Source organism: Homarus americanus, unplaced genomic scaffold (genome assembly GCF_018991925.1).
Source record: "Homarus americanus isolate GMGI-L3 unplaced genomic scaffold, GMGI_Hamer_2.0 scaffold54332, whole genome shotgun sequence".
Taxonomy (NCBI): domain Eukaryota; kingdom Metazoa; phylum Arthropoda; class Malacostraca; order Decapoda; family Nephropidae; genus Homarus; species Homarus americanus.
Genome location: NW_024744014.1, coordinates 331,147 through 475,325, shown reverse-complemented (window position 1 = coordinate 475,325; position 144,179 = coordinate 331,147). Strand labels below are relative to the sequence as shown.

General features: G+C 39.0%; 6 protein-coding genes across 11 annotated transcripts in view; 3 read left to right on the top strand and 3 right to left on the bottom strand.

Moving 5' to 3' along the window:
* LOC121877606 (protein brambleberry-like) overlaps positions 1 to 21,901 on the bottom strand; it is a 30,426-nt gene extending 8,525 nt beyond the window's left edge. Inside the window, exons 1-9 of one of the 2 annotated variants that reach the window (XM_042383409.1) lie at positions 21,475 to 21,901; positions 18,412 to 18,551; positions 18,054 to 18,182; positions 11,566 to 11,751; positions 10,449 to 10,671; positions 5,587 to 5,703; positions 4,517 to 4,779; positions 1,469 to 1,592; positions 492 to 678 (exon numbers count right to left, since the gene is read on the bottom strand). In XM_042383409.1, coding sequence (XP_042239343.1) covers positions 492 to 678; positions 1,469 to 1,592; positions 4,517 to 4,779; positions 5,587 to 5,703; positions 10,449 to 10,671; positions 11,566 to 11,751; positions 18,054 to 18,182; positions 18,412 to 18,551; positions 21,475 to 21,616 — 1,511 coding nt within the window. In that variant the 5' untranslated portion in view covers positions 21,617 to 21,901. The remainder of the gene's footprint in view (positions 1 to 491; positions 679 to 1,468; positions 1,593 to 4,516; positions 4,780 to 5,586; positions 5,704 to 10,448; positions 10,672 to 11,565; positions 11,752 to 18,053; positions 18,183 to 18,411; positions 18,552 to 21,474) is intronic. The other variant, XM_042383408.1, reaches the window with a different exon arrangement.
* A 727-nt stretch (positions 21,902 to 22,628) lies between these two features.
* On the top strand, positions 22,629 to 45,359 carry LOC121877592 (autophagy-related protein 101-like). The gene is made up of 6 exons (XM_042383386.1): positions 22,629 to 22,719; positions 26,632 to 26,793; positions 28,460 to 28,558; positions 30,495 to 30,609; positions 34,917 to 35,083; positions 37,131 to 45,359. The coding sequence occupies exons 1-6, from the start codon at positions 22,690 to 22,692 to the stop codon at positions 37,212 to 37,214; spliced, it is 657 nt and encodes a 218-aa protein (XP_042239320.1). The 5' UTR covers positions 22,629 to 22,689; the 3' UTR covers positions 37,215 to 45,359.
* A 6,611-nt stretch (positions 45,360 to 51,970) lies between these two features.
* LOC121877608 lies at positions 51,971 to 84,966 on the bottom strand. Of its 3 annotated transcripts, XM_042383411.1 has the most exons (11): positions 84,891 to 84,966; positions 78,005 to 78,363; positions 61,762 to 62,010; positions 60,724 to 60,862; positions 59,486 to 59,640; positions 59,309 to 59,374; positions 58,244 to 58,388; positions 55,487 to 55,649; positions 54,847 to 54,944; positions 53,264 to 53,486; positions 51,971 to 52,614 (listed from the first exon to the last, which is right to left on the bottom strand). In XM_042383411.1, the coding sequence occupies exons 2-11, from the start codon at positions 78,076 to 78,078 to the stop codon at positions 52,424 to 52,426; spliced, it is 1,503 nt and encodes a 500-aa protein (XP_042239345.1). In that variant the 5' UTR covers positions 78,079 to 78,363; positions 84,891 to 84,966; the 3' UTR covers positions 51,971 to 52,423. The 3 variants fall into 3 exon arrangements, with proteins under 3 accessions (XP_042239345.1, XP_042239346.1, XP_042239347.1); XM_042383412.1 differs by lacking the exons at positions 78,005 to 78,363; positions 84,891 to 84,966 and adding an exon at positions 72,491 to 73,401; XM_042383413.1 differs by lacking the exons at positions 61,762 to 62,010; positions 78,005 to 78,363; positions 84,891 to 84,966 and adding an exon at positions 72,491 to 73,400.
* Positions 84,967 to 89,173: 4,207 nt separating this feature from the next.
* On the bottom strand, positions 89,174 to 111,261 carry LOC121877601 (zinc metalloproteinase nas-4-like). 2 transcript variants are annotated; one of them, XM_042383403.1, is made up of 12 exons: positions 111,160 to 111,261; positions 110,671 to 110,711; positions 98,055 to 98,246; positions 97,564 to 97,627; positions 97,270 to 97,391; positions 96,818 to 96,890; positions 95,960 to 96,077; positions 91,666 to 91,910; positions 91,106 to 91,218; positions 90,114 to 90,183; positions 89,863 to 89,985; positions 89,174 to 89,519 (listed from the first exon to the last, which is right to left on the bottom strand). In XM_042383403.1, the coding sequence occupies exons 3-12, from the start codon at positions 98,205 to 98,207 to the stop codon at positions 89,344 to 89,346; spliced, it is 1,257 nt and encodes a 418-aa protein (XP_042239337.1). In that variant the 5' UTR covers positions 98,208 to 98,246; positions 110,671 to 110,711; positions 111,160 to 111,261; the 3' UTR covers positions 89,174 to 89,343. The 2 variants fall into 2 exon arrangements, with proteins under 2 accessions (XP_042239337.1, XP_042239338.1); XM_042383404.1 differs by lacking the exons at positions 110,671 to 110,711; positions 111,160 to 111,261 and adding an exon at positions 100,050 to 100,134.
* Positions 99,719 to 103,303, top strand: LOC121877610 (metacaspase-2-like). The gene is made up of 5 exons (XM_042383415.1): positions 99,719 to 99,726; positions 100,575 to 101,611; positions 101,643 to 101,828; positions 102,121 to 102,565; positions 102,733 to 103,303. Exons 1-5 carry the CDS (start codon positions 99,719 to 99,721, stop codon positions 103,301 to 103,303), a joined length of 2,247 nt encoding a protein of 748 aa, XP_042239349.1.
* On the top strand, positions 107,157 to 136,092 carry LOC121877600 (RING finger and transmembrane domain-containing protein 2-like). Of its 2 annotated transcripts, none has more exons than XM_042383401.1 (8): positions 107,157 to 107,301; positions 116,383 to 116,564; positions 119,800 to 120,237; positions 125,583 to 125,713; positions 128,672 to 128,849; positions 129,270 to 129,423; positions 131,420 to 131,635; positions 134,992 to 136,092. In XM_042383401.1, the coding sequence occupies exons 2-8, from the start codon at positions 116,389 to 116,391 to the stop codon at positions 135,223 to 135,225; spliced, it is 1,527 nt and encodes a 508-aa protein (XP_042239335.1). In that variant the 5' UTR covers positions 107,157 to 107,301; positions 116,383 to 116,388; the 3' UTR covers positions 135,226 to 136,092. The 2 variants fall into 2 exon arrangements, with proteins under 2 accessions (XP_042239335.1, XP_042239336.1); XM_042383402.1 differs by lacking the exon at positions 107,157 to 107,301 and adding an exon at positions 111,437 to 111,485.
* Positions 136,093 to 144,179: the final 8,087 nt, after the last annotated feature.

The window sequence follows — 144,179 nt, the reverse complement described above, 5'->3', positions numbered from 1 at the left end:
GAAAGTATTCATAAATCATATATTTCCTGAAAGGTCAACCCCTGTGAAATTCTACTCTGTGTGAAACTAAAAAGACTGCCATACTCATACAATTTCTACCACTGGCAAGCTTCAATGGTGACTTTTCACAAACATTTCAAGATAATTACAATGATATTAGAGTACTTCAACAACTAAGGCCTTTAAACATGTACTGTATAAGGTTAGTAATTTCACTAGTCCATCAACAATTAAAAACTATGAGGAACAGAACTCTCAGTAATAACACAGTCACAGGTAACATGCATTGCCCAGATGGTAATAAGAAGTAATGCTTTTCATATATGACTCAAGTATTGTTTGGTTAGGATCCTCAGGAAACTAAACAGCTTTAGTTATTGATCATGTACGGTATTCTAATGTTATATAAAAAGCTAAAATTCACATATTAAATGACCCGATAGATAATCAAACCACAATAATTAAATCTTCAAATGAACTGTTATTCACACCTTGTGTTGTGCTGTTTAACAGGTGATCTCTCCACTGGTTTTGTTTTAAACAACTGTGTGAAGATTGGAGAAAATGTTGTGGTGGAAGGCTTGTATGTGACTGGTTGATGGATTCCCCCATTTTTTAGCTTCTTTTGTTTCTTTTGCCAATGATAAATACTCCAGAGGAATGAGCAGGACAGATTCACTGAAAAAATCAAATAGATGAAAAACAACACTGATGATAATGTAACTCCTCAATATGAGATTCCTCTTCTATCCATAACAGGAATGCATAATTCAAGAATACTAACATTACAGGTACAGAATTATAATGTATGACTGTTTAGCAAAGACACTGGATGCTTGAGAGCAATACTGTATGTGGGGTCTGTAGGGTGCAGAGAATATGGAAAACGGAAATGAGATGTGTAAGTGAAACAGGCGTCAGTGAAGAAAGCACATCAGGGTCTGCTCTGGTATTATGGACATATTGAGAAAATGGTATATGAAAGATTGATGAAGTGTATATTAGTCAAAGATGAATGATAGGAGGAAGACAGGAAGATTAATCAAGTAACTGGAAGGATGGAGTGATGGTTGTACAGTATTAGGAAGCATCAGTGTGTTTTAATGACCAGAGAATTTGGAGGGTGATAAGTGTTTGGAGGAGGGAATCGCTCCTGATAGGTGATGTTGGCTTATATACAGTATAATGAAAGTGGTATGTACATACATATATATATATATATATATATATATATATATATATATATATATATATATATATATATATATATATATATATATATATATATATATATATATATATATATATATATATATATATATATGTACAGAATACAGTATATATGTGTGAGTTCATTCAGTATGTATATGTATGTGTTTGTTCCATGTTACCTTCCATTAATTGGGAAAAGTTAGCTTGTATTTATTTATAAAAATATAAAAATAAATTACAAATCTTAGCAACTTACCCAATACACAGAATCCCAAAATAGTAGTGAGTGTAGAAAAATCTAAACTGGTGTCATGCTTCACTTCTGCCAGAGCATTGAGCGGCACCAACACCACCAGGGCTACCCGAGTCAGGTACGGTACCTGAAAAACAGCGACAATTTTGAAACCTCTTATAAATTCACACTACAAATAAAATATACTGCCTCGGTGACTGAAATCCTAGAAAGGTTTGCCCACGAACTATTTAAATATATGCTTTTACTATACTGTATAACCTTTAACACATTCAGTTGGTTGTTCAATCAATTGCAAGTTCAATTCCAGAGGGTGTAAAGATTATGCACATGGTATAGCAATATTCAACAGCACTGTAGGATTATATAACCATAACCACTACAAGTCTACAACTTAACACTTATTATTTATTTATTACAATATAATTCTCATAAGGCAAATTAAAGCACCTGCCCTAAACATGGCCAAGAGGTCAGATTTTTGACCTCTAAATTGATGATCTGGCCTCATTCACACATGCCTGTACTGTACTGAGAACCTATCTTGAATTCAGACAGAGAGCACCACAGCTACTGTGCTCTCATGAACAATAGAGGGATTTTACACAGGCCACTGCCCACCTTCCCTTGGCCACCTATTGTGAGTGGCCATTAGGTAAATAAAGTAAGGTAAATAAAGGCGGCCAGATGTAAAGACACCTCAAACTTGCATTCTCTCACTCTGTCTCACACATAAGCATGCCACCCTTCGCTTTACCTACTCTCGGTTTCACACTAAAATGCAGAAACTCTCTCGTCCTCTCATACATATACTGCACACACACACACACACCGACTCCACATGCTACGACGACTTAGGTCACTTGGGACACCCAGGCCAGAGCTGAGGACTATCTACAACACCTTTATTCTCCCCAAACTAACGTATGCGTCACCAGCCTGGTCGTCTTCTCTCAACTCCACCCAACAAAGTCGGCTAGAGAAGGTACAGAAATGGGCCTGCAGAATCATGCTCAGCGCAGAATACTCCGGCTACATCAATGCTCTCTCCACCCTGGAAATACCATCCCTCAGTGACCTCCACCACCAATCACTGGTAAGGTTTGGCAGTGAACTAATGCACCACCCTCGTCATCGCCACCTCCTGCCACCGGCAGCCCCCCACCCACCTCGAGCAGTCCGCCACTACAACAAAATTCAGCCCACAAGAGCCCGCACCAATAGATATAATAATGGCACCATCCCATCTATTGTTAAAATAATAAACATCTCCTGATTTATGTACTGTACAGCCCTGTAAATGTATTCAATGCACATTACATCATTATGTCTAAATCAAATGTAAGTCTGTATATTTTCAGCCACCGGCTGCAACTCTATTAATAAACCGTTTATTTCTATTATTATTATTATTAAATACATATAAGGAAAATAATACTCATACTCCAATTTTATTTTGGAATTTACATGGCACAGATTTTTATAAAATCTTATGAAACTAATTATTTATGAAGTGGCAGTTTCTGTGGCTCAGCTGGGTGTTATCAACAAAAATGCAGTAAATGCAACAAATGTAAAAACCTGTCTCTCACCATCAGTTTTGGAATATATTTTGTGTCGCAAACCTCGTCAGTTGTTCAATAACATATTATACTCTCTATTCTGTTATGACACATTATCATTATAATACAGTACAGTGAGTTCTGCTATAATGCGTGTCTAGACAACGCGAATTGGCTCTAACACGATTTATGAATAGAGGAACGATATTTGTATAACGTGAACGCTTGTTTGCTGTAACGCAATTTTTGCTTACTATTTCTCCAATTTTGTGGTATTAACCGTGAATATGGTAAAGAAGAATATCTCCAAGAAGCGTTCTGGTGATCGCATTCCCAGTGATGATCATAAAAGAAAGGCTATAACACTAAAGAAAAGCTCGATGTTATCAACCTCAAAATCACCCTTCTCCCCCATCAAGTTATATTCATATTTTTTCAAGGTAATGTGTTACATTTACTGTATGATTTCATTATTAGATATGAATCTAACATTTATTTAGACTGTGCTATCCTTTGTGTTAGGCTAACTACTAAATTTTTTTCGATTTCAAGTCGTAATCTGCACCTAACCCTATTTTCTCCATAAGCCCTGTTATTTCTATTACGCGAATTTCTATAACACGATGTTTTACAAGAACACAACTATCGCGTTATAGCAGAACTGACTGTACACAGAAATAAAAAAATTTATTCTCTTCCCAATGATGCCACCAAGTATCACTGGTAACGATTTGTTTGTCACTATCAAATTTAACAGATCGTTATTCAGAAACTCCAAAAGATAATCAAGTTCGTTTGAATTTTCAGTGACAGAACAGTCACTAGTTAGTCCACAACTAACTCTGTCAAAATCTAGAGTTTTAAACTGTAAGTCACCGGCAATCCATCCCCAACACTCTACGCCATAGCATCGTCTTCCCCTCCCTTTGCTAGTACTTGGCTCAGCTTTGCCACTGCTCGACTCATCTCTCTTTCTATTGGCTCTCCAACATCACTGTCACTCCTCTCTATGTCCAAGACAATTGTTACTTTCTGTTGAATCAATAAGATCAACATAAAAGTCAGGATTGGCAGAGGCATCCCCTTCTACTGCCTGCCGGTCAAGACACAGTTATCATACACCAACCTTCCCGTTCGCCACTGCGATAGTAACTCGGTGTTTTTTCATGACGTAAAATATGGACTCGGTGAAAGGAAACACTAGATAACTCGCCATACAGTACTTTCCAATCAAAGTTCATCTTCAAACTAATGCACGCAATTTAAAAATGTTCTGGGATATGTCTGTCCCACCTGCATTGTACTGCAGGAAGCATTTATGTGTGTATGCATCCCACCCATAATAAAAGAGCAAAATATGGCACTATTATTTTTGCTGAGGTTTATGAGTTTGGGAGTTACGTTCAGTTATTCAGGATAAAACACACACCATCTTTGTACAATTATGGATGATGCACCTCTAAAAATAAACTAAAAAGTAAGAACCAACCTGTAGAAAGCTAGCAGAAATCATTCCAATGAAGAAGTAGCTAATATGTAAGACACAACTATACACCTTCTGGACAGTGTTATCAGTGCCACCAACAAGAGATGTAATCCAAGACAACTTGTCTTCAACCCCGCGTCTAGTAGAGTGAAGGACGTCCATCAAATGATGCACCGTCGCGTTCATCCGCTGCAAATCATCCGTCAGTCGCCCATACTGATGAACAGTTTCCTCATGAGCTGACAGGATTTTTTGAGTACTGGTATCTAAGAGTTGTGAGTAAACAAAAGAAGATCTTATAACACAGAAAAGATCCTCTATTTATATAATTAAGGTTGAGCAAATTATTAAAACACATATTAACGAGTAAATAACTACCCAAGTTTGTTAATTTTTTTAATTTACTAGAATTACAATCACAGACAGACAATTAACATGGAACGCCCACTACACCCATGACTGCCCACATATAATCACCAACTGCCCTTGCCCATAACACACACATTCTCATCCACATGCTGGTGCTCTTTTGTTTAGAACTCTTGTCAACTATAATTGACACACAATTAATTATACAAACCGTCCTTTCTCTGTAGACACACACAGACGTACACAGTCACTCCAAAAGTTATCTTTACAATTTGTGCGAGACATTATGACAAAACCAACGAAGGATTTTGACAACCCTAATGAGACAACAGGAGTCGTAGTGTTCATTTTGAAATTTATTGAACCCCTCCGTAAACATCCCTTTTGGAGTGACTGTACATCATCCCTGCTATACCCTCCACAACCTAGCTTTCAGTCAGGGATACAAAAGCCTACTTTTAGAGTCTAAAAATCTATTGAAAATAAAATGGAATTAACTACCGGTAATTATTTTAGTGTAACCCACATGACCCCACAGGTGCCCAATAAATCCAACAGCTTAAAAATCTATTCCTATAATCAGCAGATGCACATGAAGAAGTCAACCAAATTCATTGATCCACACTTGATACTTTTTTCCTGTAGTCCTGCATGTATTAAGAGACAAATTACCAGGCATACAAAAAATTTACAATAAAACTCACCTAATTTCTGCCAGACCTCGAGTGCATTATCCTGTATCTTGGAGAGATCTTCAAGAATAGTGCTATGTGCATCTTTCTGGCTGTTCTCCTGTATCATCAACTGCTGATGTGCTTCATCTGGTGATAATATAAAGATCAAAATATAAACTGTGTGATACACAACTACTCCATCTACAAGAAGGCCTCCGATAACGACGGTTCTACTGATGGCGATTCATATTTAAGACCTTAGTTAATTTAGTACTCAATACAATTTACACGATTATTTTCTTCATATTTACGACGAATATAGAATAAAATATAAAATAAAATTACCTTTTCATATAAATAATATTAAATCCCAATATACAGTATATATATATATATATATATATATATATATATATATATATATATATATATATATATATATATATATATATATATATATATATATATACAATTAACCTCGGTTATGAACTCAATCCGTTCCAGAAGGTTGTTCGTTAACCGAAACGTTCGTTAACCGAAACCATTGTTGCAATGGGTTTTTGGGTAATTGGTTCCAGCTCACCGAAAATTTCCTAAATTCAACAAAAATTGTAAAAAAGTTCACTTACTTTGAGGTGTGTATGTAGAAGGCTCCTGGATGATGATGATGATGATGGGATTTAGAATGGGGGTGGAGGGGAAGGAAGAAGAGAAGGCATTGGGGTGGAAGAGAAGTCACCCCATGGTGCCATTTCACCCATAAAATTTTAGCTCTCTGGTTTAATTCAAGATTATTTTCTTTAAATCAACGCTGCACTGCATTATATATTGTCAAAATATAAAATATATTTCAAAATGACCAATAATTTGCTTGGAAACACAGAAAAAAAGCGTTTAGTTGAAGAGAGTCTCAAGCAAGATGTTACCTCCAGTGAAAACAGAGAGAGACTGACGCCTGTTTGCTGTGTTAAGAGGCTGGATGCCGCGCATTAAACTAGTCACTTTACCTTCAATTTTGTTCAATAATTGTTAAAATGACTAAAAAATTGAATATTAAACTTTTAAAATTATTGAATAGTATAAACTTCTTGATATTTACAAAAATAGTAAGGAATTTAAGCCCTAGAACCGATTAATGTATTGGCGGACTGATACTAAAGCTGGTTGCCCGGTCAGTGCAAGCGAAAACATGTTGAGGTCGGTTCGTAAGAAGTTCGTTAAGCGAATTTTTTTTCGTTAACCGAATTGAAGATCCTTATGGAAGGCAGTTCGTTAATCGAAATTACGTTAACCGAGGTGTTCGTTAAACGAGGGGTCACTGTATATATATATATATATATATATATATATATATATATATATATATATATATATATATATATATATATATATATATATATATATATATATATATATATATATATATATATATATATATATATATATATATATATATATATATATATGTGCGTGTGTGTTAAAACGGTATGAAAAAGGTGAGAGGTCTGTGGATATTATATGGTGCAAGCAATGAACATATTTTCTGAAGTGAATCCATTAATAGAATGAAGCATTAAAATTAACAGGGATGTGAAAAATGCATATGACCTCTACATAAAAATGTATAATGAGAAAAGAAAGCAGCTGCGCAAGGTTATTTCGACAGCTTTATTATTCAAAGACCTAAACCTTCAACTACACCATTAAATTCAGCATCATAAGCAGCTTCAGCATTAACTACAGGTTCAGTAACAGCTATGACATCTTTATGGAAAGCTACAGCTTCAGCCAGAGTTGAAACTACAGCTTCAGCCAGAGTTGAACCTACAGCTTCAGCCAGAGTTGAACCTACAGCTTCAGCCAGAGTTGAACCTACAGCTTCAGGCAGAGTTGAACCTACAGCTTCAGCCAGAGTTGAATCTACAGTTTTAACCAGAGTTGAACCTGATGACTTCGTCACCTGAGTAAAAACTCACACATCATCATTGGCTGTCCTTATGTTTTTTACTTCACCATCATTGGTGAGTAGAAATTTTGTTTTACATTCGTAAGTATTATTTAAAATATATACGAACAGTAAATAAGTGTTGCCTTTATATTCTTATGCAGAGAAATGACGATATGTTTTCACATGTACGCAATTACATACGTTGGCGTTCCCAATCCATCTCGCTTTTTTTCTTTACCATTAGTGGTTAGCTACTTCTGTTGTTCCATTTGTTAACATTAAATAACATTACTTAAAACATACATATTCATTACTTTACATTAATTTTACTACAGCTACAACCAGGGTCTTATTTTCTTCAGTTTCTCATGTAGAACCATCGTCACGGGTGTAAACACTAATGAAAACAATGCTGTCTCGTCTCCTCTTGTGTGTTTTAATATTCTACATATTATTAATGAATTGCATTGTTCATTTTGCATATATAAACATTAATTCAATCGAATACCTTTTCAGTAATAAACAATAATGAATCTTTTGTACATATTCTTAATAAGATAAATGACGGTGTTTCCCTGAGTGCACACGCATACGTTGCCGTTCCACTATCAGTCTCTCACTTTTTTCTTTACCATCAGTGGTTACTTCTACTGTACATTAAATAACATTAATTAAAACATACTTATACTTTTACATTAATTTTACAACAACAACCAGGGTCCTATTTTCTTCAGTTTCAGATGGACAAATGACATTATGGGTGTAAACACTGACAACAACAATGGCACCCCATCTCTTGTGTGACCATATTATTGTTATTATTGATTTATATTGTATAAGGAGCATTCATAAACATTTTTTATTTAGAGAATATAGTTTGCATTTTACTTAATTTTATTGTTTGGGGGGAAAGTGGATAAAAAGCCACACAAAAGATATGAAAAGGTCAGACTTTGGAAGGTATCTCATTATTATTGCTTTATTTTAATGGTAATGAATGATTCACAATACAATGATTCACCTACACTGCAAAATTGGAGGACACATTACTGTCATTATTCGAGGCTTTACTGTACTCCTAACTCCTATCAAAACCTCGAATTCCTTGTAAAAAAATTGTGAGGAGTTAAATACTGTACTGCCTTTCAGTTATCAATTACTGTACTATGTTTTCCCCCTCTAACATAAGGCAGTACCTGTTCAGTATATAAATATAGCACTTTCATATCGTTACATGAATGGTATCTACTACAGTAATAAACCTTTACAACCCTTAATGGCCAATTGTTTCATTGGCTGTAATTTGTCGTGTCTGGCTAATAAAGTGCCTGACGGACATACTATACTTGTGTTCTACAGTATTTATTCTCTATAACGTACTGTATTATAATATATTGCATAATTATTTATTTTGTAACCGTAACATTGATATACGTATCAAGTACGATGTTTGGGTCAGTCTCGTCAAAACAACCCATAGAAGCTGACGAGTTCAGAGTGGATTCACTCGCATACAAACTTGGGTTGTCACCGGACTCTTCACCACTGGTCTGCTTTACCAATATACAGTACTGTACGTTTGTCTTCTCTCTGGTGATGTACTCGTGGTATTCATTGTTGAGGTTGGCTGGCTGTTTTGTTCTTTATGTGTTTGTGTTTCTTACAATTATGATTGTTTTGGGGCGATATTTATGACCCTAGAGTAGCATCGTAGGTGGTAAATGGTTCGTAAGTATTATATTTAAAAATTTTACTCATCTTTCTTTTCTCCAATCATCAAGTATTCACGTATTAAAAGGGACTACATACAACCAATATTTAATACCACAGTCGGAGTTCTTCCCAATACAAACATTAAGGACCATTCACAGTAATTCACTTTTAAAGACTTTAATTTTTGTTTGTTGTGACCCTTATCCCTTTGACTCACAACAGAGAAACCTGATAGTTAAAAAAAACAAAAAAAAACAAAAATAAATAAATAAATAAATAAAAAGTTTTTACCTGAACTTATTAACCGAACAACAGTACCGCTGCTCCCCAACTTACGACGGGGTTAGGGACCGACATCCAGGGCGTATGTCGAAATGGTTGTAAGTCGGAAATTCTTAAATAATACATAGAAAATCTAAGATGGGGGTCTCTTTTTCTTCTCAACACCACAAAACACTCACTTTTAAGCTTGCCAGCCATTTTAAAATGAATTACAGATGAAAATTTTGTCTGTGTGCTGACTTTGGGACTCGAAAATACGTAATTTGACCAAATTTTGGTACGACTGAGGCAGGTCGTAAGTGCGGGTGGACGTAAGTCGAGTAGGTCGTAAGTCGGGGAGGAGCTATGTATCTCTAAGCATTTTACACACAAGATTCACATTGGTGAGATGGCATCCTTTGTTATTAACACAATGTTGGTGTACTCGCTCATTGTTCTCTGGAGTTCTCATGGTAGGTGTTTTCCCTGGAGGCTTCTTCTTTGAAGCAGAAGCCATTTCTCGTAAGATTTTAACCCACAACTTAATTATGTTGCAGCTAGGAACACCGTCATTCTGATGAATGTTAAACTGGCGGCAAAATAAATGCTGAATTGCAACCACACTCATTGTTTATAAAAAATGTCTCCATTACAAATGCACAATGCTGTACGGACCAGCGCTCCAAGGTGACTAATTGCTTTCAGTTGAACTGCACACGAGCTCAGTGTCACTGCCCCCCACTCCAAAGGTTTCAAGCACTGACGTATTTAAAAACCATCAGGTTTCTCTGCCAGACCCTGATGCTTTTCAACCCTTACCATACACCATTTCTTTCCCCTATCATCTCTACTCCTCCTCCAAGCAGATGCACTATTTTGTGTTTACCTGCCCGTGTAAAAAACTTTGATTCAAATGGGCCTCTCCTCCTAAACAAAAGATATGTACTGCAGTACGACCATCATACATTACCTAACTTTCGTTTAATTGTTTCTGTGATGAGCGCAAGTTCCCTTTGTCCTGATGCAATCAGTTTCTTCTCTCTCGACAGTTCACGCAGATTTGAGGAAACAAAGCTGTGAATTGCATGGTGTGCTGTTGAAAGCTGTTGCTGCTGTTGTTGAAGGTGTTTATGTCCATCACTCAGTGAGTCAAATGTCTTTGAGGTTGCTATTCCAAGGGCTTCTTGACTTTCCTGTAAAGCAGTCCAGTCCTTTAAAAAATCATCAACCAATAAATTATTTCAAAATATAGTCCCCCTTCATCCATGATCTCCAAGGCAATCAAATCTATGCTTTTACATGCAGTACCTTTTGTGTAAAATTTGGCTAATATGCATTCATCCTGTCTCAAGATACATTTTAGTTCCAGTGATCTTTTGACTTCAAAAAGATACCTGTAAACATTGGTTTGGAAATAAGAGTAGTGGATGAGTGGAACAAGTTACCAAACATCATCATTAACTCGAATACGCTGGATAGCTTCAAACATACAGTAGGTTGGATGGATATATGAGCGATAGGGGTTGGGTGTAAACGGGACTGCCTAGTATGGGCCAATAGGAACGCTGCAGTTTCCTCCATTCCTATATAATAAGGTTTAGAAATTTACACACAGTACTTAATGTATGTTTGGTATGTTTAGCCTTGAGATATCTTGCATATGAGTATAATACACAATTTTGTATTGACTTTGACCTACTACCAGTACCTTCAAAAGTCAAAAACACAGATTTGTTGAAAGACAGACAGGGTGATTTCAATAAGATTCCTCTATGTCCAGCGTAAGGCTCTATGAAGCTGAAATCAATTATAACCTCAATATTCAACTCATAATTGCATAAGTTCTTCTGTTTTTCTTAAGCTCATAAAAATTTCACACTTGAAGCACTATGTTAAAATATGAGGAATAAACAATATATTTAAAGAAGTGCACAGCTCGTGGCTGGGTAAGTAAAGTCATTCAGGCTAAATAGTCCACACAATAAGGGCATACAGCACAGTTTGTTTATATTAAAAAGAAGACTAGATAAGTGATGAAAAAAAGATGAAACACTGAAAATCTGGCTGAAGATAACCAACAAACTGACCTGCAGGTCATCCATTGACTTTATTTGTTCTTCAGCTGTATGCATTAACATGTTGACTGCCATCTGGGTCTTGGCTCCAAACTGTTCTTGACGGGAAGCATAACAAACTGCTCTTGCACGATTAGATACAATATGATAAGCATTCCAGGTGTTTGGATCCATGTCTTTAGTACAATCTGAAATTGTCTGTAACGAATTAAAAAATATATATATAATAACTACTGTATATTGTAGTATACACTGTAACATAGAAAAATGCAGCACACTCAATCAGCTACAAGTCACAAGGTATTGCAGTTTTATGAATGGTAAGGACTACTATAACAGCTCATTAGAAACCAATATTTCAGTATATATATATATATATATATATATATATATATATATATATATATATATATATATATATATATATATATATATATATATATATATATATATATATATATATATATATATATATATATATATATATATATATATATATATATATATATACTGTATATATATAATAATAATAATTAACGGTTTATTGAAAGAGCTTGGCAGCCAGAAGGCTGAAAATATACAGTTACATATTTGGGGAATGGGTTTCGAATTACAAATAATATACAAGTAACATAAGTGATACAAATAAGATATATAATAACTAGATGGGGAAAAGCTCAAACTACAGTGCATTTCAACATAGTGACAGTGCAAGAAGTAGTATTTACTGGGAGTGAATACACTGGTTTATTACAAGTTATTGATAATTTTACAATGGTTGGGACTGGGCTGTTCTTATAGCGATCAGTTCTGCATGTATGGGCTGGATGCGGTTGTGGTGCCGAACAGCACCTGGCCAGGGTATCTCAGGTGGTAGTAGGATTGTGCTCTTGGTGATGGTGAAACTTACCAAATTTGCAGATGAGGTCGTGGTGATGGTCAGTGAGATTGAAGGGTCAGTGTGTTGAGCGCTTGATATGTGAGTAGGGAAAGGAGAGAATAATCTAGATAAACCTCACTTCATGTTAATCTAACCCATCGGCGTTCACAGAAGTGAGAAAACGCGAAGTGAAACAACATAAATATATGGGATTAATTAAATAGAGACCGGTCAATTTCAAACTCCACTTTTTTTCAGGACACAATACTAATGCGGTAGTAAAAATATTATCTTAACTTTATGATGGTATGCACACACAATTAATAATTAAGAGAAATATCAATAATATTAGGTTTTTAACACTTACATTAGTAGAAAAAATGGCTGGGCACACGGGGATGGGCGGTTGGTTCCGAGGCAGAGGGCAGATTATTGGCCCTCACCTGTGTCACTTGTATCAATTGTATCACTATCCACCACAGAGGCTTGCAGGGCCTCTTTGTCAAACTCCCCAAAGTCCATATAAGTCCATATCCTCACCATAATTATCACTATCACTGATCAAATAGTTGTGTGTGGTATGGTGAAGAACTCGTAATGTTTTTGATGATCACACTAGGCAAGACCTCGCTCGCGCCGCCTTCCGCTGGTAAAGGGTATACATCATGAAGTGAGATTCCGCCGCAGGGTACCGCTTAAAAGTAGAAATTGTAGGTGGGACTGGCAGAAAGCGAAAATCACCGTATATATATACAGTTGTACCCCGCTTTACGCGGTTTCACTTAACGCGATTTCTCATATACGCGGTGCCTCGCCAGAACCGAACTTTCGCTTAACGCGTTTCATCTACCCATATACGCGCAGAGTGTCCGGCTCGAGACGCTATTTTTAGATTCGCCCCACCCGCCACCCGCTGCCGCCTGCCTCGCCTCTCCCTCCTCCTCCTCCTCCCTCCCTCCCCTCCCGCCTCCGCCTCCCTCCGCCTGGGCAAGCCGCTCTGTAAGGTTGCGCAGTGTGTGTCTTTGTTGCGTTATCACTGACATCATATGACATATCGGACTGTGATTGGCCATGCATCCCTACCCCCCTCTGCTGCTAGCTGTAATTGGTTTAAAGTAATATGACGTGTCCACCCGGGGAGGGAGAGAGGTAGGAAAGAGGACGCTGCCGCGCTAGTTTCATCCCTCCAGGTCACCCCGTGTATACGTGCATCCATTGTTCTGTGAAATGGCTTCCGCCGGACCACCACCGCCACCAGAGAGAAACCTTTCCTTACCTGGACCCAGTCGCCCTAAGCCCAAGAAGACACGCCGTGGCCTAAGCTACGAAGTGAAATACCAGATCATTCAAGATTTGGAGAAAGGAACACTCAAGCTGATCTCGCGCGCCAGCATGGCGTCAACGAATCTACGATTCGTACTATTAAGAAGGATGCAGCCAGGATTAAAGAACACATGAAAATCACAAAGTCTGCAGGTGCTTCAATGATCAAGTATTGCCAGAACAGGGTGCTGGTAAAGGTGGAAAATTTGCTGGTGAGTTACTTGATTCGTCAGGCAAGACGGAACATGGCGGTCGACACGCGCTCAGTGCAGGAGTACGCACGTGAACTTTACGCAGCAGTGTCACGTAAGCTGGGAATTGCAGAGCCCAAACCCTTCAATGCTTCCTCTGGTTGGCTGCATAGGTTTAAGAAGAGGAACAAGATCACCAACATCAACATTGGTGGTGAGGAAGCGAGTGCTGACCGTGTGGCGGCAAGAGATTTTCCTCCGTTCTTACGTGAGGTTATGGAGGAAGGACAGTACACTGACGACCAGGTGTTTAACATGGACGAATCTGGTCTCTTCTGGAAAAAGCTACCTTCCAAGACCTTCGTTGTCCAGTCTGCCAGCAAGGTAAGGGGTCGGATGTTGCAGAAGGAACGCATCACCGTCCTCTTTACCACCAATGCCTCCGGTACCTGTAAACCAAAGTTATCGGTGATTCACACAGCCCGCAAGCCGCACGCCTACAAGAATATGGACATGAACAAGCTTAATGTCCACTGGCTAACCACACGTAAGGCGTGGATGTCCTCTTCTCTGTCCCTCTTCTGGTTTGACGACTGTTTTGTTCCCGACGTGAAGAAATTCTGCGAGCAACAGAATGTTCCATTCAACATTTTGTTGCTCCTTGACAACGCACCTGGACACTCGCCCCTACTTATGGATCGTCACCCCAACGTAAAAGTGGTCTTCCTTCCTCCCAACACTACGTCATTAATCCAGCCCATGGACCAGGAGTTGATCTGCAATGTGAAAGCTGCATACTCTGCAAAGAAGTTCAAGCTCCTGAACGACTCTACCAACACCAAGGATGAGTTGCGTAAGCTGGGTGACACCGACAGCGAGAGTAAAAGCGACGAGGACAAGGAACAAGAGGTGGCGACTCAAGAAGTTCTCGTCAAACAGTTTTGGAAGAAGTTTAACGTCAAACAAGCTGTAGACTTCTTGGTGGAGGCATGGGATCAGCTGTCTATTGCTACGATTCGTCACGCATGGAGACATGTGTTGCATGGCATACCAGCTGAGAGGAGGAGTCAACCTGTGACTGGTGAGGTTCAGACTGTTGCAGTAGCAGTGGACCTTGCCAGAGAAGCTGCGCACAATATTACAGCTGAAGGCTTCTCCGAGACCACCAACGAAGACATCCTGGATGTGATCAGAGATCCTGAAGTGACTGCCGACGAGATGTTGGAAGATGATCACGTCAGTGAAGAGGAAGAAGGTGCGTCATTCTCCGAAGAACACAAGTTAAGTCATAGTGATATTAAGGGTGCCATGGAGTGTGCAGAAAAAATGAAGTCCTTCCTTTCCCGCGACAATGACGACGACCGCTATGAAATCTTCCATACCCGGCTGGTGCAGGCTATGGAGCCGTACATCACGGTGTATCAAGACAACATTAACACTAGCCGTCAAAAAAGCATTACCGAGTTCTTCGCCCGCAACCCACCACAGCCAGCCAGAGCCAGTGATAGTGACAGTGAAAGTGACTTTGAGGGATTTGTCAGGGAAGCCCCGACAACTGTAAGTGACAGTGATGCACCTAGTAATGGTGATTCACCTGAGGGCCAGTAATCTGCCCTCTGCCTCGGAACCAGCCTCCATCCCCGTATGCCGACCCATCTCTTCTACTAACATAAGTGTTCAACATAACTTTTAGTTTTCCTCACCTAACCTTTATTTTTCCTAACTTAACCTTTATTTTTCCTAACCTAACCTCTTCTATATTACTTGTTTGTTCATACCATCATAAAGTTAAGATAAAATTTTTACTACAAGATACTGTAGTTGTGTCGTCAAAAAGTGGAGCTTGGGGGTAGGGCCAGTCTCTATTGGAATTAATCCCATATGTTCTGTTGTTCACTTAACGCGGTACCCTATGGGTTCAATTGACCGCGTTAAGCGGGGTACAACTGTATATATATTAGGTAGTTCTCGGTTAACGAACTCAACTGCCTCCAGAAGGTCGTTTGCTAACCTAAACGTTTCGTTAAATGTAAACCATTGTTTCAATGGGTTTTGGGTACTGGTTCCAGCTCACCGAAAATTTCCTAAATTCAACAAAAATGGTAGAAAAGTTCACTTACTTTGAGGTGTGTATGTAGAAGGCTCCTGGATGATGATGATGATGATGGGATTTAGAATGGGGTGGAGGAGAAGGAAGAAAAGAAGGCATTGGGGTGGAAGAGAAGTCACCCCATGGCGCCATTTTACCCATAAAATTTTAGCTCTCTGGTTTAATTCAAGATTATTTTCTTTAAATCAATGCTGCACTGCATTATATATTGTCAATATATAAAATATATTTCAAAATGACCAATAATTTGCTTGGAAACACAGACAAAAAGCATTTAGTTGAAGAGAGTCTCAAGCAAGATGTTACCTCCAGTGAAAACAGAGAGAGACTGACGCCTGTTTGCTGTGTTAAGAGGCTGGATGCCGCACATTAAACTAGTCACTTTACCTTCAAATTTGTTCAATAATTGTTAAAATTACTAAAAAATTGAATATTAAACTTTTAAGATTATTGAATAGTATAAACTTCTTGATATTTACAAAAATAGTAAGGAATTTAAGCCCTAGAACCGATTAATGTATTGGCGGACTGATACTAAAGCTGGTTGCCCGGTCAGTGCAAGCGAAAACATGTTGAGGTCGGTTCGTAAGAAGTTCGTTAAGCGAATTTTTTTTCGTTAACCGAATTGAAGATCCTTATGGAAGGCAGTTCGTTAATCAAAATTACGTTAACGATCGATGTGTATATATATATATATATATATATATATATATATATATATATATATATATATATATATATATATATATATATATATATATATATATATATATATATATATATATATATATATATATATATATATATATATATATATATATACAGTGACCCCTCGGTTAACGAACTCAATCCGTTCCAGAAGGTCGTTCGTTAACCGAAAAGTTCGTTAACCGAAACCATTGTTTCAATGGGTTTTTGGGTAATTGGTTCCAGCTCACCGAAAATTTCCTAAATTCAACAAAAATGGTAGAAAATTTCACTTACTTTGAGGTGTGTATGTAGAAGGCTCCTGGATGATGATGATGATGATGGGAATTACAATGGGGGTGGAGGAGAAGGAAGAAGAGAAGGCATTGGGGTGGAAGAGAAGTCACCCCATGGCACCATTTCACCCATAAAATTTTAGTTCTCTTGGTGTATTTCAAGATTATTTTCTTTAAATCAACACTGTACTGCATTATATATTGTCAATATGTAAAATATATTTCAAAATGACCAATAATTTGCTTGGAAACACAGAAAAAAAGCATTTAGTTGAAGAGAGTCTCAAGCAAGATATTACCTCCAGTGAAAACAGAGAGACTAACGCCTGTTTGCTGTGTTAAGAGGCTGGATGCTGCGCATTAAACTAGTCACTTTACCTTCAATTATGTTCAATAATTGTTAAAATGACTAAAAAATTTAATATTAAACTTTTAAAATTATTGAATAGTATAAACTTCTTGATATTTACTAAAATAGTTAGGAATTTAAGCCCTAGAACCGATTAATGTATTGGCGGACTGATACTAAAGCTGGTTGCCCGGCCAGTGCAAGCAAAAACATGTTGAGGTCGGTTCGTAAGAAATTCGTTAACCGAATTTTTGTTCGTTAACCGAATTGAAGATCCTTATGGAAGGCAGTTCGTTAACCGAAATTTCGTTAACCGAGGCGTTCGTTAAACGAGGGGTCACTGTATATATATATATATATATATATATATATATATATATATATATATATATATATATATATATATATATATATATATATATATATATATATATATATATATATATATATATATATATATATATGAAGTCCTTAGAAACATTCTTGAATAACAGGAAACTGAGATGGTTAGACATGCAAGCAAAGCAATATTTATGATACATCAAGACAGTAAAGAATAAAATTCCAAAAAGCTTGGGGGACCTGTTCCACTTTCTTTAGGTGAGACTAATGTTAATCTGGGAGACTGAAAAATAAACTTTGGCACAATTAGTTAAATGCTCACCATGTCACTAGTGCAGGGATAAATTGGTCGCCCCTCTGCCACTGATTGACAGTTCAGAAGGTTGACAGCTACTTTGGATAAGTCTTCTTCAGTCAGTTCTGCACATGATGTCTGTAGTCCCAAGATAACCTGAAACAAGATATTTTGTCAACTACCAATATACTGCATATAATATACCCAGTAATTACATACATTTTAATAAAATAATATAAAAATATAACCAGAGTACATAACAGTATACAATTTCTTACAATAATGCGACCTACTAAATTTGCCATTGATACAAGATGACTTGCAATTTCTGAAAGAGAAAGAAATATTCACAAAACCTCACATAAAATATATACCAATATCTTACCTTATGATGACAAACATCTAACTCAGACAGCTTCAAGGAGGTATATGCTGCAGCTTCCATTAAGAACTTCTCATCTGAAGACTTTATTTCAAATGGTATTTTAGCAGCTAAAACAACTTCTGTCACAACACCTGCATCTTCTGCAATAAAGGGTTGGAAAAAAAAAAGCAAATTACATTACGAAACTGTTCTTTTACTGGAAATACATCATACGGGGGAATAAAAGAAAGTAATTTGAAGTAGCAAATGGGCCATGGTCTCCTCCAGCATGTTCAAGTGATTTAGAACAAACAATTATCGAATAATGTCCGAGTGTTTTAACGGATCACTGACTGGTGCCAAACTTTGGTTTGTCCCTGATAAATTCATTGTTCATGGATTATTTTTATTTTTGCTGTATTTTTAATAATTTCACCACTTATCAGCTAACTAGCCATTCGAGCAGTTGGTCTACCCAGTGTTAGTACAAGAGGAAACTGGAGTGCCAGGAGGAAGCATGTGATGATCGGTAGAGTCACAAGGGATACCATCCTTCACACAGTGTTCTGGTCAAGCAGGACTCGAACCCTTGACACATTCGTGAGAGATGGTTTGCGTTCATGTAAACGTGCCGTGAAGGCTTCTGCAAAAAACATTTCACGTGATGAACTTTGCAACTAGGGCAGTGAACACTTAAGTCACCAAGGTTACCTTGGCGAAGAGTCTATTCTTATCAGTGCCACAATACATCAGAAATTGAGGAAAACCTAACGGAAAAGTAACAGTTGCCTTAGTTCACCAGAGTTAAGTGTAAGAGTAGAAAACAGAGCAATAAACCAATGATACTCATTAGTGGTCCTACTCGGACCACTTAGGTTAACGAACACATTTTACACATTTATTTTTGCATGGCTGATAAAAGTACAAAAGTACAAACATTACTGATAAACAGTCATATAAAAGTACAAAAGTACAATGATAAAAATCAACATAAAAGTACAAACATTACTGATAAAGTCACATGATGTCAAACGGCTCGTAGCAAATCTTTAACAGTTCTTCATCCACTACTGAATTTGTCCCACAGTTTGAAGAGCTGTTCTTGGTGATGTACATAATTGGCCCGTTGTTTTCGTAGCACTTTACTAATGGACAAGAGCCGCACCTGGAGTGTCACTAGTTTTGCTTCATTATGGAGTAACTTGATTAACAAATAAAAGTTAAGTTGTCCTTTTTCTTGCTTTCAAGTTAAGGCAATTATGCCACCCTTCACAGTCATTACTGTATTTGTGCCGACACACCTTTTAAATACACTCCAAGCAGATGGGGTCCAGATGTCATTCCTGAACCTCTAGTCAGCTACTTGTTTGAAGTGTGCAAGGTGGGCCATGCATACCAAGCACTGGTCAGCCATGGTCAGGACTCAGAATGTGACTGATCCTGTAATCTAACAACAACATGAAGTGACTTTACACTTTATAAACAGACAGGAAACTCCTTTGTTACGAATGTGAATCATGGTTCATTGACCAAGTTCTACTAACACAAACGCATAAAATTCGTTCTTCATACCGATTGTGCCCTCGGTATTCACTCATTCAAACTTCATATTTCAATGAACCAAAAGAGACATAAAACAAATCTCAAACTCATTCCTCAACCACTAGTCAGCTACTTGTTTTAAGTGTGCAAGATGGGCCGAGTTAGAAATGCGTGGGCCAAGTTGGTTATTTAAGATGGGTCGAGTTGTAAGTACACCGCAATAGTAACACCTAAAAGTTTGTATACCTAGAAGCTGTATAAGAATCATAATTCAGGAAGACAGTTCCCTCTCCCTAGAGAGACGAGTCGCATAACAGGCATTAGCTAAGCTGAAGCATTCATAATTCCCACCGCAGCAAGGCCAAGCATTGGCCAATGTTGCCATATTTAAACCATACAAGAACAAGATAGTTAAGGCAATATAAAACAACAACAAAAATTACTACTGTAGAAGCCTCTATGGTTCCTGCAATGAGCTCTCAAGCAACTAAGCCGGGGTCCTTATATGCCAAAACTGCAAGATAGATTACCACAAGGGATGCTTATGAGTGACTGAGGATCTATTTGAAGCCCTCAAATGCATCTCAGCTTTAGACAATAAACCTGTCATGTTTCTTTGCAGAGAATATATGACACAAGTTAAGGAGGTATTAAAGCCTGTAGAGGAGCATGAAACCACGACAGATAAGTTAGATAACTACAAGCTTGCCAAGTTATCATGCAGAACGAATATAAGAATATACTTTTTCACAGTGTGGTAGAAACGGTCTACCAGCCCAAGCTGTGGAATCAAGAACAGAACAGTACTGGGCTTCAAAATAGACCTCGACAAAATTATTAAGAACAATGGAGGGATCCTACACAGGGAGCTGGCCTCCTTCCCTCAGTATGGCCACCTCTAATTAATGGCCATTATGTAAGATTTCTCTTGTTGCCACCCGAAGAATTTTGAGAATTTTATGGATGTACTCAATAGTCTAAACAATTCTAAGACACTTTTCTTCTATACTGTAATGCTTCTCTGGCAAATAACCTAACCTCCTAACCGAGTGTCTTAGTGTTGCAACCCAAAAAATTCTAAAAACTCTTTGGCTGGCAACAAGTGAAATAATAACACATACCAAAAGGTAAATAAGATAGCACATTACAGCTGTAGCACCAACACCCTCCATTACCATGCTATATAATACATGACCCAACTCAGAAAAATAGCATTTCCTCAATAGGGGAATATTACATTAGGTTAAATACTGACATTAAATAACCACTCAGAGGGGGGAGGGGGTAGGTCAGGCTATGCTAGGTTAAATAAGGAAAACATTGGTATTTTGTTTTTTCTCCAGAAATAAACTATCTCCAATAATAAAAACAAAAACAGCAAAATTCATGCAGGAAAAAAAATGTGTTTGCTGGCGAAATCGCTCACAGCACTTAAGTAAACGTTTGCCAATTTTAGACATGGACTTTACTTACATTCAGTAATGAAACATCAAAACAGTAAACACATTAATTCTGGGAATCATAAACACCAAATAAACTTACCATTTGTATTCCCAAAGGCAGTGTCTGAGCTGATGACAATGGGCTGTTTCTCCTTCGTTTTAGCTTTAAATAACCAAGTGAACAACCCTCCATGGCACAAGTTAACAAAAAATAACAATAAGATTATCTCCAATATTTTCATGGTAGATATGAGGAAATCCAGAACATGAGACGGTGAAAAATACGAGTAGAAGCAGAGACACCAGCGGGAGGAACCGTCAGCTGTTTTGTTTTGAAGCGGGGTAGTTAAGGCACCCTATTGGTCCTCCACTCTTGTCAAGTTGCCATATCCTGACTATATTTTTGTTTTAATTTCCACCACTTAATCAGATAATTAACCGTTCGGGTGGTTGGTCAGGTGTTAGTACAGAAGGAAACCTTAATCCGTGAAACTTATGGTGATGTTTGTTAGGATCACACTCAAGGATAACAACACCCTTCTCTTGTGTCTCCAGGCCAAGGAGGAGTCAAATAATTCACATTGTTCAGCGATACGTATAGCCACCAACACTAGTCATGCACTCTTAATATTTATATAACTTCTACAGTAAATGACAACAATTTAGTTTCAATTATTAACCATATCTAACTATAATATAACATTATTCTCAAAAGATAACGTGGCACCTGTCCCTTTAAACCTGTAACAACGTGCTTCCATGATGCTGTGGCATTAGTCATTTGATAATATACTGTATTATATCTTTCAGGTAGGTTCAATATTTCTACATCTATGAGATTATGTGCATGGTTTACCTAATTAAGTGATATCTTCAATATCTTACATATCCTCTTCGCCAGTTGCTTTGGCTCATAATAAAAAACAATCGATCCAAATAAATAACTTACACCTGTTCATATCTTTGTTGTGGTAATAGTTTGGGGAATTACTGTAAAATATGTATTGAGAAGAATTGCAAAAAATAAAAATATATGTATATGGTGTTAGGGAAGAGAGATATAAAGAATGATATATGATATACAGTAGATAATTTAAATAGGGCGACTAACACCAGTGGAATAGTTTATGTAGCATTTAATACCGTCTCCTATACTAACTTAAAATATATTAATTTTCTTCAATTGTGCCAAGGTAAAGTTTGCTAAAAGGATGAATACCATTATTATTAACCTCACTTGATAAGGTATTTAAACCCGGCGGTGAGTGACGTCATCATCAGCTGACTCTCGACGCACATCAAAACAAAGCCAGAAATGAACGCCAACACGCAGGTCCTGGAACTGGTAGGTTTATATGCCCTATATATTTACTCTATACATATTTATTGTTGTTGATGATGAGTATTAAACACCAAAGACCTACTAAATATATTATGTGATTTAGAAAGTGAATGGAGAGCTTGGAAAAGGAAGGTAACTGCTAACGTTTAGGGTACCAGAGGAAAAGTTGAGTCAAGCATTAGTTGAACAGGTGTAATGTGGTTTAATCTGCCACCATTCTTTGTTATTGTAAAACTGGTGTACAATGTTACAAGTAGAATTTGGAATTTCATGTATGTGCTTATATACAAATAGTAGTACCTAGTCCCATGTGAACATTAGATTTAGTGGCTGATTTGTTTTCATTCACTGGGCCCGTAATGGTCCTAATGACTAAAGACAAACCATCACTGAACTAGGGTACAGTAAGTATGTTGCCTTGTTATCAATCTCTTGGGCTGTTAATAGCCTCAGTTGAGATATATATAAATCATCACTAAAATGGCTAACTCATTCAAGATTCGTTATTGTAGTGTGTATTTTAAAAGAGGCAATATTAATTACAACCCAATAGAACCTGACTTAACTGGTAAAATTGCAGATTACAGCAACCAAAGAATCTGATAAAAAAATGTGTTAACCTAACCTAATGTAATATTAGAAAATTATCAAAGAAAAAATAGTTCTATCGATTAGGTATAGTGAATTTCCGAAATTCTGTGATTGCTGTTTACTGCAATATTACCACGCAACCAACCAAAGACATTTACCTAACTTCCTAGGTGGGGCTCTGCCCTCAAGACCCCTCACTTTATTAAACATAAAGTACATAATTATGATATCTGGTACCAGTGAAAGCAACTTTGTTGAAGCGCAATGGTATAATTTTACCCTTTTTGTGGGCTTGACGGTACGCTGTGAACGATGGCTCGGTTGTAAACAAACAGATGACATCTAGTGACTTGGCAGATTTTGAGGCGGAATCATGTACAAGGCACGTAGAGGCACTATTTTAGTGTCATAGGCTCAATTTCCCTCATTCTTCATGCCATGCCCACTACAGGTGATTTATGATCGTAGAAGAAAAATTAAAATTTTAAAAAGGTATATTTTAATTAAAAGTTCGTCTCTTAAAATACCTACTATAATGATAAGAACATGTGGAAAACATGAATGAAATTGAACAAATCTTTTCGGTGGTAATGCTGTTCTCAGAAATTACGATTAGTTTTTCTTATGGTTTTCAGGTGATTTGAAAGAGTATGGCTATAATTTTCATTGCTGATGACCCCTTTACCACTACCAATGACAGTGGTTTCGTACACAACCACACGTTTACTAGTTCTCCAGAAAGTTTGTTATATAGACAAAATCAGGTTACAACAATATTGATGGATATTAAGTTCACTAAAAACATTTTTGTGGGATATTATATTCAAATCTCTTTCATGTGACCTTCACATAATCAGCTTCGATCAATAAGAGTTCAGTACTTTTACTCATGAGAGAATTATGCATTTTTCAAAAATTTCCCCTGGAAATATTCATTCATGTTATGGCTTCATCATGATGAACACCAGAAACAAGAAGAGAATCATTTATTGCTCCTCCATTGGACTTTTTGTAGGTTAGGAAAGAGTAGGTCAGGTTTTCAAAGGTTTAATTGTTTTTTAATTTTTAGTGTTTAACCCTACATTTTCCTCATCTTCAAAGCCCTGCAAATCATTGTTATATCACCATAAATATAAATCGGCAACAAAAATGAAAGTTATATTCTTTTAAATCACCGTGAAAATTTTATTAAAATTCTATTTTGGTTATTAATTTCCCATTATGGGCATTGATGAATTTTTACCACTAACTCTTCCTGCCTATGGTATGCTCTGCTCTGGTACTAAACTGGGTAATTCATTCTGCAAACACCAGCAAAAAATTTTAGCATGAAAGGCAACATGTTTTTAATGTAGTTTTCAATGCTGAATATGGAAGTGATACAGTATTTGAAATTTGGGGAAATGTACAATACAGTATAATTATTGAGTTATGACCTTTCCTACTCTGTCAGTCTTGACCTTACCAAAGGTGGGCAGGCCTTTGAAGCAGAAAGAAAATACGGGATAGGTAACTAAAAGAACCTAACTCTTATGTAATACAGTAGTATATGGTAAATTAGATGAAAGAAATTTATTCTATATTCTTATACAGTACTGAATTTCATATCATAATTGTGTACTGTACAATAAAGGTGAACAGTTTAAAGAGAAAATGTGGAAATTAACAAAAGTTTGGCAGTGTGGATATTGCCGTCAACACAGGAGACAGTGAGCTTAGCGTCGGCCGACTGACGAACAGCATTTGTGCCTTTTAAACATAACAGCAGGAATTTAAGATGATGCAGTAACTCATCAGGTGTCGAGTGTGATATTCCGTTGTTGTTTTTTGTGAGAGTACTGTATGTATATACAGTATCTCCAACTGTAAATTGAAAATCAATACTGTACTGTACAATACTACAGTTATACATTACAGAGTACTGTATATTTGTTACAGATATCGGTTTAATGTTTCATATTGTTCACTTAGTTAAACATTTTATCCAGTTTCTCATAAGTACAGGTATAAAATTATTTCTGTATTGCATGTACATTACTTCGCTAATTGTGTTTATTATTGGCTTTTGATCACTGTGCAAAAAAAAATGTTGGTTAAAAACATGTTTTGTTGCTTTTTACGCTGTTTTGGGTAATAAATATTTTGTAGGAACATCTCAGCTTTTATAATGGGAGTCTTTTGGAAAATGTGATCCAATTTACAAAAAGAATCTATTTATGAGAGGTTTTCAGGAATAGAACCATTTTGTAAATCAAGGAATGCCTGTACAGTAGAACGTCAATTTAAAGCGATTCAATTTAAAATTATCGATTTAAAGCGACACCCACAATTAAGGACAATGTATTAATCTAAGGTGAATCTTTCCTATTTTACGCGAGTCAATCTGGCGTGTCATATGGAAATAAACACTATTTAAAATTTTGCACCAGACGCGTCTCTGGGCATGCTTCACGGCTACCCGCCACCCTCCTACACCCTCATGCATCCTCAGTTCTCGTGCTGACGCTCCAGTGAACGGACATATTGTGTGACACTATCTCCTTCTACCATGTGCATCAACCATCGCCACTATGTCCAAGAGGCCAGCTACTACATCATTAACTACCCCAAAGACCAAAAAATCTAGGCAAGTGATTACACTGGAGCAAAAAATCAAGGTGCTGGAAGCACTGCAACGAGGAAATAGTGCTTCAAGTTTGGGGCACCAATTTGGACAGTGATGAGCTGGTCTAGTTAAAAAATAAGTTGAGAGGAAAGTGAAAGTGATTGGCGAGTCAGACGAGAGGTGGTTAGCGTCAGCAGGACCACCCTCTCATATCAGCTGATCGCTAGTAAACAGACCATTTCGCGTCCCGTAATTTTAGCGGTGTTGATTTACGAGTTTGTTTTAGCATACTGTACTACAAAAAACAATGTTTTGTTAATTCTAGGAGATGGGGTGAGATGCATCTGGGTAGACTCTCAGTCTTTTCAGTATTTCGTGTTTCTTAATTACCAAACTAAATTATTCCATTGAAACAACACTTCGATTTAGTGCGAATTCGGTTTAAAGCGACCTCTCTTGGAACGTATCTCGTGTTCCATCGACGTTCTACTACAGTGTTAACAATAAAATTACCCTATCATTCCAAAATAATGCACAGTATTCCAACGCCTATTAGCTAGTTAGAAAGTTTCTTGAAGCCACAATAAGTTAACGTTTCACTTGGACATGATTGGTGTGGCATGCTAACCCCTTGCCTGGTAAACAAGTGATTAACTCTCTCTGGTGGCCTATTCCATATTTTTAAAGGGTATAAAAAGGAATGTCCTCTTTCTCTTCAGGACGTGGAGGGTAGACAGGTGGATGAAGCAGTATTAAGTCTGTTCCACACACTACTGTTTCACCGAACCACAGGGAAGTTCCACTACAAGAATGATGACACATATGCTGTTGGCACCATTGGTTTCCAAGATGTGGACTGCGATTTCATTGATTTCACTTATGTAAGTAAAGGTGAGGTCATGGGAGGATATAATAGCCACCATGGTTGTTCAGTGTGTGTTGGTATTGACTAATTTGGGGCTAAAAGAAAGTTGATTGCTGCTTTTCAACAGGTAAAGGAAATAAGAGTACTGTATTAGAGTTGATTTTTAACATTACTAAGAAAGGCTTGTGAAATGCTCGCATTTAATCATTTAAAGTTGATTTCTGAACACTTCATTGTTGATGACAGTGATACAGTGTTAGGAAAATAATGTGTAGATCAGTTTTTTAAATCTTAATTGGATATGAAAAAGTTCATTATTAAAAAGAAAACATCTGATTCTATGGGTTTAGAGAAGAATTATTCCCTCAACTAGAGCTTTTGAGCATATAGTGATGTTGTTTGTCTGTCCATCCAAGGCAGATTCGATTTCTGCTCGATATCTTTCTAAGAATTAGATAGATCGGTTTACAATTTGGTGGGACATTCTGTTGCTGTTGAAAACATTCTTGAATTAATTTGTTGGCCTTATGTTATCCCGTACAGTAAACCCTCGATAACTCGACACATATGGGGCTCTGGCCTTACCGAGTTATCCCAAATTCCAACTTATCGAGGCACTTCCCCCCTCCTACATAAATACAACAATAAAAAATTATCAACTCATAGATGTGTACATGTAATTACGAAATGTAAAAAGGTAACACTTACCAGCACTGCAGGCGAAGAATGAAGCATCTTAGTAGGTGACACAGATGCATGGTAGGTAATATAGGTGGCCAGATATGCCGAGATTTTCCCAGATAATTTTATATATCACAGCATTTCCCGAGTTATACTAGTACATTCCGAGACCATATCCATTCCAAGTTATATGAAATGCCGAGTTATCGAGGGTTTACTGTATACAGTAATGTAATTATAGAATTATAGGTAATGTTAGCCCGCTGCAATCACCTATGTTGTTATATCCTTAGTATATTTGTTGTTCACCTTTGCTTCCTTTGATAAATGTGTAGCAATTGAACAATCTAACTTGAATTGTTTATATTCCAGGTTAATTGTAAAAAAAAATTAAGGGAAAATAGTCAAGAAAACATTATAAGCATTTAAGTACAGGATAATATTGTTGGTTACATCTCTAGCACCAGGCTGTAGCCTGACTCACCTGGCATATTGCATCAGCTGAGAGAGTATGATGCATGCCAGAGTTCCTGTACACAGCCTTGCAACAAGAATCTCACTGTCCATAATTTAATAGCATTATAAATTCTTAAAGTACAGTACTTTTGTGTTCATATATGGTACAGTATTAATTATGATTATTTAGGCTTATAATAATACTACCCTATACTGTACTACCCTTGAAGTACGGTAAAAATTTACTTCCCTGCAATGCATCCCCTTTTACAACAGTTAAGTCTTTTGGAAAGTACCACACACAGTTACCATACATTATTTTTACCTAACATCCTGTTTTCTAGAAACACATCTACAACATAAATACAGTAGTTGACTTAGTGTATACAGTTTGACAGTAGTATCGGTATACCTTTACAATTTATACGACTATACAGTATAGGTATCGGTATATGTTTTATTAAATGAAAAGATAAAGATATAAAATATTTGTGCACCAATACAATTTTCAAACAACTTTCACAATGAAAATATTATCATAATAGGTACGATGTTCATCAGAGGAGCTGGACAAGAGCATCCGTCGTGACGTGAGTAGCTTCTGTGAAGCCATAAGAGCACCTGATGCTCCACCCAGTGGCCAGGTACAGTATGTCAGTTTGTCTAATCAGTATATCACACTAGAGGATTGTGCTTACTGCAGAATATTTTCTGATTAAGTCAGTAATTAGGTGATGGATTGGGAATTAATCTCCTGTACAATACTGTACATAAATACAATGTGAGTAAAAACAATATATCATAAAAGTACAGTACAATGTAATAGAAATCTGAGGATAACATAAAAAGTCAATTGACTTAACTTCCATTCTGAGGGGTTTTATTTACATAAAAATTTCAAATACTGTATTATGCACAGAACCCAATGTGTAATGATTTACATTTTCATTATTGTCTCTACATGGTGTGAGATTGGTAAAATTGTGAATATCTGAAAGTTTTCCACTTGTATTAATTATGGTACCAAAGGAAACAGTGTGTATGTACAACTGTTTCTGCTCCTTATTTTCTCCCTATTTTAAACATACAGTACAGTAGTGTTCTAAAGCAATTCAACGTGTGTTCTGTGGTCTGTCTCCCGCCCTCTGATCTGCTGTATTATAGTTCTGCATTTACCATTATTGATACTATGGCAAGACCTACCAGTTTCTTAATTGGAAATGGCTTTTCCTTCATCATATACAGTACAGTATATGGTACAGTCTCGTTCAAGATTCTTCAAACACTGCTGAGACTCCAGGCATTTTGTTTACTATAGTACGTAGTAAAAATTATGAATTACTGTAAAAGTTATCGGTGATTGGTTACTTAGTTCCCCATTGCTTAATTAGTGGTTGGGCTTTGTTCCTTCGAATTATATTATACAGTATAGTCTCGGTTTACGCGATCAATTAAACCCGTGGAGGTCCGCGTAAAACGAGAAATGCGGAAACGAAATAACAGAACATATGGGATTAATTGAAGTAGAGACTGGGCCGACCCCCAGACTACCCCTTTTTCCAACAATACGTACGTTGTAGTAAAAATAACATCTTAATTTTATGATGGTATGCACACACAATTAATATTTAAGAGAAATATCATTAATATTAGGTTTTTTAACACTTAGGTTAGTAGAAGAGATGGTTGGGCACACGGGGATGGGGGGTTGGTTCCGAGGCAGAGGACAGATTATTGGCCCTCACTTGTATCACCTGTATCACTATCCACCACAGAGGCTTGCAGGGCCTCTTTGTCAAACCCCTCAAAGTCCATATCCTCACTATCACTGACTTGGGCTGGCTGTGGTGGGTGGCAGGTGAAGTACTCGGTAATATTTTGTTGACTAGGTGACCTAGTGCGCACCCTGCCCGCGCCGCTTCCCGAGTAAATGATGGAATGTACCGCGTAACTAATAATTGCCGGTCTGGCCAGGTGCCGCGTAAATGACTAAACGCGTAAAGGAAATCCGCATAAATCGAGACTATACTGTACAGGGTACTACGTACTATTGTAAACAAATGGCCTTGAGTTGCCAGCAGTGTTCGAAGAATCTTGAATGAGACTGTACATGTGGTGTAGCATGTGTCAGAATGCCCATAATATTTGGCAGAATGCGAGAGTTCACAGTAGACCGCAGCCATACATTACCGGTATACATGTAGATTTTCTTGCATTGTAAGTTTGGACCACCTTTAGAAGAGCCCCAAACTTATTTCACCCGATGATTAAACACACTAACCTAACTAATCATCCAGTATATTCAGCATTTCATTACCCTTTCAATATACTTTCAGGTGTGCCTTTTTGTAAAAGATTTTCCAGTGTTTATCAAGGAATTAATGGTCCACCCCTCAGGAGAGACCCTTAAATTGCAGTTTCATATTTAATATATGTACAGTAATATAAAATAATTTTTGAACCATTACAGATATTGTGGTGGCTTATATGATACCTGTATCTTGAAATTCCAAAGCTTTTATTTATACTGGTATTTGTTTTAAGAATACGTATTACCATGCGGATGTTTTTGTTTTCCAGGTTGCCTTAGAATTTTACCAACGAAAACGTGGCAGATGGCCATTTGCAACAGAAAGTATTCCTTGGGAAGTTTGGACGTTAAGAGTTAATGTGGTGTCTCTGAATAATGAACATGGTAAGGAGGTGCATTCATTTCAATAACAACTTTAGATGAGCAGTTTCTCTGAAAACATTGTAAAAACTAAGCCAAACATTTTTTTATTAAGATTACCACATTTTTTTTTAATTCTAACCTAGCCATAACTCTTAGAAATACTGTATTGTAAATTATAGAGGATGCAGCAGAGTTTTTCCACAATTTAAAATCATAAAATTGTCGTAACAGAAGAATTAGCAGCTTAGACGGGAAATGAGTTGAGGAGGGGGTGATACTGTATGTACTGTACCTTATACTGTGTTGAGCATGAAAGTCTAGAAATAGTCTGTTTTGTTGGCAAATACAGTATAGGTGTAAAAAACTATGATCATATTTCAGATTTATTTAACTTTATGGTCGCAGTATACTGTAATATGGCGATGATTTTAAACTGTTGTCAAAGATAAAATCATAATATAGCAGATAACCACATTAAAAGAGGTTATGACAAGTGATGAATGAGATGTACATAGCTGATGTGATGGCTTAGCACATTATCTTTTGACTGAGTAATAAATCCTATTTCCAGGATCATATTTTAAGAGTTTTGTTTTCAACTGGAAGGTTACCTAATGACATGGATTAGTCTCAGCCATTGTTAGCTTGGGAAATTTTGCATAGTAATCCTCTAGATTTTGTGGAATACGGTACAGTACTGCATAAGTTGTTAGGATGGATATAGAGTCGTAGACTGTTTCTGTTGGTAAATGTGGTACATATGCGAGTGTTTTTTATCGAATGTACAGAACTAGTACTGTAACTGCTTTTTGTCTGTTGGAAGGACTTTAACATTATATAGTACCATACTGTAGGATCTCGCCAATAACGACTTCCATAATAACGTTTTCGACATTAACGGTAAGTTACAATAGATACCCATTTTCAATAATAACGTCTGGATTCTCTTGAATAACGGAGATTAGATTTCGCGGGAAGCGTCTGAGCGCATCAATGATAGCGTTTGTTTGGCCACCATGTTGATGATGTAGTTGTCCGCTCTGCCTCACTCTCACTCTCACACACGCTCTGTGGAATACAGCGCTGCGCCCACGTGAGATTTTCGCCTCTATAACCAGTGGTTGCGAGGGTCGGTGATCAACAATGGCTTCCGTGTTTTTGCCTATGGGTCTGGGGGAGGTGGTGGAGGGAGTGATTTGCCGCCTGAATGCCCGGGAACTTTTAAAGTGAATGAAAAAATAGACCCCAAAGCTAAGAGACAAAGCCACAAGAAGCGTGCCTACTCGGTCACGGATAAAGAACAGATTGTTAAGCTCATTGAAAGTGGTGCACAGAACATTGATATTGTGAGGAAATTGAACTGTCCTGAGTCTACAGTGCGAAATATTAAGAGGAACTTAGAGGAGACCAAGAAGAGCATTGCGCTGGCTAAGAAATATTTCGGTAGTGATGGAAATGCAAGGTGAGCCGTGAATGATAAAAGTGATAGAAACAGGTTGTTAGTGATAACAGAGCATTTTCTTGTGAAATGGTTAGCTTGTAGAATGAAAGACAGTGCAAGTGTTAGCGGCCCTCAGATACGAGATCAAGCACGGGTATTGTACGCTGCTGTAGCTCGAAAGAAAAACATTAAGTCTCCCCCTCCTTTCAATGCCTCAGTAGGGTGGCTGCATAAGTTTAAGATTAAAAGTGGCACAAAGTATGCAAAGTATCAGGGTGAGGCTTTGTCTGCTGACTTAGTGGCTGCAGATTCCTTCCCTGAAATTGCCAATCAAATCATTCAAGAGGGAGGTTATAACCTGGATCAGATTTTTAACTGTGATGAGACCGGGTTGTTTTGAAAAATTCCCCTAAAGCAACATTTATATCTTAGAAAGAAAAACATGCAAAAGGTGTGAAAATGGCAAAGGATCACTTTAGTGTCCTAACCTGTAATGCTTCAGGTGACTGCCTCATGAAGCCTCTGGTGATCTACAAATATAAAAGACCAAGAACTTACAAGGGATGTGATATGTCCAAACTGAATGTCTACTAGGAAAAGACAAATAAAGGCTACATGTCCACGGAGTTATCAAAGAAGTGGTTTGATGATTGTTTTGTTAAGGATGCCAAAGAATACTGCCGGAAGAAGAATGTAGCCTTCAAAGTGGTGCTCTCTCTAGACAATGCCCCCAGTCATGCACGATTTCTAGTAGGACGTCACCCTAGCGTTGAGGTTGTGTTTCTACCACCAAAGACAACCTCCAAAATACAGCCACTAGACCAAGAAATCATAGCGAATGTAAAGTTGCTATTCTACAAATATATCCATGACAAGATGAGGAAGGAAACTGATAAGCAAGAAGAAGTGAAGGAAATTGCTGAAACTGTGAGCAGTAGCGAGGAGGAGGAGGGTCCACCCCTCGCCGCCTCCGCTACCCCGCCTGGCTCACACACCGCCTCCGCTGCTCCGCATGACTCGCCCACAGCCTCCGTTACTCCGCCTGGCTCACTCACAGCCTCCACTCCTCCTCCTAGCATACCTTCAACCTCCACAATGACTGTTACTGCCTTCTGAAAAAATTAGAACATTCGCCAGGCAGTCAATTTCTTTGTAAAAGCCTGGGGAAATACTACGAAAGCAACCGTTAGGCATGCCTGGTCGGCACTCCTGCCACAACTCAAGTCTGCCGAGACGAAGAGACAGCAGCCAGCAGAGTTAATGAACCAAGTGTTGGAAACCATCTGCAGTATCCCAGCCCCAGGATTTCAAGAAGTGACTCGGGAAGATTTAGAAGAAATGATGCAAGAAGGTAACACAAATGACGTCGAGGATCTCCTGGAGGATGAAGAAGGTGGTGAGAGTGGTGATGCAGCGAGTGATGCAGGGGAGACCGAGCAGAGGAAAGTGACGACACAGAAGCTGTCACTCTTATTAGGTGTCTTTACCAGCCTTCAAGAGATGATCCAAGACATTGAGAGTGAATCAGGTGAAAGGGAGCACGTGATTGGAATTATAGAATCTATTTCAAGGAAATACCAGACGCAGTACAACGAGCGAGTGAATGCCCGGCAGCAGTCACTCATCACTCGCTTTCTTTCACAACGCCGGCCAGCCGAGGAAGACCAACAGAGAGAGATTGAAGTTGATGAAGACATTGATGACATTGGGGAAATGCCTGAAGATTTTGACTTTGCGGGGTTTGATGAAATGTTAGCGGAAGTGTGTGAACGGGGTGCGAGAGGCCAGCACGGGTCGACGCAGTAGCCTCCATGCCCAGCCACGGAACAATAAACACACCAAGCACCTCAAAAACTCCCCCAAGCTACGGGTAAGTGTTATATTACTCAAATTCTTTATTCTGATGATTGAATAACAAATCTTTTTATTTCGGCAAACAAAAAGTGTTACACAGGGCTTCAAAGGGGAATAAATGGGTGAAATTCTTGGGGCGGCAGCACCAATAAACCCTTTTTACATGTATTTCAATGTCACACAAATAACGTTTTCGCTAAAAACGGCGTTTTTCAGGCACCTATTAGATGTTATTGGCGAGAGCCTACTGTACAATTGTTTTCCTTACGTTTTCTCACAACTGACGGGCGACTCGTTCATTTTTTTTTCTGCCGTCAATGTGTTGCGTTGGAGAGCCACAGTCGATGCATGGAAGTATTCCATAGTTACCCTGGAAAATTCACCAACATTGAAAATGGTATATTTTTTCTGGTGGTGAGGTGGTTATATTTTACTATACAGTACTGTATTGTATACAGTGGACATATCTTCTTTTTTTGGTAAGAATATTAAATTTACTAGTCAATATTCATCAAAGTGAGTTGAAACCCACATATTACTGTACTGTATGATGAAAATAGGTTGTTTCTTGGTAAAACATAAAATATTAAATAACTGTTTGTTTTCTGCGTACAGGTCCACTCATTTGTTGTTACGGGTAAGGATGTTATTTTTGTCTCATAAGTTTACGAACCAATATTTATCACAGCAAGTTGAAATGCACACAGTATAATGAAAATATGTTATGCTACATGCTCAAAACAAAATAATAAATAATGTTTTTCGGTGAAAATCGTGTTCCATTTACAAATACCTATATACATGAACCTTCATGAGGACAGCAACACTGACTCACTAGCTGGCAACTGGCCCCCCTATGGGAGGGGTACTGCTGCCGCATTTCACGCCATGCATTACAAATTCACATAAGGAAGGTTGCAGTAGGTATACAATAACTATGAAAATACATTTTTATTTGTATATCCAACAGAAATATTGTGATCCCTAAAACTGTTTCTTTTGTGTGAAAATTAATTGGGTTTATTTTCCACAGAGAGACAGATATGGCGAGAGAAAGTTGGAGAATCTCTTGGGGAGAGATTACTGCACATAACTGACACTTTGAATCGGCATGATTATATCCCTTCACCTCCAAATCAGGCAGAAATAGATCTAATTTATGACACAACTTACTCAGATGTTCAGCCATTTCTCTTTAAGGTAAGTTGTGATAGTTTTATCTCATGAGGTAGTGTGAACATATTAAGTGGAGAGGAGAGAGAGTGAGAGAGAGAGGAGGACAGTGGGAGAAAGGTGGGAGCACTAAATGGGAGAGTAATGGACATCCAAGGAGAAGCAGTGTGTTTGAATGATTGGAAAGCACAGTGAAGAGTGGATTTTGTGGATGGAGATAATATTGTTTTTGGGAAAACAACTTACACACCAATTGGTATATCATAGGGGCTTGTTAGGGAAGGGAAACACCGTAGTAGGACACATCTTCAATGGGATATAGAATTGAATCACAGTGAATGAACAAAGAATCTGTATACAGTCTCTCCTCGACTTACGACGGGGTTCCGTCCCGACAACCAGGTCGTAAGTCGAAAAGGCGAAAATAATACATAGAAATACTAAAATGGGTGTCTCTTTTTCTTCTAAGCACCTCGAGAACTCTCACTTTTACGCTTGCCAGCCATTTTAAAGGGAATTATAAAAAAATGTCAGTACACAGCGCGATCACATACGTCGGGACTCAAAAATATGTAATGTGAAAAATATTTTATACAACCATGGCCGTCATATGTCCGGGTTGTCGCAAGTCGAGGAGAAACTTATTATACAATTGGTGCAGAGCACTTCCGGGTAATGAGACGACTCTCTCGAAGCCAGAAAAAATCCCTCGTCCCCGGAATTTTCTGTTAAATATAAAAATGTTCTCGGAAGTTCCAGAGAAATATACCCCATCCCTGGAATTTTCCGGGTACAGGTAGTTCTGCTATAACGCGATAATTGTGTTCTTGTAAAATATCGTGTTATAGAAAATCGCGTAATAGAAATAACAGGGCTTATGGAGAAAATAGGGTTAAGTGCAGATTACTCGAAATCGAAAAAATTTAGTAGTTAGCCTAACACAAAGGATAGCACAGTCTAAATAAATGTTACATTCATATCTAATAATGAAATCATACAGTAAATGTAACACTTTACCTTGAAAAAATATGAATGTAACTTGATGGGGGAGAAGGGTGATTTTGAGGTTGATAACATCGAGCTTCTTTTCAAGTGTTATATCCTTTCTTTTACGATCATCACCGGGAATTCTATCACCAGAACACTTCTTGGAGATATTCTTCTTTACCATATTCACAATTAATACCACAAAATTGGAGAAATAGTAAGCAAAAATCGCGTTATAGCAAACATGCGTTCGCGTTATAGCAAACAAGCATTCGCGTTATACAAATATCGTTCCTAATTCATAAATCGCGTTAGAGCAAATTCGCGTTATCAAAACACGCGTTATAGCAGAACTCACTGTACCGTAAAAAATTCTCAGTACGGTATTTTCGGAAAATTTACCTAATTTTCATCTCTCAGACCCGGAAAAAATCCCCCATCCTCAGAATTTTTTGGGTATTGTACAGGGAAAATTTTCCTGGAATTTTTCAGAAAATGTGCCCCTCGGGAAATCATTCCCAAAACCGAAATTTTCCGGACAATTCCGGCTTTGGGAATGATTTTCTGAGAAAATTTCCATAATGGCTATCGAAGAGTTCCAGTTAAGAAGGATAACGGCTAATGGAGATATTACTGCATCATATTTGGTTTTACTCTCAGCCAACCAGCAGTAAAGTCAGGAAAAAACTTGAAGGCCTCTAATGTCCAGTTCTAAACAGTACAGTAGTTGCTTTTTGTTTTACTTGATTTACAAAATTAATTGTACAGTTGTAGACCAAATTCCCTGAACACTTTTGGGTCATATATACTGTATATATATGATTGGTTTATATCTAATAATGCTGCTTTTTATCACATATAATGTCGGAACTACAAAATGTAAAAAAAAAAAAAATAATGTAGATAAATAATTGAGAAAATAAGTTAAAATTCCATTCACCCTCACCTAATGATCCTCAAGTACTGACGTGCCAGATACTGCTAAGTTTCCAGGAATTCAGGCCCTAACTGTACGTGCAAAACTCATTTGATGTGTTTAGCAGTACAACCTGATAAGAATTCTACTGTACTTATTTTATCCCACCAGGTAAATTACAGTGTCTCAGCTCCAAGTAATCCATCAGCGACAACTACATTCAAGAAACTGATAAGGGACACTTTAGCACTATAACATTGGCTCTACACTAGGTTACTACAGCTATGGTCCTGTGCTGCGTGCAGAACATTGTTCACTGAGGAGGATTTTGTTGCCTTGGTATCCTAAGGCTATGAAGCTTGGCAAAGCACAAGATGCTCTGCAGTGGGAATTTGGAAGGAAGTTGGACGTCCATGAGAAGTCAGTATATATGTGATCTGATGGTAAACCGTCATCTCGCTTCTTCACAATGAGTTTACCAGAATGATAATTATTTTTAACATCAGGTTTTGATCTTGTACTAATTTATTGTTTGTGTGAACTAACAGATATATATATATATAGTACAGTCTGATGTATTGATAATTGAATTTTGGTAAACTGGATTTTAGATAACTATTAATTGTTATTGAATTTTTTTTAGCAACACTGTGACCTGTGGAAAACAAAGATAATAGTGATATATTTAGGTGCCGATATTTTTCACAGTGCTAATTGTCTAATTGTATGTCCTGTAATATTAATAATAATATTCCAAGTGCTGAAGTAGATGCAGATTACATACTTGCTTATAGATCTTTTATGCTGGAATCAACAAAGTACTGTATGTTATTGTACCTGCTGTTTTGACAACTCAGCAGATATTGCATTTTCACTTATGAGTCACAAAATAGAATATAGTTTAGCTATAAATAGCAAACATACCATATTAAAAATACAGTAGCCTGTTTCTCATCTGTTGCCTGGAATTTTTGTGCAGAAGTAAATACTTTGACAAAATCTTCAAGCCACAGGAACTGGCTAAATGTTTTAATCACATGGCCCACTAAGTGGGGCATGTGCTGAAGTGATTGATCTATATTTTAAGTAAAAGTTATACATATTTCATAGAAAGTTTGGTATGAGGGATTATAAGTGGTTGAGAATGGCTCATACAATGAAACCCTCCTTTTACAGTTCAGCTTGACACAAAATCATATATCAGCCATCCTACATTCTCACAGGGTACTTCACCGAGTGAACTTCATCACATCTTCATTTCATATGTGGTCAGACATCTAGTGTCTTCACTGTGACAGTATGCCCAACTGTTTTCATAGGTTGAGGTGTGTCACTTGTGTTATGACCCTCATACATACATACTTTTATTAAGCTATCAGCAGGGATGGCCTAGAATGGCTGAAACATGATCACTTGAGGACCATAATGTTTCTAGTGGAACTGTGTTGCTCCTTATTCGTGGTTAATGATAGAAACAAGATTACGTAAGAATGAATACATTTAAAGGTGTTGAACATATATGAAGTGTTACTCAGATTGTGTCACTTATAATAAGGTTATAAAATGAGGTTGAATAAATTATAAAATTATTTGATACCTAGATATGGTTGTAGTAATCCCAAATCTAGAAGAAATGTGTTAATCATAATTTGTTGTAAAAGGCAAAGGGGATAAATGTCTAATAAAGTAAAATCAGATGTATTCACTCATTATTGTATTTGGAGTACAGTACCATAAGTCTATCTTGTCCCTATAAATTTTTTTAGCTCTTTTAAGTGACATTCACATAGTTTTGGCGTGATGCACTTTGTAATACTGTAATGTTGTGTGTTAAAGGGCAACACCGAATATATGAGTTTCTTTCTCATTCATTTTCTATATGTGCCAAATGTGTCATTAGGATCACATAACCTATTTTTTCTGAATTGTTGACCTGAGGTTAACAGTGCATCATAGTCTAGCTTTGAACATTTTGGTTCTCAGGCTTTAAATTTAATATGGAAGATGAGTCTTGTTGACTTTGCTAGGTAATTTCTGTCCGTGACTCTTATTAAGAAATTTGAATATCTTTTTAATTTCATTACTGAATCTTATTAAGGTTTCCTGGAGAAATCTATCCTATATATGTAAGGTTTTTAATTTATTACTGCCCATAGTAAGCATATGGAAAGATTGACACATTACACATTTAAAAAGGTAAAATCATACTCTTAACATTTTGTTATCTTATACAGTAACCACAACACTCTCTAGTAAAACAAAAGGCACTGAAGTGCTTGTTATGGAAATAAAATATTTTTGTAAAGGCAACAATGTATTTTGAATTTCGGAATTTCATTGGAAACACGATCCTTCTACCCCTCACACACACGTGTAGGATGTTATGGATTCAAGTGCACCACATTATTGCATCCATGGCCTATGCTCCATCTGAATGCAATAATCATGGGTGTGAAAGAATTCAGGGATATTTTATGTATTCTGTCTTATGCAAATATGCAACATCTAATTTTGCTGTCGCTATATTTTATCATGCCATAATGTAGAATAATTTTAAAATTCAGTAACTCCTTGATTTCCTAGCTATAAAAGTTAACACTTAATGTATACCATACAAGATGCTTGACGTAATGGACAAAAGTTGTACTTATTGATGTGCAGATAAATTTAATATTCACTGAAAACTTCTTTATACCTCGAGTGGCATTGGGAAAAGTAAAATACTGTATGCAATTACTGTACGTAAATCTAAAAATATTAACCAATAGAGTATTAACTGAGCATGTGATAAATTTGATGGGAACCAGCTTCTAAAGTTCCTCTTGGAATTTGTGAATGCATGCACTTGCTACAATGGCTTCTGAACAAGATCCCCCTCCCCCACCCCAAGATACAACAAAAAACGAAATGCCTACACAAATGGCAAAGGGAAAGGATGTGGCTTGTAAACATGAAACCAATGAATCATCTAATTACCACATGAAAAGATAGAGGAAAGTACTAGGGTAGCCCACGTCTCAGCTTTCAAGTGGGTTGAGAAATAGAAGTTTAGGGTCTGGAATATATTCCAATTGTTCTTGTAAGGAAGGTGAAAATATTAACTTACGGGTTCAACATACACAGTATTTTCCAGGAACTTCGTACCCATAGAAATAAACAGTTTGCTGTTGTGTACGTATCAGGAGAGAGTTTTAGTTACTGAGTAAATGAAGTGAAGCCCAGTCAAAGAAAAACTAACAAAAGTTATGTAGGATGGCATATACTACCAGTACAGTAAATTGTATAATAGGAAATACTTTTAGATAAACTTATTTGATGACTGATGTGTACAAATTGTTTTATGTGGTAAGTTGTTGAACTTTACAAGTTTTCATATATTGAAGAATATTCTGGCAATAAGATCTAGAATAATTCTGCTTAGCAGATAATTACAGTATATCCCCAAATGCATTAATGAGATATTATGAAACTGCACCACAACAAGAATGGCCTATACTTCTTGTGAACACAATCATTCTTGATGGGGAGGACAGACTTTAGTGAAACATGATATTGCCTCCCTTTGAGCTCAGATGAATTCAGTAACAGACACGATCTGATATTTTAATGAGGGTGTTCAGAATTTATTGCTTGTTTAACTCCAGGTAAACAACATGTGGCATCTAGTCAAGGTTAGAGCTTGTTTCATGTGCTAATAATTTTTCTATGTAATAATATTTTTCTCTACCAACCATTTTCAAAGCTTATTTCTGAATTAACAAATTGTTTGGTGAAATCGTACAGACTTGCATTCAAACAGAAACTTCCAGAATGTTGAGAGATTAGAATTGGCTATGTTATGTTTCTTTTTTCAGCCACTTTGTTTTGGATGAGAATAGAACATACTGTATGTACTGTGGCTCAGTGAATTAGTGTTCTAATAGGATCTACAGGTTTATAGGGATACTCCTCATGAAACAAATTTCTTTTATATCCTTGAAATCTTTAAATCTAGTTAATTTACATACATTTTTCCCTCTCAATAATCATCAGTGAATTTCAGTTCTATATTCAAATGCCAATCTTTCTAATGTTGAGAAATGTGGGTGGATATTATCTAGCAAAACTATTACAGAGAGATTATTAGTATATGAAGATAAGAGGTAAAAGCTGTTTTTCAAAGTAGCATGATGGTGTGGAGGAAAGCACAGCTACTACTGCTTCTTAATAACAGTTGTTTGCTGCCCAGTTTCCACTGTACATATGATGTCTTCTACCATTTTTATATTACGAGATGTTCAAGTGTTACATTTTATAAGTACAGTACTGTACACACGTAATGGAGGTAATTAGAAATTAAGAGTAAAGTCTTTTGTAGTGTTTTATACATAAATGTTAAGCTTTTTATATTTTTTTTGGCTGTTTATTTGAAAAGAATTAAAGCTTAAAGTAGTTTCTCTACTAGGTGTGAGTATGCCATCCCACAACATGCTACAAAAAAGGGTTGGGTCATATCAGTAGTGTGTTAACATTTCATACATTCATTCATAACAATGTACTTGATCCTCAACTGGACATGGTACCAGATGTCTGCTATGTCATTTGTTAATGCAAGTGGTGGAATTTTTTGAGTGGTAATGTGGTGTAACAGAGAATGAACAAGAAAAAGATATTTAACATTCTTTAATACTGAATTCATAAGCTCTGCTTTATCCAGATTTGAAGAAATAATATCTATTATGAAGCAAAAATTCAAGTTATTACTGGTTATACAACAGCTTGTAATATTCCCGTGCAGAGTTAGTGTAAGAGACTTAGGTTGTTACTATTGTGTTATTAACAAAGTGTTTCAACGTCTTGTTGTAAAGACTTTGCAATACAGTATGTGTTTGAGTGTGAGGCCTGACAGGCAGTTACAATTAGCACATTGTTAATTCAGGGGTATTGAAAACATCAAGATAATACAGTATTCTGTCTTCCATTTTAGGAAAGACTTATGTTGTTATGAAAACTAGAATATTTACAAGGTTAGTCATGTTACCTTAACTGAAATTTTGAGCACTGTACTGTATTATTACAAAAATATTGCATTGCCAGTGAGTCTCTTTGCACTCATGTTAGAAAGTTGTGTACAAATAATATGAAAGTTTTACAGTTTATTTTCAAATTAGAGTAAAAGATAATTCAAATTATATACCCTGTACTGTATTCCTGAGGCAAGAACTGTAATATACAGTAAAATAGCCAAGATATTTTGTTCAGTAACAGTTTGACCTGAAGATCATCTGGACAGGTTCACAATTCATGAATTTTTAGTTCTTAATTACAGGTTTATATGTTATATGATCAATAAGGTGTATAAATGGCTGGTTTCACCGGTGCTGAAGAATTCTGTACAGTAAACCCTCGAATAACCGACCCACAAATTTCCACCAATTGTTCTTACCTACAGGTGTAGGCTGCAAACCAACAGCTCTTGCTATCTCCACAGCTCAGTGTCCTTCTTCAGATCTCTTTACCACATCTAATTTAACTTCTAATTAACACTTTCCTCTTCTTTTTGTGACCACAACCAGCAGTGTTGCAAAATGCACATTTAGCACTCATTGTTCTAGGGCTCAAATAAATTTATAATTGGATTTTAAGTGAATGTTGTTAGAGCATCAACCAACCACTGAACAATAACAAATATGTCGCCCACGCTGGTCGCTTACACAGCTGATTACCTACGTACCAGTTTAAAATTGTCGTATATTTATCATTTTCATAGATATTTTAAATTTTTTGTAAAGTACCTCGATTATCTGACTTACAGCTTTTCCGACCCTCCCCTCCCCTCATATACTGTAGGTCGGTTAAATGAGGGTTTACTGCATCTACAGCATGTAGTCATAAATATGTTTAATAGTTAACCATCTCAACTTGACTTACTAATAAGCAGTTATCATCACACTGATGTAAGACCACTGTGGATGCCTCTAAGTAATGATTAAAGATTTTTCCTCTCAATATCTAAGATGGGTATATATTTTTGTAATAGTAAATTAACCTCTTTATTCTTCCCTTTGGTTTTATCAGACACTATTAAATAAGTAAGCAAGGGAAGAAAATGTAAAGATGATTAGGTAACACTAACCTGCAAGTTTTAAGTACAGTACAGCAGTAACGTGCATGTCTCACCCATATGTCAAGGGTTCGAGGCCTGCTTGGCACGGGACATGTAAGAAGGGTGTTATCCATTGTGATCCAACCAAACATCACAGGTTTCCTCCTGTTCTAACACTGGATAGACCAAATGCCTGAACAGCTAGTGAGCCGAGTGGTGAAAATATCCAATATGTATAGAGTTCGTTATTTATGTCATTTTAGGCACTTTACATAGGTACTGATATCAGCTTGTGGCCACAATACTCATGGCTCATTCTCAAAACAGCTACAGCTTTCCCACCATGCTAATCAGAAATTGGTTTTGTTTAAAACATCAGATGCTTCTGAATACATTATATACAGTCACCCACAAAAGTTCTGCCACCTCTCCTGCTGTTCCACAAACCCTGAGAGTCAAACTCATGAACCTGAAGCAGTAGACACTGGTGCATTACATGTATTCTGTCCATAAATGCTTCGGATTCACTAGTGTGAATTTCAGAGATTGTGGTTCTGAAGAGGCAACAGGACTTTTGTGGGTGCTGTATCTCCTTTGCTTATCCATCAGTACTGTAATTATATTAGTGATTGATATTTCACTGATATGCAGTAAATTATAATATACGAAGAGTAAGTTTACATCATGTAGTTGTCTTCTAGCAATGATTTTATATTGGATGGAGACCTAAGACTCTGCCTTCCTTGATGTATAACTTTTGCCCTGTTGTCTGCTGAGTATTAATTATTGTTCAGTAGGTAAACTACATTGATGTCACTGAGCAGAGAGAAGTGTTTTGAGATGGCAAGTTGGACAACGAGCAAATTCCTTACAGTATGCAGAATTTCCTTGGGGACTCAGACACAGTAGAACCGCTGATTAACAAGTGGATATTGCCGTACTGCATTTACAGTTTTGATATGTTTACAATTTTGCCAGTGCACGTTAGTGATTAATTTCAGCTTTCATGTTCTCTATATCTCGGATAAAAAAGAAATAGGAAAAATGCTTGAGTTAATGTTAATAACTCAAAGAGGCAAAGTTAAAAGAAAAAAATTGTCTTAAATCTCATAGTGCAATGTAAAATTTGGTACAGTATCTAACTATATCTTTTATTTTAATTTATGAAACACTGGAGTCAGTAATGAACTTATTCAACATTAGGAGCTAAATCTCAATGCCTTATAAAGAGTGCAAAGCTAAACCTCAAGCCTCTTAACTTGGTCATCACTGGATAATCTTATACTGTACTGTACAGTACATACTGTATACTGTATGTGAAATTTCATGTGAGTGTTTAAGACATCAATACTTAGAATGCACAGTACTATCAGGGAAACTTATATGATTGGTCTATAGATGAATCATTGAGACAGTTGATCAATAAATTTTGGTTTATCTATATGCAACAAGTTAACTATTGAACATGCGTCTAAGTTGTTCAAGATAATAGCCATTAATGTATCACTTTTCATGTTATGCAAAATGACGTACTTTGATCAATAATATTTTATGTATGCATGATTTGTATGGGAATGTTGGCTACTGATATTTTCATTTTTTACAAGGATTACTTATTGTGTTAGTCATATTTGTAATACCCAAGGTTAATTTATAGACTAAAATAGGGAAGACATGTAGAAATTGATTCTAAACTATGTTTTCTTTATCTGAATTTAACCCAAACAAGTTTCATTAATATTAACTTCATTATACTGTATAAAGATGATAAATAGAACTGAAAGTTGCACATTGTAATATTCTACAACTATACAAATAGATTTTCTGCTTGTAGTTTAATTAGTAAAATTAACACAGGAATTTTATATTTTTGGGTCAACATAGATGAAAAACAAGCCACTATTTTCAGTCAATGTTTTCCCACATTAATATTTCATACACTTATGCAATAAACCTTTTTATGTGGTCCTCTGAAAAAAATAGTAATTTCTAGTGATTAAAATGTAATTGCAATGATTTCACAATACATTACATACCCGGTAGAGTGAATTACAGTATGAAGGTTCTCCTAGTAACTCATTCTTTACACAGCTGCAGTGTTGCTGATAGTATTTATTAATACCTCATAACATATAACAATATGCCACAATCTTGTTAACTGCACCACCACTTACTACTGCTAGAGAACATTTTGGGATGGCTTCAGAGCTTTAATATGTTGAATACAATCTTGTTATTAACAAGCCTTTGATTTAAAAATTTATTTGTGTATATTTGATTATAAGTTATTTTGTGAATAAATATTTATTTGATAATCCTTGGAGTTTTCTTCTGTCTGCCAAATACTGCAAATCAACCATAGTTCAGCAAATTGGATACCCAGCAACCTACAGTCGACAAATGTATTTGTTCATGGACTACCCCCTAGATATTGTGGAGGATCTTATCCAGCAATGAATTTGTAAGATGGATAACTAATTTTATATTCACTAGTTGCTCATATATTATGAATTTTATGGAATTGTAATCTATACCACTAGAGTCAAATACTGTACTTCAAAATAGTTGCATGGTTTGGAGATAATTCAACAAGAGACCTGTGACATTCCATCATTACCCACTGATAACAGAGCCTACATTGTCCTGGGAGACATCAGTACAGGAATTTATGAGTCAGGTTCTTGTGCTATTAAACTGGTGTAATTGCATATACATAATCCTTCCCTAAAAATAGCTGTCCTGACCCCTGATCCTACACTGTACTATCCATCAGAGAGTGGGTTGACGTAAGTATTGAGATTAGGGTCTTAACCCTCTCAGTCTCGCAAGACGCCATTGTGGCGTTGAACATAAAAGGCAAAAAAACTTACGCTCAGCCTCGTGACGCTGATTGGGCTATATTTTCAAATAACTCAAAACTATTTAGTGAAACTGACTGAACTTTGGATGCCATTTGACAGACGGCATTTTCCTTGTGTGGGCCTTATCACCTTTCCCAAGATGGTCTTGGTCATCGTGTGCAAGGCAGCACAGCATGAAGCCAGTGTCGCTCGGCCCTTTAATTATTTCATGAGTTTTTGTGTTATATTATTTTTCCTTATACCACAATATTCTACATGCTTTGTTCTTTATTTTGGCATATTAGTACATATCAATGAACACCATAATACAAGGAAAATGTGAGTGGAAATCGAGATGTTACTAAACATTTTCCTACTTTTTCAACTTATACGAGAAAAAAGTGGCTTAATTTCAAGAATTTTATTTTTTTTTAATTTTTCAGACAATTTTACACTAGAAGAGACCCAATTACAATTAATAAAACAATTCAATGGCAGTGAAATGAGCCCTATTTTTTTTTTCAAAAATTTTTTCAGCAAAAACCTCCAAGGCTGAGCGAAAGTTTTCATGCATGTATGTGTCTCAGGCTGAGAGGGTTAAAAAGTAGGGAGATTGGGGTAAAAAAATGAAAGGAGATGGGAGATTAGGGTAAAATAAAGTACTGTAGTGAGATGGGATATTGGGGTAAAAAAAAAAAGGTTAGGATATGGTAAATTGGAATAAAACAAAATAGGATGATGGGATAACAGGGGTAACAAAAGTAGGGAGATTGGGGGCTAAAAAAATATATATAGAGAGAGAGAGTGGGACCCCTGTGTCACCCCCTATCAGAGGCCTACATCTGCTGCTCCTCCTACATACATCATACTAGACTTTACAACTCATAAGATATGCTCAGGTTAAGATATTAACCCTTTAGATGACAAAGTAACCTTTAGGCATTTTATTCTGGTTAATACCAGATGATTTTATTCAGCTAAAGGGTGAAAGAACAATAGCTTTATTGAAACCATATCTGAAACCACACCTGTTATAATCTTGTTATTTGTGTTTATATTTTGTGGTGTGACTTAATTTGCATAATAAAGGTAATGGTATGAAATATCTCAGGCAGTAGATATTTCATTGTGATAGACATTTCATGTGGAGTCTGAGTAAAAAAAATGTACCGACAACTGAAGTGCCAAAGATTCTCAAAAGATTCTTTAATGGCCTGTATTCTGAAAGGTTTCTTATGATGATTTTTCCCTGAACTGATTCAAGAGGTGGATTCATAAAGGTTTGTATGAGATAATTTTCCCTTGCAGTGTTCCCAGATCTAGCATATTTTCATGCTTTTAACAAAATTTTGACCCAATATTACAGCTTGGCAAATTTGTTAGCATAATTAAACTTTTAGCATAAATCTGGCATAATTTTGTTTAATCGGGAATAAATCTCTTTCTTTTTTCTTTTATCCTCTTTGCCACTGATCGGCTCGTTAGCTGCTTGGGCGGTCAGTCATGTCTCTGTTACGCACTGTTGGCAAGTACTGGGCATGCACTGGCTCCTGAATATATCTGAACCTGCTCCACTGCTGGTCAAGTCTGGTCTTGAAACAGCTTACACTTGGTGCCGTCACAACACTCTCTGGCAGGTTGTTCCAAGAGTTCACAACTCTCACTTCGAAATAGTTCGCCCTCACAGTTTTCTTGATTTGTGGCTTCTTCAACCTCGAGCTGTGACCCCTTGTGGGGTGGGTGTCTGCCAGCTCCAGGTATGGACACTCAACTGAGTAGTGCCCCTTGAGATGTTTATACACTGTATACCTCAATTAGGTCTCTCCTTGCCCGTCTGTAGTATAAGCTAGGTAGTTGCAGGCACTCTAATCTCCCTGGGTAGTTGAGGTGACGAAGCGCAGGCACCAGTCTGGTGGCCCTCCTTTGGACATTTTCAATCAAGTGACAGTACTCCAGGTGAGGAAGCACCTCACTCTTGAAGATCGTTAGGAGGGATATCTGAACGACCCTCTTATAAAACCTAATAATTTAGTCGCCTGATTCACCTTCTCACAATGGCCCGAGAACTTCAGTTCATTGTCAACATACACACCCAGGTCCTTTTTGCATTTAGTCTCTATTAATGCAGTTTCTTCATCCTGTTGGGACATATGATATGCCTCCTTACCTATGGTACATCCCAGGTGCATCCTCTTACAGTTTGTGACATTGAATCTTAGCTGCCATTTCTTTGACCATTCTCTAAGCTCAAAGAGATTGTAGTGGACGTCTCCCCTACAAACTGCGTAGCTGCACACCACCTGCTACCGTCTTCCCTAGCAACCAAGCGTATCCGCATTCCAATGCCCGCCGTATCCTAGCAACCGAGCCAAAAGGCCGGCGACTTCTCGGGTTTTCCCAACATGACTCATAGCGGCTGCTGGGTATATAAGCTCTGTCTCTCCATTGAGATTCATTCTGACCATTCTTCTTGAACAAGCAACACCTCCTCCTCCGCTGCTGCCTGGCAGCCCTCGCGTCTCCTCGCCTGCCTGGCGGCCCTCGCTCCCGCCAGCGAGCATGGCGACCCACCAGCTGTCCTTCTCTGAGCTTCCTCACCAACCAACTCTCATTCTGCCCATCTTCCTGAACAAGCATCTCCAGCACCAGACTGTCTTCATATAACTTATATATTATACAAGAAAACCACATTAGAGTTTCCTTCCATCCTGAGTGCTAGACAACATTAATATCTCGATACCCCTACAATGGTGACTCCCGGAGATTAGCACTCACACAGGATGGAGGAGACACTGATCACGCTCCCAGTCTTCAAGCAGACACCGGCTCCTCTTCCTGCCCCACGCACCACATTCTGACGACCCCAGCACACCCGTCCTGCCTCAGACGCCGACCCCGGCCCAGCAGTACCTGCCGTGAGGGAAGCACACAACATCCATCGCCTCCACACCCCCTCTTTTCTCCCTCAGGTACTCCCTGCTAATGTCCTGCACCCTGCTGCTGTCGTGGACCCAGCTGCTGTCACGAGCCCTAATCCGCTTCTGCTGACGCAGCCCCTGCTCCTGACCCAGGCCCACACACACCCCAGCAGGCGCATCTGACGACCCTGTACCTGTCGTGAGGGAAGCACACAATCATCGCCTCCACACACCCTTTTTCTCCCTTCTCCCACAGATAGTGTGTATCTAGACAGTTGTATTTCAGCGATCGGCTCATCACGCCATCGCCGTTGTCTCACATGAGGCATGCACCGCCCGGTCTGCCTCACATGTGCTAAGCAACTCTACAATCAACAAGTCTCCTACACCGCCTGGAGGGGAGGGGGAGTATTGTAGTGGACGTCTCCCCTACAAACTGCGTAGCTGCACACCACCTGCTACCGTCTTCCCTAGCAACCAGGCGTATCCACATTCCAATGCCCGCCGTATCCTAGCAACCGAGCCAAAAGGCCGGCGACTTCTCGGGTTTTCCCAACATGACTCATAGCGGCTGCTGGGTATATAAGCGCTGTCTCTCCATTGAGATTCATTCTGACCATTCTTCTTGAACAAGCAACACCTCCTCCTCCGCTGCTGCCTGGCAGCCCTCGCGTCTCCTCGCCTGCCTGACGGCCCTCGCTCCCGCCAGCGAGCATGGCGACCCACCAGCTGTCCTTCTCTGAGCTTCCTCACCAACCAACTCTCATTCTGCCCATCTTCCTGAACAAGCATCTCCAGCACCAGACTGTCTTCATATAACTTATATATTATACAAGAAAACCACATTAGAGTTTCCTTCCATCCTGAGTGCTAGACAACATTAATATCTCGATACCCCTACAAGATCTTTCCACAACTTTTCACAGTCCATTTGGTTCTTAATTTCCCTAAATAATTTGGCATCATCCATGAACATTTGTATGAAGGAGTGTATAGCTTCTGGCATGTCATTTATGAAACAAACAACAACTGGCCCAGTGCATTGCCCTGTGGTACCCCGCTTGTCACATATGCGCATGACGATTCTGTACCATTAATCACCATACATTGCTTGCGATGATACAGAAAGTCTCCGATCCATGCTAGGACACTTCCCTGAATCCCATACCCTTCCTGTTTAATTTTTAGCTAGAAAAAAACAAAAAGCTCTAGATCTAGCTACAAAGTCGCTAAGTTGGCAACTCTGGTCTTGCCCTCGGTGCCCACCGTTTCTGTGTGGATGTCGGTCACACTAGAATGACCTGTTATAGTACATTCTTCTTTCCTCACACAGCCAAACTGTGGAATACTCTGCTTTCTTCTGTTTCCATACTCTTACAATTTTGTCTCACTTCAAAAAGCTGGTTTCCGACATCTTTGTGGTGTCGATTAAATCTTTTTTTCTTCTATTTTTAAATTCTTTTTACTTTTATTTTTTCGCCCCCTAGGCCTCGTTGTGGGTCGATGACCTGTGCCCAGGTGGGCTATTCCCCGTAAAAACCTAAGTGACCTTTGGGTTTTTATAATGTAAATCATCGTGTTAAATATAAATATGAGGTAAATATTAGTCGATTGGCTGTCCTCAGGTTTTGGTACGATTTTTATTTATTTATTTATTTTTTTTATACGTTTTTCAGTGTTTTATTCACATCTGACCTTCATTTCTTTTACAAATTAGCGGTTTTTGCAAAAAAAAAAAAAAATTAAATTTTTAACAGAAAATACTAATTCTCACAAAAATGGAGGTCAAATTTGAGTAAAACACACCAAAATACAAAAAAAAAAAATACTATTCTCATACCAAAGGAACCAACCCATGAAGGAAGAGGTAAGGAGACAACTGACTAAGTGAGGAGTATAACCTCAGGCAAACGTGGCGGGAACCTGTGAACAGCAAATGGACGAATATTAACCAAATAGGATCTTCATTGCCGTCGGAAATGAGCAGTAGTTGAGAGATTGAAAAAAGAAAAAAAGTGGAAGGTCAAACAACGCAAAAACCTCAGAAAAGCTATAAAAATTTAACCTAATTTAGCCTATCTAACCTAACTCCTAGTATGTAAGAAACTTACCTTAAGTAAGAGATACAGGAAGATAGTGATGCAACTTGAATGAGGAAGTGTCCGCCTCTTACCACAGGGCGATCTACACGGTACTGACATTCTGAATTCCATCTTGGACACTTTACAGATGTAACAAGAACACAATCAGCCCTAAAAAGTCAATGGTTGCTGCTTCTTGCCCAAAATGTCTTAATAATGTGGCAGGCAACCAAAGTACACCATTCTCACACATACGCCAACTTCCAACTGCCCGGCGCCCGCGAATGGAGACTTGTGCTGATTGCCCGATTAGCGAACTGTTAAAGTCAACGACTATACAGAATACGAAAGATAGTAAAGCTCATATGAAAGATAGTAAAGCTCATATGAAAGATAGTAAAGCTCATATGAAAGATAGGAAAGCTCATATGAAAGAAAGCTATTGAATTAACCGAGCGCCGCAAACAGCGCCATCTATCGGCCAGGCACCAAATAAAATCTAGCTCTGAAAGGGAGGACGGGGTCAATCTCAAACTCCACCTCTGCTTCTTGTGTTATTATTCATATCCTACTCACTGACCCATGTTTCCCTTTTCCCTGTGTAATTTTATCACCTTTTTTTATCAAACCTCTCATGAAATATAAATGACGTGTATGAAAGCATTGTGGGATATTTCCTGTTAAAACACGACTATCCCTATGCCATCTGGAATATACAGTATATAAACAACCTTAAATTGCACTTGTCCTCGTACTACACAATATATATTGTATTTTTATGGATCACGTTATGATACTCACGAAGTTTATAAAACCCCTGGGTACAGCAAAGTACATAATTCCTGATGTGGAATGGAATAGGCCATACACCCAGACAGAGAATATCAGTCGAGGGTGCATCTTCAGCAGAGGTGCAAGGTTCCCTCCCTGCCCTGACCACATGAACACTGAGGCAGGCACTAAGATCATCTGGAAGAAAGTGACCCCTGCCTCTCCCACACCCCCTATCCATTATTTTTATATCTTACAAAGTCACTTACAAGTTTGGGTGATCAACAGTGAAGGAGCGAGACATAGGGTACAGATGTACAGACAACTTTGCTTTATTGGTACAGACAGACAGGTAACTCATATTCAGCTACTGATTCACCCTGACAAAAGTGGTGATTATTTTCTTTCTATGTCATATTTTCATACAAATTTGTACATACAGTATACTGATATTTGGACAAACTATCTATTTTTATTAATAGTTAATCACATTTAGAATGGCCAGTGGTATCCTGGTTCACCACTCTCATAATTACTTCCTCAGCAGCTACTCAAAGCACCTTGCCACCTGGGTTCAATAAATAGGATGTATGATTCTTGATTGAAAACTACCTCAGCATAACTATATTTACAACTTCTATAAAACTCCTGTTCTAAAACTCTAAAGCATTTAATTAATCAGTAACCACAGATTCTGTTCAGAATAACAATGATATACAGTATTTAGGTTCGACTTGATATTACAGTACTGTACAGTAGTGTCTTTTGTTCAGTAATTCTGAAGTTCTCTAAAGTGAAGATCCTGAAGGAGAGCAATAAAGTACTCTAAGTTAACTTCACCATAGTTTGGATCAATAGATGAACTAAGAGCTGACTGAAAGGTGGATTCTGAAATCTGAAGGTTGTATACCAAGTTGTAGGTGGCTGCTACGTGTTGGACTTCATCTGCTGGCATAAATCCTGTGGGAGATTTACAAAGCTTACAAAGAAGTTGATAGTGACATCATATAAGGCATGGAATGATGAATTGGGAAGGATGTTACACCAGATTTATTATGACCAAAAAATAATGGCCTCGTTCAAACTGGTCAACCAAGAGGTCAGTATCAAGGAGAAGAACATGTCAGACCAAATTATTCTTATATGAATTTCTTCCAATGATTAGTTATTTTGTAAAGTATTCATAGAGAAATCTTACACAATGGATAGTATATTCCAGAAAATCAATTATTTGGACAGATGCAGTGTTGAACTGCAACTCTTTAGAACAAGTCATGAAGTTCTGTTTGATTGAAGAGAAAATGAATATTGTAGTTAAGAAATAATAATATACATAAGCAGAAGTTGTATTTAAGGAAGAGACCTTTGATCTGTTTGGAAGATATGAGATAGATGGCAGGAGGTAAATCACTATCTTGCATGGAGCTATAGTCGGTGTGACGGATGTTGGATGGTTCTACTTAGTTTGGATTTCTTATAGTTTCTTGCTAGCTTTGGTGCACCTGTTTCAACCTACTGAAGTGGGAACCGAACAAGGTTTGAAGATTGATAAACAGGAATTAAAAGAACAAAAGAATATAATTTATCTCGTATATAAAGAGTGATTTACCTGACTGGTCCTCATCAGCACTGTAAACTGCTTGAGCGAGGTACTGATAGTCATTGGTCCACTTCTGTATATCAAAGGCTGGTTCAGGATCCTCCATTGGTGGCACTGGTGATAAGGCCATAGCTTGTGGTTCTGGCTGAAGAGGTAATTGTTCCTCCCTGATTCCTTCTCCATCCTCAATGAATCCTTCATCGGGAAGGAATTCTGTCTGCGTTTGCAGACGCTAGAATATGGGAAACACTGTCTAGAAAGGGCTTATGGTATGAGGACATGGTATTCATCCAAACATATTCGTTTCCTTTAGAGGTAAAGTACAAGTGTTTCCATCAGTTTATACCAGTATCTAATAAGTTCTTTTTCAACTCAAAGGTAGAAGATTCAGAAATAACCTCCACTAACCACACTCGTTTGAAATTTATTTTATACTTCCAAGTCTTGCTTTTGCCACTATTTTCTTCATAAGACATAATTATTTTTCCCTTCCATATACAGTATAAGGTCATCGAAAAGGACTGCCCAGTTTTTAAATGGTTATAGCTGTGCAATATATCAAAATATGGTAATTATTTTTCGAATATCCTGAATTCGGGGCAACGTCCTATTGTGGGAGACTTTCTTCATGACCACAAGCAGTGTGTGTAAGTGATTAATGGCATAAAATCGTTGTGTACTCGTGATTACATGGGTACCCACAGGGCAGTGTACTGGGACTGTTGGTTTTTGTTTGTTTCATAAATGATATACCAACTGCAATATACTCCTCCTTACAAATGTTTGTGGGCGACACAAAGTTATTCTGGGAAATTAAGAACCAAAAGGACTGTGAAGCGTAATAGGAAAATCTCTGCTGGTTTCAGGGGTGGTCAAAGGAATGGCTGTTTAGATTCAAGGTGTTACGTCATGAAATGCAAAAGGATGCACCTAGGCGTACCAACAGCAAGGAGGCGTATCACATGTCCCAACAGGACGAAGAAACATCATTAACTAGTATGTCTTATAAGAAGGGCATTCACATACCTAGATGATCCATCCCTCATAATGCTCTTCAAAAGTGAGGCGCTTCCTCATTTGGAATACTGTCACCAGACTGGTGCCTGCACTCCAGCCTCAGTTACCCAGAGATTAAAACGCCTACAGTTGCCTAACTTATATACTATTGGCGGGCAAGGGGCGACTTAATAGAAGTCTTTCAGCACCTCAGAGGACAAAACTCAGTCGAGTGTTCATACCTGAAACTAGCGAATGCCCGCCCCACTAGGGGTCACACCTTAGGTTGAGGAAGCCACAAGTTAAAAGAACTGTCTCGACATTTTCTTTTTTTGAGTGAGAGTTGTGAACTCTTGGAATAATCTGCCAGAGAGGTTTGATTACGACACAGAGTGTGAGTTCATTTAAAACTAGACATAACTAACACTGGCGCAGGTACAGATACATTCTTGAGCCAGTACATGCCCTGTGTAACAGACATGACCGACCGTCCAAGCGGCTAACAGTTCGATTAGTGGTGAAGAGGATAAAGTAAAGTAAAAAGTAAATACTGTATCTGAAGAGTAATATGTGATAAGATGAATCACAGCACACACCTGTTGTGGGTTGTTGTCCCACGGCGTGTTCAGTGTTGGCTGGTTCTGGAAAGCTGGCAACTGCCCCACTCTTGGGTGACGCGGGTTATGATTATTACCTGAACAAGAGAGGAGGAGGAAGAGGAGGAGGAAGAGGTGTTCATTGAGTGTTTGAATAAATATGAAGTCAGTCATTCGCTCCTGCTATTTTTCCCCACTAACAACTTATCTTCACTACTATTTTTACATCTTTTAACTGTTGTGTAATTTATTTCTTCTGGGGACAGTGACCAGTAAAACATTTCTCTTAAACCACAAGGAATTTCAATTTATCTTCTCAGTTATCTAAGCTAAGGCCCCTAATTAAACATTTACTTAGTTAAATGTTACACTCTTGTATTCCTAGTCCCCACAGCTGATCTTTCTCTATACAAATGTCATCAAATGGATCTATATAGCCTCTCTTTGAAAGTTCATTTAACATTCTATAACAGCAAATTTCTTTATTCTTTGATCTAACGGCACTTTTAACTGTACAGTATATACTGTACCTGTACTGACTCACTTACAATTACTGCATATTTGTATTATTCAGCACAACTCCAAAATAAAGACAAAAAACTTCAATTATCAACATCATCATTATATTGTATATATTTACCCATAACAATAGTATTATGAGATTCAGGAATGACCCTTGTTAGGTAGTTCATGATGGTTTCAATCTTGTAAAGGCCAGCTCCAGTACGATCAGTTGCCAGAAGCAACCGAGCTTTGACGTCTGGTGTCAGGTGGAAGCCACATTTTGAGAGGGCAATTTGCACCTGAAATGAGACAGGAAATAATTTCTATATACATCATAAGCTCCAATAGTTCATTAATATCTTCATTCCCTGGCGATGGGACACCTGACCACGATGTCTACTCTCTGCCTGCTTTTAATTCTTAAAGAATAAAATTACAATCCAAGTTCTTGTATAATTGATAACATGTTACTAGTGGACAAAAGGTGTATCTCCTATCAATTATCTGGGGATCAACTTTCATGCCCAGTACTAAATCTATGAATTTTTACAACATCGTATTGTTACAAATGACATTGTACATTAACTTAATTATACTACATACCCTGTAATTTGATATAATGTACAATGTATCTTAAAATTTTATTAATCTCTGTAAAACTGAAGATTTGTTTATATTGTACTGTTTATATTGTATTGTCTAATGGTAGACCCTGCTGACATATGGCATTACGAAAATTGTGACCAAGTCCCAGGTTACTGATCTATCTTTCTGCCTCATTTACACACAATTGCAGGGTCTCAACTGTCTCTCTTACTATTGACAACACAACAAATATAATCGGACTCATTCTTGATCTGTTTTATTCTCCTATGTCAGTTGATATCAGTATTGAAGCGGGGCCTCTCGGATGGGTCCCACTGGTCGGGAAGGTTGTGGACCCCAGGGCCAACCTGATCATCATCAAGTTACTGGGGCCTCAACTGACACCACCGCGGTTGCTGGAGGATCGGCTTTTTCACTCTTAATTTTTCCAACATTCGCGGCCCGAGATCCAATTTTCCTTCTATGGAGCACCACCATCTATTAACATCTTCCCCCTACCCCTTACTACTTTCCGAGCTTCAACTGACCAAAGCAGCTTCACCCAAACCTTTTCAAGTCTCCAACTACAACCTTTATACCTCCTTCCGTTCTAAGGGAGGTGTATGCGTCTACTGCAACACACGTACACCCATAGCTCGACTCACGGATCTTGATACTTCCCTTTATGATGTCATCTGGCTCAAAATATCTCTACCAACTGTGAATATTTTTCTTTGTTTCCTATACTGTTCTCCCAACTCTACCAACTATTTCGAACTCTTTGACTATCTCACTTCTTGCCATGAGTCGTTGCTATCCACACACACCCAACACCGAGATCCTTTACCTAGGGGATTTCAATGTACACCAGAGAATGGCTTGTCTCTGCAAGGGATGACCCAGGTGGAGCTGAGGCACTCTCTTTTTCCCGACCTAATGATTTTGAACAAATAATCAAACACCCTACACGCGTTCCTGATCGACACGACCAACTTGCTAACATTCTTAATCTTTGTTTTACCTCTAATCCCTCACACTATTTATATTCAATTTCTGCCCCCTTAGGGTCTACAGATTACAATCTTATTTCTATTAAATCAAACTGGGCACGACCACCTCCCCCACCCCCCTCTAAACGTCAACTATGGCACTATCGGAGGTCAAGCTGTCAATCCTTGCGAGAATTCTTCACCGACTTTCCTTGGGGTGAATGTTACTTTTCCACTCGGGATGCCTCGGTATGTGCTGACAGCATTGCTGGGGTTATACAAGGTGGTATGAATGCATTTATCCCATCTTCTACCAAAACTTTCACATTACAATCATGGTTTGATCGCTCCTGCTCTATTGCAAATCAAACTAGATCTGTTTCTAGAGCTGATATCATTACTGCCATCAACGCGGATCTGTGCAGCATCTCTGAATAGGGAGGTAGAAACTTGATTAAATTCAATAGTAATAAAACTCAGTATTTACCAATAACACTTTCCAAATTAGATGATCTCCCACCAATCACATTTCAGGACGCTATCATTCTGCCAAATTTTGAAATAGACATGCTAGGTCACACCATTTCCTCTAATATGTCATGGAAGCCACTCATCGTTAACATAGCTAAAGCTGCCTCCCGAAAGTTGGGAATGCTGTACAGATGCCATAACTACTTAATTCCTGAGCAGTTGCTTCAAGTATAAAAGGGATTCATTCGTCCTAACTTGGAGTACCGCTCTCATACCTGGGGTGGCTTTCTTTTGTCCAACTGTTAGATAGGGTGGAATCAAAGGCATTTCGTCTTTATTAACTCTCCTCCTTTAGTCTATAATCTCTCTTCCCTTTCTCTTCGCCGCAATGTTGCTTCACTCTCTCTTTTACAGGTACTTTAACGAGAAATGTTCGGTGGATTTGGCATCCTGTGTACCACCGGCAAGGCAGTGGGCTCGTAACACTCGTCTTGCCCGCGGTGCCCACCGTTTCTCTGTGGATGTCGGTCACATTAGAATAGCCCGTTATAGTACACCCTTCTTTCCTCACACAGCCAAACTGTGGAATGCTCTGCCTTCTTCTATGTTTCCATACTCATACAATCAGTCTCACTTTAAAAAGCTGATTTTCCGGCATTTTCGTGGTGTAGATAAACACAGTATAACCTTTTTCTTCCTTATTTTTAATTTCTTTGTTCTTATTTTTTCGCCTTGTTGATTTTTATAGATACAAAAACAAAGTGATCGCTAGCTTTGCTTGAGATTATCCAAGGCAGATGGACAGGTTAACATAAACAGTAGCCAATACCACCTGTCTGCCACTCTACCTGTTGTCCACTAAGGAAGTCATTCCGATCACGATCAAGATCATACATTGTTCTTCTGAGGTCAGCCATGTTGACGGGTTTGTCTTTCAACTGACGTTCCATATCAGCCATTAACTTGCCTTCATCTCGGTCGCTGAAGAGAACTCTGAAGATTTAGGATAACGTGTTAGGGACAATCTTAGTAGTTATCATGTAACCCAGTTAAACCAAAAGAGATTACAATACCTGGATCATATGAGGTTTAGACAACTTAGTTTATTTTACCTTATGGAGTAATGTTTAAACATTCAAACATTACTTAGTGGGGAATATATTAAGTTTGGTTAGATGAGCATTTAGGGTGTTTAGTGCTAAGGTGAAATAAGCTGGAGTGCCTGATAATGATGTCATCCCAATATCTTTAAGGGTAAACATGAAGAAGTATTGGAACTAATTTACTATTTACACAAAAGTAACATTGTCTTTTCTTCTCTTTAAACTTGTGCCTCCTCTTCTACCCATCTCTTATGTATATTGGTCACCTCAATTTAGTAATTATTCTTCTGAAAATTTTGAACATCGTGTAACAATCTTTGATACTTGAATAAATGGAAAGTTAGGATGAGTAAAATGTTTTTTCAAGTAAGTAAGTAAGTAAGTAAGTAAGTGTAAAAGATTGCACAAACCCCACATTAAAGGTCGCTAGACTAGACATCAACAAACAGCCACATATTTAGGACCTTTCAAATACAGTACAGCTAAATTGAAAATATTTCGTGAGATAAAATGTTTCGAATCACCTGAAGATTATCCCCCTCCTCCAAGCTTATTTCACCTAAGGATTAATCACCCTAACACTATTTTTGGGGGGTGAGGAAGGTTAGGTTAAGTTAGGTTAATCTTTTGGTGGAATAAACTGGGAGGGGGAGGGAATCTTCGGGTGATCCAACTTTTCGATATTATTTTTTTTTAATTTGTTGCTGCCTCCTGACCAGTGAAGTGGATTATGTAAAGATTAATTAAAGCTCAACAAAAAAGTTCACACGCCAGGAAAGCTTTGGAGATGATATAAAAATGATGACTTACGTGTTCCTTAGATTGACCTTACGAGGCTGTGGTGGCTGCTGCTTGCCTCCTGTTACACCAACGGATCTACAAAAATCATAAGTACAGTATTACTAAAAGTTTTAATAACAACACACATCCTAAATGCTATTCGTTATATCGTTCACTTTACTACGAACAGTACGGTATGGGTCTGACCTCTGGTTGATCATGGGTGGCGGGGGTTTGAGAGCTTCCATCCTGGACTTGGTAAGATAAGTCATCATCTCCTCATAGCGGACCATCGGCACACGATCACCTGCTTCCCCAAATTTTTTACAAATGTTCTTCAGTCCATTGTCAGTCAAGTGAAGCTGTAAGCGAAAACCTTCATGATTTATCAGATAAAAAATGGGTAAATCGTAATGTTTTTCCTATACAGTACTGACTTATATTTTTCTGTCACATAGACCGACACACACGTGAACAAACAACCATGCACACACACAAAGTAAGACACAGTGTTAGGTCCTGTGTACAGTACACTAGGTTAAACCCCTTCCTGAGGATGAAACAAACTGCAAGCTTAGTAACTTGTACAGATAAAGGCTCCACGTCTCTTAGCCTTTATTTACTTGTTAACAAATGGGGGCAACCAAACTCCTCTTCCAGTTAAGTGTAAATCTATTCACGCGTTAAACAAGATACATATTACACACAGTCTCTGGGTGCTGACACCTGTACAAACTATGAGCAGCTCCTCATTAATGACACAGGTATGAGTTACCTCCTACCCCTCAACTTGGCCAAAGTTTTCCTTTATGTGTCTGGTCTTGGCTGAAACGAATGTTAATCTAATTTTAAGATGAACTCAATGGCAGCCATATTGAACTTCTATGTAACAGAAAAAGAAGTAAATTAAACCTATCATCTAACGATTAGTAGAGAATAGTTCTCGTAAGTTTTGAGATGATTAAGCCAATGACACAGAGGGATCAGTGTTTAGAAAATGTTCAATACCAAGGTCGGGGATAAAAATGGTACTAAAATGAGTGAACCCATAGAGAAGCATGAACAATTCTGAAAATATTTTGTGAAAATGTGACGACAGATGTAGGAAGAGAAGCGGGATAAAAACATAAAGAACTGTGGACGCACAACACAACTCATTATCGGATATTTTTTTTAAGTGTTTTTGTTGCATATATTTCCTGGAATAAAAATAAAATTATGCAGACAAAAGTGAACTGTACCATGTTAAAAGACTTTGGTGTAAGGAGAGACAAATGATGTACAGTTATACAGTAGAAAGAGAATGTGTGTGTGTGGGGGGGGGGGGGCGGTGTAACAGACATAGGTGTCATATCCCCACTGTTGTTGACTAACATCATGTACAGTAATTTATAAAACCACCTTGTTAAGCTCTGTCAACACAACACGAGAGTCTGACGGCTCACCTGGAACTTATTCAATGTGCCCTTGACGGTATCTGTGGACAGGATGCCGTCTCTGTCTCGATCTTGTGCCCTGAGGTTTATGAGCAGTCCCTGTAGGCCTCGCTCCGGTAGCTCTTTCACCTTTCTGATAACTTCATTCCTGTGAAAGATCAAATGAATCTTTTAACTAATAAGACTCAAAGAACAGTGAAAAAAAAAATATTTTTTGTAAAATATAACTTAAAGGTTGATATATTCCTACAAGAACACTTCTCTCGTCTCCTTCAGAGGCGCCAGACTGTACTGCAGAGTTACCACAAGCAAGACTTTCCTCCTCCCTGCAGGACAAGTTTGAATACACTTGGTTGGGTTGTTTACTTAACCTTGGAGTTACTGTATGATTAACCTAACTTAGTTGTATGATCCTACTTGGTGTTTGGTTACCTTACACTGACCCCATAATTTCCATGTTATTCAAAGTGTCGCCAACTTTTCAGAAGACTTTAACAAGTTACAGTGGATACAGCATGTCCATCACTGATCATGGGGAGGAATAGGAATTACACCCATGTAAGAAATGTTCACTAACACATACAGTACCAGCGGTAACTGTAGCCTTCACTACTGAGGGTCTACAGTATATGAGCATCCTGTGTTTAATGTAGGAAATTATCTAATGGTTATTCATAATGAGAAATTAAAGTGGGTCCTATTGGTATGATTGTCTGTTAGAGACAGTGGCCAGCACTGCACTCGACCAATTTCACAACCCCAACAGCAAAGTTATGTACCCACAGACAGCACTCGCGACCACTACGATAAGAAGTGTGTACAGCATCCACAACACATTATAGAGTCAATGTCAATAAACAAAGTTCGTGTATAAATTTAAACGATAATTCAAGACACTTCAATCCAAATTTCTGTATATGATAAATAAATCTAATGCATATATTTTAAGTTTATAGCAACTAAGCTCTGTGTTACAATACAAACCTTTTACAGATTAATCAATACACATTACACGGTAAAACTCGCCAGGAATTAATAAGATCTTACTTGAGTGATATATCATCCAGCTCCGACAACCCGAAATCTTGTTCTTTTTTCCTGCCAGAGTCCTTGATGGGGGGGAGGACGGAGAAGTTGCCTCCTCTGGGTCCTGTGTCCCCCGGGCGCCCAGGTGGTGGACCCGTGGGCGCTGGCTGGCCTCCCGGTCCACCACCAAGAGTAGGTGCCCCCCGCGACCTCTGTCTCACCACCAGCGGCACCCCACTCGATGACACACTGTGTACGGTGGGGTGTGCCCTATTCATGCGAGAACATTATAAATAGGTTAATTAAATTGTAAACTTGCGGTTTTTTATGTAAATTTTATATTTATATAGTTTTATCTCATGGTACTATATACGTGTAATTTTGGATCACCTGAAGATTAAACACCCCAGCATATTTCACCTTAATGTTAATTACCTTAAAGCTAACCGACCTAACCCTCTGGTAGCGTTACGGTGGTTAATATTCATGTAAAATAAGCTGGGTGTCTAAACCTCAGGTGATCCATAGTTTTTAATATATTAATTAAATCGTCAAAGACATCAACGGTCCAAAAGATATATTAATTTGGAAATTAATATCACATTTAAACACAAACTCAAAGCATCGTGCAGCCCAACGTGTTAAGGTGCTCACAACACAGAAGAACATCAATATTGTTTTGTTTTAATGTTAGGCTCGTGTCTTTTAACTCAGGTTAAATGCATCGTCTAGTAAACACAAGTCATCAAACATCACATCTAATAAAGATACAAGTCTCTGGTTTGCTGTAAGTCTTTCCAAGGTGAAGTTTCAGATGGTAGTGGGGACCAACTCATCCTTGAGAGCAACGCCCTCTGTGTGATGGCCTGTGTTGCCTTCAGTGACCTTTACGGTAACCATTTTATTGGGTTTGTAATACAGGCATTGGTTTCATTATTCACGGAAAGGACATATTTTGGGGCGCGCGGTCTACTCACCAGAGACTATGAGTATAGAAAGTGTTTGGCCTACTCGTCTCTCAGTGCAGACACCCTGGTGAGACCACTTTAGAAGACCATAAACTTATATGGGTATTAATACATGAAAGGTGTGAGAGGGAAAAGTTGAACCACAGCAAGACTCAACCAAACCAATGGCGGTGGGGGAGAAGTCGGGAAAGGGGTACAGAGGGGGACTATATATATATATATATATATATATATATATATATATATATATATATATATATATATATATATATATATATATATATATATATATATATATATATATATATATATATATATATATATATAATGCAGTGAAAATGTTAACAACTTTTCATAAACAAGTCATCTAAAGAAATGGTCCCCCAAGATTTATACTGTACGCTAGATCTTATCTCTAGAACAAGAAAGAAAACTTTGGAAACCTAAATTCATCTAATACAACTATACTTAGGAGAAAATCTATGTGCCTCTTCACCACCACCACGTATTATCAAAACTTTTACACAACACGCATGTAAGTGACCTTGTAGGGTGTAGACAGAGGAGTGTTTAAGAGGGGCTGGTCGAGGCTCTAGTCTAGCCAGTTGACGGCGTACCATGTGTTTCAAATAGCACAATGAAGACCTTCCTCGTAACCACGCAGTGAACATTGGTTTTTATCCTGGCAAGAGATTAAAGACGGAATTCTTTATAGATTTCTGACAAAACTTTTATCTGGAAATTTCACTACGAAGTGCTTGAGAATCATTTGTTCCACAACCAGATATTCCCGCTGTTACTAAAGCAGCCATCAATATCCCTTACATATCACCGTCACCCACATAACACCCGTTGACACACACTCTTCCCTAACTCACACATAAACACTAATTGGTCTCAAATTCACAACGATCCTTAAGTTAAAAAGATCCATCTATTTACTGAGACGTAAAAACATTAACTAACTCACATATAGAAAAACTCATATGGCCACAAAAATCATGTTCAATTTACAATAAAACTCTACCACCCGTAAGTAACTACACGGTCCCGTGACTCGAGCTATTGTGGAAAATAAAACCCCACCAACTTTACTAACAAATGGCCCACACACCCTCACCACGACACACTGCTGCCACCCACGACAATAATAACAATTCAGAGCTACAACTTCAATCTGATACACAAAGTTTATGACATTTTACAACCACAACTATACATTGTTTCTCAAGACTAGTTATCCCTTCAACTATGACAGAAGGAGAGGTTGATAGTTGTCCCAAATTATAATCGTTAGTTGAATGGTGATTTAATGTTGGTTCAGGTCGTCAATATATGCACTGTGTTGTGTGAAGGTTAGGTGAGTGCAGGTCAAGATGGTGTATTGTATAGTAGGTAAGCTAAGTCACGCGGGTCAGGAAAGGTAAGGTAAAGGTAAGGTAAGGTAAGGTAAAGTAAGGTAAGGTGGGGTAAGGTAAGGTAAGGTAAGGTAAGGTAAGGTAAGGTAATGGTAAGGTAAGGTAAGGTAAGGTAAGGTAAAGTAAGGTAAGGTAAGGTAAGGTAAGGTAAGGTAAGGTAAGGTAATGGTAAGGTAAGGTAAAGGTAAGGTAAAGGTAAGGTAAAGGTAAGGTAAAGGTAAGGTAAAGGTAAGGTAAGTTAAGGTAAGGTGTTGCAAGGTAAGGTAAGGTAAGGTAATTCTTGGTTACAATATATACCACTATAACAACCTCTCCGGGGACCTTGATACGCAGGTACTCACAGAGTCGCTGTGGTGGGTCAACACTAATGAGACGGGCGGGCGGCGCTACTTAACACACCCAAAGAGAGATCAACAACACCACACACACACACACACACACACACACAAACACACACACACACACACACACACACAAACACACAATACACACACACACAAACACACACACACACACACACAAACACACAAAACATGCCACACACACACAAACACACACACACACACACACACACACATGCTTGGTGGTAAAAGTTGTGATCCTGACCTACCTACGACCTCTTGACCCCCCCCCCTTTCCCTTTCCCTTTGTAACAGTAGCGTTTTGATGTTGTTTTTGTTAAATATACATAGTCATGCACACACTAGCTCCCACCCTCTCAGGTACAACGCCATCTAGTGCCCGGATTTGCGTTACCTTGTCTTGGTGTGGGAGGCTCGAGTGAACGCGGGATGGGTATAAAGTTCCCATTATTTAAACCTAAATGAGACGTTAGAGGTGGATAGTCGGTAAACGGGATGGTTCTTTACTACAGTGAGGTAGGTATAAGTGACCTCTACTGAGACATCTACGTTTTCTACACCGTGTGAATTAGACTTCTTGATGAGGAAAGGTTTTTTGAGGGGGAACTACTCGTATTACAGTAATTTCATCTTTTACCTTTGAACGACCATGGTGTGTGTGTGTGTGTGTGTGTGTGTGTGTGTGACAGTATTAGCGTCTTTGTGTGTGGGTGTGGGCATGTATGAACGTGTTTGTGTGCGTATGTGGGTGTGTGTGCGGGGGGGGTATATATGAACGTGTTTGTGTGTGCGTGTGTGCATGTATGAGCGTGTGTGTATACATGTGTGACAGCATGAGTGTGTTTGTGTGCGTGTGGGCATGTATGAACGTGTTTATGTGCGCGTGTGGGTATGTATGAACGTGTCTGTGTGTGTGTGTGTGTGCGGGGGGTATGTATGAACGTGTTTGTGTGTGCGTGTGTGCATGTATGAGCGAGTGTGTATACATGTATGACAGCATGAGTGTATTTGTGTATACGTGTGGGCATGTATGAGCATCTCTGTGTACAGTATGCGTGTGGGTATGCGTGTACAGGTACTTTAGGTTAACTTAAATTTGACGTTTAGAAAAGTCCCCCTCAAAAGAAGATTAAAAAAACACACACACACACACACACACACACACACACACACACACACACACACACACACACACACACACACACACACACACAGATAAACCATAGCAACACAAATTCAGATCTTAATGAAAACAAAATACAGGAAAACATTTAAGATACAAAATACAGATAAAAATAATAATTATGCAGCTTTTAAGTAGAGGCAAATAAAATATAATTATCATGCTATTTTTAAGTATCTAAGTATAAAAGCCAAAGAGAGATTTAAGTAACTATAAAGTGCAAGGTAAAGTGAAAGTACAGGGTAAAGTCATTCTAAGTGGTAAGTGCATGGAGTGGTAAGTGCCGGGTAAAGTAATTCTAAGTGCAGGGTAAAGTAATTCTAAGTGGTAAGTGCCGGGTAAAGTCATTCTAAGTGCAGGGTAAAGTAATTCTAAGTGGTAAGTGCCGGGTAAAGTCATTCTAAGCGCAGGGTAAAGTAATTCTAAGTGGTTCTAAGTGGTAAGTGCCGGGTAAAGTCATTCTAAGTGCAGGGTAAAGTAATTCTAAGTGGTAAGTGCCGGGTAAAGTCATTCTAAGCGCAGGGTAAAGTAATTCTAAGTGGTAAGTGCCGGGTAAAGTCATTCTAAGTGGTAAGTGACTGTGACCTCCTTTTAAGTGGCTGACATACTCTCTCACAGGTGTTCTGGCTTTATTAATGGTTCATCAAGGTGACCAATACTGTGTGCCTTGGAGCCGTGTTGATGGTGACCAAGGTGAGGTGGTGGAGGAGGAGGAGGGAAGGAGGAGAAGGGGAGGGGAGGAGGGAGAAGGGGAGGAGGAGGAGATAAGAAAGAAAGAAGTAGGGAGGAGGAGGAGAGTTAAGAAGAGAGAGAAAAAGTCAGAATAAGAAAATCTATGGAAATCACGAGGCTGGTGGTTGGGACATAGGTAGTGGCAAGGGGTGGTGGGGGTAAGTAGGCAGAGGTGGTGGGGGTAGTGGCAGGGGGTGGTGGGGGTAGTGGCAGGTGGTGGTGGGAGTAGTGGCAGGAGGTGGTGGGGATGGTGGGGGTAGCGGCAGGGGTAAGGGTAGTGGTATTGGTATTAGTATTTATCATCGTGACGTCGAGTGATTTGACTGGTTGTTGGTGTGGAATGCAGTCACTTGCGTCGTCTACCTGGGCGACACACACACACACACACACACACACACACACACACACACACACACACACACACACAACACCACGTTCTACTCGTCAATATCATACAAAATTCATGGCTGCGTGAATTACTACCCAACAATAACTACCAAAGATATTATTATTATTATTTTTTTTAAACAATGGTATCGTTTAATCTAGCCAATAAGAAAAGCGGGGCGGGGCGGGGCGGGGCGGGGGAGGGCAGGGACGGGGGAGAAGCGGAGACGAGGAGTGTAGAATACAAACAAACAGCCTTTATTATGATCCAATAATTACTTTCGTTCACTTTCTTATATTTCCGTGCCAGAGATAACCGAGATTAGTTTAAGGTTTGATGAATTAAGGTAGAAAACTGTGTGTGTGTTATTAGTGGAGATGATAAGGTGGACACGGAGGTAAGGAAAATATAAATAAATAAGATATGAAGTGAAGGAATACTACTAACAAAAACAGCAACAATATTATTTACCCAGCAGACATCACACATACAGCCAGCAGACATCACATACAGTCAGCAGACATCACATACAGCCAACAGACATCACATACAGCCAGCAGACATCACATGCAGCCAACAAACATCACACATACAGCCAGCAGACATCACATGCAGCCAACAAACATCACACATACAGCCAGCAGACATCACACATACAGCCAGCAGACATCACACATACAGCCAGCAGACATCACATGCAGCCAACAGACATCACATGCAGCCAAGCAGACATCACATGCAGCCAACAGACATCATATACAGCCAGCAGACATCACATGCAGCCAACAAACATCACATACAGCCACAAAACATCACACATACAGCCAGCAGACATCATATGTTGCTTGGTGTAAGTTGTTTGTAATCAAGGTACTATTCCTAAGGTCAGTCCTCCGCGCCAACAACAGACGCTAGTGTAGTCGGCCCTGTAGCCTTAACTAAAGCTCTATCTACACCGCACCAACAACAGACGCTAGTGTAGTGGACCCTGTAGCCTTAACTAAAGCTCTATCTACACCGCACCAACAACAGACGCTAGTGTAGTCGGCCCTGTAGCCTTAACTAAAGCTCTATCTACACCGCACCAACAACAGACGCTAGTGTAGTGGGCCCTGTAGCCTTAACTAAAGCTCTATCTACACCGCACCAACAACAGACGCTAGTGTAGTGGGCCCTGTAGCCTTAACTAAAGCTCTATCTACACCGCACCAACAACAGACGCTAGTGTAGTCAGCCCTGTAGCCTTAACTAAAGCTCTATCTACACCGCACCAACAACAGACGCTAGTGTAGTGGGCCCTGTAGCCTTAACTAAAGCTCTATCTACATTACTTGATTAGCTCAACAAGCACCGGTCTGCAGTGCCCTTGTAAGACGATCCTTTTTGAGAGACACACCTTGTACAACCTCACATTAACTTACACCCAGACACTAATCCCATCTATGCACTGTACCGGCACATTGACTCCCTCACACACACAGAGAGCCGTTGTAGATGACACACTCGTCTAAGGTGTAAGTCAACCATCTACTCTTTCTTGGATCTCTCATTTATTATTAGTTCCCAAACCAGATGACTCGTGGCGACCTTGAGTGGACTATCGAAGCTTATGTAAGGTGACGGTTCCTGATCGTTTTCCATTGTTCGTCCTAGGGCAAGGGGGGAAGAGTATAGTGTTCTCTCCGGCAGGTGGCGCTGGATGAAGAAAGCCGCCCCTTAACAGCTTTCATCACACCTTCGGGATACTGGGAGTGTCTTTGCACGCTTTTCGGTCTACACAGCAGTCCTATCATTTTTTTTTCTATGTTAATGACAACTATTTTCAGTTCCATTATAAGTGTCCTACTAATACTTGTTACGTTCAGCGGTAGTGACTTTCTCAAGTTCAGAGCTGAGACTTTCTGTATCATTCATCTATACAGTAGAGTCTTCGTTAAGAGCTCGTCTTCTCCCTGAGGCAAACTCACATAGGAAACATTTATCATAGTTATAAAGAGGACTATGAGGAGGGTCGCCTATGGACTGCCTATCTCTGTAACCAATATAAAGTGTATGAACTATCCCCGGCCGGTAGTCACTCCAGCACCAGCAACACTTCACCTTACCGTGGCCTTGAGGCAGCACAACCCGCCTGTTTACCAAGGCTGGTATGTTAAGTGCCAAGGTTGGAATAGCCAGGGGTGGGCTTCAGGGACCAGCTGTACCCAGAGTAATGGTTCATACACTCATTTGTCTGTCCAGCTGTATATATGACTCCCTAGATGGTTGTTTGTGTCACCAGCCGCCGCCACGATCAGTAATAATAATAATAGAATGAACTGACCCACAATCTGGTAGAAACAGTCGTATTTTATATGAAGGAACACTGGCTCACTGAGGCCAACTGTCTTAACAAGATAAGATGTGTAATAATTCTGATATTAATGACACAAACGATATACTGTACATACACTAATACATATAAAAATGACTCTTATTCAAAAGCAAACCAAACCAAACCAAACCTCACCTAACCTAACCTAACCTAACCTAACCAAACCAAACCAAACCAAACCAAACCTCACCAAACCTCACCTAACCTAACCTAACCTAACCAAACCAAACCAAACCAAACCAAACCTCACCTAACCTAACCTAACCAAACCTAACCAAACCCAACCTAACCAAACCAAACCAAACCAAACCTCACCTAACCTAACCTAACCAAACCTAACCAAACCCAACCTAACCAAATCTAACCAAACCAAATTCAACCTAACTTAACTCTCCCTCGTCAGTGTTTTCATAGGAGCGAGGCACATGATGTATAACACCAATATGGATCACATGGTAAAACACTCCTTACTGCTGACAAACTTTTCACAGGGGAAGACCAATTTTATTATCTAAAGTACAGAGACTCATTCTTAACTAACGTTCACTTAACATCAGGTAGGACATAAACATTAACGTATACAGGATATAATCACCGTTCACCTGTCCTGGGGAAATGAAGGTGGTTAAATGGTCAAGTGCAGCAACGGTGTGTGTGTGTGTGTGTGTGTTAACCCAGGGCCAAGTGATATAGTGAAACGAGGCTCACAATGACCGTAGAGTTTAATGCACAGTAACTTAGTGTTTATGACGGGACACACACACACACACATACACACACACACACACTCTCTCTCTCTCTCTCTCTCTGTGTACATTCCACCAACAGAACCTTGAGAGAGACACGGTGTACTCTCATTCCTGACGAAGGGACTGACATATCTAATTTCTTGTGAGGGTCGCGTGAGAGGAGTGGCAGCCGACGACAATAACGCCCTCTCACACCTGCTAATTTACCCCTCGTGCTGAGAGTGAGTGAGGGGAAGAAATGAAGTGTCTTGAGGTGAGGGAAGATAGTGTTATGTTATGGTATGTCTGTCTGTCTCTCTCGTGCAGTAAGGCAATATGTGTTAGGTAAGGAATGACCAATCTGTCGTCGCATTATGTATTGAGTTTTGAATCATATTTGTCTTGTGTCGTGGTGTGAATCATATGTGTGTGTGTGTGTGTGTGTGTGTGTGTGCGTGCGTGTGTGTGTGTGTGTGTGTGTGTGATTTTGTACATGTCTGTGTGATCATATAAGTATATATGTATATGTGTATAGCCTACTAGTGTATACATGTGTACATCCCTCAATCTGTACACAGCCACAGGCGAGATTTAAGGACAGCACCTAGTCACGACCCCAGTAAAACACACACACACACACACACACACACACACACACACACACACACACACACAGGGTTCACAACAGGTGTCAGAGGCCATCATGTATACGCCATTAGTAGTACAGTACTCAGGTATACATCAATTATTTACACTAGTAGGTGCATGCATGAACCCACACGATATTGAATTTTTGTGGATGGTGTGTGTGTGTGTGTGTGTGTGTGTGTGTGTATCGACGTTTTTTTATGCATATGTTTGCACACAATGTCTCCTGTACACACACACACACACACTACTAACGTCTATTTTACACATAAACACAATATTAACGTCTCCTATGAATTGATCCCAGTACGTAACCTCTTCTAAATCTCTGATATAATCCTTTAATTATTTACGTTTATTCAATTAGACGCAATTTAGTATATCTAACGTATAAAACAAAACATGCGAGCGCTGATTGGGCCATACCCACCATGACGTCAGATAGATCCATAATACCATCCAGTTAAATCAAGGCGTGTACTGATTGGTCCATACCCATCATGACGTCACATAAGATCCAACATGATGGCATCTTGGATCGTATGTGACGTCATGATAGGTATAGACCAAGCAGGTTTAATGCGGATAAGTTGCGTCTTATTATTACGGTCACGTATAGGTGTATGACGTCAAGGTTGATAGGGACCAATCAGTGCACTCCAGACCCGCATTAAAGTGTATTCTACAAAATTAAATGAAAGATGAACTGGTTACACACATAGTCACAGAAAACGGAATGAGTATTGGTAACTAAGGCGTATATCAAGAGTACCAGGTGTGGGAATAAGAGTACCAGGTGTGGGAACAAGAGTACCAGTTGTGGGAACAAGAGTACCAGGTGTGGGAACAAAAGTACAAAGTGTTGGAACAAGAGTACCAGGTGTGGGAACAAGAGTACCAGGTGTGGAAACAAAAGTACCAGGTGTGGGAACAAGAGTACCAGGTGTGGGAACAAGAGTACCAGGTGTAGGAACAAGAATACCAGGTGTGGGAACAAGAGTACCAGGTGTGGAAACAAAAGTACCAGGTGTGGGAACAAGAGTACCAGGTGTGGAAACAAAAGTACCAGGTGTGGGAACAAGAGTACCAGGTGTGGAAACAAAAGTACCAGGTGTGGGAACAAGAGTACCAGGTGTGGAAACAAAAGTACCAGGTGTGGGAACAAGAGTACCAGGTGTGGAAACAAAAAGTACCAAGTGTGGAATAAGAATTGCTAGATGTGGGAACAAGAGTACCAGGTGTGGGAACAAAGTACCAGGTGTGGGAACAAGAAGTACCAGGTGTGGGAAACAAAAGTATGCCAAGTGTGAAGACCAAGAGTGCTAGATGTGGGAACAAGAGTACCAGGTGTGGGAACAAATTGCCAGGTGGTGGGAACATAAGAATACCAGGTGTGGGAACAAGAGTACCAGGTGTGGAAACAAAAGTACCAGGTGTGGGAACAAGAGTACCAGGTGTGGAAACAAAAGTACCAAGTGTGGGAATAAGAGTACTAGATGTGGGAACAAGAGTACCAGGTGTGGGAACAAGAGTACCAGGTGTGGGAACAAGAGTGCCAGATGTGGAAACAAAAGTACCAAGTGTGGGAATAAGAGTACTAGATGTGGGAACAAGAGTACCAGGTGTGGGAACAAGAGTACCAGGTGTGGGAACAAGAATACCAGGTGTGGGAACAAGAGTACCAGGTGTGGGAACAAGAGTACCAGGTGTGGGAACAAGAGTACCAGATGTGGGAACAAGAGTACCAGGTGTGGGAACAAGAATACCAGGTGTGGAAACAAGAGTACTAGATGTGGGAACAAGAGTACCAGAAGTGAGAACAGGTGTGGGAACAAGAATGACAGGTGAGAACAACTATTGAACGCCAGACTGGAGAAGAACAACGCCAGACTGGAGAAGAACAACGCCAGACTGGAGAAGAACAACACCAGGCGACAAAGACCACTTACTGTCGCTGGCGGGGATACACCACGTCCCGGGTGACCAGAGCACAACACATGGTAGCGTCTCTCTCTCTACTCGGGCTTCACTACCACCATTATCTTCCTCCTTTTAATCAACTAAACCTTCCTCTTGACTGGTGTTGACTGACTGTTATGGCCAATTTAGAGCCAGTCAGTAAGATGTGGATAATAGGTTGGTAGCTCTTCTTCTGACTGGTTGACTGTTAAATTTTTCATTTTTTCTCACTTGTTAACTGTTCTTCCAGTCAACCAAGTCAGATTATCTTGACTGTTCCTTTAACTGGTTTACTGTCACACCACCTTTAACTAGTTCTTGTAACACTGCACGTATTAATACTAGCTGTCTAATTTTCCACTATGAACATTTGCCATAGTTACACGTAAACACAAATAAACACTTGAGGAATGTTAAACACCAATAAACACTCGTGAGTAATGTTATAAGTTTATATTACAGTCACAGTAAAAGTTTTATATCACCTGTTTAATCAAAATTATATGACAAGTTACTCATGTTACCGCAGCCTCGTCACTCAATCGTATGCAAACATTTCTTTCGTTTATTTTTGGCTTTCCAGACATCTGTATATCTCTTTATCTCTTCTCAGGCGTTATTAAGCAGGAAGATAGCATCATACAGCTGTCTGTTATTATTAATTGCTTGTAAAATTACGTATCACTTTCCAATCTCTTCAAGGTTAATTTAGTATATCACTCAACTGTAATGTCTTCTAGTGTGTTTGAATCATTTATAGTTAATTATTTTATTCTCAAGCGTGAGTAAATTCGCAAATCACATCACATATGTCAGAATGTTTGTCTTATGCCATCTCAGATACGTCAAGTGTGTGTGACTGAGGCGTCGCGCGGAATGAGAGGAGAGTGGCGGGGGAGGTGTGCCCACGCCTGCCCTCTGCCGGCCACCACACCAACACACACCTACACCTAACGCTCGATTCTCAAAGGTCGTACAATAAATTATTCCTCACATTGAGAGAGGTAAGAATGCCACCAACTAAAGAAAAAACTTTCTCTTTGCGTAAACTTTGAGACTAAATTAAAATATTTAGTTAAGAAAGATTTAAGAGTGCAGCAGCTACCCCAAGCAGTGCCGGATTAACCATGAGGCACTTGAGGCACTGGCCTCAGGCCCCCCTACTCTAAGGGGCCCCAAATCCAAACATTCTCGAAGTTGAAGCGTATAAAACATGAACTTTGTTCAACGATGTCCTAGCAACGTCTCAATTTTCTGTCTCGTATGAACATTGAACGTGTTATTTTGCAGAAGCTTAATATTGATGAAATCATTGATAAATTTGGGTATATTTTGTTCTTGTTATTTATATATACCTTGAGGGTAGGGGGCCCCAAGTTGATCTGTGCCTCAGGCCCCTATTAAGCTTAATCCGGCCCTGACCCCAAGAAGTTTTTCCGTACGTTAATTGTGTCTGAGATTAAGTTCCTGTATTTGGCTAAAGCAATTTCACTCACTCACTCAGTCAGGTACATTCTTAAGTATTCACTTTCGACGAATATTCATGTTACGAAGCTTTGACAATCCGCTGAAGCCTGTGTGACTGGCCGTGCCCTCGCCTGTCCACACTCTTCACTACTCTTACACGCAGGTTTTTCACGTGACTTTTTACTGGTTTGAGAAGTACAGTACATCAGATTTATCACTTCTTTGTTAATTGGGAGTGAGTTAAGGAACGAATGAAATAGTCTTAACCTGCAGAATCTTACTGTTTCAAATATTTACCTGTAGTCAAGTACCAAGTGTTACTAGCTACTTATTATTTCATGTTTGCAACTTGTATTGTTTTGTACGTTTCCAGGAAAGCAAAATAAACAACTATTGACTATGTATTATAATTTTCTTCTTGTTATTATCACGCTTCATTGTTTTCTCCATTAACGACCTTAGGCAATGACAACACTAGAGAGACATCTTCCCGCGACTGTGAGCGCCCCATCACCCTCTCTGTTTACGTGACGTCACCAGCGCTTTGCATGGCAACCAGGAGGTAATGATTACTAACACACTCTAATTCCCTAGATTTTCAACCTTTGTGACTTTACAAATGCACTCGCTAAACCACTCTCTTGACTGCGGCATAAACAGAGCAACGTTGATTTTTGTTTAAATTCTAAGTAAGACGGCTATTAACTACTGCCTTTCAATAACCAATTTTATACCTAATTGACAAAGTGTAATTAGATACATCAGTCGACCGTAATTAATATCCATAGCAGTCTACTTTACAAATAATTTCAAACGAAAAATCAAAAACAAAATATATAAGAAAAACGAAGACAATACCACCAACTCTACAAGTAGGTCAATCACAAGATTAATTAATTAAGATAATCACAAAAGCTAAACTAACTGTGTGGGTTATTTAAAGTAAGGCACGGAAACAGATCTTATATTCTCTGACCATAAGAACGTAAATTCCACCCCAAACGCCAAAGAAAGTTAGCGTGTTTGAGGCCACGATTTTTAGCAATATTTCCAGCGATCTTCGGAGATGTATTTCCTTGTTCCCGGATTACAACTTTTCCTCGGGGTTTTTTTAATATCAGTTAATCTGGCTAAAATTCTGAGGCCTGATTCTGAAATGGTTCCCGCGATGATTATTTTTTCGTAATTTTAGTTAGTTAAGAGAATAAGCTTACCACGTTGATTTAAGTTTAACCACAAAAATAAACAAATAACACGAAAATATTTAAGCTTAACCACAAAAACAAATAACATGGAAACATTTAAGCTTAACCTTACCTAATACTGCCATAACTAACCTAACCATTCCTAATCTAACCTTACTTAACCTAACACAATCTAACTATCCGTAACCCAAACTAACTTCACGTAACGTAACTTGAATTAACCTAACCTAACCTAACTTAGCCTTAACAAACTAACTTTCCTCTCCCCTATCCATCGTCAAGCAGGCAAGTCCATTTAATGAGTTCCTCGTCATACACACACACACTTCCCCTCCATCGTCAACACTCCCTATACAGCACAGACGCCACTTATTATTTTTTTATTCATGTCATTAACCTGTCATGTAGTGAATGTGTGTGTGTGTGTGTGTAAAAGCGTACCGTAAGTACATGGCGAGTGGGGAATGTGTGTGCTATCGGTTATCGGGAATTATATACTGTATAGTGTGTGTGTGTGTGTGTGTGTGTGTGTGTGTGTGTGTGTGTGTGTGTGTGTGTGTGTGTATCACTTGATCTTTGCTGCCCGCCAGATCCAAGAAAAGTGCAGAGAACAGCGTCGTGACGTGTATATGGCTTTCATCGACCTAACCAAGGCCTTCGACTGGGTCAACAGGGAAGCCCTCTGGCGGACCCTCAGCTGTTTTGGCTGCCCACCAAAATTCATCGCCATTGTGAGGCAACTCTACTATGGCATGAACGGCAGTATCCTGCACAATGGCACCCAGTCTGAGTTCTTCCCCATCCTAACGGGGGTAAAACAAGGAGGTGTACTGGGACCAACTCTCTTTTCCAGTTTCTTGGTTGCCTTCCTTACTCGTGCCAGTGCCAGTTTAGCCGGCGGGGTGGACATCCAGTACCGGATGAAGGGTCTTTTCAACATAATACGACTCCAGGCACGAACAAAGGTGTCCGCAGCTTCCATTACTGAACTTCAGTATGCAGACGACCTCGCCCTTGTCGCTCACACTGAACGCCTTCGCAGATGCGTATGCACACTTTGGCCTTGAGGTGAATGTACGTAAGACTCAGATTCTCTTTCAGACTGCCCCTGGTTCAGTCACACCTCCACCATCCATCCAGCTTAACGGTACTACCCTCTCTAATGTTACCCACTTTCGGTATCTCGGCTCCCACCTGTCCATCACTGCGGATATCGATGAAGAGATTCAACAGCGAATCAGATGTGCATCTCAAGCCTTTGGTAGACTCCGTACCCGTGTCTTCAGCTATAGGGAGCTGAAATTATCAACAAAGTTACACGTATATCGAGCAGTGCTCCTCCCCAGCCTGTTATATGCCAGCGAGACTTGGGTCACATACAGGAAGCACCTCAAGTCACTTAAAAACTTTCACCAACGTAGTCTACGTTTCATCCTCTCATTTCGCTGGGAAGACAAAAGAACAAATGCCAGTGTTCTCGCTGACACCAACTGTAGGAGCATCGAGGCTGCCATTATTCATGAACAACTACGTTGGACTGGCCATGTTACCTGCATGGACGACAGTAGACTGCCAAAGCAGCTACTTTACTGTCACTTAGCAAATGGGAAACGTAATGCTAGCGGGCAACTGAAAAGGTATAAGGATTGTCTTAAGACAAACCTGAAAAGTGCCAAATCGACCCCATCCCCTGGGAGACGATTACTCCACACCGCAACGCTTGGAGGAGCAACACACAAAAAGGTGTCAATACTTTCGAATTAGCTCGACTGCAAACCGAGGCAGACAAGCGTCAACGCCGGGAAGACGCTGCTGCCGCCCTTCCCACAAGTGCAACATCTGTGAACGACCCTGCCGGTCCCGTATCGGTCTCTTTAGTCACCCCAGAACTCACCAACCTAGGTGACATCCCTAATAACTCATATCATTTTATAACAGCTGGGCTCATACTCAATTCCGAGTGAGAGCAAAGTAGTAGTACTGTAGTAGAGAGAGAGAGAGAGAGAGAGAGAGTGTGTGTGTGTGTGTGTGTGTGTGTGTGTGTGTGTGTGTGTGTTTCCTCAATCTTTTTCCTTTATTATTGTTCACGATGTCCCTACAGAAGATCCTAAGGCTGGAGAGACGCATGTATGATAAATTATCTTGTAAATTTGATTCTTTTTGGATAAAATTAACCTTAAGAGACCATATTATATCTAACCTCCACCCCCCCCCCCCATGGGCCACAGACGGGTGTGACTTCCCTCTGTGTTTTTATATCAGTTGTTACACAGACATATTCATCAAGTCTCAACGGTATGGGAGAATGTGTTGAGGTGTCTACTGGTCAACACCTATCAAGATCTATGTATATCTGGGAGTGCGTGCTTGTGTGGAGTGCTTGTGTGGAGTGTGTGTATGGAGTGCATGTGTAAAGTGCTTGAGTGGAGTGTGTTTATTGAATGCATGTGTAAAGTGCGTGTGTGGAGTGTGTTTATTGAATGCATGTGTAAAGTGCGTGTGTGGAGTGTGTTTATTGAGTGCATGTGTAAAGTGCGTGTGTGGAGTGTGTGTATGGAGTGCATGTGTAAAGTGCGTGTGTGGAGTGCTTGTGTGGAGTGCGTGTGTACAATGCCGTGATAATGCACCTACGGGTATCTCCTTGCAGGCTAAGTGGTGGCGCCTACAACACGAGAATACACTGAAGATGTTATCATAAACACGCGTTGTCTCTTCCCCAGGACAACATACCATAACAAACTTGACCTTCGTTTCTCTACTAACATTTGGTAAATATATATTAAATAAAATCCTAATTCTGTACAACATAAAGCAGTATTTGATTACACTTACCCAAATCTCCATTCTATAATACGTTCTCCTCCTCGGATCTTGACGTCATACATGGGAACGAATCGCTGCGGCATACCTACGTCACGTGATCATGATGTCATACATGAGGACCAATGATTGTGACATATATCCGTCACGTGTCATGATGTCCAATTTCAGGGACAATGAATGGTATAACTAGGGCACTTATGGACCAGTTGTTGCATAATTTTAACGCCACACATGATGACCAATCGCTGCACATTATATGATGATGACGTCATCTGAGGTCAGGAGACATGTGGAGGTTTACTTTTCATTTTCTTGGCGTCTGAGTTATGACGTCACATTTTTGCACGGTAGATTAGGTAACGCACAATCTGGAATAAACGGTAAGGAAATAAAATTACAATAATCTATAAAAAATAACAAATTACAAAAAGTTTAGCAAAAGGGAGTATTGTTATAACCGTGTGTGTGTGTGTGTGTGTGTGTGTGTGTGTGTGTGTGTGTGTGTGTGTGTGTGTGTGTGTGTTGATGCTGTAAACACAATCAGACACAATAACATCAAAACTCCTGATGACAATAGAGAAAATACATTGGTAAACCATTGTGTCTTCATATACCGGATCACAACAAATTACTTAACATGAAAAAAAAATAAAAATACAATATAATAATAAAAAATAATAATATTTTTTCAAGTTATAAAAGTTTGATATGATTTCCTTTGTGGCTGTGAAGTTCTGTTCCCTCCATACCATATCATACTGAACTTCCACAACATTACTGTAAACTTCCACAACATTACTGTATCCTTAGCTTCCCATAATATATATACATGCTGTCTCCTAGGCAACACAGGGCAAGCTTGAATAACAGCCATCAAAAAACACGCATTCTTATACACGCACCTAACACGCCCTCCCCTCTCTCCCCCCTCCAGCATCCTTCACTACCTCCACCCCCCCCCACCCATTCCTTCCCTGTTAATAAGAACATATTTACCGTCATAAACTTTTCCAATCTTACTCAAAAAAAAAACGTCAAATAAACACCAAAGTCATTTAATACGATTTTTATGACACGTACAATCACTACAAACAATAGAATTCGTTTAACTACCATCAACTACAGGGTGAGGTGGGTAGTGTGTGTGTCTAGGTCAGAGCTACAGCAAGGTTTCAGGCACAACGTATCAGTCATCACCATTTCTTGCTCTCTTGCCGCATTATTCATACACAAGTTAACGTGTTACTTATCAATAAAGCGCCCCGTGTCCTCCCCACATCTACGACTGATCACAGGTGGGCAAGTTACGGTAATAAACTAGTGATATAGTACCATACTCATATACACGTTAGCTGCACCAAGTACCTAATAAATAGTTCAAAACATTTACCTTTTGACTATCTTATTTCACACACTCCAGACGGCCCGTTAGAGACACCATATAACGCATACTGAATACACAGGTCGTCAGCGTGGTCAACATTGCACCTTCACCCCCCCCCCCCAACGGTACAGTTTGGTACCTATTTATAGCTGGGTGAACTGAGGGTACCGAGATCGAACCAGTGACCCTTTGGATAGGAGGCAAGCACTGTATCCAATAGGCCGCCGTACCTTTGGAGTCCAACGGTGGTGCTACGGTACTTACGATATTGGTCCTGGCTCAGTATTTACCGTTCCCTCGGATCTTTGTACCGTCGCATTGATTATAATTTCTCAGTAAAATACAACAATTTTCTTAACTAATCAGTAACAATAATAATGTGTTTAGTTAATTGGTAAAAATAATTTATATTTAATCTGTGGTGTTTTTTTTTTTAGTCTCCGGTCACGTTACAATTTCCTTATTGTAATTTCTGTTATAAATAATATACCGTGAACACAAAATGGCGCTGTAATTATCGGTCCCAATACTACCCCTTCACCTACCACACCCTGTCCTACCACCACCCTCCCCCTACCACCACCAACCTCCCCTACCACCACCCCTCCCCTACCACCACCTTCCCTCTACCACCACCAACCTCCCCTACCACCACCAACCTCCACCACCCCCCACCACCACTCCCCACCCACCACCAACCCTCCCTACCACCACCCCCTACCACCACCCCCTACCACCACCCCCCACCACCACCCACCCCCTACCCACCACCCCTCCCACCACCAACCCCTCCCCTACCACCACCCTCCCCTACCACACCCCCCTCACCACCACCACTCCCCTACCACCACCAACCTCCCCTACCACCACCCCTCCCCTACCACCACCCCTGCCTACCACCACCCCCTCCCCTCACCACCACCCCCTCCCCTACCACCCACCCCTCCCCACCACACCCTCCCCTACCACCAACCCCTCCCCACCACCTCACCCCCTCCCTCCTACCACCTCACCCCAACCCTCCCTACCACCCCACCCCTCCCCTACCACCCACCCCCTCCCCTACCACCACCCTCCCCTACCACCACCCTCCCCTACCACCACCCCCTCTACCACCACCAACCTCCCCTACCACCAACCCTCCCTACCACCAACCCTCCCCCTACCACCCCAACCTCCCCTACCACCCACCCTCCCCACCACCACCCCTCCCCTACCACCACCCTCCCCTACCACCACCTCAACCTCCTCCTACCAACCTCCCCTCACCACCACCCTCCCCTACCACCACCCTCCCCTACCACCATCCCTCCCCCTACCACAAGTAACACCACCAGTAAAAGGTTGGCGTGTTGTAACTCGGTTTAACACATACACCAGTGAATTCGATCAGAGGCAATAGTCGTAACCTAGATATTGGTGAAAAGGGTCGATAGTTGTCGTGACAGCAAACATGTTTTTGAGGGTAATGTTAGGTTAGTTTGGTAGGGTTAGGTTAGGTTAGGTTTGCTAGGGTTGGGTTAGATGTGTTGTTAGTTGTTCCAGATAGTTGTTGTTATTGTTCCTTCAATTTGTTGTTCCAATTGCATTAGAGTATTTCTTGTAGGTTCTCATTGTAGATAGTTAGGTTAAGTTAGTTTAGATTAGGTTAAGTTAGGTTAGGTTATATTAGCGTAAAGGTGTAATAAGCTTGGGGTGGTTAATCTTCATGTGATCCGAAATTCATTTGAGTGTCTCAGGTAGGCATAGTGACGTCATAAACACAAAACAATATAAACAAAGGGTCTGACGCCTCATGAGTTTTGTTTATAAGTACATGAAGTGATCAATATTTATTTCTTTCTGTTCTCCTTTGTTAGTGGACACACTAAGACAGGGGCCCACTCACAGGGGCCCACTAAGACAGGGCCCACTAAGACAGGGGCCCACTAAGACAGGGGCCCACTAAGACAGGGCCCACTCAAGACTGGGGCACACTCAAGACAGGGGCCCACTAAGACAGGGGCCCACTAAGACAGGGCCCACTAAGACAAGGGCCCATTAAGACAGGGCCCACTAATATAGGACCCCCACTAGACAGGGCCCTCTTAGGGTGAACCTCTAGAACCTTTGGGGCACTCTCGAAGACTTTAGGGTCCTCTAAGACAGGGTCCACTAAGACAGGGCCCACTAAGACAGGGGCCCACTAAGACAGAGACCCACTAAGACAGACCCACTAAGACAGCGCGACCACTAAGACAAGGGCCCACTAAGACAAGGGCCCACTAAGACAGAGACCCACTAAGACAGCGACCCACTAAGACTGGGGCCCACTAAGACAAGGGCCCACTAAGACAGAGACCCACTAAGAACAGCGACCCATCAAGACTGGGGCCCACTAATACAAGGGCCCACTACAGAGACCCACTAAGACAGCGACCCACTAAGACAGCGACCCACTAAGACAGCGACCCACTAAGACAGCGACCCACTAAGACAGCGACCCACTAAGACAGCGGCCCACTAAGACAGCGACCCACTAAGACAACAGCAAAGGCCCACTAAGACAAGGCCCACTAAGACAGAGATCCACTAAGACAGCGACCCACTAAGACCCTACTAAGACAAGGGCCCACTAAGACAAGAGACCCACTAAGACAGCGACCCACTAAGACTGGGGCCCACTAAGACAAGGGCCCACTAAGACAGAGACCCACTAAGACAGCGACCCACTAAGACAGCGACCCACTAAGACAGCGACCCACTAAGACAGCGACCCACTAAGACAGCGACCCACTAAGACAAAGGACCCACTAAGACTGGGGCCCACTAAGACAAGGGCCCACTAAGAGAGACCCACTAAGACAGCGACCCACTAAGACAGGGGCCCACTAAGACAAGGGCCCACTAAGACAGAGACCCACTAAGACAGCGACCCACTAAGACTGGGGCCCACTAAGACAAGGGCCCACTAAGACAGAGACCCACTAAGACAGCGACCCACTAAGACAGCGACCCACTACAGAAAGGACCCACTAAGACAGCGACCCACTAAGACTGGGGCCCACCAAGACAAGGGCCCACTAAGACAGAGACCCACTAAGACAGCGACCCACTAAGACAGGGGCCCACTAAGACAGAGACCCACTAAGACAGGCCCACTAAGACAGCGGCCCACTAGACAGAGGCCCACTAAGACAGCGACCCACTAAGACCTGGGGCCTACCTGACCTCCCAACGAGAAGGCCGGGACATAACCCCAATAAATTCACAGTAAATAACTCGCGCCGCCCACTAATTACCTCTCCCCTCAATGATACCCAGCGAGGAACACCTGCAGTTTATGGTTGCTCCTTAATTAATAGTAAGTCAGGTGAAGTGTTAAAAACAGAACCGGTTTCGATCGTGTGTGTGTGTGTGTGTGTGTGTGTGTGTGTGTGTGTGTGTGTGTGTGTGTGTGTGTGCTTTCATTATTATTATTATCTTGTCCTCTCTCTCACACACACACACACACACACACACACACACAACACCAAGAACGAACTAACCTCCCCCCCCCTAATCTTCCTCTGATGACCCGGAAGTAGGATACAGGTGACAGAGGGAGGAAGGGGAGGTAGAGAGAGGAGAGGTAGAGACAGGAGGTAGAGAGAGGAGAGGTAGAGAGAGGAGAGTAGAGAGAGGAGAGAGAGAGAGAGAGAGAGGGGGAGAGAGAAAGAGAGGAAGAGTAATCATCCCCATATACTTCCTCCTACTATTATTTTGAACGTAAATTACAAGGCAAAAATCGATTCTAAACACGGTAGAGTCTCAGCGCTATTTGGAGGCCATTCACAGCGCCAACTTTTCTTATAGAGTTAATTAAAGATCTTCTCAGCTCTCAGGTGTGTGTTTGTGTGTGTGTGTGTGTGTGTGTTTACCGAGGTACTAGTACTATATATCTACTCGTACTATATCTACCCGCACAGTATGTCTGGGAGTGGAAGATCGTGTTTACATATCCGACATGAATCCAAGAACGCTGAGCAGGGATTCATACGTCACTCTTCTCGGATTTCTGTCTCATTTTCACGGAGTAACTTTGTTTATACACTTAGCTCCCACGGGTTAACTTCATGATGTGAATAGATTCCAGTATCACTTTCACATACTTTTAACATCATTTTACGGGCGGTTTGATGTTACTTTCATAGATTTTGATGCTACTTTCACTATTTTTGTTACTTTTCTCTAAATTTCTGTTACTTATTCCTAATTCCTACGTCACATGTTTTTTGTCACCTTTTTTTTACAATATCTTACTCGGTCACTGTAACTTAAGTCCTTCACTGTAACTCAAGTCCTTCACTGTAACTCAAATCCTTCACTGTAACTTAAATCCTTTACTGTAACTCAAGTCTATCACTGTAACTTAAATCCTTCACTGTAACTCAAATCCTTCACTGTAATTCAGGTTCATCACTGTAACTCAAGTCCATCACTGTAACTCAAGTCCATCACTGTAACTCAAGTCCATCACTGTAACTCAAATCATTTACTGTAACTTAAGTCCATCACTGTAACTCAGGTCTATCACTGTAACTCAAGTCCATCACTGTAACTCAAATCATTTACTGTAACTTAAGTCCATCACTGTAACTCAGGTCTATCACTGTAACTCAAGTCCATCACTGTAACATAAACCTATTTCAGTAACCCACACGAACACGGTATTAAAATTCACCTTAAAATCACACGAATGTTACACTAAAATCCGACTTGACTGCACAAAAACGATGGCCAATAATCCATCTTGATACGCCACAAAGAATGATCTCCCCTTGAAATCAGATCATAATTCACCCACACAGAGACGAGGGGAAGCATGAAACTCATTTGTCATTGGTCCAAGTTGCCAGCCACATTGACGTCTCTGAATGCGTTCACGTAAAAACTTTTTTTTATTGTTATATATCCAGGTAAGACTATAATTGGGGGTTGAGACGGAGGGTAAACTATTATATGACCTGGTTTTCTGAGAGAGTATTAACAAATTGAACACTGACATAATCCTACTGGACAAAACTCCTATTGGTCAAAAATCTTATTGGACAAAAATCCTATTGGACAAAAATCCTATTGGTCAAAAATCTTATTGGACAAAAATCCTATTGGACAAAAATCCTAGTAGATATAAATCCTATTAGAAAAAAGTAGCACAATTCTAATACAATGTCGTTAGGTTAGGTTAAGTTAGGTTAGATTAGTGCAAGTATATATTGGGTTAGACTAGGGAAAATAATTCGTTAACAGATCAAGTTAGGGTTACTTTGAGTTAGGTTAACTTAAGTTAGGTTACTGTGCATTAGGTTCAGTTAAATTAGGTTAGATTGGGTTCAGGTAGTTACTTTGGGTTAGGTTAATTATGTTAGGTTACTTTGGATTAGGTTAAGTTGGGTTCGATTACTTTGGGTCAGATTAGGTTAACTTAAGTTAGGTAAGATGGTATATCACACCTAAAACCTAACCTAACCTAACCTAACAAGTACTTACCTACACTGGGCGAGAGGGTTGTGGTGGCAGCGAGAGGTAGAGTGAGTGTGGCTAGTGAGAGGTCCGCGTGGTAAGTGAGGGAGTGAGAGAGAGAGGGAGGGAGGGTGAGAGGGTGAGAGGGAGAGAGGGAGGGGTTGCCGTGGGCCACTCTCACCACTTACATACAGACTGACGCAGTTACACGCTTCGACCTATATAGTTCTGTCTTGTTCAACCACAATTAACAGTTACCACTTACATTTTCCCCTCACTTAATGTTTATACACTTACCACTTACAGTCCCCCACCTACAGTCTATACACTTACCACTTACATTCCCCCACCTACAGTCTATACACTTACCACTTACATTCCCCCACCGACAGTCTATACACTTACCACTTACATTCCCCCACCTACAGTCTATACACTTACCACTTACAATCTCCCACCTACAGTCTATACACTCACCACTTACATTCTCCCACCTACAGTCTATACACGTACCACTTACATTCTCCCAGTCTATACACGTACCACTTACATTCTCCCAGTCTATACACTTACCACTTACATTCTCCCACCTACAGTCTATACACTTACCACTTACATTCTCCCAGTCTATACACTTACTTACAGTCTATACACCCCACCACTTACATTCACCTACAGTCCTATACACTTACCATACATTCTCCCAGTCTATACACATACATTCTCCCAGTCTATACACTTACCACTTACATTCTTTAGTCTACACTTACCGCCCATTCTCACAGTCTATACACTTACCACTTACATTCTCCCACCTACAGTCTATACGTACACCCATTCTCCCAGTCTATACACTTACCACTTACATTCTCCCAGTCTATACACTTACCACTTACATTCTCCCACCTACAGTCTATACACGTACCACTTACATTCTCCCAGTCTATACACTTACCACTTACATTCTCCCAGTCTATACACTTACCACTTACATTCTCCCAGTCTATACACGTACCACTTACATTCTCCCAGTCTATACACTTACCACTTACATTCTCCCAGTCTATACACTTACCACTTACATTCTCCCAGTCTATACACTTACCACTTACATTCTCCCACCATATACTGTGCTGGGCTGATCAATAATTAAGAGGACGGGGTCATAAAAATCGGGTGCTCATTAATGTTGCAGGAATAACCTTACAAGAATGGAACACGTGTTAGACTGAGTTAGAACACGTGTTAGACTGAGTTAGAACACGTGTTAGACTGAGTTAGAACACGTGTTAGTCTGAGTTAAAACACGTTTTAGCCTCAGTTAGACATTGTGTGTGTGTGTGTGTGTGTGTGTGTGTGTGTGTGTGTGTGTGTGTGTGTTCATACTACCTTTCAATCTTGGTAAAACGTTCGGATCACTTGAAAATTAGACACCCCAATAAATAAATAAATAAAGAAATAAAAGGCTAGAGTTCACTGACTATGGATGATTCGTACATCAATACAACACTCCTGCCTAACATAACGCTAAATTAACATAATTTAACCTAACCTAAATATAATCTAATATTAACATACTTAACAAATAACCTAACCTAATTTATAGCCTATCCTAATGCTAACTTAATATAAACTAACCTAACCTAACACTCTTCAATGGATGGTTCTTCATTATGTTAGAAGACGGGGTCAAGAGGCCTCATTGAGTGACTAGGAAAGAAATGTATATAGAGTATAATAAATAAATACAATTAAGAGACCCAACAAAACAGTATATAGGGCAAGAGTCTAGACACGCCCCTCCAACAGCAAGACTTCTCAAGGCCACTACTCAATATTCTGGTGCCCGGCCACAACATACACCAAGGCCACTACTCAATATTCTGGTGCCCGGCCATAACATCCACCAAGGCCACTACTCAATATTCTGGTGCCCGGCCATAACATCCTACTCAATATTCTGGTGCCCGGCATAACATCCACTAAGGCCACTACTCAATATTCTGGTGCCCGGCCAACATCCACCAAGGCCATACTAATATTCTGGTGCCCGTATAACATCACACCACACAATATTCTGGTGCCCGGCCACAACACACCAAGGCCACTACTCAATATATTCTGGTGCCCGGCCATAACATCCACCAAGGCCACTACTCAATATTCTGGTGCCCGGCCATAACATACACCAAGGCCACTACACAATATTCTGGTGACCGGCCACAACACCCACCAAGGCCACTACAATAATCCTCATCAGGTCATAGTCTTATAAAACCAAACTGTAATGCTGCCTATTAGAAAAGAACGAGATTACCTGAAGATTAACCCTCAGCTTATTTTACCTTAACATTAAGTACCCTGATTTTAACCTAACCTCACCTGACCTGACCTTAACATCAACCACCCTCACGCTAACCTACCCTTCACCCCACCAGGAAGTATTATTGGGTGTTTAATCATCGGGTGAAATAAACTTGGGGGATTAATCTTCAGGTAAACCCAAAAGAACAACATAGCTGTCAGGTCAATATATCCCACATAAACAGATTACGTATATCAACAGAACAAAGTTGAGTTATTCATCATTCACGTTATACCTGTAAGTATAACCCAGCTGGAGCCACGCCACTACCCCGCCACGTTTTTCGCTTCCTTCAATACTTTCATTCTAACTTCTTATCGAACCTGCGTGCATGTTCCCACCTAAAAATGTCCAGTACCAAGTATATTCTTCCACTTACAGGAACATACATCCACGTATATTCTTCTACCTACAGGAACGTATGTTCTCCCACCTACAGGAACGTATGTTCTCCCACCTACAGGAACGTATGTTCTCCCACCTACAGGAACGTATGTTCTCCCACCTACAGGAACGTACTGTATGTTCTCCCACCTACAGGAACTTACAACCACGAATATTCTTCCACCTACAATGATAAATTCCTTTAATACTGTAATTGAATATTTAAAAGGGGATTCAGCACATTTTTGGTGGTGGCGGTGATGATGATGACAGCGGCTAGCTTATTGTGTACCTCTTACTCATCCTGTAAGCGGTTGCGCAAAACGATTACAGAGTAGAGGTCACAAAGGTTGTGTATAACAGACCCCAGTGGCATTGAATGTTACAGATTATTTCAATATTGTTTGTTTGGTTCTGAACATAAAGGTTGACTTATTCACGCCTGCGTGAGTGCAGCGGTGTGAGGCCATGTGCCTGACCACATTTGCGTGACGGATATTCAAGCACAGTGTGTGTTTAGTTCTTACATAAGAACCAGCTTATTGACTAAGTGCAAAAAAGTGATACAATCTTAATACAGTATGTCAGCTGTTTTGTCATCAGAGATAAAGTGTTGTCCCTAAAAGCTTCTATCCTCACAGTTTAGGACGTAGTGTAGTGTTGGAGTGTGTGGCCATATGTCTGGCCACACACTTTACATTTAATTCTGTTCACATCTACCTGAGGCATACTGCCAGAGGATCTAATAATATCCTAACCTTAGTCTAGCGGTTACAACAACTTGTGGTGGTGGTGGTAGAGTAGATGACTTAAACACTTACATTAATGCAAATGGAGAAAGTCGTGACTCGGTAAACATGACATGGCACAGCGGTTTGTACAGTAGTTGCGTGTGGTGGTGGTGGTGGTGTCCTGACAAACTTATCCGAGAGTGATTTTCGATATTTGGTTACTTGTCACTCTGTCACTAGTTTGGTTGTACGATACCTGACGTTACATGGCCATGGTGATGTTACGAGGTCTGTTTTATGGACATGGTGATGTTATGAGGTCTGTTATATGGACATGGTGATGTTACGGTGTTAAAGGTGTAGGTGTTGTGTTGAGTGAGTGTTGGTAAGGTAAGTGTGCCATTACATGAAGTGTTAGGTTAGGTTAAGTGAGATTAGATTAGGTTACCGTTAGGGTGGTCAATCTTCAGGTTAAATAAGTTGGGGTGTCTAATCTTCTACAAACACAGAAGGAAAATGAAACACAATCAGATGCATTGTTAGTTTATATTAGGGCAAGAGAGACAGACATATGTTTATACAGTATCTATAAATTACTGTTTATCCTCAAGTTCTCATATTAACCAGTGTTAGTGATCACGTCTACACTACACTACAGGTTTAATACAGCAAGTAAACATTTCTTAAATACAGTATGTTCAAATTAACCACAGCGACTGCACGTTTTACAGCAAGTACAGTCCCCTTCACTAGTGCATTTACAGGGGCTCGTCACATAAACATTCCACAAATCATTACATTAAGATATTAGTTTTAATATTGTTTTACTTTGATTTCATAGTAGGTTAGATTAGATTAGGTTAGGTTGGCGCTACGGTGTTTAATAATATCATCAGGTGACATAAACTTTGGTGTCAAAACTTTATGGACCGCTAAGTAATACCTAGAGCAGTTTTCCCCTCTCCACTTACACTGACTCACAAGCACATCAAGGTCCACACTATGTAAGGGTTGAGACGAATGGTATTAACTCACTTGGGGGAAGATTCCTGCGGGATTTGGGACATAAACCACAGGACTTCTTACACTTGAGGGCCATGTAGTTACTGTTTGATGTACACTCCCCCTTCTTACTCCACAGGGAACAATACTTCTCCTGGTCCCTGCATCCTAAAACTGTGACGTAATATTGGTTAGGTTAGGTTAGGTGATGATGGTGAAGTGAGGGGAGGGGGAGGGTATACTGGTTGGTGGTGATGGTGAAGATAGTGGGAGGGGAGGGGGAGGGTATGCTGGTTGGTGGTGATGGTGAAAGACATGGCATTTAGTGGTAGTGATGGTGAAGGAAGTACTTGATAGTGGTGATAGTGATGATGAACTACATGATGGTGCTGATAGTGATGATGAAGTACATGGTGGTGAGAGTGATGATGAACTACATGATGGTGGTGATAGTGATGATAAATGACATATAATTAAATTTATTGTTTGGGGCTTTAAAAGACTGTTATAGATTTACCATCATTCTGCTTTGCCTTGCGACACGAGAGGCAGCATGACACCTCCATGAAGACAGGATTCTTTTTGCATTCCCCCAGCAACGCCCATTCATCACAGTACCCGTTGGTGTCATCACAAAACTCTGCAAGATGACAGTGATGATGGTCAGAATACGTTGAATAAATTATGAGCTTTAGTGATGATGGTCAATTTGTTGTATATAAAAACACATTTTGTACAAACATACAGTCCATATATCATCTGGCTTACTGGATGGGCTTGTGGAGACACCAACTGGGGTCCCTTTACAGTACATCGCATTAATTTTCTTCTTGTCAGACTGTAAGAAAAACAAAACAATGTAAATATTCCTAGCTTACCGACAAAACTCACGCACACACACACGGTACATCATCAAGGTTAGTGTATGGGCAATAGTTGAGTAAATAAAAGATTATAGTCAATTCACAAAACAAAAGCACAGTTCGAGATTCATAGATGTTGTGTTTGTGTCTTTTCTTTGAACTTTTATCTAATGGGAAAAAGACGGACATTAAACGCGACAGGTCCCACTGTGGGGTGAGGAGTCTTGTTCTCTATCTCTCTCACACCACCCATCGTTTGGTTAGTTTGTAAACTACCATCACCTTGGGTCAATTAATTCTTCAGTTCCAGCCCAACAGCTCAGTTTCATCCAATAGTGAGGGGAAAGGTAGTGAGTCCCCGACCAAACACTCATTGTTATGCTGGCTTTAGGGAGTCACGTATTCTGAAGCCAGTTAGATATAGGGAGGAATGAGTGTGTGTAAAGAAGACTAGACCTACAAGGAAAATAAATACACTAAAACACGAGGAAAAAACAATAGAGATCATAATATATACAATTCCATATACACCAAAGAAGTGCACACATAGATTATTCTTAAGTACTGTACAGCCTTACTAAATGTTTAAAGTGACTTATCAATATTTCATTCTCTCATTAGAATCATTGTTCGATTACTACCATCTGTCTCAAGTACATACTATGTTTCATGAGCACCAAACATTAATACAACTGTTTTGACACAACTTTTCGTCATCTACTTCCTTTCAATAGTATCATGTAATATACGAGTTGTATATCAGTATGGTAACAACAGGATCCACAGCTGCGTCCACTACTGTTTGATGATATTTTGAAAGAATTTGTATCCAGTTCCAACTGACTATAATATCTTAGTCATTATTAGCAAGATTGTAAACAAAAAAGTTTCCCTTACGTTTGATAAATCTTCTCTCTGGCCCATTTCGACACCCTTCTGATTCCGCCTCGGCTCGATGGTGTTGTTGCCGTCCTTACTGAAGGCGGTATAACCGTAATGCATAATGGACCCTGAGAAAAGAAGAGAACGAAAAGATTAACGTTTAACATAAGGGTCTAGTGAGATGACAATGTCCACTGTTCATAAGTCAGGGACACTATCCACTGGGCCAGCGACAGGAAGTGGAGAACAGTCACCGAAAAAGCCTAACACCAGCAGGAGACTTTTAACGAAGGACCTGTGATGAAGAAGGCATGGCAGGTGGAGATAGAAGAGGGTTTACCGCTATGTAATACAATATCAATTTACCACGGGCTCAGCTGATAACCTTAACGACACCTGTAGCAAAAGTTCCTCTTAAATATTCCCTAATTTTGTTTGTCACTGAAGAAGGGAAAACGTACTGGAGAAAGGGGGAAAATATTAGTTATGATTATATGCGCAACCACTTTAGAAAAACAGGAAGACTATTAGATAGACTACAAATAAACAATTAATATCAAAACGGGAAGACTTACCAACATCATATGAAATACCGAAGCTTTTAACTTTCTCCCACGTGTAGGCATGAAAATTGTACTCCATGTTTGGCTTAATGTTGGCCCACTTGATGGAGATGTGTTTATCACGGTCTGGTCGGGAATGTTCATGCCAGAAGCCGACAGCGTGCATTATCTCGTGCATAACAATCCCAACATAACCACATCCCATCCCGATGGATATTGCTTGACCTCCGCCCACGCGCCCCACAGAGCTCGAACACCTATGGAAAGATCAGGACAAATACCCATGATCACTAATATAAAATGTTCATCCACTTAAAAGGTAACTTACGAGGTCTTGTGACACACGTGACAGTCTATGTACAGGACCTGCTGACCCCATCACCACCAACAACTTTATCAGTACAAACACATGTCTGAGGAGCTTATTACAACTACTGTATGAAGTTGTCCACACTAGAACTATGAGGTTGTCCACACTAGAACTATGAGGTTGTCCACACTAGAACTATGAGGTTGTCCACACTAGAACTATGAGGTTGTCCACACTAGAACTATGAGGTTGTCCACACTAGAACTATGAGGTTGTCCACACTAGAACTATGAGGTTGTCCACACTAGAACTATGAGGTTGTCCACACACTAGAACCTATGAGGGTTGTCACACACACCTAGACTATGGGTTGTCCACACTGGGAACACAAGTTGTCACACTAGAACTGTGAGTTGTCACACCTAGAACTATGGGGTTGTCACACTAGAACTATGAGGGTTTGTCACACCTAGAACTATGAGGTTGTCTGCCTAGGTCTGTGGGTTGTCCACACTAAATTTATGAGGGTTGTCACACTAGAACTATGGGGTTGTCCACACCTAAATTTATAGGGTTGTCACACTAGAACTATGAGGTTGTGCACTAGAACTGGGGTTGTTACACACCTGGAGACATGAGGTTGTTCACTAGAACTGTGAGGGTTGTCCACACTAGAACTATGGGGTTGTCACACACTAGAACTATGAGGTTGCCCACACTAGAACTATGAAGTTCTCCACACCAGAACTATGAGGTTGTCCACACTAGAACTATGAAGTTGTCCACACTAGAACTATTAGGTTGTCCACACTAGAACTATTAGGTTGTCCACACTAGAACTATGAAGTTCTCCACACTAGAACTATGAGGTTGTCCACACTAGAACTATGAGGTTGTCCACACTAGAACTATGAGGTTGTCCACACTAGAACTATGAGGTTGTCCACACTAGAACTATGAGGTTGTCCACACTAGAACTATGAGGTTGTCCACACTAGAACTATGAGGTTGTCCACACTAGAACTATGAGGTTGTCCACACTAGAACTATGAGGTTGTCCACACTAGAACTATGAGGTTGTCCACACTAGAACTATGAGGTTGTCCACACTAGAACTATGAGGTTGTCCACACTAGAACTATGAGGTTGTCCACACACTAGAACTATGAGGTTTGTCCACACACTAGAACTATGAGGTTGTCCACACACTAGAACTATGAGGTTGTCCACACTAGAACTATGAGGTTGTCCACACTAGAACTATGAGGTTGTCCACACACTAGAACTGTAGAGGTTGTCCACACACTAGAACTATGAGGTTGTCACACTAGAACTATGAGGTTGTGTTACACTAGAACTTTATGAGGGTTGTCCACACTAGAACTATGAGGTTGTCCACACTAGAACTGGGGTTGACCACACTAGAACTATGAGGTTGTCCACACTAGAACTATGAGGTTGTCCACACACTAGAACTATGAGGGTTGTCCACACTAGGAGCTATGAGGTTGTCCACACTAGAACTATGAGGTTGTCACACACTAGAACTATGAGGTTGTCCACACTAGAACTGTAGAGGTTGTCACACTAGAACATGAGGTTGTCCACACTAGAACTATGAGGTTGTCCACACTAGAACTATGAGGTTGTCCACACTGAGAACTATGAGGTTGTCCACACTAGAACTATGAGGTTGTCCACACTAGAACTATGAGGTTGTCCACACCTAGAACTATGAGGTTGTCCACACTAGAACTATGAGGTTGTCACACTAGAACTATGGTTGTCCACACTAGAGACTATGAGGTTGTCCACACACTAGAACTATGAGGTTGTCCACACTAGAACTATAGGGTTGTCACACACTAGAACTATGAGGTTGTCCACACTAGAACTATGAGGTTGTCCACACTAGAACTATGAGGTTGTCCACACTAGAACTATGAGGTTGTCCACACACACTAGAACTGAGGTTGTCCACACTAGAACTATGAGGTTGTCCACACTAGAACTATGAGGTTGTCCACACTAGAACTATGAGGTTGTCCACACTAGAACTATGAAGTTGTCCACACTAGAACTATGAGGTTGTCACACTAGAACTATAGGGTTGTCACACTAGAACTATAGAGGTTGTCACACTAGAACTATAGAGTTGTCCACACACTAGAACTATGAGGTTGTCCACACTAGAGACTATGAAGTTGTCCACACTAGAACTATGAGGGTTGTCCACACACACTAGAACTATGAGGTTGTCCACACTAGAACTATGAAGTTGTCCACACTAGAACTATGAGGTTGTCCACACTAGAACTATGAGGTTGTCCACACTAGAACTATGAGGTTGTCCACACTAGAACTATGAGGTTGTCCACACTAGAACTATGAGGTTGTCCACACTAGAACTATGAGGTTGTCCACACTAGAACTATGAGGTTGTCCACACTAGAACTATGAGGTTGTCCACACTAGAACTATGATGTTGTCCACACTAGAACTATGAGGTTGTCCACACTAGAACTATAGGGTTGTCACACTAGAACTATAGAGGTTGTCACACTAGAACTATAGAGTTGTCCACACACTAGAACTATGAGGTTGTCCACACTAGAGACTATGAAGTTGTCCACACTAGAACTATGAGGGTTGTCCACACACACTAGAACTATGAGGTTGTCCACTGGGAACTATGAGGTTGTCCACACTAGAACTATGAGTTGTCCACACTAGAACTATGAGGTTGTCCACACTAGAACTATGAGGTTGTCACACTAGAACTATGAAGTTGTCCACACTTGCTAGAACTATGAGGTTGTCCACACTAGAACTATGAAGTTCTCCACACTAGAACTATGGGGTTGTCCACACTAGAACTATGAGGGTTGTCCACACACTAGAACTATGAGTTGTCCACACTAGAATTATGAGTTGTCCACACTAGAACTATAGGGTTGTCCACACACTAGAACTATGAGGTTGTCCACACTAGAACTATGAAGTTCTCCACACTAGAACTATGAGGTTGTCCACACTAGAACTATGAAGTTCTCCACACTAGAACTATGAGGTTGTCCACACTAGAACTATGAGGTTGTCCACACTAGAACTATTAGGTTGTCCACACTAGAACTATGAAGTTCTCCACACTAGAACTATGAGGTTGTCCACACTAGAACTATGAGGTTGCCCACACTAGAACTATTAGGTTGTCCACACTAGAACTATGAGGTTGCCCACACTAGAACTATTAGGTTGTCCACACTAGAACTATGAAGTTCTCCACACTAGAACTATGAGGTTGTCCACACTAGAACTATGAGGTTGTCCACACTAGAACTATGAGGTTGCCACACTAGAACTATTAGGTTGTCCACACTAGAACTATGAAGTTCTCCACACTAGAACTATGAGGTTGTCCACACTAGAACTATGAGGTTGCCCACACTAGAACTATTAGGTTGTCCACACTAGAACTATGAGGTTGCCCACACTAGAACTATTAGGTTGTCCACACTAGAACTATGAAGTTCTCCACACTAGAACTATGAGGTTGTCCACACTAGAACTATTAGGTTGTCCACACTAGAACTATGAAGTTGTCCACACTAGAACTATGAGGTTGTCCACACTAGAATTATGAGGTTGTCCACACTAGAACTATGAGGTTCTCCACACCAGAACTATGAGGTTGTCCACACTAGAACTATGAAGTTGTCCACACTAGAACTATGAGGTTGTCCACACTAGAATTATGAGGTTGTCCACACTAGAACTATGAGGTTGTCCACACTAGAACTATGAGGTTGCCCACACTAGAACTATGAAGTTCTCCACACTAGAACTATGAGGTTGTCCACACTAGAACTATGAGGCTTTTCACACTAGAACTAAAGAATTTTCCACATTGGGACTGTGGGGGTTCTCTCCATCCTAGAGTAAGGACATCGACTCTCTCTAAAATAGGTTACCACCACCACCACCATCATCACCTACCCGTCACCCTTGATAAAATGGACGTAGTCAGTCTCACTGGTCCTTGCCACAAACCGGATACAGGTGAGCTGTTGGAAATTCTTTATGGCAGTAGCGATGGTGGCCCGCCCTAATTTATCTGGGGAAGGTCAGCATGGATTACTCACTCGCAATGCTCTACACTACAGGTAACTTATGATAAGATAATTATATATACTACTGCAGGTATATAAAATATATATATTCTAATGTATACTGTACACTCATTATCTATGTACAGGCTGTACATGATGAAATGTATACCTGCATTGTCCATATTTATGATGAACTGTGTACCTGTAATGTCAGGTTAGATTTGGTTAGGTTGCTTAATTTTCAGGTGAAATAAGCTGAGGAGGCGGGGAAGTGGGAGAGGGAGAGGGAGAAGAAGGGGAGGGGAGGGCGAAAAGGAGGTAGAGGGAGAAAAGGGGGGAGAGGGAGAAAAGGGGGAGAGGGAGAGGGGAGAGGGAGAGGGAGGGGATGGGGTCATCACGAGCATTACTAACAAAAACTATATATATATATATATATATATATATATATATATATATATATATATATATATATATATATATATATATATATATATATATATATATATATAAAAGTAAATCACTGTAGGTGCGCGTGATCTAGGTATATGCTGATAACCACAAGGAAAGAAGAAAACACGAACTTCGTGTTTCTTTCTTTCATCAGCCTATATATATATATATATATATATATATATATATATATATATATATATATATATATATATATATATATATATATATATATATATATATATATATATATATATATATATATATATATATAATGGACATTTTTCCATCTTACCAAAGGAGTTGGAGATGACGTAGGGGATACGTGCGTTGGGCCACCGTTTGTGCTGGTCAGCTATACCGCTTCTCTGAGTAACACAGAAACATAGTCTTATCTGTTTTATGGTGACAAGCAGTGTGCCTATTATAGAAATGGCAAATAAATATACAACAAAACACAAACATTATCAACTACAATTTGTCGCTCTCATATCGGAATCACACCCATGATGTTAATGAAACTAATACAACTCTTGTATTTTTCTTAGGCCTGTGAGCACCTGACGCATGTACCTGAAAAATGGCGGCTACTGAATTAAAGCCCCGGAAATTAAATTTCTATCCAATTTGTTTTTTATTGTTGTCCTGAATTAGTCGTGTAATCATCACAAACTGTAAAATTCCACGTAAATAATTTTTTTCCGGGATATGTTGCGGAGCCAGGACTAATATGGACCTGTACTATACCTGTCTCGGTCCTCCCAGTAGTATACTGGCTAGGTCAGATTCGGACGCTAGTTGGATGTCACCCTCGAACAGCCCCGCCATGAAGATAGGGTCGAATGCGCTGTGGGAGGCTATGGCGTCACCTGTAGTGGAACAAGAACAGACGTCAGGGCCCCGAGGAGGAGGCTGAGGTTAAGTTTTGAGTGTCCAGGAGAGAGGAATGTCCACAGGGAATCGTGATGAGGACTTATTAATCTGAGACCATGAACTAAAAATAGACCAGAAGGGGGACTTAATTATCTGAGAGAGACTCACTCATGGGAAGCTCGTAGTTAAAGTCCTCCTCATCCAATGGCTCTGCAAGGGTGTCTGTCTTCATCTGCAAATAAATAAATAAATAATCCACAAACATGTCATAACTTACGGTGGTGGGGTGGGGGAGGGTTGTTGGAGGGGTGCGGTGGTGGCGTGTTGGAGGGTGTTAGAGAGGTGGCAGTTGGGGGAAGGGTCTTAGGGGGGTGGAGGGTGAAGGGAGAGGTAGGGAAAAAGGATCATAACCCCAACACAACATCGCCGGAGTAAGCAATCAACAGTGCTTGGCGTTCCCATTTAACCCACACTAGCATTTATTTTTATAAACATAGCAAGAACACCTGTATTATTTAGTTCACGGAATATTTACCCACTCACCTAACCATCCATTTATCCACCCACTTAACCCTCCACGCATCCATCCATCCACTCAACAATCTACCCTTCCATCCATCCACTCAACCACTTATCTACCCATCCATCCATCCACTTACTGACTCAGGATTGCCCAAGGGTATGTCAGGCAATTTGGACGAGTCCATTATGGGTCTGTTCATGTTGGAGGGTATGTCGTTGGGGTCTGAGGACCTCTGAGCACCGCCCACGCACGCCCACACCGCCAACACCACACCAAGGTACGCCCGCATGGCACTGCTTCACGCTGGAGTGGGGACGGCCGATGCTGCCTGCGACATGAATAGTGATTAATAATGTCGCTTGGTTTTTAGTAATAATAGAAGTAATAATAATAATAATAGAATATTAAATAGATATATTATCATAATTATTATTATTGTTATCCTGACTTACCTGTATACATAAATCCTAAGTTGTTGTCTGTCTGTCTGTTTATTTTTATTTTTTATTTATTTTTATTATTTATTGGGCACTCCCCTACATCCTTGTGTAAGGTGAAGCGCAGAAGCGTTTACAGCGCCCAACGGGGAAGCATGCTAAGTTCATGCTTGCCTTTATGTCTCATGAGTTAAGGGCGTAGAAGCCTGAAGAGTCAGTGGTTTTATGTCATGAAGTTATTGGAAGCTCCAACAACTTGTCCCTGAATACGCATTCGCAACTTTCGACTTACACCAGGTACCAACTGTGCTGCTAGGTGAACAGGGACTAATGGGGGCAAGGAAGTAAGTCCAAACAACTTCCACCGGTCCGGGAATCGAACCCGTGACATCTCGCTTGCGAGGCAAGAACGGTACCGCTTCTACCACCGATCCCCCTGGCTGTTTATTGTAACCAGTGTAACTCTGCGCTGGTCAAAGGTCAGTCTAATGTAGTGAGTTGAGTTACAATTATAGGTGTAGTGTTGAAGGTCTTATTACTTAAGTGACCAAAACTTCTCCTTCACACACACACTGTCATGTCACCAACACTGTCCTGACATTTACACACATGTCACTGTAAGACTCTTGGATCCGCCGTTGCCATGGAAACATAATGAGCCACAACTCAAAATACTTAAGACAAACACTGGTGGCTGATCTGCTCCAGGGCCCTGTTGGGTTACACATACACCGGTCAAGTTACATCAGGTGCATTTACTCGTTGTTTACGGTACATCTCACACACACACACACACACACACTTGGTATTTACGTATCTGCCTCTCCAAAATAATTCTTAACATTGTTCAAAAGATGACCATTTTTTTAGAGGATGGGTCAGTAGGTAGTAGGCAGCTATCAAACAGGGAGGTACTACCGCCTGGGAAGATATTGGAAGCATAATGTATTGTCTAATGGTAGACCCTGCTGTCATATGGCATCACGAAAATTGTGACCAAGTCCCAGGTTGCTGATCTATCTTTCTGCCTCATTTACACACAATTGCAGGGTCTCAACTGTTTCTCTTATTATTGACAACACAACATACATAATTATAATGTTTCCCACTTTTGATCCTTTTTTTTCAGTTTTGTATTTATTTATGGCCCTTTATTATTATTTTATTTTTGTAATTTTAATTTTTATTTATTATTTTTTGCCGCCCCCGATGTGCCTGGGTGGGCTAATCCAGTAAAAAAGAGAAAAAGTGTCTTTTCTTCAGCTATACGAAAATTCTACACAGTGTCATTCCTCGGAGGCGTAGAGCGAGGATGGTAAGTTTCTAGTGAATCCATTGTCTCGTTTATGAGTAACACAGCATCATGGTGAGGTGAGTTGAGGTGGTTTATTTCCACACCTTTCGGAGGGGTCGATGGGCTCATCAAAGGGTTAAAGCCTTCCCCTCTCTCATTATCTTTTCTCTCTCGTTTCCTTTATCTCACATTCTTCCTCATTATTTCCCTATTTCGCATTCTCTTATGTCTATCTCTCCTTCTTTCTTACTATCACTCAAATTCATTCTCTATCTTGGTAAGCCTTCCCTCTTTTTCAAAACATACTTCTCTCTTTTCCACAATCTCAAATGATTTCTCTATCTTATAATCTTCAATCTCTCTCACTTCCTTTTCCCATTTTTGTTTTCTCTCGTCTTACCTGAGGTACACACGAGTCAAACGTAATTAACCCAGGTAAGAGGAGGGTCGTGGGGAGATGTTGACAGCACGGAGGCCGAGGTCGGTGTGTTGTGCAGGGGGTTCCAGGAGGGGGTTTATATGCTCAGAGGGCGCCAGCATGTTTCCCTCCCTCTCCCTCCCCACCCCCAACACACATAGCCAAGCACGATTATTAATTGGTTGGATTTGCATTATAGAGTTCAAGCATTGTGTGCCGGAGAGAGAGAGAGAGAGAGAGAGAGAGAGAGAGAGAGAGAGAGAGAGAGAGGTGACTCATTACCCCAGACAAGACGCAGACCACAGTAGTAACACCTCGATCACTCCCCCAACAAGTACAGCGACCTTGTTAAACAGAGTTCGTCACACCTCCTTCCCCTCGGCCACGCCTCCGTCTCTTATCATGGGCGTGGCCACTGACAGAGAGACATGATTTAATAGGTACTCCGAGAACTTCCGTTGAATACTCTTTTGAGAACGTAAGTCGAAGAGTCTTATCGAACTTCAGTCGAACACCCTCAGAGAACATCAGTCGAACAGCATCAGAGAACGTCAATTGTACAGCCTCAGAGAACATCAATCGTACAGCCTCAGAGAACATCAATCGTACAGCCTCAGAGAACATCAATCGTACAGCCTCAGAGAACATCAATCGTACAGCCTCAAAGAACATCAATCGTACAGCCTCAGAGAACATCAATCGTACAGCCTCAGAGAACATCAATCGTACAGCCTCAGAGAACATCAATCGTACAGCCTCAGAGAACATCAATCGTACAGCCTCAGAGAACATCAATCGTACAGCCTCAGAGAACATCAATCGTACAGCCTCAGAGAACATCAATCGTACAGCCTCAGAGAACATCAATCGTACAGCCTCAGAACATCAATCGTACAGCCTCAGAGAACATCAATCGTACAGCCTCAGAGAACATCAATCGTACAGCCTCAGAGAACATCAATCGTACACAGCCTCAGAGAACATCAATCGTACATCCTCCAAGAACATCAATCGTACAGCCTCAGAGAACATCAATCGTACAGCCTCAGAGAACATCAATCGTACAGAACATCAGAGAACATCAATCGTACAGCCTCAGAGAACATCAATCGTAGCCTCAGAGCCTCAGAGAACATCAATCGCCCAGAGAACATCACAGCCTCAGAGAACATCAATCGTACAGCCTCAGAGAACATCAATCGTACAGCCAGAGAACATCAATCGTACAGCCTCAGAGAACATCAATCCAGAGAACATCAACAGCCTCAAAGAACATCAATCGTACAGCCTCCAGAGAACATCAATCGTACAGAACCTCAAAGAACATCAATCGTACCTCAAGAGAACATCAATCCAGCCTCAGAGAACATCAATCGTGCGTACAGCAACCTCAGAGAACATCAATCGTACAGCCTCAGAGAACATCAATCGTACAGCCTCAGAGAACATCAATCTTAGAGAACATCAATACAGCCTCAGAGAACATCAATCGTACAGTACAGCCTCAGAGAACATCAATCGTACAGCCTCAGAGAACATCAATCGTACAGCCTCAGAAGACATCAATCATTACAGAGAACATCAATCGTACAGCCTCAGAGAACATCAATCGTACAGCCTCAGAGAACATCAATCGTACAGCATCAATCTCAGAAAACATCAATCGTACAGCCTCAGAGAACATCAATCGTACAGCCTCAGAGAACATCAATCGTACACCTCAAAGAACATCAAGGCACAGCCCCTCAGAGAACATCAATCGTACAGCCTCAGAGAACATCAATCACATCTAGAACACTAACAGCCTTAGAGAACATCAATCGTACAGCCTCAGAGAACATCAATCGTAAGCCTATCAATAGCCTCAGAGAACATCAATCGTACAGCCTCAGAGAACATCAATCGCCTTAGAGAACATCAATCGTACAGCCTCCAGAGAACATCAATCGTACAGCCCCAGAGAGCATCAATCGTACAGCCTCAGAGAGAACATCAATCGCTGTACTCACAGAACATCGATAATCAGAGAACACGTGCAGCCTCAATCGTACAGCCTCAGAGAACATCAATCGAACCATCAATCAGCCCCAGAGAACATCAATCGTACAGCCTCAGAGAACATCAATCGTACAGCCTCAGAGAACAGAGAACATCAATCGTACAGAGCCTCAGGAGAACATCAATCGTACAGTACGCAATAGAGAACATCAATCGTACAGCCTCCAGAGAACATCAATCGTACGGTCTCAGAGCATCAATCTATTGCAGCCTCCAGAGAACATCAATCGTGCAGCCTCAGAGAACATCAATCGTACAGAACATCAATCAGAGAACATCAATCCAGAACATCAATCGTACAGCCTCAGAGAACATCAATCGTGCATCCTCAGAGAACATCAATCGCACAGCCTCAGAGAACATCAATCGCAAGGCCTTAGAGAACACTTAATCGTACAGCCTCAGAGAAACATCCTGTACAGCCTTAGAGAACATCAATCGTACAGCCTCAGAGAACATCAATCGTACACCTCAGAGAACAATCAATCGTACAAGCCTTAGAGAACATCAATCGCTGGCCTCAAGAGAACTCAATCGTCAGCCTCAGAGAACATCAATCACAACCTCTCAGAAGTCAATGCAGCCTCAGAGAACATCAATCGTACAGCCTCAGAGAGAACATCAATCAATCAGCCTCAGAGAACATCAATCGTACGGCCTCCAGAGAACGCATCAATCTACAGTCTCAGAGAACATCAATCGTACAGCAGCTCAGAAGAACATCAATCACAGCCAGAGAACATCAATCGTACAGCCTCAGAGAACATCAATCGTACAGCCTCAGAGAACATCAATCGTGCACCTCAGAGAACATCAATCGTACAGCCTCAGAGAACATCAATCGTACAGCCTCAGAGAACATCAATCGTACAGCCTCAGAGAACATCAATCGTACAGCCTCAGAGAACATCAATCGTACAGCCTCAGAGAACATCAATCGTACAGCCTCAGAGAACATCAGTTGGGGAACATTTGAGAAGGTCAGCCTTGTTGTGGATGGCTGGTCCCGTCCACTAACACGGGACCTCAGCTACACATGGGGACAACACGGCCAGTACTTCTCCCTACCTTCTATCACGTCCCCGACCTTAATATCAAGGACGCCCACTCTGATGTTTGGTCGACTGGGGACCCACCTACTCACAGGATGGCCGAGGGACTTAACCACCAACCGTTGAGTCAGGGAATATGTGAGCTGTATCCCTGCCATTCCATCAGGACTATGGGACATATTTCACAATCATATATTTTATTATTCGCTTCGGTATCATTATCCGGCGTTTTATATACACTTTATATATCTTTCAATAGCTGTGAAATAATATCCAGTTCTTGTACTGCCAGATGTCTGATAAAAGAAAAAATTAATTACCACAGCCACACATGAGAATTAATACCTTGTTCCCAGTAACCCGTCCTTGGTGAATATATTCTCATTTATGATTAAATTACAAACAATAATACATGAAAGTGGTGCTGAATATACAAATATGGCAGCCAATCAGAAGCCCGCATACATGACTAGACCCCCTCCCCCACAAGAATGCCCCCCCCCCTAGACATACTGTATACATAAACAGTGACCCAGGAAGTAGGTCATCGGTGTAGACTTCCGGCCTGAACATCCAAGACACCTACGTTATTTCCTTCCCTCTATAATTCGTGATCAGAGAACTCACCCAGTGGGCGGTACAGCCTTAGTGATGTTTCGATGCACACTTGAACTAACTTCGATTTGTCGGAGTTAAGTGAATTAGTAAGAGGCGTCCTCACGTGAGCAGCGAGGAAGAACACATACGGGTGTGTGAGACTCAGGACCCACCACTGGGGTTTTCATGAGAATCTAAAGTAGAAAAGGATCACATGAAGACTAGCCCCCCCCCCTCAGATAATTTAATCTGATGATTAAACACCTGAACAATATCTGGGAGGGATGGTTAGTCTAAGCTAACGCTAGGGTGATCAATCTTAAGGTGACATAAGCTGGGGGCTAATCTTCAGATGATAGCTACGTAGATATTTTCATTATATGTTGTTCAGGGTCTTATTTACGTTGGGATGTTGGGTGCTTCGGGGGAGCGCATAAAACTTTCACTTCCTGTTAATGGATACCTAAGTTTACGGATGGGTAAGTGAAGGCGGCCATGTGAAGTGCTGGCCACATTACGTGTCCCGAAAACAAGGCTGAGTCAGGCCGACGGGACCCACTTTACTCTGCTCAGGATATCCCTCAGTGATAATTTTCCAAATGCCTGTATATGTGTATCTACACATATAAACGACTGCATATGTATACAAGTTTGTCTATACAAGAGCATGTATATGTTATGCGCAATATTAAAAATTACCTAATATCAACATTAGGCAATTTCCACATTACGCACAACCTTACATATTTTCTTCGTGCATAGATGTACACTTATAATGCAATGTGTAATAACTAGTTGCTTACTTTTACCCTTATTTGTATACATTATATAAGATCCATTGCCTGTCTGTCAGTCTCTGTTTTCCTTATGTATTTCCTCAGTTTTAAAGATAAAACTGAAATTTGGTAAGGAGGTGCGGGTGGCTCAAGGGATGGTTGTGCACTGCCTACTGTCCCTCCGTCTGTGACGCCCAGCATTGCACAGTACAGCGGTTCACTACAGGTATGCTGGTACCATCCATATTCATATCCGGGTAGATCAAAGGTGTTTTAGCTGCAGTAAAATGCATGACCTGGCATCATGTTCACCACCATATTGCTTGTTGTCGATGCTGTGTGGTATGTTTCAGGGTGTGGTGTGGTATGTTGTAAGGTGTGGTGTTGTCTGCTGTAGGGTGTGGTGTGGTCTGCTGTAGGGTGTGATGTGGTCTGCTGCAGGGGGTGGTGTGGTCTGCTGTACGTGTTGTCTTCAAACAAACATCCGACCAGGTAAGATTCGTAGGTGGTGACACAATCTACGTATTTCAGTCGTTTCTGACCGTCATCCATAGCACTGCTGATCATAGCCAGAGGGTGAGTGACCCGCCGTGTGTCGGTGTAGGTTGTTGATCGCCAGTCACACAGTAGTCCTTCTGCAGGCGACCCTGAAGGAAGCCGAAGAACCATCTGGCGAGCGAGGGATAAAGTGAGAGGGAAGAGGGAATATTATACGTAAGATGAAAGGGGATGAGAGGGTACAAGAGAGGGAGTGAGAAAGATCAAACGAGAAAGAGAGCAGGTGAGGGAGGGAAAGGTGGAGGGGAATGCACTCCCTGCTGGCGCCACCATATAACCCCCACCCTCCCTCCTCCCCCCTTCGGCCACTCACCTTTCCTCCCTCACTAGTCTCGCCCCACTCCATATGTCGAGTAACGACCCGCCCCTCCCCTTTCTGCCCAGCAACAACTCACCCCGCCCCTCTGTGCCTAGCAACGACCAGCCCTTACTCTACGCGACAAGCCCCGCCTTGACTCAATCTGACCAACTCTACACTGATCTGACCCGACCCTCCCTCCCATCATAGCTCGGCTCGATCCAAGGAGGTTTAATATCCTGTATTAAACCTCCTTGGCTCGATCCTCCCTAATTCCACCATGTCAATGCTCGACTCACAATGGCACAGCTGAGTACAAATAAACTATTGTATGACGGGCAAACAAACGCCTGTCAAGCTGGGCTTCGGGGTATGTGGCCGTCTAACACCAGGAACAGAAAACATGAAAATAATAAAACTCATTTATGTCCATGAATAAGAAACTCATATTAGTTAATACCGATCAACTGAAGTTTAGACACCCCAGCTTATTTTACCTGCTGATTAAACACCCTAACGCTAACCTATTCTAAATCCCCAAGGTAGCGTTAGGGTGCTTATTAGTCAGGTGAAATTAGTTAAGGGGGCTAATGTTCAGGTGATACATTTTACATCATTTTTTAAACTCACGCAGATAGAAATTCTTTGTCAACAAGTATACACGTCGTTTACTTGTTTCACGGATGAATAAAATACAGCCACACATAATCCCTTACACACAGGATTTGCGTAATCTATCGCAGTTAACTTCATTAAATCGACAGATAACGTCACGCACACTTGTTATCTGTTTACTGCTGCGCTAATCTCGTGTGATATCAACCATCTATCCGCAGAAGCTCTCGACCTCTGTGCTGTACTTCTGCGTCTCTGTGGGATATCCTTAGCAGGTTAACTCGACTAAGCATACTGTGTTAATCATCGTATTAATCCTCTTAAAATAACAATAGGCGAGAAATAAGAAGAAAACTATATATTATACTAATACAGTATAGTATACAGAAATTTGGCTTAAGCTGGATATACTTTTCACAGGTGTGCACAAAATATATTTCAGATCATTCATCTCTATCGTAATTACCCACTACTAAAGTAAACAGGCTTTTTTTTATCATATTCGCCACTTATCAGCTTACTAGCCGTTTGGGCGGTCGATCCAGTGTTAGTACAGGAGGAAACTGGGGACTGGGAAATGTGTGGTGTGGTGTTTCAGTATTTCAGTATTTCACTATCCCATTACCATACCAATTCACAGGCTCTGTAATTGGTGGTACTATCGAATCGTTATTAACTTGCTTTGGAATGGCGTCAACAAATATGGGATTTGGTGAAGATTCCACCTGAATAAAAGAGACTGACAACTCATCGGGGTACAGTATGCCTTAAGTATTATTTGTGAAGCACTTTTTACCACCAGTTTCGTGGTACATCTAAGTTAGGCATTGTATACCTAAACCCATGACCAGTCTCGGGTAAACAGGAATAATAAGCAGTCATCAGGAATACGAGACCGACAGCACGGATCATTGTGGACGAGGATATGTTTTTAGGTCAAGTCCAAGGGTCGTTCACTACACGTCACCTTCTATCTTTTTATTATCAGTCTCACGTTTACGGTCTGTCGTATCAGGTAGTGTTATTGGGTCTATCGGTTTTATCAGGTAGTGTTATCGGGTTTATCGATTTTATTTAACTCCACAGAGGTTCCATTACAAGTAAATACCAGATTTAACACGCATTCGTTGCCACGGCCAGCCGCTCACGTGTGTTCGTCGCTTACACTACACCTCTCATTAATCAGTGTAGTCGACTGCCAGGCGCATTATGTGGTGTTAGTGTATGGCTAAATACACTAGAAAATGTGATTTACTGTATAACAAAGTACACAACTAAAGGTGAGAATTAACATTCTGAAGACTGTGATATGAAGTGTAATTAAGAATTTCGGCTGTTTTAATATTGCGTCAGTTTACGAACAAGTTAGTAGTCAGAGAAGAGGTAAGAGGTGAGGGAATGATTAAAAAGTCAGTAAGGAAGAATCAATGTTTGAGGCGTAGTAACTTTTTATTTACTTCAAAGGGATATTTATGGCGAGGATTCTCCCTCCCGAAATTTTACGGCAGCATCAGTAGAGCGCTCTTTCTCAGCTGGGGAAGAGATTAACCAGAACAGGGAACAAGACTATTGTGAAGTATCGCCCGAGACAGAAAAATTTCGTCTTATAATTTTAGTAGTAATTAAGGAATTTAGTCCACTACATGCTAGCTTCTCCAGTATCTTACTCAAGGCTGGGAGGACTGATATGGGGCGGTAATTCTTGAAGAGACCTTTGTCCCCAGATTTTTTATATGCTGTGTGAACTTTAGCAATTTTCAGTTTATCCGGAAAGACACCACTAGTGAAGGAGTTACAAATGTTAGGAGAACAGGTAGTAATAAGTGGGCTATTTTCTTAATGATGCTCATTGGTATATTGTCTTCGCCTGCTGCTGCATCTTTGGACATTTCTATGATGGCCAGTAATTCACCGGCTGTGACCGGGATAATAACAGCTCAGTTTGCTGTCTGTTTTTCAGGTAGGCTCTAAATTCCTCATGGTGATCAGGGATGCTCTCTGCAAAATTTTTGCCAACATAAATAAAATATTCATTGAAGTGGTTGGCAATGAGGGAAGGTTCCGTTACAACTGAATCATTTATCATACAAGCTGAGTGGGAGTGTCTTCTTCAACATGTCTTACTTTTATCCACGAGAAACCTATAGAAATGAACGAGAAAACTATAGGATTCATATTATACGAAAATAAATGATTAATAATTTCGTTCAACCCTGTGTTAAACAATGGGTCTTTCTGAACACAAAATTTTCCCCCAACCTTTCATTTCTAAAGAATAATTTACCTGAAATGTTTCTGATTCAGCTCACGGACAAAGAAATATCAAGTTCACGTGAATTATACCCGAGGTGTCTTTCACTGACATCTGTCAATGAGTTCTGTATTTTCCAGAGTTTAAAGGTCAACCTGAGTCCAATTTTGTTAGTGTAACTGTTGATACCTTTCCTAACATGGATAAAACTTGTTTTTTTTTCTTTTAACTCACAGTTTTGGTGCAAAAGATAAAATTGAGAATGTAAATATGCAGTACTCATCATACAGGTACGGCAGCCGTATAATTATGTGAAACGTAGATGCCTATTATACCAACAGACAGCCTAATGCGCCTAATTTAACTTAACCAGACCTAACCTACCCTATAACGTAACCATTAAGAACACAGTCCGTCAATATGGCTGCAGTACCTATAATATAATTACTGGATATTATCCAGTGTGATTTTTTACCTACATCTAAAAAATTGCTGACCTTCAACGTATTCTGTGATAATTAAGTGCAGGTACAGGATAATTTAGAAACACTCATCCCTTAAGCTGGCGTGATTCTCAATGTTTGACACTAATCGTATCTGTACCCGACAAGTGATAGGCTGCCCATACAGGAAAAAAAATAAAAAAATAACTACCGAATAGTGGACCCAGATTCTCCAAGGTTCAAATTTAATACAACACGTGATAAATGTGATCCTAATTTCTCAGAAATTCGTGGTGGATACAGTACATTACTCCACTGTCCATTTCTTTTGGGCAGCAGTGACAGTGAGTGAAGGTGTTGGCCTCTCACCCTCACAAAAGCACGTAATCAGTCACCACTTAATTGTAAATATTGTATTAATGTTTCAAATTGAGATTATCCTATTTGTCTTAAGCTTAATTTCTTGTATATTTTCCATGACTCACTAAACTGTGACTTACCCAGTTTGTTTTCTGGTATGAATGATCGTAATTCTTTATCATATCTAAAGACAGATTGAGAATTACCCAGTCTGACTTTCAGTGCGACTTATTGTATCTTGTTGACATTTAAATTGGGACTCATGCAACTTGTCTTTCAGTATATATTAAATAACTTCTTAACTTTGTGTTTTATAAATTAATTACTTTCATTTATATTTTCCTAATCTAACCTAACCAACTTAACTTTACCTAACTCCCGCCATAAAAAGTTGTTAAACCATATTAAGTTGCTAACCAGCAAAAGAAACTTAACTTAATATTAAGGTGCGTCAGAGTGCAGCGATGGCATCCGACTGTTCTTTAACGCGGTCTTGATCCTCAACAAACACAGATAACTTGCTATAACTAATGGAAAATGACGCCATATTTTCGTACGAGGTTATAGGCTCCCGTCCCCTTCAGGCCGTTCAGGGAGATCTATAAAGTTAGGAAACAGTGAAGCCTATTAAATCGAAAACAAAAGACAAACCCATCAAACATTTACGGTTTTATAACCAGGGAGCTTGAATACGTTTATTCAATCTCCTAGTATTAAAACCTCCCGATGATATTCTCCAGCGTGTTTTACTTGTTAACAATATTGGAATCATATATTTATAGTTTCAGAGCAGACGAGAACAATGGACGCCACTTGAGAATGAACATAAGAACATAAGAAAATAAGGAGTCTGCAATAGGCCGGTTGGCCTGTGCATGGCAGCTCCTGTCGAGAGTTACTACCACTCTCTATTATCCATGAGTCTATCCAGCCTCCTTTTGAAACTTTCCAGCGTTCCAGCACTTACTACAAAGTTGCTAAGCTTGTTCCACTCGTCCACCACCCTATTTGTGAACCAGTTCCTTCCTATCTCCCTCCTAAGCCTAAACTTAGCCAACTTAAATCCGTTGCTCCGACTCCTATCCTGCTCGGATATTATAAGAACTTTACCTATATCCCCTTTATTGATTCCTGGCTGGTTGGTGTAGGTAGAAAGAGAGCGATCACCACGAGGTCAGGTCTTAAATAGCGGAGGTAGGCGTGGCTTAGTAGTTGACCTCCATCATGTAAGGCGGCGCTGGTTGACCCAGACCACGAGGCATACACTGGGGAATTCGCGGGGTCGGCTACTCAGCGACAAACAGCGTCTGTAGGGGAGAAATCCACTACACTTTCACCAAGGGTTCGAGCCTCGGCCCAACCACACGTGAGAAGGGTATTATCCAGTGTGACCCTACCAAACACCACAGGTTTCCCGGTCCCCAGTTTCCTCCTGTACTAACACTTGATAAACAGCTGATAAGTGGCGAATATGGTAAAAAAAAATATATATAAAAAAAATACACAAAAAGAAAACCCAGTCTCATTCCAAAGTAACCAACCAACCTACCAAACCTAATCTACAAGGAGGAGGAGGAAAGGAGGAGACAACTCACCTTAAGTGTGGAGTATAGCCTCAGGTAAAGGTGGCGGGAACCTGCGGACAGCCAATGGACGAATATTAACCCAGTTTTTTTTCCGTGTTTTACCCCCAACTTCCTTCTTCCATGCCCTGCCCAATGCATGTGATTTATGATCGAAGTTAGAGAAACACGAAATAAAATAAAATTGAAGGAATACGTTGTTGTATTTAAAAAAATAACCTTTATATAAACTTTTGATAATCGTTTCCTTCACTTTTATCTTATTTTTTCGCGTAACGCTGATCACGACATTGTGAGATGTATATCAGAATTAGAATTATCATTAGTGGTAAATTCATGTTGAGAAGATGTAAGAATGTATTACACCTCAATTCAAAGATAAATAAACTTAAGACTTTTGGCCTGTACACAAGCTCTTGCGTTAAAGAGTCGGGGTACTCGGCTTTACAAGCTTTTCTATGTGCTCATCAGTTTACAGCGGGTGAAATACAAATTGCTTACCTCCCGTATCCTCGCCATGTTTACTGTGAACTGTGATGCACTTGTCGTTTATCGGGGAAGGAGATACAATAGTTTGGTGCGTCACTTGTACTGTAGTTAAGCAAGGCGAGGAAGACGACGCGTTCACCAGCGGGGAAATATTTTATCTAATAATTGATGTAGATTATAAATTCAATTTTATTTAATAGTAAAATTTCTTATTTTATTTATGATTTAAGATACATATGAAATAAAAATATGTATTTATCATTAATTTTATTTAATACGAATGGTGTCTGTTTACTCTTGTCATGGGTTAAAGGGAAGGAGGCCGAGCTGACCAGAGTGTGAGTTGAAGGATCTGTTTCTCACCTGAGGGAGAGTTAATGCTACTCGGTGAAGTAAAAAGAATATAAAATGATTTGTGATGGCTGTTTTGGGAAAGTAATTTAAGAAATTAAGGCCAATAACATTTACAGTATGTTGCACCACTTTGGGTGAGGCTCAGCATAATAAAATAATAGTAATAATAATAATTATAATATTAATTCAGTAAAAATGTCTGTAAATATTTGGCGGATAGTTTTGGTCTCATTTTGCTCAATATTTGATGCGTAATGCAATGGAGAGTCTTGGTAAATATTCGTCCAGTGGCTGTCCTCAGGTTTTTGTACGAGAATAGTTTTGGGGGTAATTTTTCACTTCTGCACCTGTTTTTGTTTGGATATTAAAAATATGTTTTTGCTATGATATTTGGTGAGTTTCAAGCGAATTTGATATTCATTTCCGCCGGAAATAACTAGTTTTTGCCCCCAACAATAATGGGGGGAGAGCCTGATAAATCGGGGTTTTTGGGTGGAGGAGAAAACGAATCATCTAATCTAACAAAACCTAACCTAACCCCCTAGCCGGGGGGGCTCCATCCCCAGTAGGCCTAGCTTAAACTAACCTAAATGTTTCAGTACTTAAAAACTTTGGGGCATGTCATGTCCAAAAGCACAATACCTTAGTTAGAAGTGGAAGGACCAGGGATACGTTAGAATTTGATAGACTAATCCTCTTTCTCGTAAAACTCGGCAATAAACTTAAAATAGTCGTAGGAGCACAAATGACAACCAACCTTCGCCACGGCCATTGTGAGACTGGTCAACGAAATTACCCAGGCTGCTTCCTTTGAAAAATAATCAAATATGATTGGTCGAAAAAAATTCGCGTGATGATATCCATGCATCATTGGTCACGACTGGATGACGTCAATCAATATTGCCCATGCTTGAAATGCAGATAACATCTCCTCAAGGTAAATAAGACACGGCGACACTTGTGACTGAGCGCAATATCTCGGTTATCCTTAATATCCGGCTGAAATATCAAAGAAGAAAAAGGTCTTCGAATTTTCTAAACACATTAATAACAGCGAGAGAAAGACCAGTGCATAAAGAATAATTTACTGTTTTTTTGGTGTTTTATTAAATTTTTACCTTCATTTCATGTGTAAATTAGCTGATTTTGCATATATATATATATATATATATATATATATATATATATATATATATATATATATATATATATATATATATATATAATAGAAACAGCTAATTTGAACAAATATTGAGGTCAAATTCGAATAAAACACCAGAAAACACAAAAAACTATTATCATACCAAAGGAACCAACCTACCTAACCTACCTAACCTAACCTAACCTACTCTACTCTACCCTGCCCTACAAGGTTCTTGGGTTGCGAGGAGGAGACAAAGTGATTCTAAGTGAGGAGTATAGCCTCGGGTAAGCATAGCGGGAATAGAAATATACGCATAGAAATTTGTGAGTTACTCCATTAATATTGATTTGTACAATAAATGATATGAAGTCATATGGTTCTTTTTTTCTAGAACTTGTGTCTAATATTGAGAAGTGGAAAGCTGCGGATAGCCATTGAACGAAATTAACCAGTCTATTTTGTGGAAACGCTAAAAAAATGTTTTTTCAACTTCCAAGTTGAGAATCACAAAAAAAAGGTTACTACAACCGTTTTCAATTGAAAAGCAACAAATATTGAGGAAACTGAAACCAAAATTGTCTCCAATTCTGACCTGGAAGTGTAACTGTGAGGCTCCACTCCCCCAGACCCCCAATTTCTAACTTAACCCAAAATAACCTTACCAATCATAACTGTGACCTGACGTACAATCTAACTCTCCATACAAATCAATAACAAAATAAACACCCTGATCAACCTACCTAACCTAGATAATACACTTCCATCCTTGGGTTATTATGTTATGATGAATTGGTGTCCGGTTGTAATTCCTCCAGCCTTATTGATATTTGAGATATAAGAAACAAGTTTTTCTGTCTTAATATTTTCTTGAAAAGTGGCTCCTTCTAACAAGGTGAAGAGAAAGCCATAATAGAAATACAGGCAGAGTCATCTTCTAATATAGTTATTTACAGTAGTTTTTGCTCCAAGATAAGTGTTCAGTCCAAATAACTTTGGATATATTGTACTTTACCTTAAATTAATGATTTTAACTGTGTTGGGTGAAGTCTTGCATGTGAGGTTAAATTAAGTTCATTCATTTTGTGTATCTGAAAAGATCTACATGATAGTCCAGTTACTATTCCTTTTTTTTATTTTTTACCTACTTTTTCAATGAGGCATTAGATATGGTTATATGCAGTACTGTACTGTATAGAGAAACTGCTACTAAATAGTGATGCTTTACATACTCCAAGCAAATAGACATACAGTACAGTATAGTCTGGATTTACGCGGTCAATTGAACCCGTGGAGGTCCGCGTAAAACGAGAAATGCGTAAACGAAATAACAGGACATATGGGATTAATTGAAATAGAAACTGGGCAGACCCCACAATTAATATTTAAGAGAAATACAATCGCCGGTTAATGTCTGTTCAAATAATGGACTCAACTCCCGCTCCCCCCCTCTTCCCACGCTCGCTGGCTCCCTCCCTACCCCCCCCACTGTTTTGAGAAATGTTTGGGGAAAAAGACTAGGCTTTTAGGTTTAGTAATAAATAATACCTCAGACTATAGTTAGGAGAATATAATTTACATTGCTGGATTCCATACAAGACAGTGAATAATTTGAATATAAACGTCATATATTTTGCACAAAAGATAAAAATTTTGCTCTCTAATAAAATTCTTAAATTAGATCTAAAATTTATATGTCTAATGCAAATTTTATCTTGTTTATATTCAAATTAATCACTATCTTATAAAAATTCCAGCAATGTAAATTATATTCTGGCTGGGTAATTTCTATGAATTTTATGAGCTAAAAACAAATATCTCATGTAAATAAACAAATTATACTTCACCAGACACAATACGTTACGTACGTTGTAGTAAAAATATTATCTTAATTTTATGATAGTATGCACACACAATTAATATTTAAGAGAAATATCAAAAGCGGTATTATTAGGTTTTTTAACACTTACGTTAGTAGAAGAGATGGCTGGGTACACGGGGTTGGTTCTGAGGCAGAGGGCAGATTATTGGCCCTCACCTGTATCACTTGTATCAATTGTATCACTATTCACCACAGAGGCTTGCAGGGCCTCTTTGTCAAACCCCTCAAAGTCCATATCCTCATTATCACTATCACTGACTTGGGCTGGCTGTGATGGGTGGCGGGTGAAGAACTCGGTAATGTTTTGTTGACTGGGCGACCTAGTGAGCACCCTGCCCGTGCCACTTCCCGCGTAAATGATGGAATGTACCGCATAACTAATAATTGCCGGTCTTTGACAGGTGCCGCGTAAATGACCAAACACGTAAAGGAAATCCGCTTAAATCCAGACTATACTATACTGTACTGTACTGTAATGCACCTTAGTATAGTACTGTATAGGCAGACTCCAAATTACAAGGATTTGATTTACAAAAATTCACAGTTACTGAAACTAATTTTGTCCTGTATTTTAATTCAGGATTGAAAACACCAAATTAAAAAAAAATCATTATTGATAATGAAATTTGTTAAAATAATGTTGTTGTTTTTTTACTATCAATATGCTTACTGATTTCACTAACTTATTTCATTATTCTCTAACACTTGCAATCATATGAAGTCATCATTTTCCTATATGTACTACAGTACAGTATAGAGTAGTCATTATATACAGGTCAGGCAGTCCCCGAGTTATGACTCAGACTTACGAACACCCACACTTACAAATGGGATCCCAATACATTCATCGCCAAAATTTTTAATTAAAATCCCATTTTTTACATTATTTTTATAATTTTGTCTTGTTTAACATTACTTTATTTACAGTATTTACATTATTTGTGATGTATGAGATACAGTATTATCGTTGTTTTTTATGGGCAAGGTTGTGCTTTAACTTAACTTAAACTATGGAATTAACACTGCTCTAACTTACCAACAAATCGACCCATGATCAGGGTCCAGGAACGTATCCCTGTCATAACTTATTTCTCAGGCTCACGTGAAGACAAATAACTTGTCACTCACACCACCACACACAGTCACTGATTATTCATTTTCTTCACATTTACCCTCATGTAATACTGTACTGTGTGTGGCAAATTAAATACTGTAAAATAAATTTATTGTGTACTGTACCGTACTCTTAAATTTCATTTACTAATTATGTATAATAAATGTATAGTTTTAAGAGAAAGTGTGGAGTATGGAAGTAAAGTGGACTGTCAGCTGATAGTTGAGATGGCGTTCATGCCATGTAAGCAAAGCAGCGGGAATTTAGGATGACTCGGTAACTCACCAGGAGTAGAGCTTTTTGTTTTATTTTTTCTCCTAGGGAACTCATCTCCAAATACATAATGGGAGTCAATGTACAGGTACATCACTACTTTACTGCATATATTTCACTTAGGGATAATGTTTATTATTGGCTGATAAGTAATCATTGTGTGCACTATAAATTTTAATTAAGAACTTCTTTTGTATTTTGAGGTATTTTATGACTTTCTGCTTATGCATTTCAGTTTTTATAATGGTACAATATTATACAGAAAAATCTAATTAAATTTACAAAAGGTTTTCAGGAATGAAACCCTTTTGTAAATCAGGGTCTGCCTTTACTATACAGGTATGATGAAAATTATTAACATGCTAAAAAAAATTATCTTGTGAAATAATTTGTCCACAACCTCATGCACACTTGGTTGAGGAACTGTAAAAAAAATTAAGGTAATCTATTACATTGTATAATATTACACAGCTGAAAATGGCAGGCCATGGGCGACCTATTTCACCGGAAGAGGTAAACAGGACAGAGAGATCAGTACTTCCTATTTCCCTCACCAGCCGCCTACAAACCAACACATGGCGCCAAGTGTTTACATCTCTGCGACCTCTTGTAGCACAGACACGCCAGAGGACACTAAGTACTTATGCTCGCAGGTAAACATTATTGTATTTTCATGAAGCTCTTTTTTTGGATAACTGTAAACCCCTCCTCTGTACATGTAAGAGTTCATGTTACATTCAGATCTGGGCATGTTTCAAGAGTGATATTAGTTACCACACAATTACAGTATACATTACCTGTATTAAATTAAATTAATTGTTCTAGAAAGAGTATTTTTACTCATAATTCACATTTTTGGGGGGGCCAACACTGCTCACGAAGTAAAGATAACTGTAATGTAAATACAGTAGGGTGAAATAGAAAGTTTTTACATTGTTCATTATTAGTCATAGTTTATTGAATAGATTCATGTTGTCATTAAAGCACAATTAATCAGTGTTACAGTGTGTGAGTTAGTTACCTTATTAGGATGTTATTAAGGGTTTGTGCACATTAGCTGCTTTTGCAGCATGCAACTATTTACAGATACTGTACTGTACACTGGAACCCCGCATTACGAGATGGATGTATTCTTGAAAAGTGGCCGTATCTCGAAATTCTGAAATGCAAATCATTTTCTCATATATACTCCAATGTTAAAAGTGAAGTGCATTCAGACGGAAATTTTTTTGGTCAACACAAGTAATAAAAACAAACTTATAAATGGAGATATACATTTATTAACACTAATAATTATAATTTAGACATTATATTTTACATATCAAAATTAATAGTAAATACATAAGCTTTACTCACCAGAGGTGGTGTTGAATGGTGCATAAGGTGGTAGTGGCAGTGGGATGGTATAGGGAAGGAGAGGGAGGCTCAGTGGCATCTGCCTCACCCTGTATATCATCATCACCACCACCACCTTCCTCATCGTGTGCTGCAGGAAGGGTTGGCAAAAAATATTAAAGCTATGTATTATGTTGGCTTGAATAAGTTTAAGTATTTGTAGGCCTTTTTATAATTTTTTAATATGCTAGTAATCATAACATTACAGTCAGAATGATTTCGCAATCATTTATACTCTTTTCCAGCTCAAAAGATGACTGGGCAAAGAACAAATTTGAAAAACACAAACTTTGATCAGTCATCCAGACACATCCTACATGCTTAAAGGCAAAAACTAAGTTTAACTCCATCTTAATGCATGCAAAAACTATTCTACTTTTACATTTCAAAGTTTAAAAAAATTAATTTAAGTACAGTTGGAGAGAGAAGAGAGAGAGAGAAGAGAGAGGAGAGAGAGAGAGGAGAGAGAGAGAAGAGAGAGAGAGAGAGATGGGCAGTGGCAACTTGGCTTCCCTGGACCGTTTAATACGTGATCTGAACACATTACAATCAGAGGTTCAGAGCCCAACCATAAACGGAAGCAGTCACCAGTTATACTGGACAGTGGCAACTTGGTTCCCTTATAATCAGGATCTGAGATAGATGCAGCCCTGTAAGAAAGCTTATTATCGTCGCTCTCACCAGTGTATAATAGTTCACATCCACGTATAAATTGAACACCCACGGGGACATAATGCATCCCTGTCTAACACCCACATCTAGTTCAAATGTTTCACATTACTTCCCATTTACTCTTTCTGTTGTCCTGCTGTTCGTATAGAATGCTTTTATTGCATTTAATAGTCTTCCTCCCACTCCATACACTTGTAATACCTCCGACATTGCTTTTCTCTTCATCCTTTAATGCGCCTTTTCCAAATTTACTATGAATTATTAAACCCATCTGTAAGTAATAAAACCAACAAAAAACTTATTAAAGGAACAAAAAAGCATAGGTTATATTATAAATTTTTTATTTTTTTATTTGGTTTAAACAAGAAGAGTTGTGTGCTGTTTCCAGTGCATCTTCTCTTTGTAGAGTTCCTTGTAGCAGTTCATGACATCATTTACCTGTATTTATTGTGAAATATTTAGGCTACGCTCCCGGTTCGGATCATTAGCACTTATGATTTCCATAGCTTCATCAAAGAGGGAAAAGATTTCTTCAGTTAACTAGGATAAATCCTCGCTGCTTCAACATCAGTATTGGCAGCTTCACCACTTAGTTTAATGTTGTGCAAGTTAAATCTCTTCCCAAACCTGTCAAAATATCCTTTACTTGCCTGAAAAGATTTTTCTTGTGATCCTCCACTACCTTCCTTTAACAATGACTCATCATACAAGCTCTTGGCCTTAGCTTGAATAACCATTGTAGGTATTGGTACATTACATTGAGACTGGTCTTTGATCCACACACAAGGAGTCTTTCCATATTCAGCATCACTTCACTTTGACGAAAATAAAGTGTCTGAGGGCATAATGGTGTTGCAGCTTGATTACCTGCCTTAATTTTGTCTCTGTTGTCTTGTAATGTTCCCATTGTGGATACAGCAAGCCCCAAAGTCTTAGCAACGGTGCAAGTTTTCTCCAGCATCAAATTTCAGTTAAACATCGAGTTTTACGTCCATTGTAATTCCTTTATGTGATCGTTTAGGTGTAGTACAGTACTGTACTTGCTTTTGAACGTTCTGGTCTTTTTGAAAACATCTTAAGGGTAAATGCACTTCAGAGTGTGGAAAAATCTTGAAAGAAAAACAGGTAGGAGTGGAGGTAGACCGTAACTGACGCACTCCCAGATTCAAATCAAAGCCTGCCACCAGTGTCATCGACACACATTTGTTTTTCACGTTTAATAATTGAAAAATAAATAAATAAATAAATTCCATAAAAGCAAACTTACATTCCATATCTTGATTTTATTGGTAGTGATTTTCAATATCTGTAATTGTTAATTTCTGTAACAAGAATTCTCGTAATGCAGGGTCCAGTGTATTTAAACGGTAAGGAAATGTTAATATTTCTGGCAATATTTAATTGTAGCCGACATAAAATAGCAATACTGTATAGTGTAAATGTGCTTATACTGTACAGTACAGTACTATGCAGTATTTTGTTACATAACAAAGTAATGCCATCTTAATTTTTGTGTGTGTGTGTCGATATGTGGTTTTTTCTGAGTCAACTTTTTTTAAGAACAGTAATACTGTACATGTACTGCACTAACTTAAATGAAATTTAGTCAACAGCAGGTAAAAAAAAAAGATGAGCATACAAATAATGTTTCTTATGCTTGGAACTTCATGTTAACAGATTACAGTAAATATTGCATTATGTATCAACTTTCATTACTTCAGTAATTGTTCCAGTGATTTATTTTAAGTCATAATTCAAGCATTTACAGGAAATATACCATTTTAATATCTCTTAATCATTTCTGGACATAATTTCTATCAGGTTACACCAGCGACAGCATGATGTTCAGTTCAGAAGACCTCAGCTGGAAGGTGAGGAACAACAGTCACTCCTGTACCCACATCCACCAGACCTTCATGGTGAAACAAATAGGGGAGCAAGAGGAACTGATAACATGAACAATGTTATTATTGACATAGAGGATGGCAACAGTTATGTTAGTCATTCCCAGAACATCCCTGACATTCCAGTTCCTCCACAACTGTTACATACTGAACCACATAATTCTAATCTTCCTACTGATAATATTCATGGATCTGTAAGTGCCTCCAGTACAGTTGAAGGATCTGGAAGTTCTTTTACCACCTCTTCAACATCAGAGCCACTGTTACCAATGTCTGGTACAACTGCTTCAGTAGATGAAGGAGGAAATGCAGCTGAAACAGCTCATAATGATGCTACTGGTGCCAGTACTAACAGGTAACATATTAGTAGTTAGTATGTCTTTTTATGAACGCATTCAGCCTCTAGAAATAATTATTTACACTCACATGGTGTGATATAATCCCAAGAGTTGGCATCATTAACATTAAGTACTGTAATGTAGCTTTAGTTCCTTCAGGATCAATCTAAGTTAATAGATGCAGTACAGGTGTAAAGAACGCATCATATTTTGTTCCCAAATATTTCCTCTTTTCACTTGACTGCTTCTACCTTCTAGTGTTATTGATATTGCTACATTCCTTTATGTGTTTATGACTGTGTCCTCATAATTTTCTTTTAAAAAATTGCTGCATTTGACTCTCCATGTCTCTTTATGATAGATTTCACCTGCATGAGAGCACAGAAGTGCTTCTGGTTTAACCCAGGCAACATAGTTATTGTAACCGCTGTTGACCACCTTACCCTTTTACATTTAAGGTGTACTGAATTTCTGAAACTCCTGCACTCACTACTGACAGCTTACAGCCTAAATAAGCGAAAATCCTGAAACGTGTGCTTCTGTGCACACATATTAATGAATAGCGAGAAGATTATGCAAGTTTTCTAGACAGACAGGATGACTTTTTCCAGAACTGGTTCATGATTAATGGGTTAAGTTTGGCCACAGCTAAGGTGATGATTGCCACAACTCCCATAATAACAGTTTTAAACAAAGAACCCCCCCCCTCCCCAGAGAGACAAGGAGGGGTGAAGCACATGCAGAATGATAATTTAAAATACGTAATGGTAATAAACCTGCAAACTCTGGCTGACACACAAAGAAATGTTTATTTAATTTGTTTTTGACCTTTTGATAGTTATATCTTTAACTTTCTTTTCACAATACTACTGTATGTATATAGGATTGTGTGTAGATGTAATTGAGTAAAAAAAAAGAAAGAAAGAAAGAAAGTTACATATATCTGCCCAAAATTCTGAGTTAAAAAAATAACCATAATATCTCACTGCTCGGTAAGGTCAGCCTTCCACAAGCATGTCCTACGTAATTATTGTTCACTGTAAATAAGTTATAAACTTGAAATTCCGGACACGCGATTGCTGGAAATTCTGTGGTCAACCAGTATATTAAAATTTTCCTTGTAAATGGTGATGCAAGAACACATAATTGATTCACTTAAGCAGATGAGGTCAGTCACTGTCAGCCAATATCAGTACCTTTACTTGTCTGAATACTGTATATGGATTAGTTCTATATTTCTTAGTGCCCATTTTCATGTTTTATTTTTCTGAATATAATACATGGTGCATAATTACTGTGCATTGTGTAATGGCTGTGGTTGATTACTGATTTCTTGTTTGTATTGTGCGCCTTGTGGCTGATTACTGTACTATATAAAGATTGCAGACCCCTGGTCTACACCATTGCAACATGCCACTGCCACCAGACTGTGTGTGCATGATCACCTAAATCACACATGGTCAATCAATCAATCAGAGTACCGCCCTCATATCTGTGGGTTGGTGACCACAGTCCTCCATTCTAAACGTTCCCAGGCTGTTTTTACCAATCCTCCAGTTTTTAATTTCATTCATCCATCCCAGTCTCTGCCTCTGGCCCTTCTATCCTCAACTTTGAAGCTTTTGCTAATCTTAGTACTTCTTCATTTTGTTGTCCTGTCAGTGTAGCTTATTCTTAGCATTTGCCTACAACACTGCATTTCAAAGGCCTCCCTCCAACCTTTTTCTGGGGTCTGCTGAAAGTGTTCACACATCTGAACCATACAATAGTCCTTGTCATGTAAAGCCTTTCAGCAGCTTTTTTCTCAAATTGAAGTTAATGTCTCTTTTCATTAGGTCTTTTAGATTATTAAATTCAGTTTTTGCTTGCCCTATTCTTGCTAATATTACTTCCCAAATACACAAAATTTTCCACTTGTTTAAGTTCCCTATTGCTTACCATTAACTCTTAAACTATATTTATCACCTTTTTCCACTAATATGTTAATGAGTTTTTGTAATGCCTCTTCACTATCTGTGATAAGAGCAATATCATCTGCATAGCATATATTTGATAGGCCCTTTTAAAAATATTTAATTGTGACTTGCTTTTAAGAAATCTTGGTCATAACATGTGCATGATTTTATCTAAAGGTAGTGGTGTACCGGTTATGTGCCTGAAAAATAGATCATAATGATCTACTATCTAAGAAATGGTTTATTTTCTGTGTAACAATTGCTTTTTACTTTGGCAACTTACTGTAGTCACCAAATTTAATAGACAGTAAATAATAATTTTACTACACAACTCTCAATTTTTTGTTCTTAACGTCCCACTTGTAATGTTACTCTGTTTAGCTGTACAGTCAAAAAAAAATATATGCACCTCTATGGTGTTATACAATATGACACACCGAACCAAGAATTCTGAAAACACTCATTTACGTGGGTGATTCCTGTTAATTTCTCTGTATTAACTATATGTGATATAAAAAATACATCATACTGGTTATACAATGCATCACACAACCAGAAATACCAACCTTATCAAATTTACATGGCCTTAGTCAGTGATCGTTGCACTACAGTGTCACAATCCTTAAAAGTAAGAGGAATAAAGGTACTGTAATAGATACTGTGTGTGTAGATAAAAATTAATGATTAATTGTTATGTACTGTATCCATATACTGTACTGTACCGTACTTGTAACTTAAGTTCAACAAAATATATACTGTATATATATATATATATATATATATATATATATATATATATATATATATATATATATATATATATATATATATATATATATATATATATATATATATATATATATATATATATATATATATATATATACATACATATATATACATATATATATATATATATACACATATATATATTTACATATATATATATATATATATATACACACAGTGAACCCTCACTTACGCGTGTCAATTGAACCTATAGGTCATGGCGTAGAACAAAACATAACATATGGGATTAATTGAAATAGAGACCGGGCCGATCCCCAAACTCCACTTTTTCAGACACACAACTACGTAGTAAAAAATAACTCTTAATTTTATGATGGTATGTGCACACACAATTAATAATTAAGAGAAATATCAATAATATTAGGTTTTTTAACACTTACATTAGTAGAAAAGATGGCTGGGCACACGGGGATGGGGGGTTAGTTCCGAGGCAGAGGGCAGATTATTGGCCCTCACCTGTATCACTTGTATCAATTGTATCACTATCCACCACAGGCTTGCAGGGCCTCTTTGTCTAACCCCTCAAAGTCCATATAAGTCCATATCCTCACAATCATTATCACTATCACTGACTTGGGCCGGCTGTGGTGGGTGGCGGGTGAAGAACTCGGTAATGTTTTGATGACTGGGCGACCTTGTGCACACCCTGCTCGCGCCGCTCTCCGCGTTAAAGGGTACACACACCGCGGAAAGTGAGCATTCCATGTTCGGCAGGGTACCTCATAAACGTGGAAACGCGTAAAGCGAGGGTTGACTGTATATATATATATATATATATATATATATATATATATATATATATATATATATATATATATATATATATATATATATATATATATATATATATATATATATATATATATATATATATATATATATATATATATATATATATATATATATATATATATATATATATATATATATATATATATATATATATATATATATATATATATATATATATATATATATATATATATATATATATATATATATATATATATATATTTTTATATATATATATATATATATATATATATATATATATATATATATATATATATATATATATATATATATATATATATATATATATATATATATATATATATATATATATATATATATACAGGGTGTCCCATAAATGTCTATACATAGGAAAAATAAAGTTTATATGAAAATCCATTTTTATTTATATAATATGCTCTACATGACTACCATTCTGTTGAAAACACTCTTCAATGCGTGTCCTCCACTGCTGAAGAACACGTTCAAGCACAGCTGGAGTTATGCTTGTAATGGCGTTGGTGATACGTTGTATGGAAACTTATGGGACACCCTGTATATGTGTGTGTACAGTAGTACCCCGATTTACTCGGTCAATTGAACCCACAGGGTACCGTGGAAAGTGAAAACCGCGTAAAGTGAACAACAGAACATATGGGATTAATTCCAATAGAGACTGGCCCGACCCCCAAACTCCACTTTTTCCTACACAGTACCTATGTTGTAATAAAAATAACATCTAAATTTTATGATGGTATGCTCACACAATTAATATTTAAGAGAAATACAGTCTCCAAGTTAATGTCCATTCAAATAATGGACTCAAACTCTTCCCAGCTCACTAGCTCCTACCTCTCTGAGAAATGATTGGGTGAAAACACTAGATTTTAACGTTTAGTAATAAATAATACCTCAGACTAAAGTTAGGATAATATAATTGACATTTCTGGATTCCTTGCAGGTCAGGGAATATTTTGAATGTAAACTTCATATATTTTGCACGAGAGATAAAATATTTGCTTTGTGTAAACCAAATTATTATATTAGATCTAAAATTTGTATGTCTAATGCAAAATCCATGATGTTTATATTCAAAATGATCATATTGTAAGAATTCCAGCAATGTAAATTATATTCTGGCCGGGTAATTTGTACGAATTTTATGAGCTAAATAAAAAAAAAAAAAATTATACTTTATCACAGATAGAGATGACCAAGATAAAGTGAAACTAGTTGTGGAGTAAGGCAATCACAGAATGAAAAATCGCGAAAGTGTAAAAACTGTGGTAAAGGGGTAATACTGCATGTATGTATGTATGTATGTATGTATGTATGTATGTATGGTGTATATATATATATATATATATATATATATATATATATATATATATATATATATATATATATATATATATATATATATATATATATATATATATATATATATATATAAACAAGTTCATAAGTAACATACAAATGAAGAAGATTTTGAAGTTAAAGAGCAAGAAATGCATAAAATTTAAGTATGAATTTAAAAATTGTTGTGAACAATTATTATTTATTGAAATTATTAATGATAATGACTAACAGTATTAGCTAAACTACCGGATAAAAGCCATCCCTAGCTTACAATAGGATCAAATTTTTAAGTAAATATCTTACTTCAAATAGAATGTCAATGTAGTGCACAGTTTTATACAGTTTTCTTTTGAGTCATGCTGTCTTAAAATATATTTAATGCAAAAATGATTTGTGTCAACTGGGTTCAGGGTTGCTCCACAATGACTAAACATTTCCTTTGACAGGAGTGAGGGTGAATCCCTGACAGAGCTGCTCAGTCAGTTCCCAGAGGTTCGTAGTGGGCTCCTGGTGGCTTGGCATTACTGCATATTTTTCTCCATAATACTTGCCAAGGCTCTGTTTGATCACTTAACTGGTAAGGTATTTGTATGTCACTGTGATATAATTTATACAGTACGTGTATTAGCTTTATGTAATTAAATTTAGAATGTAGTTGCAGTTCTATTGACAGCACCCAGACTCTAGTTTAAGGTATCCTTGGGTTTAGGACTTCATCAGTGCTTTGATAGCCTTGTTAGCTTTAGCCCACAAACCTCTGTTGCATGTCTTTGGTATACAGTATATTTTACAAAACGATATACAATACTGTACAGAATTATTGTGGCGGAATCTCAAAATTGGTATAATGTGGTTATTGTTAGGTTATATGTAAGAGGAAATGTGAGGATGACAGGCATAATATAATAATAATAATAATAATTAACGGTTTATTGAAAAAATTCTGCAGCCCGAGGGCTGAAAATATACATTGGACATAAATGACTTATTACATACATTGGTGGTTTAACAAAAGCCTTCATTAGAGAAAGGTAAAGGAACATACAGTGAACATACAGATTAATGTAGGCAAGGAACAGCAAACTCGTAGTAGTAATTCCTCCCAGATGGTGGTGTTAGAGAACTTCATGTAGTAGTAGTTCTCAGATGCAGCAGGAGGACCTGTGTGTGTAGTAATTCTCAAGAGATGGTGGGGTGTTATGAGGGCCTCTACGGTGTAGTAATTTCTCACAGATGGTGTTATGAGGACCATGGTAGTACTCACTCACAGATGGTGTTATGAGGGGCCTCAGCGGGGTGTAGTAACTCCTCACAGATGGTGTTATGAGGCATCACGTGGTGTGTAGTAGTTCCCTCATGATGGTGTTACAGGAGGGACTTGACGTGGTGTAGTAATTCCCTCACATATGGTGTTATGAGGGACATGTGGTGTAGTAATTCCCTCACAGATGGTGTTATATGAGTGAGGTTTGGTCCCAGGCCTTTCTATCATAGACGGATTAATACATCGGTGGTTGTTGTTGGGTCTCGTGGGCCGTTATCACTGGGTACCTGGGACCTCACTGTGTGAAGGTTAACTTGGGTACGACTGTTACTGTTGAGTTGTTCTCACTGACTTAAGCACTGTTCACCACTGTTCACCTCTGTTTAACACTGGTTCCGTTCCTTTCCTAAATGAAATTGTAACTTCTGGCAAGAACTTGTTGATATTCCGGTGGGGAGGAGGGTTCAGGGAAGGGGGTTGGTATGGGCCAACTTAACAGTTGACCTGGCTGCTCCGAGAGGAGCGCCAGGTACGTCTTGACCCTTCGGTGGTCAATCAGTAGAACCTCATGCTAGGGATGTCCTAGTGGAGTACAGTAGTATACTTTGGGTGTTGGGTTCCAGCCATAAAGCTTAAGAACAAGAGACTCCTAAGTGTTAGTACTCAGCTGACAAAATAATATACCCTGGGTGTGATGATTATTTTAAGTTTATATTAATTTATACAGTCCTACATTTCATATTTCTCTCCCATCTCAGTGTACTTCAATGATTCTTCTGTTCAATAATGTGTTTACTTAGCACATCTTTATGATAAAAGAAAGTGACCCTTCATGTGCCATCACTTTGTAAGGCAAAACTAAGAATAGGTAAGGACAGGAACCTACTCATACCAAATAGAATCATTCACCAAGATTAAGTTGTTCTGAGAAATGGAAGATTTTTTAGAGGGAAACTAGACCTGGGCTGATAAAGTACGACGACATGGGGTCCCCGGGTTACGAACGCGTTCTGTTCCTGAGGGCGTTCGTAAGTCGGAACACATGCTATGTGCATACTGTACTTACAGAACAATGTATAAATCCCACTGTATCATAGCCTAAGTCCTTATATACTTCTAAAACCACTTACTTTGAGACAAAAGAAGAAATAGAATGACAAAATACATTAAATGAAAGTAAAAAATAAGTCATCAAGTAAATAAAATACTGTACTGTACTGTATGTGGCTGTCTCTGTACCAACCTTCAGCTGTATACAAACTACTGGGCAATTATGAATAATCTTCCTGATTTCAAACATTTGTTGTACGGTACTGGGTATTGTGAAATGCTAACAAGGTTACAACAAAAAGCAAGATATATTAGTAAAGAAGTATAATCAAAAAGTTTTATTTTCAAGCTAAAGAAGTTCAGTGTGAGTTTCTTTTGGGGCTGTGCAGACGCCAAAGTGGGATTCTGTTTCCCTCCATACATGTTGTAGGTTAGGTTAGGTTAGGTTAGGTTGAAACAAAATCTTTGACATGACCAAAGAGAAAAAAGTAGTTTTATTATTTTTCATAATGTTTGGAGTAGGGAAGATCGTTTGTAATTGCCCAGTTTAGTAGTTCATATACCATAATGCTGAAAATTCAAAATGACATTCACACTGGAGGCTGTTCTCAGTAGTATTTAAAAAAAAAAATTGTCAACAGCATGTTAAGCCATCAGAGGTTGGGCTTTCCATTCCACTCCCCCCCCCCCAAAAAAAAAATCTGTGAGTACAGCAATACCAATACAGTATCATATACAGGTATGGGACTGTTTATCTGGCATTCCACTATCTGGACCATTGCATAAACTAGATATGTTCTGAAATAAATTATTTAGATGAGCGCCAATTAATTTCTGGTTCGAGCTGGGAAATTTCCATCTGTTACCCTCCTGTGAGCTGTTTGCTATGTTGTGGTTGTTTTTTAACTTGTAATTTCAGGTATTTATGTTAAAAAAAATTTGCGAAATCAAATATTTTGCAAAATTCCCGGCTTGCATATTGGTAATTTTGCGAAATAACTTACAAATTAGGCTAATCAATGTTATAAAACAAAAAAAGAACACGACCACTTAACTGTGCATAAATCTACACGAGCCATCCTAACCTAACCTAACCTCTCACTTAACCTAACCATAAGGTTAGGTTAGTTTAGGTTGTCTGTTTGTAAGTTATTTCGCAAAATTACCAATATGAAAGTATATTGCTTATTTGTGCAATTTACCATTTTTTTCTTCACACAGGACTGATGGTCGTCTTAACATTAGTTGTTGGGTTTATGTGGAGCAACAACATTGTAAAGAAGGCCGTAGCTCAGCAGGGAAGACGCCCTATAAAGCCTCTTCTGGCTTTGCTTGTAAATCTTCCTGCTGGTGTGTTCTTCCTATACTATTCTTACAGAAGTGACAAGCTATTCTACAGGTAAAAAACCAACAACTGATTTGGATTTTTGTAGCTCAAGAGAAAGTCCATTTATTAAAGTTTATACTTTATATGGGAAATAATATAATAATGAGGATTTTATTCATGGAGGAGAGTGTTGCAATGTATTAAGTATTGAGCAAGTTGTTAAACCTATTAGGGACTGATCAAGGAAGATTGGAGAAGGAGGAGTAAGATAGAATAAAGGTGGATGGAAATTTCCTCTTTTAAGTCAAATGGGTGAAAACCCTTGATGTCACTAGGAGTGTGTGAAGCAAATGTTTGTTTATGAGGACTGGTATATTCTATACAGTATTGTGCAGGGGATGACTTTCTCTTTTATATACAGTATAGGCTGAAGGGATTGATATTACCTACTTTTCCTCTAATGTTACTCCTGTACATATTCATCTTCTCTAGTGTCCTGCTGATTCCTCCTGACCATGAGGGATACGGAGTGATGGACCTGATGTGGATCGTCATTGTGTCTGACTATGTACTGAAGCTTGTGACAGTACTGGTGAAGGCTGTCATCACGCTCATGCCTCACTCACTTATGCATTACCAGAATAGGGTATGTACAGTGTACAGTCTGAAACATTTCATAATTATAAATTGACAGCTGAATGAGAAGTATGTTTGGGACAGGGAGTACCAAAACCAGTACAAGGATCATGTCCATGAATTGAAAGAGATTGGGTGAAGAAAGCTTTGTGGCTAGGCAACTACAAGAGAAATATCTGGGGAAGGAGAGAAACATTTACCTTGTTCAGTATTTGTAGCTATGATTTTTGGAATAGCTTGTTCAAATGGTTATGGCACTATATGAGGGCTCAAACACTGCTGGGAGTACATGGTGAAGAAAATGAAGAATTTGAGGCAAAAGTAGGGGTTCATTAGGGGTCTCTCTTGAGCCCCTTCTGTTTATCATAGTGCTAGAGGCAATATTACATGACTGGCCTGCCCTGGGAGTTGTTGTATAATGATGACTTTGTGGAGAAATTTTAGAAATGGAAGGATGGAATTGAGTCAAATGGATGGAGAGTGAAGGTGGCAAAAATTAATGTATTAGTAGTGTAGGTGAGGGATGTGTGATGGAAAGTGGAAAATGACCATGTACTGTTTGTAGCAAAGATGTTGGCTGCAACTTATTACTGTGCAACAATTGTGGAAGGTGAGACACACAAGAGGTACAATGGAGTAGATGGCAGATTGCAGAATGTTACTGATTTTAAGTGTCCTGTATGTGCAGGTAAAATGTGACCTTTACAAAGCTGGAAAAACTCATCATAGGGGATATATAACCCCTGGATAGTGTCAATGAATTCTATTATTTGGGTGACATGATCAATACTGGAGGCAATACTGCAAGAATTAAAAATGGCTGGATAAAGTTTAGGGCGTGGCTGCCTTTATTGAAAGAAAAAGGACCTTTCCTCTGTGTGAAAGGAAAGATGTATGCAACTGGTGTGAGAAATGCGATACTGTATGGCAGTGAAACGTGGATGGATAAAATGGATGATATATACAGCGTATATATATGCAGGCTTGAGCAAGCTAAAATGAGAATGGTGAGGTGGATGAGCACTGTGACTCTGAAAGATAGAAAATCATTCAGAGTTAGAAGATGGCTGGGTATTGAGTGTTTGTGAAGTTTTTCATAGATGTAGGCTGAGATAGTTTGAGCATGTGGAGAGAATGGATGAGACCAATTGGGTCAAGAGATGCAAGAGCCAAAATGTGGAGAGGAGGAGAGCCAAGAGTAGGCAAATAATGACATTGGTAGTGGTTGTAAGAAATGACATTATAGTAAAAAAGCTGATGAGAGAGACTACAAGAAATCATGCAGCAAGGATAGCTGCCATCAGGTAACTGCAGTTAACCCACACAAATGTGGAAAATAACTAATGTTGAACATTATTATTTCTCTTATTGGTCAAATACATTAACTGAAGGGCATGTTCCATTCAAGCATTCGTGAGTTGTTCTTAAGGATGTAATTTGAGTTAATGGTTGACAGAGTAAGTAGATGTATCAGTCTAGCAGTTTATTAGAGGCATAATTTGTTTTTTAATTCTTATTATTGCACATGTTTTTTAGTGTCTGAGTTACTAGGGACATGTGGATGAAGTAATTATTATAAAAAGGGACATTTTAATATGATTTTTGGATCTTTGAATTTTGGTCTTAAACATTTTTCATTGATGGATCTTGTTACCTTTATGACTGTCATCTATGATACAGTAGTAGAAGAGACTCCCTGTGTCATATAAAATCCTATTATCAGTTCATCTATATCTTCCTGTTATTGACCCAACCCTTCCCATGGACTACAGTATACTACTGAAATTCAGCCATGCTTTTCAAACTTACAAATTTGGGAATTGAGCCCCAACAACTTACTGTATAAGAATACTGTACTGTATTTTTCTTGTGTAGTAACTGTCCAAGTTGCATATCATCACATCTGCCTTTCATTGTGTTGTTTTTTTGAATGAATTACTTTATTAATAGATTTTTAAACTGCTAATGCCCTCACTGAAATAATTATTATTATTTTCTTTTTCCAGGGCAAATACTTCTTAGTGGTGGAGATGGGTTCACAACTGTACCGGTCCCTAGCACCCATCCAGCCCTGGCTGTCATATCTACTTGATGGATATGCTGGGCCACGGAAAGTACTTGGTATTTTCCTGTCAGCTACTTATATGGTTTGCAAGGGACCTGATATTGTAACCAAAATGAAGTGCTTTCAGGCTGCAATTGTCAAGTTTATTAACAGTGTGGTAAGAGCCTTTTCAATTGGTAATATACTGCAAAGTAATTTTAAAGGGGCAGAGATAATACTTCAATCATGTAACAAACACACATGCATGTGCACACACACACACACAGAGGAGATTGAATTCTCTGAATGACATTTAAGGTACTTGTCAGTGAACACCTATAATTATTCACACAATCACAAAATTAAAGATAGAAATAATTTAACTTATATAAACATTACAAAGTATACTGTATGAAGATGACACTAAAACAAAGATGAGGAGCCATGGGGGAGGTTGGGGCCTTAAAATTCTTGCTTCATGTCCTTAACCTCTTTAACTTATGGTCTTCCTTGGGACCAGGAGAAAGATGGGTGAGGGAGAAGGGGATGGTGAAATTGGAGAAGGGAAGGGGAAGAGAGGTAAGGAGGCTGGTTCTCTGTCGCTTTGTCTCTCACACACACACTTGCAGATAAAATAGATTTATGACACTTGAACTTAATTTTAGAATGGACCCAGTTTCACCAAATAAAGCCTAGATTTCAAAAAAATTCTGAGGGAGATCCTATACTCTTCCCTGTCCAACCCCTGATTAATGGATGTTTAGTTCTGTCTCTGTACATGATGGGTGTGTGTTTACATCTGTACATGAAGGGTGTGTGTTTACAGATATATCGTCAGTGCCTTAACCCCTTGTTGAAGAAAATGACAATATAATTCGCCCTGTCTGCATGATACTGTTGTCTTGTGTTATGTTTCACCTGTGTGTTTTATATTTTCATTTTGCTATTCCGGTTTGTTCAACATTATGAATAGAAAGTGAATGAGACCAGGAACATAAGTATATTGTACTGTTTTGTGTCCTTTAATTACCCAATTTGTTATATTGGATAATAATTTTTGTAATTGAATTATGGGTTACTGCACTTTTACATTCAATATGAATTATACCAATACTTGATGCTATAATGTTACAATACAAGAATTATGTGTTTGTAATATTTTTGGCCCCATTTGAGTTCCTTAGGTCAATATACTTAAGATCTCCACAATTAAAATTTTTTCTCAAGTATCCAATAATGTTTCAAAGAAAATTTGGGTCAAGTATGGAAGCCTTATGGTCTCATATTTTTTAGAAATGACACTTAGTGCAAACCAACCTTGAAATATCATGAAAAGATTAAATAGTTTGTTTATAATTTAGAATGCCAATGTCTTGAGAATACAGCTTTTTTGTTAGTGTGTTGTTTGAGAATTTAGACTATCACGGCATTCGATGTAAAGGTTTTTCTGTAGTGTTATATTTGAGCGTAATTAATTTGATTATAACCATTGAATTTGATTTCCAGGTCATTTCACATACTACTTTATACTGAAACCCTTTAAAGATATGGAGGAATGAAAAAGGCAAATGAAAGAAGAACAAATGATAATTAAGCAAGATGTGACAGGTATGCATAGAGCCACCATAGGAATAATAGGGACAGGAAGTGAAAAAGGATGGAGTAGATGGCCAGATTTTATTGGTTAAGAACGCCAGAGTGTGTATAATTTCCCTGTATAATGTACGAAGTAATAATAGACCAGTTTATGGCAAAATGATATAGGAACATGTTTGGTAATTACAGTAAACCCTCAATAACTCGACACATATGGGCTCTGCCCTTGCCGAGTTATCCCTAATTCTGACTTATAGAGGCACTTCCCCCCCCCCCCTTCTACAGAAATACAAAACAAAAATTATCAACTCATAGATGTGTACATGTAATTACTAAATGTAAAAAGGTAACACTTACCAGCACTGCAGGCGAAGAATGAAGCATCTTAGTAGGTGACACAGATGCATGGTAGGTAATATAGGTGGCCAGATATGCCGAGATTTTCCCAGATAATTTTATATATCACAGCATTTCCCGAGTTATACTAGTACATTCCGAGACCATATCCATTCCGAGTTATATGAAATGCTGAGTTATCGAGGGTTTACTGTTTACTGTACTAGTATATGTGGGAAAGAGGTAGTCATTCTTATGATGCGAACAAAAAATGTGATAGGACAGGGATATTGTTGGTTCAGCAATGGCTTAAATGTTTGTTTTAGGGAGGGAAAAAGAAGAGAATTTGTTCATGATATTTTTAGACTTGGAAAATTCAGATGACCTGTAAAATAAAAGCAGTGTAGGAAGTATTAAAAAATATTTGAGATACTGTACGTGAGAAAGTGTTAAATGCTGTCCGGAGTATTTATAGAGTGAATTTTTCAGTGGACGCTGATATTGAGGAGGCCTTAGGGATGTGCAGGTCATCAGGATTGTTCAGAAATTTCATGGATGGTGTAGTGAAAAGGAAAGTGGGTCACATAGGCCTAACAGCCCCCCAAGAGCAATGCAGATACAATACACTGTGGACTAAGCCATCTTTTGGTACACAAGGCAGCAGTATGGCTGGCACTTTATTCGATTAATTACACTTTCCTTAACTGTAAAGTTAGATACATATTCACAGCTGGATGAACTAGTGTGCCTAGGCATGAACCAATGATCCTTAGGACAGAATGCAGCACTGTATCCACTTGTCAAGAGTAATGGGTAGGAGTCTTAAGTTTGATTGATAGTAATGAGGTGACTTTGCTGTAATTGCTGTTCCAGAAGAAAAGCTGCAATCATTAGTTAATGAGAACAAAAGAGTGTGTCTTAGGAGAAAGTTAATGATGAATGAGAATGAAAATTAAGCAATGTTAAACTGGATAGAAAATGTGGGGATTTAGGCATTACAGGTACAGCATTTGGAAGTGGATGCATCATTGAATAGAGCAGTTGAGGTAAAGAAGGTAATATGTGCATTGAGAAATGTGTAGAGAGAGAGAGAACTATATCAAAGTGGACAAAGATGGACAACACTGTAAAAATGTGATGCTTGGATTCTGGATGCAAGAAGAAGCAAGTTGGAAGCAGGAGAAATAATTTGCATGAGAGCAAAGTACAGTATAAGAAACATAAATATAAGATGGAATGATGGACATTGAAGGAATAAAATAACAGGAAGTGAAGAAAGAATTAGTGTTTCTCTTGATTATGGCCATCTTTTGCTGTTGATGGAAAGGCTTATAAAGTGAAAAATGAAATGATTGCATATTCTGACATCCTTTTCATTTGTATTGTGGACATACTGTACTGTATTTAAAAGGCTTTTGGTTACATAACTCATTTCCATCTTTAATCCTAAGTGATATACAGTACAGTATCTGTATCTTCTGGCATATGTTACTTGTGGATAAGGTACTGTCTTAAATACTTGTTAATGATTATTATGCATAGAATTTTAATACATTTTTTTTTAATTTTAAATGAGAATATATATTTTGTAATTTTTTACAGAATTATGGTTGCACCCCAAGCAAATCTCAACTTGAGGATGCTGGAGGCCTCTGCCCAATCTGCCATGATGATTTCCTTCTACCAACCATGTTAAGGTGTAAGCATATATTTTGTGAACAGTGTGTAGTCACATGGTTTGACCGAGAGCGAACTTGTCCAATGTGCAGAACACAGGTGGCTGATGACCCAGCATGGAGGGATGGCAGCACCTCACATTTTCTGCAGGTTTATTGATGTGAAAGTTTCAGATGTGGCCATTGATTGTAAAGTAAGACATGTTCGACTTTTGGGTGGCTCCAGAGAGCTATCAGGTATTAACTATAAGGAAGTGATAATATCCTAAAATTGCAGTACCAATAGGTTAACTAGAATATTTATATTTAAAAGACACTTTATTGTAATTTTTTATTTTGTTTCTGGCTTAAGGATTAGGAAATTTTTCATATGTACTTGTAGTTGTCAATGTTCCTCAAGCTTTAAGGATAATAGGAAGACTAAAGCTTTGTGAGGTACAGTAAACAAGGGCATTTTGGAGTGTGTTTAGCCTACTGACAAACATTCATCAGTAGTTAAAGGTCTGAGTATAGTAGATAGTGTTGAACATTACATCATATTTATTTTTCTAACAAATTTTGTAAGAGAAAATTATAGTTTTAGGGGTGGGCTCCAGGCATAATTTTTAAGAAATGGTGAATATTATGTTTCACGTGTAGATTACAGTACCTGTACTGCATATGCTTTATTTTCATAATGAATATCATTTACTTTATTTGAACTTTGTAAATTTACTATTTTTTAATTACAAGCCTAAATCAGCTAAAGGATCAAAATAAAATTTATGAAGGATATACAGTAGTATACAGGCATTCCCTGATTTTTCAAAGGGTTCTGTTACTGGAAAACCTTACATAAATTTATTTTCTTGTGTATTGGAGCACATTTTCCCATAGACTTCCATTATAAGAACTGAGATATGTTTCTATAAAAAAGAAGAAAACCTTCCTTAAAATAAGAAGATAAGAACATAAGAATGGAGGAAACTGCACCGGGCCTATTGGCCCATACTGGGCAGTCCCGTTTACACCCAACCCCTATTGCTCATATAAGCATCCAACCTATGTTTGAAGCTATTCAGCGTATTCAAGTTAATGATGATATTTGGTAACTTGTTCCATTCATCCACTACTCTGTTTCCAAACCAGTGTTTACCTATTTCACGCCTAAATCTAAATTTGTCCAATTTAAAACCATTGTTACGAGTTCGCTCCTGGTTGGATAGTTTGAGTACCTTTGTAATGTCCCCTTTGTTTAGCCCTGACTTTCACTTATACACCTCTATCAGGTCGCCCCTTGCTCTACGTCTCTCGAGGGAGTGTAAATTAAGATGCTTTAACCTGTCTCTATACTCAAGGTTCCTAATGCCCGGGATTAGTCTTGTCATTCTCCTCTGAATTCTTTCCAATGATTCTATATCCATTCTGTAATACTGTGACCAGAACTGAACTGCGTAATCCAGGTGTGGTCTCACAAGAGCAAGATACAGTTTTAGGATGACCTCGCTAGTCTTATAACTAACACTCCTTTGTATGAACCCAAGTACTTTATTAGCCTTGTTACGAGCAAAAACACATTGTTTACTTGGCTTAAGGTTCCTACTTATCATTACTCTTAAATCTCTCTCGCAGTCGGATTTCTCTATGGCATCGTTGTTCATCTGGTATCTGGTTTCCCTGTTTACATCTGTTTACATCTCCTATACTGAGTACTTTACATTTGTCCTCGTTGAATTTCATCTACCAATTTTCAGACCATTCGAAAAATTTGTTTAGATCTGCCTGTAGTTTTGCTGAGTCCTCGTCAGATTTAATAACACGTCCTATTTTAGTGTCATCAGCAAATTTACTTATGTTGCTGTCTATGCCGATATCTATGTCGTTTATGTATATAATAAATAAAAATGGTCCAAGTACTGAGCCTTGGGGAACTCCACTTTTGACGTTGCTCCAATGGGACTTAGTGCCGTTAATGCTCACTCGCTGTTTCCTGTCCTGTAACCATGCCCTAATCCATTTAAGGATGTTACCTTTGATGCCATGAGCTTCTACCTTTCTAATTAGTCTTTCGTGGGGGACTCTGTCGAAGGCTTTGCTAAAGTCGAGATATACCACATCATAATTGTGCCCCTCGTCCACCGATTCAAAACTGATGAAAAGAATGTTAATAGACTAGTTAGACAAGAACGTCCGCTTGTGAAGCCTTGCTGGGAATCATTGATCAATCGGTGCTTCTCCAGGTGATTTCAAATAGAGTTTGAAATGATTGCTTCCAGTAATTTGCCTACTACTGATGTTAGACTGATTGGGCAGTAGTTAGAGGATAGTAATCTATCCCCCTTCTTGAAAATCGGTATTACATTCGCTATCCTCCAGGATTCTGGTACTACACCTGTTTTTAAGAACATGTTAAACAACTTTGCTAAGGGCATACTAAGCTCTTCCTTACATTCCTTTAATACTCTGGCAAATATCTCATCGGGACCAGGTGACTTATTAGGCTTTAGTTTGTCTATGTGCTTACTAACATCGTTACTAGTCACTACTATCTCGCTTAATTTGTTTTCTTCACTATCTCTGAATAGAGTCGGTGCCTCGGGTATCATGTTTAAATTTTCGGTGGTGAAAACTGTTGAAAAATATTTAATCAAATTATTGCTCATTTCTCCGTCATTATCAGTGTGCTCGCCGGTATCTGACCGTATTGGTCCAATCTTTTCTCGTGTTTTAGTTTGATACATTTGGTAGAATCCTTTGGGGTTTGTCTTCGCCTCCCTTGCTATCCTTACCTCATTATTCCTCTTGGCTTTTCTTATCTCGGTTTTAACCCTACTCGCCAATATCTTATAATAATCCTGGAGGTAAATTTCGCCATGCTTTATCCTTCTACCTATAGCCTTCCTTTGGCCAATGATGTTCTTTAAATAATTATATTTATCCATTTAGGGTCATTGTTGTCTGATCTGAGTTTTTTGTATGGTATGTTCTGCCTCTGTGCATTAAGTAACTCATTATTTAAATTGACGTGGAACTCGGCAGTCTCAGATGTCGTTATCAGGTCGGAGTCATCTGTCAGGTTCACGGCCAAGCGCGACACCCCCTCTCTCAGCTGCCTCTTTAAACTGTCAAAGTTTGCCCTTCTGAAATCTGGTACTTTAGTGGAATTTTCCTTACGTCTGCCCTGAAAATCTAACTGGAATCGAATTTCTGTGATCGCTGTTTGCAAGTTCGTTCCCTACCTCAACATTGCTAATGAGGTTTTCTCTGTTTGACAGAACTAAATCGAGTATATAATTACCCTGTGTGGGTTCGGTTATATGTTGACTTAGGAAACAGTCTTGGATCGTCTCGAGAAAATCCTCTGATTCTGAGTTGCCCGTAAGGTCAGTCCAATCTATTTGGCCAAGGTTAAAGTTGCCTACTATACAGACTTTGTTGTGTATGGAAGCCCTGCGCATTTCATCCCAGATAAGTCGCTCATTGACTCTATCAAGATTGGGAGGTCTATATATTACTCCTGTGATTAATTTTTCCCCGTCGCTTAATTCTATCCAAATTGTTTCTGTATGCCGCTCAGTTTTTATTTCCTTATTTATTTCACACTTCAGATTATCCCTAACATAGATTGCTACTCCGCCTCCTTTCCTGGTTTGCCTATCGGTATGGAACAATTTGTAACCCGCAATTTGGTATTCGACCGGCAACTCACGTGAGTCTAGGTTGATCCATGTTTCAGTGAATGCTATTATATCGATTTTTTCGGTACATACCAAGGCCCTAATATCATCCATTTTGTTTCTCATACTTCTACTGTTCGCGTAGTAGACATTTAAGTTAGTCGTGTTCTGAGTCCTCCCTTTACCGCGTTTAGTTTTAAACTCCCTGTTTAATTTAGTTTTGTCATCATTCCAAACACTATTTCCCTGTAATCTTTTACTTTGTTTACCCGCTCCCACTGCAGTTTCCCCCACCCTCGTGCTCATATGTTCCCCTAGCAGTTTAAAGACTTCGATATTCTTTGAACTGCCCCCTCTAGAGACCCAGCCAGGGTTGCCACCCCACCCCGAGACAGGTGCACCCCATCCCTAGCATAAAGGTCTCTTCTGCCGTAGAAGTTGTCCCAGTTGTCAATGAATGGGACCGATATTGACTTGCAATATCTGTCAAGACGGTCGTTGACACCAACTGCCCTTGACAACCATTCACTACCAACTCAACCTTCTAGGCAGGACACCCCATATGATAGGGATCCCTCCCTTAGACCTAATACGATCTATAGCTGCCTTGAACTTATCAAGAAGCTCCTCGCTCCTACACCAGCCAATATCATTGCCTCCTGCACTGAGGCAGATAATGGGTTTGTTCCCATTACCAGACAAGATATTGTCCATCCTGTCAATTATATCCCCCACCCCAGCTCCTGGCAAACACACCCTCATCCTATTTTTGTTTTTACCACAAAAGGCCCTGTCCATGTACCTTACCTGTGAGTCACCAACAATTAAAGTTTTTATACCTTCCTTGTCATCCCTGTCCCTGACTGTACTAACGTCCAATTCGTCTATCAAGGGACTGAACGGGCTGGTACACTTAGCTGTTGTTGTCGTTGTTGTCGTATCCTTGGTGTACTTCTTCACCACCAGCTTCGTCTTCCCACTACTCACCACCTTCCACTCGCTTGAGTTTTCGTCAGACACTGGCTCCCCTTTTAAATTCGCCAGCTCTTCCTTTAATTTCAGGTTCTCCAACGTGGCCCTCTCAATTTCTTCCTTGGCCCTCGCCAATTCTTCCATGGACCACTCCAGTTTGGTCAACAGACTCACATACCCTAGACCGCACATAGCACTGGCCATATCTGATAATTATCCGTCGGGAGCTAACCCTGCCGTGACCTTTCCCCTAGTGAGGTCAGAACATATTTTTTAAATAAAATTTTAGGTGTACACATTGATTATATATCAGCCAACAATAAGCATAGTAAATGAAATACAAGCAGTGGAGCACACGGCAGTTAATGAGAATCTGTCCATTAGTTGTAGAGACACACCAATAGTAAGTCTATTGCACTGTGCATATACTGTACAGGTATCCTCTACGTTACTGAAACTCGGGTTGCGGAAATTATGACTAGTAAATTCTGGATACTGCCCATGAATTCGACCTTATGGAGATGGGGTAAATTTTCTAAATTTTCAACACAACAATCACGATAAAGAAAAAAATTACAGAATTTATTATTAATTGTGTTTGGATTTCTTGATGTTTGTTACCACCAAGCGTGAATACGCTGATGTACCCACGCCCACTCAGTTTGTTATCATCTCCCAGCATGTACACTTGATCTCCTGACCCCAGTTTTTTGGATTTAACACTAATGTGTGTATCTTATTTAAGACTGTCCAGTATATTATCCTTATTCAAGATGAGTGGAAAGAGGTCACCAAGTGCAAGTGAAAGATGTAGTGCTAAAAGAGCACATAAAGGAATTATGTTGGATGTAAAATTCATCTTATGCAGCACTCATCTTCATTTGTGGTGAGTTAATTCAAGTGTTTTGTGTACAGTATTATTTTTATTAATTCTTCACATTTACTGGTAGAATTGGGCAGTCATCCAGCTGACTCACATTGAGGGAAGGCGGCAGACTGGTTAGTCATCTATGCAATTACAGCTCACTGTCTCAACACACAAACATTCACTTCCCAAACATATACACCCATGCTCTTCTTTTTATTTTATTTTATAGTTTTATATTACATTTACTTTATTTCTAAGTAACATTAGAGCATTGTAATTATTTTTCAACAAACAACTTTTATAGTTTCACTACATGTAACAATAAACGCAATTATTACCCACCACCTCCACACACATTCAGTTCCTACACGTACGCACCCTTTCACTTCATTTGTCTTATTACATAGTTTTACATTATATTTCTTTATCTCTTAGCCACATTAGAGTAATGTAATGATTTTATTTATTTATTTCTCAAACAATCATGGACGAGTGATAAACACGCTGGGAGCAAGAGGTGGTGGGTGGGTTGGCTCATGCTAGAGTGAGACCCAAGCATCAGGCACGTATAAGTGGGGTTGGGTACTATGAATACATGTACTCCGAGACCCTACTGTATTTATTATCATATTAACATCATAAAATAATCAATGTATTTGTTTTAAAGTGTTAAATTTCATTCATAAAAGTGCTTGTATTACTTTTTTGTACTGAAAAACTTTCCTTAGGAATACATCTCCAATTATATAATGGAAGTCATTGGGAAATGAGGTTCACATTATGGTCAACTTTTCAAGGACACATCTTGCCACTGCTTCATGTAGTGTTGCTGTGAGCCATAATAACTAAAATCATCCATGTATTTTACTTTTAGCTTAGTTAACCACTCTTAATACAGTTCAGTACATACTGTATAATACTGTACTTTGTTATTTTTAGTTTAATTGTCTTTATAAGAGGTCCAGTACAGTATAGGAAGCTCTAAAACACCTGTGTCAGCACATCACGATTTTAGGCTGCTGCATAAAATTACAGAAAATGTAAACAAGTGTTTCGTAACTTTTTTTATTTATTTTTAACATAAATTGAAACAGTTGAAAAATATTATTTTCATATCTTTGGATTTTTGTAAACCAATACTTTTTAAATCAGGGACTGCCTGTATACTGTATTTTAAAACTTGCTTTATGTAATTTTTATTATCTGTTAATTCTATTTTGATTTCTTTTCTCATGTTAGCATTCCCAGTCCAAAAGTTGTTGGAAATGCCATAAAAGATTTTAGTTGTTGTTTTTTATGGCAAACCAAGTTGCTCATCTAGAAAATAATAACAAAGAATACTGAAGATAGTGTTTATATCATCAGAGTATACAGTTACATGTAAATCATTATTAAGGCCAGTTTATAGCTAATTTCTCTTCATCAGCTTTTTCACTTTGTACTTACATTATGAAAATTATTTATTACTTTTAGTTTCAATTTTACTCATTTACTACCTATTCCATGAGGACAAGTGATACTGTAGAAGCTATTTATTGTCAAATTTATTGGTTCTTTTCTAATGTTTTGCAGGTCTTAGGCAACTCTGTACAGTAGTCAGCAAGTGTAGTGTGTGAAAACCAAGTTCCCAAAGACTCAAGCTTATGATGGAAATTTAAAAGCAAAATGATTTAAAAATTTAGATTATATTTCACTTTTGGGGTAAAATATTTTGCCTAAAGTCAAGGAGTCTTTGTTGCCACATAAGTGAGTGTGCTTGGCCAGAAAACAATACAACAGAATAAACCACATATTTTTCTGTCACATAAGTTTCAAGGTTGAAAGCTACCTTCCTCTGCTCCAATAGAATTTTTTTTTTTTTTTTTTTTTTTTAACAGGGATTAGCCCACCCGGGCACAGGTCAACAACCCACATCGGAGCTTGGGGGGCAAAAATGTAATATTGATAACAACAATAATAATAATAATAATAGTAATAATTCATAGTAAATAAAATTTATAATAAATAATACAAAATTTAAAAGAAAATAATAATAATAATAATAATAATAATAATAATAATAATAATAATAATAATAAGAAAGAAATACAAAAATGAAAAAAAATCAAAAGTGAGAAACAATATAGCCTATGTATGTTGTGTTGTTAATAGTAAGAGAAACAATTGAGACCCTGCAATTGTGTGTAAATGAGGCAGACAGGCAGATCAGCAACCTGGGACTTGGTCACAATTTTTGTGATGACATGGCAGCAGGATCTACCATTAGACAACACATTATGCTTCCAATATCTTCCCAGGCAGTAGTACCTCCCTGTTTGGTAGCTGCCTCTTTCATATTGAGATGTGGCCACAGTCCCAAATAATAAAGTTCATACACCTTACAAGAGTGTTTAAATTTGTCAACAAACTACCTGTACTTTGGGGGTTGGCTGGTTATGTTTCCGGTAGTTTTATTCAGATTTGGTTGTATGGTTCACGGTTTCTTGGAAGACGCTCAGATGTTCTGTAGTTCTAACAGGGTTCCAGAATAATTCCAATAATCAACATTAGTTAATTATTTAAGCTTTACCTTTTGCCTGCTGACTGAAAGTATTTGATGATTTTCTGTTAATTTACAATACTGTTCTCTTCTTATTTCCTACCCCTGGCTCCATTGTTGTAAAGGCTGATGGTGGCAGACTGCAGAGTGAGTGGTATCCTAGATGGTAGGCATCTTAAGGCAGTGCAGTTGTAGTAGAAGTGTCATCAATACCTTGAAGCTTGCACTGCAAAAATTTTAGTTACTCTGCTTAGCCATAGGCCAGTGATCATTCGCATCAATTCACTGTGTATTTAGATTTGCAAATATAGAATAATTATTTCAAGTTTTAACATACTAAAAATTTTATTATGTTTAAACTTGAAAAATTTATTCTATATTTGTGAATCTAAAGCATTTAGAATATCTAAATCATTTTGTTTTTTCTTAGATGGTGAAATCGAGCTGCTTTAAAAATTGGAGTCATACATTGTTTTGTTTTCTAATTTGATGGTGCAATTGGGCACAGCATTCAATAGAACCAGTAGAGAAGTCACAGCCACATTTCTCACATATGTTTGAAAGCATACACCAGCTTACCTTACCTCCCCACTCATGGTTCAGCATTTGAGCTATATACTCCCCCCACCACCTTCTCCCTTGTTCATTCCCCCGCAACCCATTTACATAGTACTTATAGGCATTATTTATTATTTGTGTATGCCACTGTATTTAATATGTTGGTGAATATTAAAGTGTATTTTGTCACATAACTTTTCCAACTTTCATGGCCCATCAGTTACCAGTACATGTCAAGTCAACCTAACCGGCACCGGATATCTCACTTCATTGATCTTGATTTGGTTCATGGCACAGCAGAAAACATTCGGGGCATGTGCCCCATGTGCTAGTACTTAACAACACCCCTGATCTTGAGTGCTAAGCTGGGTATTACTGTACAGTATTCTAATTTTTAGATTTATTGAATTTTTCGAGTCTAGTTACAACTTTGGGCTCTGATGAACCTGCTTCTTACCACAGAAACTTACTGGCTGTATAGTATCACCTTGTCCTGAAACAGGATTTCAATTGGTTTTGTT

Coding starts and splice junctions, on each gene's coding strand:
- LOC121877601 (XM_042383403.1), bottom strand. CDS start 98,207: ATGCGGGCGTACCTTGGTGTGGTGTTGGCGGTGTGGGCGTGCGTGGGC. Junction 91,219..91,665: donor CGGTATTTCATATGATGTTG/GTAAGTCTTCCC, acceptor TTCTTTTCTCAG/GGTCCATTATGCATTACGGT. Junction 89,986..90,113: donor TGTCTCCACAAGCCCATCCA/GTAAGCCAGATG, acceptor GTCATCTTGCAG/AGTTTTGTGATGACACCAAC.
- LOC121877608 (XM_042383411.1), bottom strand. CDS start 78,078: ATGCCGCAGCGATTCGTTCCCATGTATGACGTCAAGATCCGAGGAGGA. Junction 58,389..59,308: donor AAGGTCAATCTAAGGAACAC/GTAAGTCATCAT, acceptor CTAAATCTTCAG/AGTTCTCTTCAGCGACCGAG. Junction 53,487..54,846: donor GGGACAACAACCCACAACAG/GTGTGTGCTGTG, acceptor CCCATATTCTAG/CGTCTGCAAACGCAGACAGA.
- LOC121877610 (XM_042383415.1), top strand. Junction 101,612..101,642: donor AGCCTCAGAGAACATCAATC/GTACAGCCTCAG, acceptor CAATCATTACAG/AGAACATCAATCGTACAGCC. Junction 102,566..102,732: donor AGCCTTAGAGAACATCAATC/GTACAGCCTCAG, acceptor TCAATCGTACAG/CCTCAGAGAGAACATCAATC.
- LOC121877592 (XM_042383386.1), top strand. CDS start 22,690: ATGAACGCCAACACGCAGGTCCTGGAACTG. Junction 28,559..30,494: donor ATGCTCCACCCAGTGGCCAG/GTACAGTATGTC, acceptor TTTGTTTTCCAG/GTTGCCTTAGAATTTTACCA. Junction 30,610..34,916: donor GTCTCTGAATAATGAACATG/GTAAGGAGGTGC, acceptor TATTTTCCACAG/AGAGACAGATATGGCGAGAG.
- LOC121877600 (XM_042383401.1), top strand. CDS start 116,389: ATGGCAGGCCATGGGCGACCTATTTCACCGGAAGAGGTAAACAGGACA. Junction 120,238..125,582: donor ACTGGTGCCAGTACTAACAG/GTAACATATTAG, acceptor TTCCTTTGACAG/GAGTGAGGGTGAATCCCTGA. Junction 129,424..131,419: donor TTATGCATTACCAGAATAGG/GTATGTACAGTG, acceptor TTCTTTTTCCAG/GGCAAATACTTCTTAGTGGT.